At 45.3% G+C, this 117,802-nt stretch overlaps 1 protein-coding gene across 1 annotated transcript; it reads left to right on the plus strand.

The window, feature by feature from the left end:
• Positions 1 to 31,570: 31,570 nt before the first annotated feature.
• THBS4 (thrombospondin 4) lies at positions 31,571 to 94,099 on the plus strand. The gene is made up of 22 exons (XM_007518680.3): positions 31,571 to 31,954; positions 40,702 to 40,905; positions 53,458 to 53,705; positions 56,876 to 56,984; positions 58,019 to 58,101; positions 59,141 to 59,192; positions 59,399 to 59,610; positions 61,096 to 61,233; positions 64,616 to 64,684; positions 68,071 to 68,223; positions 74,463 to 74,567; positions 75,608 to 75,715; positions 77,118 to 77,277; positions 79,862 to 79,980; positions 81,328 to 81,380; positions 85,685 to 85,878; positions 87,147 to 87,325; positions 88,138 to 88,186; positions 88,285 to 88,481; positions 89,866 to 90,038; positions 93,149 to 93,288; positions 93,838 to 94,099. Exons 1-22 carry the CDS (start codon positions 31,867 to 31,869, stop codon positions 93,897 to 93,899), a joined length of 2,895 nt encoding a protein of 964 aa, XP_007518742.2. The 5' UTR covers positions 31,571 to 31,866; the 3' UTR covers positions 93,900 to 94,099.
• Positions 94,100 to 117,802: the final 23,703 nt, after the last annotated feature.

Raw genomic sequence — 117,802 nt, forward strand, 5'->3', positions numbered from 1 at the left:
AGATATAGAAAAAAAAATAGCACACCTAGAATCTGCTCGGATTAGGAATTGTGTGATCCTGATTCTGCATTCAGATAGACCCTCCAGTATTCCTCAAAGTACTTGTTCATGGGAATGGCCTTTTATGTGTAAGTTAATTGTGGGTGTGCAAAATTATGACTCGGAAAGGGAGAACTTGGCATACCGCACTCTCCCATACCACCTTACGTTTGATTTCTGCTTTTGTCTACTCAAAATTTCAATTATGTTACCTTCCCTGCAACAGTGTTACAAAGTTACAGAGCCAGGCGGGGGCGCACCTGGTTAAGTGCTCCCATTACAGTGCACAAGGATTTGGGTTCAAGACCCTGGTCCCCATCTGCAGGGGGAAACCTTCAGGAGTGGTGAAGCAGGGCTGCAGGTGTCTTTCTCTATTCCCCCCCCCCTCCTCTCAACTTCTCTCAGTCTCTTTCCAATAATAAATAAATACATAAAGATACCTTTTAAAATATTTTTTAAAAGTTAGGAGTTACTTCTAGATTCCTGCTGCCCGTTCTATGAAGCAGAATTTATAGCTAGTACTGATCCATTTTTTTTTATTAATTAGTTTAAAAATCAATTCCTAGGAGCACCAAAACTGTAATGAATTTTATTCTCACCTTTGGTGACATGGGATTTAGTATATATGACTTCCCTTGGGGCCATTTGTCCTATTTCTAACATTTCAAAGACAAGTATTCTCATAGGTGGTATGTAACCAGCTTAAAGGTAGGAAAACATTAATAATGCTTTATAACTAGGAAATACCTAACATACATACCACTGAAACTAAGTATCAAACATATATTAAGCAGCTACCATGCCTAAAAACTCTAGGAAAATAGAGAGTTAAGACATGAATTCTATCCTTCAAAGATTATAGCATAGCAGGCTAGCAAAACAGCTCACTGGGGTCATGTGCTGCCTTGTTTGCCATGCACGCACCCCGCTTTGAGTCCAGCTCCAACCGCAATGAAGGAAACTTCAGTGCTATGGCCTCTCTCACTCTCTCTCAGCCTCTCTATCTCTATCTAACAAAAACTAATTTAATTTATTGATTAGAAATAAAGATACATCAAAGTTTATATCATCTGGAGACCTACAACTGAGTATAACAAGTCAGGGTGTGATCAATAAAGCAAGAAATATAAGCAAATACATTGGAACCATATAGCACGTTTGATGCCTTCTCTGTGGGATCAGTAGAAGTTTCCAATCTTCAGTATCAAAAAGATAATTCAATTTTCAGGTCCAAATAATGGGACATCCTTGACTTGAGGGTTAAAATTCCAAGTCATAAAACTCAGAATCCACATATTATAATCAGGGATGTAAATAGTCTTATACAGAATGTCGGTTCCCTGAATCCTTTTCTTTTTCATTTTTGCTAGTTATTTAATACAGGTTTATAAACTGTAAGTTGTGAGAATATCATTCTGTACCACACTCACCACCAGTGTTTTGTGTCCTTAAGTCTTATTTGTAGGGTGGAGGGAATAGCTTCATATTCATTCTGGACAAATAATACAGGTACCCAGTTTGGCCTTATCCCTTATTATTATGGTTTCATTGTCCTTTATGCTGATAATCTCATTTGCATCAAAGAGAAATTAAATCTCTTTTCTCAGTAATGAATTGAGACAGAGAGTAGTCTGCTACTGCAGCTGATGAAAGAAACTTCACACGGTTTTATTTGTGTCTATTTAACAGCAAACTTTTATTGCAGCAACTCCTCTTCAGAGTCTGTATTTGTTAGATTGAATTAAAAAAAAAAAACAAACTGGTGCAGTTGATTGCACAACCAGACTGGACATTGTTCCAGAGAACCACAGAACCACACAGAAAGCTGAAACCTTCCAGAATTATGCTTAATATTGGTTGTTGACCCTTGTACCTTTTCTTCTGGCTGCTAGAGAGTATTGTTCAGAGTTCATCAAAATCATCATTTCAGATTTCTACCAGGAAGCATGCTCTCTGCAAAACATTCACATTTGTGTGGGATGACCTGATTTATAGCTGTGTAATGAGTATTCCAGACAGTATTTTCCCTGTAAAAGAAATCTCATTTTTCAAAAGGCAGACATTAAAAATGGCTTCATTGAGCAATAGTCGTCTGAACTCAAGGGACCTGACACTGGCACCCTCTTCTATCCCTCATGTGTTTCTTAACTCGGAAACCATGGTACCAGTTCTAGTAGAACATTTTTGCCTAGTGGTTAAGAATCTGTGAAATCATGTTATTGGCAAGGATAGGAGGTTGGTGAGAAGTGATTATATAATAGAGTCTCTTATGGAAAGTTGAACTAGAAAGTGTTGAATCCCACTTTCAATTCTATAGCTTAGTTCCATGTCCAAATATAGAATTGTTAGGGAGAACAAAACAGTGAATATAGTCAGGAAGAGAAGGTTGGTTTTCTCACCTTGCCTACAATTAACCATGTGACTATGAACCAAATATTTAATCTATATACCTCAACTCATGCACTTATAAAAATGTAAAGGTTCTTTTTTGCTCTGTGATAACCTAATGGTATGTGCACCCAGCATTAAATAGTAGTTGATATCTGTGGAATAGTCATCATGCCAAAAGATGTTTTAAGTACCTGAAATAACTCATTTAATCTTCATAAAGACAGTATGAGGCAGGTATTGTCATGTTCCCTGATTTTCAAGGAAGGGAATTAAGATACAAAAATGTTAAGGAATCTTCCCATGGTTACCTAGCTAAAACATAACCGAGACAGTTTGCTATCATGTCATGTTGTTGTTAGACTTCTAAATTAGATTACTTTTAAAAATCTGTTTTCACTCAAAGTTATCAAAGTCACAATATTGCTATCAATACTTATTTTAATAATATTTGTTAGTGTTGTTAAAATTCAGAGGCTCTAGCTGGCCGGGCTAGCTTCACGGGCGGGTAACAGAGACATACGGCTGGGCAGGGAAGCTGTATTTCTTTATTCAGGAACAACGATTCATAAACTAAACCAAACTAATCACCAAACAGAACTCTGCTGCCTATTTCCCTGCGGCGGCCCCAAGTACTCTCGAACTCTGGAACTCTGGAACTCTCCAACTCTGGAACTCTCTCGGGGTTCCTTGGGGCGGGGCCAAGCGGGCCTGCGAAACTAGCAGGACTGATCCAATTTTCTTGGCAGGGGGAGAGCTAGAACAACCCAATGTAAAGCATACAACATATTAGTACCTAGTGATTAAAAGAGACCACTAGACATTTTTTGTCTAGGTTGATTTTCTGGTAGAAAGAGAGAGACCGTGGGAGAGAAGGAATGATATCAAAGCATTGAAGCTTCAGCCAGTGCAGTAGGGGTTGAGCTCAAACCTGAGTTGTGAGTATTACAAAGCCACCACCCTCCCAAATGACCTCTCTTGTCAGTCCTAAGAAGCGTCTAGATGTTCACAATACTGTTGGAATGTTAGGTAATTAAAGCTTGAGTTCATACTTTGAGAAGAATAGTTGATAAAACAATACCTACATATCTGCAGTCACTAGAGATGATTAGGAGATATCATTTTGTCAAGCAGACTGTAACTCTCATGTAGTTTTAGACAAAGGCTTTAATACACTGCAATATTTTATAAAGGTCTAATGGGAAGAAGGACTTTATCTAACCTTGAAGGATAAATACTCTAAAATTAGATTGGCACAGAGGAAGGCATTCCACATAAGCTGTGCTACAGGAGTCAAGACATAGAAGTGAGAAGAGTACGGTAAAGACTCTAGAGACCATTGTGTGGGTGCTGCATTTGATAATAAGCTAGACGTTGATCAGAAAGACGATTGACTGATGAATTTGAGAACTGGAATTGGTGATACTTGAAGGTATGGAATATGCAGTTTTGAGAAAGTAAAACAGAAAAGTCAAAGTCCAAATGTAGTATTAATGGATTCACAGTCTTTGGTTGGAAGTGTTAATGGATCCACAGTCTTTGGTTGGAAGTGTTAATGGATCCACAGTCTTTGGTTGGAAGTGTTAATGGATCCACAGTCTTTGGTTGGAAGTGTTAATGGATCCACAGTCTTTGGTTAGAAGTGTTAATGGATCCACAGTCTTTGGTTGGAAGTATTAATGGATTCACAGTCTTTGGTTGGAGTGCTGTTGTGTCATGGACACCTTTGGAGGTTTGGTCTCATAAGATGGACTGAAGAGAATAGTGCAAAAAACAGTGATGGGTGTTATTAGAAGAAAGTCATATGGCACTCTTGCACTTGTTATTTTTCACAGACTATATTGTTAGAAATTATCTTGCTAGAAATTGCTGAAGAAAGTGGAATTGGAATAGGGGCATGTCTAAGATCATGAGGAATATAACAAAAGGGAGGCTAGCTATTCATGGGACAGGAATAGAGTAGGAGACTGAAAATACTGTTTTTGAAAATGACAAGGTGAATATGAAGACAAGAATCGAGTACTGGTGAGTAAATGCCTGACAAAACCAGAGAGAAGAGGGTGTCCTAGAAATTACTCTAAGAGCTGAGTCACTGATCAGGAGTTTCAGTAGTAGAGCTGCTGTTGAATTCAAAATAAGAGGTATGTTTTCTCTGAAGCAGGAAGACGTTTTTAAGCAGGAGCAGAAAATACTGAGTTTGCTCAAATCGATTATTTTTAAATTTCCTTGTTACATTACAAAACTAAAAGTCTGAGAGAAAGAGGTTGAAACCTTAGAGAAAGGACAATTTAGAGACTGTGCCAGTCAGGGAGTCAGTAAACAGTTAATGTGGGAGCCGGGCAGTGGCGCAGTGGGTTAAGCGCATGTGGCGCCAAGTGCAAAGACTGGCATAAGGATCCAGGTTTGAGCCCCCAGCTCCCCACCTGCAGGGGAGTCCCTTCACAGGTGGTGAAGCAGATCTGCAGGTGTCTATCTTTCTCTCCCCCTCTCTGTCTTCCCCTCCTCTCTCCATTTATCTCTGTCCTACCCAACAACAATAACAACAAAAACTGATAAACAACAAGGGCAACAAAAGGGAAATTACATAATAAATAATTTTTTTTAAACAAAAGTCAATGTAAGCATTACTAAAAGTGGCAGAGGTCATGCTTACAGCAAGACAAAGGAGATTTGACAAATCAAGTGAATGTCATAGGAACATTAGTAATTAGGAGCCCTTCCAAATGTATTTATTCTTTATGTAAGAGGTCTTCTCATCAAAGGAATAGAACAATTGTTTAATTAAAAAATTATAAATTGTAATCTATAACCATCTGTGCTCACTAGTTCTGCATTCTTTAGGTTAGATAATATTTACTTGAAGTGCTTGCTTGCTAACCCCCAGAGAGACACCCCCCCCCCCCAGACTCTCTTCTTTGTTTTTTTATTTCGACAACAGGGAGGCTGTGAGCTCTGAAATCCAGCCCAGGGGTGGAGGAGACAGTTCTGCCTCAGGTATAGAAGGTGGAGAAGGGTGAGGGGGACAGGCTGCTGCCTGACGGCCACTGTTGACTGCACACCCTTTTGCAAAAGAACAAATGCCTTGCTTCAACTCCTTGTCTTTTTACAAGTCATTTTAACTGGACATTATGTACAACATTTATCTCTTTACTCAATCAGTCATTCTCCCCTCCCTTTCCTCTTCTCCTTTCCTTTCCCTGTCCCCTTCCTCCTCTCTCTCTTTTTTAAAATTTTTTTTATATTTATTTTATTTATTTATTCCCTTTTGTTGCCCTTGTTGTTTTATTGTTGTAGTTATTATTGTTGTCGTCGTTGTTGGATAGGACAGAGAGAAATGGAGAGAGGAGGGGAAGACAGAGAGGGGGAGAGAAAGATAGACACCTGCAGACCTGCTGCACCGCCTGTGAAGCGACTCCCCTGCAGGTGGGGAGCCCGGGTGCGAACCGGGATCCTTATGCCGGTCCTTGCGCTTTGACGCCACCTGCGCTTAGCCCGCTGCACTACAGCCCGACTCCCTCCCTCCCTCTCTCCCTCTCTCCCTCTCTCTCTCTCTCTCTCTTATTCTCTCTTCTCTACTGCTCAGCTCTGGTATGTAGTGGTGCTGAGGACTGGACTTGAGGACTTGGCACTGTAACATGTGCACTCAACCAGGTGCACTACCACCTGGCCCCACATATTGCTTTTTTTTTTTTTTTTTTTTCTTAATCCTGACCATCATCCCTCACCTGATTGCTATAGCAATGTCTTTATTAACAATGACAATTTTACTGTCACTCCTTTTCCTTCATAGCATTTTTTTTTTGCCTCCAGAGTTATTGCTGGGATTCAGTCCCATCACTACAAATCCACTGCTCCTGGAGGCTATTGCTTCTTTAAGCATATCAGTATCAAGCTCAAAATCAGTAAGAAAACAGTAAAATCTCCAGAATTAAACAGCATACTCCTAAACAGTTACTCAAAGAGAAAATCTCAAAGGAAAAAAAATAGATTAACAAAATGACAATACATCCTATTAAGATGATGAAAATATTAGTCAGAGACTGGGAAATGTTTGTAAATTACGAACCTGTTAGAGATCTTACATTCAGAAGACACCAAGAACTCTTTAAAAACAAGTAACCCAATTTCAAAATGGGAAAAGATGTCAACAGATACATCACCAAAGATATACAGGTGGGAATGAGCATTTGAGATGTTCAACATCATTTTGTCATTAGGGAATTACAAATGAAAGCAAATGTTTTCCCCTGCAGGTGGGGGACCAAAGACTTGAACCTGAGTCCTTGTACATTGTAATGTGTCCGCTTAACCAGATGAACCTCTGCCAGGCACCCCCCTCCATTAATATTGAAATAACAACTTAAGCTGTACTTGATCCTGAGCTTGGACTATGGAAAAGGAGTGGGGTGGGGATTATTGACAGCAAGCACTCTCTCTACCCTTTGGAGATCCAGCCACAGCTTTCAGTAACTCCCTGACACACACGGGCATTTGAGACTATATCTCGGCAACTCGACCAACATCCAACTTCTGGGTCTGATGAGAAAAGAACTTCTAGTTGTGGCATCTGGGACTGGCATACCCTTCAGGGAATGTCAGGGGAGGCCCCATTACTAATGTTGATACTGATGCCCCTAAGCCATTAGCATTTCCCAAAAAAGGAACAAAAAGGAACGGAGGTCTGCAGTCCTCAGCCTCTGCCTTATTTAGTCAGCATACTTCCTCACAAGGGCTGGAAAGTACCTTTCTTCATGACCTTGTGCTCCATTCTAATGTGAACTCAGGCCATTCTTTATCACCAAATCATTTTAAAAGGAAGGGTACAGAAAAAAGTAACAGAAATCACTTGCTACAGAAGAGAGAAAGGGGGGTTCAGGCGGTGGCACAGCGGGTTAAGTGCATGTGGCGCAAAGCGCAAGGACCGGCGTAAGGATCCAGGTTCGAGCCCCCAGCTCCCCACCTGCAGGGGAGTCGCTTCCCAGGCGGTGAAGCAGGTCTGCAGGTGTCTGCCTTTCTCTCCCCCTCTCTGTCTTCCCCTCCTCTCTCCATTTCTCTCTGTCCTGTCCAACAACGAACAACATCAACAATGGCAAGAATAATAACCACAACAAGGCTACAACAAGGGCAACAAAAGGGGGTTAAAATGGCCTCCAGGAGCGGTGGATTCATTGCGCAGGTACCGAGCCCAGCAACAACTCTGGAGGAAAAAAAAAAAAAAAAAAGGAGAGAGAGAGAATATTTTGTGTTCCAGAATAGATTGTCCAGGCTGTAAATGTCTTAAGGTGAGACCTGCAATGAGACAGGAGAAAGTCACTGGTCAGTAGAGGAAACTACATAAGGAGTGGGTGGGGGCAGGGAAGGAAGCCTGAGAACTAAACCAAAGAGGATTACACATACGAAAATTGAAAGGGGTGGGGGGAGATAGCACAATGGTTATGCAAAGAGACTCTCAGGCCTGAGGCTTCAAAGTCCCAGGTTCAATCCCCCACACACCCATAAGTCAGAGCTGAGCAGTGCTCTGGTTTAAAAAAAAAAACAAAAAAACCAAAAACCGAGAAATAAAGTAAATCTTCTACACAAAGTATGTACAGCCTTGACGGTGCCGGGCACTTACCTACAATAGTGTCCTTTCCTCTATGACAGGAGGGCAGAAGAGTTACCAATTCAAAGCCTACTTGAAAAGTGTTGCTTCATGGTTTTTTTTTTTAATTTTAATTAATTCCTTGATTCTTAGCATAAGAACAGAGAATGTATTTTTTTCCAGTAAGAGCAATTCCTTTTCTTTTTTAATTTTCGTATTACAGGACACTGGATGTAAATGGAGTGGCAAGTTTAGCATTCCTGTTAACTCCTGAGAGGGAGAGTGGACGTGGATATTACCAGGTGAGGGATATAAAAGGAGCTTCCAGGGCCAGGTGGTAGCGCGCACACTGGGCCACGCACACAAATGACTATGCACAAAGATTTGGGTTCCAGCTCCTACTCCCCACCTGCAGGGGAGTCGCTTCACAAGTGGTGAAGCAGGCCTGCAGGTGTCTAGCTTTCTCTGTCCCTCTCTATCTAGCCCTCCCCTCTCAATTTCTCTCTGTCCTCTCCAATAAAATATAGGAAGAAAAAAAGTGGGGGGGATAATAATAAGAAGAAGAAGAGTTCAAAGTGACAGTAGCTCTCCCTGGCACTACCATATGCCAGAGATAAGCAGTGATTTGATGTTGTTCTTTGTCTCAGTTTCTGTCTTTCTCATAAAAATAAATAAACCTGGGGCCAGGCAATAGTGCACCCGGTTAAGTGCACATATTAAAGTGTGCAAGGACCCAGGTTCAAGTCCCTGGACCCTACCTACAGAGGAAAAGCTTCACAAATGGTGAAACAGGGCTGCAGAAGTCTCTCTCCCTCTCTCTCTCTCTCTCCCCTCCCCTCTCAATGTCTCTATACATCCAATACATAAATACATACATAAAACATAAAAGTTAAAAATTAAAAAAACTATTTTTTCTAAAATAGAATTCATTGTTCAAAATCCCAAGAACTAAGTGGAATTCACGTAGAAAAGTCGTTCTCAATATTTCTAGACCGACAGCTTGTAGTTCCATGTGCAATAAAAATAAGTCACTGCTAAAGGTTCATTTAATTAGTAAATTTGCAGCTATCTGAATTAACTATTTCATTTGCCAGCTAGAACGTTATGGTTAACCTAGTCAATCCCGATGTACTTGAGTATCTCTAAACCAAAGAGTGGGCCTAGCTCAGAGGAACACGAGGGTGGGGGCCCTCTTCTGACCTGTGAGGGTCTTAGTCTTTCAGTTTAATTCCCTGAGCTTTACAGTCCTGCTTTGTATCAATAGGAGTGTGTGTGGGGGGGGTTCTGATCCTGCCTCTGTCTGGCTGACTGCTCATTGTAGGAATTCAGAGATGATGTGTGTCAGAGCTGCTTCGAGCTGGAAATACTCGTCCACTCTGTTTTGCTTGTGGCATTGTTTTGTTCTATATATATATATATATATATATAGGAACCACTGACAAAACCATAGGATAAGAGGGGTACAACTCCACACAATTCCCACCACCAGAACTCCGTATCCCATCCCCTCCCATGATAGCTTTCCTATTCTTTATGCCTCTGGGAGTATGGACCCAGGGTCATATATACAAATAATGTCAAAAGATATAAATTACGGTGATGTTGTATACGATACAGCAAATCCTGACAAAGGGATTCTCAAAGTTAACCCAATTGTCAAATAATTTGATTATAGCAATAACTATCTATTTCCTTCTTCAGCCCTAAGACATCAGGAACCTCCCACTTCCTCTATAGAGCCTATATTTCCCCCAGTCCTGGAACCTCTGGGGTTAGGCTCACTTTCCTGCATGCTCCTCTCAATTCATACCAAGTGATACTGCATCTGCTGATCCCAACCTAGTCAACGCAATGAGTACCACCTCGGCATTCTTCTCTTCAGACTGTGTCCAGAGACATCAGGCGTGGAATGTCAGACTCATTACTCGGGTGAGACCTTTCCTTTCATAGGATTCTCTAATTCCATTTCAGGTGGTTTGTTGGGTAGTATGCCACCTCCCCCTGGCTTCTGATTAACCATATGCCTATACAGGGATTTACTGATCCCATTCAAAGCTTTGGTCTATTTACATAAATCACTTTTACATTTACATAAAGCACTCCCTCCAGGGCATTGGTGGTTCAGTGATAGGATTCTCGCCTGTTCCGCCCCCTCCTTGTCACACTGATTTTCACCAGTCACTTTTCTCTCCACCCTCTCTATATCACATCCTGTTTCCACCCTACTTGGAGAGTATAAAAACAGCTGCTCTTCTGATTAAAGACACTTGGAAATTGCTTTCCGGCTCCGAGAGTTCCAGAGTGTATCTCCTGTGGAAGTTAATGCAGCACGAGTTCCTGATCCCTCTCCCACGCAGCAGCCTAGATCGGCTCCAGTTGAGTTCTCTCCAAGCCAGAGAGCACTAGCTCGGGAAGAAGTACCCTCAGGCTATCCCGGCAGTGGTTAACTTCCTAACGAAGTCCCAAAACCTAGATATAGACCAGTTCCCATGAGATAGGGCATATGTTCCCATGTATCCATAAATTAGGGCAAAATATACATCTGAAAGCCAAAGTGGCATTGTTTTTAAAGTGAAGGGGCTTTATAAACATCAAAAGCAAACCACACAAGGATAACCAGCAGTCCAGCAAATGGGAAAAGATATTTGCACATAGCACATCAGACAAGGGACTGATATCAAATATCTATAAAGAACTGGTGCAGATCAATAAAAGAAAAAAATAATAACCCAATAAAAAAGTGGACCAAATTGCTAAATAGACACTTTTCTAAAGAGGAGATGCATATGGGCCTTAGACCCATGAAGAAATTCTCCACTTCATTCGAGCAATGAAAATTGCACCTATACCGAGATTCCAACTCACACATGAGAGAATGGCCTACATCTACAAACCAGGAAATGACAGGTGTTGGCAAGGTTGTGGATAATAAGGGACCCCGGTGGGAATGCAAACTGGGGCAGCTTCTTTGGAAGACTGTATGGACAGTACTTAAACAAATGAAAATGGAATTACCTTACGATCCAACAATACCACTCTTAAGCACTTATCCAAAAGACATGATAATATTAATTGAAGGGAAATATACACCTTTTTGTTCACAGCTGCATTATTCACAAGAGCCAAAGAGTGGAAGCAGCTTAAAAAAAAAAAATCCAAACAAAACAGCAGCAAGAAAACTGTTCGTAAGACTTATGAGAACTCTGGTGCTTATCTTTAGGAGGTGGGCGGATGTGATTATGGAACCTTGGTGGTAGGTGTGCTGTAGAACTGCACATTGCAATCTTACAGTATTGTAACAAACTATTAATAACAAATAAAAAGTATTTTTAAAATGTTTTTAAATGAGCCCATCCTGATTTGGAAGGAAAAAAGAGAAAAGTCATATTTCGTACTTTCCTTTTTTGAGCACTTGGAGAGAGACGCAAATGGAGGACTGATGGGGAAGGACTGAAGACTTAAGGGCTTATGGTCTGTTTTGTAAGCTGAGGGGCTATTAAGAGAAGCTTCTGTTTCCTCTACTAGGAGCTGTGAGAGAAAAAGGCAGTTGAAAGCACTTGTGAAAAGGCTTAGGCCCCAGCACAGTCGTCATCTGGGCTCTCTGAAAGGACAGTTAGTACAGAGACTACTGATTTCTGGAAAAGGCATGTTTTATTGGATAGTAATAACTGGGATTCCAGCCTGGACCACCTAGCTGAGTAAGTGTGTCCAAAACCCAAAGTGCTCCAGTGTTGAGAACTAGAGTGGGGAAAATGTTTACTATTCAAACTTCACAAAATAACTTGACAGGGAATTTTGTTAATGCTCAGTTGCTTCTGTTCCCCCTCTGCTGAGAGAACATATGACTTTAGTTTTCTGTCTGAACCGAGAATATGGTAATGTGGTTACACATATTATGAAGAGGTTTTAAAGACTTGACCTTTCAAAAAAAAAAATACCCTTTTCAAGACTTTGTGGCTCTAATTACTGTTCTGTAGCTGTATAGAGAGAATCACTAATCACTCCTTCCCCCAAGTAATTTTCAGCATAACCCTATTTTCCGCTCAGATTCCACTGACTGCCAGATTAGATGGGGAAAATTACATCTACTTCCAATAAAGAGATACTCAAAAGAAAAGTGGTTCCAACAAAATTCTGAAGATAATTATCCTGATTCTGCCTTTATGAAGTTGAAATCTATATTATTTTCTGTGAAGATGGTGGGAAGTACTTTTAATTGAATACTTGGAACTCAATTTAGGGGACAAACGTTCCCACTAATCTTACTTTAAAAATAAATCAATGCAGAGCCAACTCTGCCTATGGGTGAATCAACTCAGCTCTGGCCCCCACACAGTTCTTCAGACAGACAGACACACACAGTGTCTGAAATGCATCCAACCCCACCCCTCTCGTGATATGATACTGTCCAGAATCCTTGCTGCCATCTACAGGGGCCTAAACCACCTAAGGAAAGCTGATTAAAAGCCAAGCTGCTCTAACACAGATACTGCGAAATACAGTGATCAAATAAGATCAAATAGTATTCTTTTTTAAAAAAAAAAAAAAAAAAGTTGCTTAATCTGTAGCACTTTGTTTTATTTTTTTTTTATTAGTGGATAGAGACAGAAATTGAGAAGGGAGGGGGGATATAGAGACAGAGACACCTGCAGCCCTTCTTCACTACTTTTGAAACTTTCCCCACTGCAGGTGGGGACTGGGGGCTAGAACCCAGGTCCTTGTGCACTATAGTGTGTGTGCACTTAACCAGGTGCACCAGCACCAGGTCCCAAAGTTGATGGTTCTTTTACATGGTCTGGAGTTCATGGGAAATTTGACCCATTAGGTCACCCAGCGACCAAAGTGCTAACTTGTGTCGGCACACATGAGCCATTTTCATCACCCAAGTGGAATCTAGCTCACCGCCAACCACCTGCGTTCCAGCTTGTAGAGAGGCATGTGAAGAGGCAGCCAGCTTTCATTATTTTAATAGATTATTTTATTGGAGATACTAGCTTTCAGGACTTTTCTTGTCGGAAGTGTGTAATTTCATAACTCCCTATGACAGGATTCAGCAAACCATTCCCTTCACCTTAGGAAACTGGGTCCTTCCCCCACCCCCTTTTCAGCCCCGACCTCCCCCTTTCTTTAGAGTCTTGATCTGCTGCAATAGACCATATATAGTTTCGTTTTAGGGGGCTGGCGGTGGGGCACACAGTTAAGCACACATTCAACAGTACATAAGGATCCGGGTTCAAGCCCCTGGTCCCCACCTGCAGGGAGAGAGCTTTGTGAGTGGTGAAGCTGATCTGCAGGTGTCTCTTTTTCTCTCTCCTCTCTATCTCTCCCTTCCCCTCTCAATTTCTCTCTGTCCCGTCAATTAATAATAAAGTAGAAAGAGGGAAAAAAGCCACCAGGAGTTGAGGGTTCATAGCACCAACACCAAACCCCAGCAAAAAAAGAAAAAAATATATATATATATACATGTTTTACACTGAATGTTCCCTTTGTTTAAACTGCTACTGGAGGCCATCTTTTTTCCATTGTTGTCATCATTGTTGGATAGGACAGAGAGAAATGGACAGAGGAGGGGAAGACAGAGAGGGAGAGAGAAAGATAGACACCTGCAGACCTGCTTTACCATCTGTGAAGCGATCCCCCTGCAAGCGGGGAGCCAGGGACTCAAACTGGGATCCTTGCACTGGTGTTTGCACTTTGCACTATGTGTGCTTAACCCAGTGCACCACTGCCTGGCCCCCTGTTTTTTGTTTGTTTGTTTGTTTGTTTTGTTTACTTTGCTTTAATTTTTATTTATTGGATAGAGACAGTCAGAAATCAAAAGGAGAGAGAGACCTGCCACATTGCTTCACCACTTGGAAAGCTTTCTCTAAGTCCTTGCACACTGTAATATGTGCACTAAATCAGGTGTACCACCACCCAGCCCTCTTTGTTTCTTTTTTCTTTTTCTTTTTTCCCCCTGCAGGTGGGGAGTCGGGGGCTGGAACCGGGATGCTTACACCTGTCCTTGCACTTTGCACCGTGTTCACTCAACCCACTGCCCTACCACCCAGCCCCTCAGGAGTCCCTTTGCAAGTGTTTGCTGTAGGTGTCTCTCTGTCTCTATCCCTCTCTGTCACCTTCCCTCTCAATTTCTGAATGTCTCTATCTAATAAATAAACATAAGAATAATAAAAAAATAATTTAAAAAAAACCAGAAACCAGGGCTGGGGGATACAATATGAGAGACGTAGAGATTCTTGTCAGTGTGAGAGAGACTGAAGAATAATAAACAAACTTCTAGTATTGTCATTCAAAGGCAAGGTGAGGGCTGGGTGCTGGTGCACCCATTAGAGGCCACATGTCACCATGCTTGAGGACGAGTCCAAGGCCCCAGTCCCCAAGGGCAAAGATTCACAAGTGGCGAATCGGTGCCCTCTCTTCCCTGTTCTGTCTCCCTCTCTCCTGTCAAATACAGTAATGGAGAAAAAAGGCTTCCAGCAGCAGTGGTTTCATCTTGCAGGCGCTGAGCCCCAGCGATAACCCAAATGGTAATAAAAGAAACAGAGAGAAAGAGAGAGAGAGAGAAGGAGAGGGAGTGGGAGAGAGGAGATGATGGAAGGAAGGAGAGTTATAAAAAGAAAAGAGAAGGCAAGGTGTTTTTTATAAGGTAGACATTGCAGACACTTGGAAAGTACATTCTTAGACAAACTGCAAGAAAGCCAGTTGAACAGAAATTTACTTGGCAAGCAACAAAGGTGATACTTAATGGGGTCAGCTTATAATTAACTGATGCATCCATTTCCATCTTGTGGCCTCACCTCTTGGACCAGAAAGATTGTGCTTGGGGCCAGGACAGCGCTTCACTGGACAGTACTGACATGCCCACTGCCTGCTTTGCCTCACAGACTCTTCCCATGCAAATCGCTTCCTCACACCAGGAGCTGATCCACTCACTCCCCTTTTCATGGGCACAGCCATTCCTTACAAGTTAGTCAAGTCTTTGTGATCTGCAAGATGTGACTGTGCACTGGGCCAATCTGTTCTATGTATGTACACACATACCAGCTGGAACAAAGCCACTGCTTTTCTTAGTTTAATTCTAGGGTTAATCCATTGTTGCCCTTCTCCCATCTCACACTTACACCAGGTCATCTTGAAATGTCCTTTTATTTCCTGGCCTTTTGATTATCTGTGTTCTTTGGAGTGTCTCAACTAATTTTTTGAGTGTGGTTGCTCTGAGAAAGGACACTATTTTTATCACAAAATGAATCAAGTGAGATGAAATATTGTAACAATCTCAACTGCCATAATCAGTTTCATTATATCACAGGAGGCAGGTGATTACACCATTACAATTACTGAGAGCCAAAATTATGTTCACAAATGATGTGAATATGCATATATTAATATGTTGAAGATTACTACTGGCTTTGCTTTTTTCCTTTTCTTTTTTCCATCAGGGTTATCCTTGTGGGGGGGCAGTGTCTGCACAACTTCCCTATTCCTGGAGGCCTTTTTTTTTTTTTTTTTTTTTACAGAGGGTGAAAGACAGAGAGAGATAGAGCGGAACAGAGAGGCAAAGAGAAAGGGGGCTGGGTAGTGGCACATCTAGTTGAGCACATATGTCACAATATGCAAAGACCCAGGTTTCGTCCCCCAGCTCACACCTGCAGGGAGAAAGCTTCATGAATGGGGAAGGAGTGTTGCGGGTGTCTCTCTGACTCCTTATCTCCCCTTCCCTCTTGATTTCTGGCTATCTATCCAATAAATAAAGATAATAACAAAAAAGTTTAAAGATTTTATTAAAAAAGAGAGGGAAGGACAAAGACACCCGCATCCTTGTCATTTTTGATTTAAGCAAGTCATTTTTGTTTCATTTCTTATTTATAATTAATACGATTAACAAGATTGTAAAAAGATGCTGTACAGTTACAGACCACACCCACAACCAAAGTTCTGTGTCTCTGACTGCTCACTTCCCAAAGATAAACCTTCAGAGTTCTCACAAAGTTTTAGGAAAACTCTGCTTGCCTCTGTTTTTTTGTTTTGTTTGATCTGGTTTGGTTTTTGGTTCATTTGTTTTTTTGAAAGTCCATGTTTATCATTTCTCTCGTTTCCACATAAAAGCGAAACCCTCCAGCAGTTGTCTTTTGTCTCTTACTTTGCTAAGCATAATCACTTCCAGTTCCAACCGTTTTTACCCGAAAGGATACAATATCATCTTTTTTTTTTTTTTTTGACTAGCAACAGTCTATCTGTTTCTGAAGTAACCTGTAAATATTTTAGATGTACAAATTCTCACATCTTTAAAATATGTTCCCTGCTGTGCAGATGTCCCCTCAGGCTAGTGCCAGTTCCTGCAAATCGAGTTAATATTCTCGAAGTGCCCTTCCCAATCAATCCTGTCCCGGCTTGTCACTCCCAGTTTTTGCTCTATAAAGCCCTTCTTCTTCCGCCCCTCTCTCTCTTGCCCGGTTTTCACCTCAGTGGTTAGATGCAGAAAAGGGTGCTGCTGCGAGGAGGTCATTTTGGCTAGCTCCACGTGGCCCGAACCTCTGCGCTCTCACCCAATTCTGACGTGCCAGCGCTAATAAATAATTGTGTTCCCTCTCCACTCCGGATCTTCTCTCTCTCCTCTGCTTCATAGCACGACAGTTACCATAGTACCATTTCCACCAAACATGTACCAATATCCCACCACCAAACCACTGAACCACCTTCTCTATTGCCATACCTCCCACCCCCAGTCCCTTTTGGTAATCTGTTTTACAATCTAAATCCATAGTTTACCTTACTTTGCTTGTTTTTCTTCCTTAATGTGCTGACCCTCTGTTGGTGAGGTCATTCTATATATTCATCTTATATAAGTCCCTTTAGTATTTCTTGAAGGAACTCCTTTAGCTGTTGCTTATCTGAAAAACTCTTCACCACACCTTCAAAGCTGACTGATAAATGAGCAGGATAAAACATTCCTGGATGGAGATTTTTCCTGTCTGTCTTTTCTAGACTTGATGGTGTTTGTCAAGAAACCAGCCAATCATCTTATGGGAGTTTCCTTGCAAGTGACTCTGCATTTCTCTAGCAGCCTTCAGAATGCTCTCTTGTCTTTGTTTTTTTGTTTTTTTGTCTGTTTGTTTGTTTTTGCCATTTTAATTATTATGTACTTTGGTGACAAGTTTGGATTCACTTTTCTTGGAGATCTTCTATCTCCCTAGATGTAGAAGGCCCATTTCTTTAATTTGTCCATTTTATTTTTTCAATCTAAGAAGCAGATAAAAAACAATATTTATTTATTTATTTATTTATTTATTTATTTATTGCTTCTGGGGTTATCGATGGAGCTCAGTGCCGGCATTATGAATCCACTGTTTTTGGAGGCCATTTTTTTCTATTTTACTGGCTAGGACAGAGAGAAATTGAGAGAGGAGGGGGAGATAGAGAGGAAAACGCTGCAGACCTGCTCCACTGCTTGTGAGGCATCCCCCCTGCAGGTGAGGAGTGGGGACTCAAACCTGGATCCTCATGGGTCCTTGCACAGGTCCTTGCACTTAGTGTACCATCACCCAGCTGTCCTAAAAAAAAAAAGATAATTTTATATGCCAGGGTTTATAGTACTTTGAGGTAAAATCTGACTTCTGTGGTTTTTTGCTTCCTAGAATTCATATTTTAACTTCATATGAATATCTTGCTTTCTTGTAGCTCAATAATTCATCTAATCTAAAAAAAAAAAACTTTCTACCCTGAATTCTCATTTGTTTTTACTAGGAGAATCATTCAGGGCATCTTGTGTTATACTGTTAGAAGTCTTCACACAGTTGTATTTTAAACGACACTTAAAAATCATTTATTCTTTCTTTCAATTCCTACAGAAACTTAAATAGCACTTAAAACCACAAACAAGTTTTAAAAAATAAGGTTTCTTCACTATGTCATTATTGTGAAGCCCCTAACCTTAGTACACAAATCCAGTATATTTACAACCCAACTACCCCACTGACAACAGTTTTCATACACAAAAGAACTCTATCAAGCCAATCTTTCTTTGAACTTATGAAAATGTATTCAACTTTTATTCCAATTATAAAGCTAGATGTTCTATCTTCTGTACAAGAGAAATGTAAAAAGAGGTCTAGACTGTGAAAGAACACCTTCTCAGTAAGTCATAAATATCTTTCATAACAACCGTAGAAATATCCCTGCTGGCAAGCAGAATATATTACTTTTGTGCTTTTTAAATTTGCTTTTCTAAGGAGCACATTCCTAGAACCAACAGCTATGCTTTCCTCCCCCTCTATTCGGGATGCTTCAGGCCCAGCTAATGTATGAGAATATCACACTTTCTGTTACATAAGGCTCTCTTTAAATCCAGAGAGGAGGCCACTCCAGGGCTCACTTGGTAGAGCACATACCCGACCGTGTTTGAGGCCCTGCCTCAAGTTCTTGGTCACCACCTTCAGGAAGGAGGACTCATGAATGGTACAACAATGCTGTGGGTGTCTTTTTTTTTTTTCCCTGTCTCTCTCCCAGTCTCTTTCACCCTCTATCAAAGCAAAACAAAACATTTAAAAAAAGGGGTCACTGGGAATAGTGGAGAGGTAAAGGCATTGAGTCCCAGTAATAACCCTGGTGGCAGTAGATAAATAAATGAAAACGAGATAAACTTTTCCCTTCACAGCTTAGAGTAGGTTGCCATCAGTTTCCTCAGTTACATGAACAAAAGTTCAATACACAAGTGGAACTATTCATTTATTTTATTATCTTTTTTTTTCTCCAGGGTTGTTGCTGGGTCTCAGTGCCAGCACTCTAAATCTGCTGCTCCTGATGACCATTTTTTTCATTTGTCTTAACTGGCTAGGACAGAGAGAACAGACCTATTTATTACAGAAAAGGAAAGGCAGGCAAAGTAAACTGACCATTATCTTTCCTCAAATTAACACATCTCAGAATCATAAGATGCAGATAAGTAGCAGAGCAGTATTCTCAGCACCAGATATATGTTCTGGCTGGCAGCCGTATCTATCCTGACCCGAAACAGTCCTCCAAAGTCCACCTTTCTCTCTCATTTGAATGGTGGTTCACCTACCAAGCTTGAACGGTAAACCCACAGATGGACCCAGTGCTGAGGTGGTTGTAACTTTCTACAGAGGGCGTCCAGATCAATGGGATTCCGTGCTAGCTTAGATCCCCAAGGCGGTCTGTTGGGACAGGAATGTATTTAGCATACGGCTGACCTCAGCCTGACAAACATACCAGGGACTCCTGTAAACCCACAAAAGGTTATGGATTTATAGAAAGTTATTTAAGAGAGTGCCTGGCAGAAATTGCTGTCTGTTCCCGCTGCCCTTGTTACGTGTAGCTGAGTGCTGGTAACTAGCTTATGGACTCGACTAGCCCATCTTTGCCCCTTTGCCTATTTCTCTGTACCCAAATAACCCACCATGCAATACCCCCCCCTTTGTTAGACCCCAAAGCCTATTTGGAAGTTTTTTAATTTTTTAAAATTACTGTAGCAATCAATAGTATTCATTCGTACTTTGGTTCAAGTACTTAAAATTTCCCAAAAGTTCTATAGTCTTTCCCTTTTTCCAAAGGGTTGAGTATTCCTTGCCTAAGTCAATAAGTTGCACTTACTTAGGGATTTTCAGGAGGTCTCGAAACTTTACATCAGCCTCAACCAGACGCTGTTGACTGGCTACGGAAGAAGGGCAAACGCTAGAAGAAGAAGAAGGGATTTTCAAGGCAGTCTACTGTCTACTGGTTCTCCAGCTCTTCTCTCTGTTTATTAAAGCTGTCACAAGGGTTTCACTGTTTTAGGAATTTGTTGTTGTTGTTGTTATTGTTATTAACCAGAACTCTACTCACCTCTGGTTTATGCTGGTACTAGAGAATTGAACCTGGAACCTCAAAGCCTCAAGCATGGAAGTTGGTGTTTGTTTGTTAGTTTGTTTTTACATTACCACTATGTTATCACCCTGTCCCCTCATTTCTTCCTATTTAGGCTTTAAATAATAATCAATTAGCAAACTCAGTTATCACAACAGGAATCACCATAATGAAGTATCCATGTTCCAGGCACTGGACTACATATTTATTCCCTCACCCAACAAATGCTAGTAAATGCTCATTCACAACAACACCACTCGCCATAAGCGTCTCCACCCCGTGGCTGACACTCCAGTCTGAGTGAGACACAGAGTCTCTTAGGGGCACATCACAGAGGAGCTGGGGTCACAGCCAGGTGATCTAGTTGCAAAGCCTATTGCATTCCTAGCCTGGACACCACTCCTAGCCCTACGCAGAAGTGTTTCAAATGAACATTTCTGGGAAATCAGCTTCAGATGGAGGTCAGAGCCGCAGCCTAGCAAACCAACAAAAACCAGTGTTACCTGAGAGCCACCGTCTGTCTGGCACCAAAATGGAGTGGGTTCTCTCATCCAACTCACAGGGCAGCTATCTTTCCCATTTTCCAGTGAGGAAACAGAGAGGCCACCCCTTCCCCAACACGAGCTGCTGGAGCCTCTCCTAGCTCATGCACTGGGTAGCTAAGTGGCCGGCCTGGGTGAGAAGCCCAGGAGTGTCACCTCTCCAAATCAGACATGGCTGCCTTCAAGAAAAGGAGCCAAGTCAGCGTGTGTGTTGCCAGTGATCACGAATGCTGACCCTGACCTTTACAGAGTGTGGAGAAAGAAAGGGCCATTGGTAGAAAGGAGAGTTGTTGCCTTCATCTGGTGTATAAACAGCACGCATCTGGGCCCACAAGGTAGCTCACTTAGTGCACTGTCGGCTTTCTGGCGGGTGATCTCCAGGAGAAAGGTAACGGACCGGTTCTTTCTCTCTCGCTCAAGGGACGACACAAAGTAAAGACACCGGGGAGACCTGCAGCGTGCTCAGATCTCAGGTCTCGTTTATTAGCAGGTGGACATGAGTTAAATAGAAAACTAAACAAAGGGAATTATTGAAATATGTCAGAAATTACAGGTTTCTTTTTTTTTTTTTCCTCCTCCAGGGTTATTTCTGGGCTCGGTGCCTGCACCATGAATCCACCGCTCCTGGAGGCCATTTTTTTCCCCCTTTTGTTGCCCTTGTTGTAGCTTCGTTGTGGTTATTATTATTGCCCTTGTTGACGCAATTCGTTGTTGGATAGGACAGAGAGAAATGGAGAGAGGAGGGGAAGACAGAAAAGGGGAGAGAAAGACAGACACCTGCAGACCTGCTTCACCGCCTGTGAAGCGACTCCCCTACAGGTGGAGAGCTGGGGGCTCGAACTGGGATCCTTAAGCGGGTCCCTGCGCTTTGCGCCACATGCGCTTAACCCACTGAGCCACCGCCCGACCCCCAATTACAGGTTTCTTAAAGGTCAGCTTGCCCCTATGGTAGGGGCTGGTATGACAAGAATTGATGCAGATACATAAAGGTCAAGATAATTAGTCTCCTGATGCAGGCATTTAATTACCCAAAGGCCTTTGAGGGGAGGAGAGGGGCTGAACCAGTTAAGGCAAGATAGAGAGAAGATAAGCAAGGTTTGATGCAAATTGAGGACATCAAAGGGCACTGCTAGGAGTGTGTGATAAGGTGTGTTTTCTGTGATCAGAAGGTGAGGTGAACTTGGAGTGAGTGAATCTTAAAGTAGGCGGCCATGCGGCCTGCAGTTAGTGGAGAGAAGTATCGAGGTCTCTGTGGGCCTGAGAGGCTAACAAGGCAAGCTTAGTCTGGGAGACTCTTTCCCTCTTGGCTCACCTCTGTGACGAGAGAGACTTACCAGCGGGGGTCTATCCAGACCTCCCTCCGAGGATGGGAGAGCCCCCTATGCGCTCCCCAGCTCTCACATAGTCCCACAGCGCACCTGCCAGCACACCACTGCACTGAAGAAACCCTCGTCCATGTGGTCTTCTTTTCTCTTCTCTTCTCTTCTTTTTTTTTTTTATCCTTCCTCACCTTCTCCTTCTCCTGTTTGTTTTTCCTTTTCCTCCGGGGTTATCACTGGGGCTCTGTGCTGGCACTACAAATGCACTGCTTCTGGTGGCCATTTATTTTTTTTTCTCCATTTTATCGAACAAGACAGAAGGAAGCTGAGAGAGATGGAGGGATAGAGAAGGAGAGAGAAAGACAGGCACTTGCTGACCTGTTTTGCCTCTTGTCTCTGTTTTTGCCTGCAGGTGGGGAGCCAAGGGCTCAAACCCGGATCTTTGTGCAGGTCTTTGCACTTAGTACTATGTGCACTTAGCCACGTACTTGTGCCACTGCCCAGCCCCGGTACTGCGGTATCTTTCTATCTCTGTTGCTGTTTTTGTTTTGTTTTTTTTTAGATAGAGGCAGAGCGTGACAGAGACTACAGCACTTTCTATGTAGTGGGGGCCAGGCTTGAGCAAAGCGGTGCCCTGTCAGAGTGAGTCATTTCACTAGCTTCTATGTCTGTATATCTGTGGGGCGGTGAGGGGGAGTTGGTCTGGAGCAGTGAAATTTTGGCTATGACAAAAACAGAAAGGAAGAAGATGGAGAAGAAAAGAAAAAAAGGAAAGATGGAAAGAAGAGAAGAGAAGAGGAGAGGAGTGCAAGGGCAAAGTAGGGAAGGAAGGGAAGGGCAGGGCAGGGGCCTGGGCAATGATGCACACAGTGGAGCGCACGTGTTACCATGCACAAGGACCTGGGTTCAAGCCCCCAGTCCCCCCTTGCCAGGAGAAAGCTTCAAGAGCAGTACTGCAGGTCTGTCTAAAAAACATAAGAAGAGACACATTTTTAGTTAACAAGGAGTTGGGAAAATAGCAGCAGAGTAATGCATGGGTTTTGTTTGTTTGTTTGTTTGTTTTAAAGTTAACAATTAGACATCACGTTTACGGGTCTGGATGGTGGCACATTTTACAATTCTGAAGGGACTAGGTTCAGGCTCCCGGTCCCCACCTGCAGAGAGAAAGCTTTGCGAGTGGTGAAACAGGGCTGCAGGTGTCTCTCTCCCTCTCTCCCTTTCTATTTCCCCCTACCCTCTTGATTTCTGGCTGTCTCGATCCAATAGATAAATAAATATTTAAATAAACTTTTTAAAGAAAACCAGTAACATCAAAAGGGTGAGGGAGGCAGCAGCATAACATGATTCTGGAAAAAAAAAAAAAAAAAAGATTCATGCCTGAGGATCCAAAGCCCCAGGTTCAATCCCCAGCACCATGATAAGCCAGAGTTTAGCTGTGCTCTAAAAAAAAGCTGTGGACTCACTGGCTATCTCAGGCTAGGATGGAACATCCTAGCTCCCTTGCAAGGGGTCTGGGGAATGGATTCTAACAGTCCTGGAGGTGGGGCAAGCAGAATAAAAGGTGAGCTACTCTAATGGAGTCAACACTGGGCATCCCTGGACACAGGAATGTGATCTTGAGGGGCCATTTTTTGCCTTCTAGCTTTCCCTTCCCAGGTTCCGCCTCACTTTCCCCTTCACTCTGCTTGTCCCTCAGTTCCTCTTCTGTTTTGCATACCTCTTATTCCTTCGGTGAAAGCTTTGACTTTGTCAGATCTGTCATCTCTACCTTCCTTTCTCACTGGTCAGTTATTAAATGCAGCCGCCAAAATAATCAGCAGCCTTTGTAATCACATCCACACTCCAGGTTTCTCTGGAGAGGGAACATTCCAGACTGACCTCCGTATGGAAATGTCTTTCTGAGAAGCATTTAAGTCAGGGTTTTATTTGTTACTGCCATGGATGATGAAGCACATGCTATATACCCAGGAAATTGAATGCTCAGATGGAAAACTAAAGCGTTTGCAGCTCATATTTTCCCCAGATCCATGCAAGGAATCCGATTTTCATTCTTTTTTTTTTTTCCTCCAAGTCAGGGGCCCACTCCCATCCCTCCGGACTGACATGAAGTCGGTCCATTTTTAGTACCACTGAGGAAGTACAGCTAGAGCGAGAGGAAGAAGAGGCATCATGGATGCTAAAATGTCTTAGTACTAGGGAAGTAAGATACACATCTAGCGTCCTGTCTGAGGAGAGAGGGAAGCAAGGGACAGGTATCCAGGGAGGTGGTTCAGGGATGTAGCTTTCAGGACTCGATGCCAGAAGGATCAGGTTTGATTCCTGTTACATGAGGCAGAGTAGACGGCTGGCCTCTTTCTCTCTCTCTCTCTTTCTCTCATGAAATAAATGAAAGTAAGCAACATAGTTTCAGCAGCAGATAATCATGGAGGATCCCCTCCCTTCCCTTCCCACCATCCTCTGCTGAATGTTAAGTGAAGCGCTGGGGGAGAAGGCTGCAGCAAGTAAAGCGTGTGGTCCTCTCCACCACTGCTGCTGGGACTGCAAACTGGTGCAGCCCCTTTGGAAGACTGTATGGTCAGTCCTTAAACAAATAAAAACGCAAGTACCTTTTGAATAGCAGTCCCACTCTTAGGCATTTATCCAAATGACACTGAAGCACGAATCAGAAGGGACATGTGCACCCCTGTGTTCATAACTGCATTATTCACAAGAACCAAAGAGTGGAAGCAGCCTAGATGCACACATCAGATGACTGGGTAAAGAAATTATGGGATATATATTCTGTGGAATACTACACTGAAATCAAAAAGGAGAATATTGTGTCCTTGGGACAAAATGGATGGAACTGGAGTTGATTATGCTTAGTGGAATCAGAGATGAAAGACAACTATGGTTTTTCACTCCTATGTGGAATCTAGAGATTTGATTTACATGAACTTGCCAAAAAAAAAAAAAGAGAGAGAGAGGGGAAAAAAAAACAAAAGCAAGCAAACTTTAAGACTTAAGAAAACTTTGGTGGTTCTCTTTGGGAGTGTGGGAGGATGGGGATTTAGAACTTTGGTGATGGGTGTGGAACTAGGCATTGTAATCTATCTTGTAACAAACTATTAATAACAAATAAAAATAAATAAATTGAATTTCTAATTTAAAAACCAAATAAAAGGGGGCCGGGTGGTGATGCACCTGGTTGGGTGCACATGTTACAATGCACAAGGACCTAGGTTCAAGTCCCCAGTCCCCACCTGCAGGGGAAATGCTTCTGAGTAGTAAAGCAGGGCTGCGGGTGTCTCTCTGTCTCTCTCCGTCTCTACCATTTCCTTCCCTCTCGATTCCTGGCTGTCTCTATGCAATAAAGATTAAAAAATAAGAGTAAACCAAATAAATAGGTAGACTGGCAAAAAAAAAAAAAAAAAAAAAGCATCTGGTCTGGAACAAGCTTTGGCAACTTTTCCTGCAAAGGGCCAGAAACTGAACAGGTGAGATCTTTTCAGATCTGTTGAAACTCCATTTCACTTCAGAGGGGACTTTCTCTAAAGTAAGTGTTCTGACTATATATCAGATGATATCATCCGGTAGGTCACATATTAAGTTTCGGTGTGCATACTCATCATTTTTCTCATTTATATTTATGGTAATAGAATGCCCAAACCAGAAAAATAACTTCTCAGATCACACCAAGTAGGGAAGTTCTGCTTCGGGGAAGCAGGAGAAACCTCTCTTCAACTCTGCAGCTGGACCATAAGAGCAGCTGTGGACAAGTGAAATGGCTGAGTTCCAGTCGCACTGTCTAGACCTTGAAATTTGCATTCACATCAGAAAACAAGCTTCTTAGTTTTTCCCTGGCCATTTAAAATGTGAAAGCTATTCTTACTTACTGAGCCTACAAAACTGAAAGTGAGCTGGATTTGACCCCTGGGCCACAGTTTGTCTATCCCTGATCTAAAAATCTATACATTTTTTTGTTTTCTTTTTTATTTATGATGAATAGTGGGTTACAAGATGGTAAGATTGCAGGGTATAGTTCCACACTGTTCTCGCCACCAAGGCTCTGTGTCCCTAACTTCCCTCCTCTCAAAGATAACCACAGTTCTCACTAAGTATCAGAAACAGGTTTGTTTTGCAAGCTCATGTATTTCAGTAGGACTCGTATATATTTTGAAAGATCTTTTTGTTTTGATATTTATTTATTTATTTCCTTTTTGTTGCCCCTGTTGTTTTTATTGTTGTTGTGGTTATTATTGTTGTTGTTATTGATGTCGCCGTTGTTGGATAAGACAGAGAGAAATGGAGAGAGGAGGGGAAGACAGAGAGAAGGAGAGAAAGACAGACACCTGCAGATCTGCTTCACCGCCTGTGAAGTGACGCCCCTGCAGGTGGGGAGCTGGGGGGCTCAAACTGGGATCCTTGTGCTGGTCCTTGCACTTTGTGCCACGTGCACTTAACCCGCTGTGCTACCGTAGCCCGACTCCCTGAACTTGTATATTTTAAGTCTTCTTCCCATTAAACTCACTAAAGTTACCATGTCTTGTTTTACCCATCCACCTTTCCTCTAGGTGTGTAATTTCTTCCCACATTCTCCCTCCTATTCTGAATTACCAGTATATTACTTCTCTTCTAATTTCACACTGGTGTGTTTGTTTGACCAGCACCCTGCTCAGCTCTGGCTTATGGTGGTAAGAAAAAAAGAGAATCCAGGAGAAGGGGAGACTTGTGCTCTTGTATCTCTTGTCGCCCACCCTTCCCTCCAATTTCCTTCCATCTGTCTCCATCTGTCTCTCTCCTGCTAAGAAAACGTATCCTAGAAAAGCTCAAACAGACTTCTCTTTGGGTCTTGTTGTCCAGGATCGGGCCATTATTTGTCAGGAAAGGTGGAAAAGTCCTTGTCTGGAGTTTTCACCCTCTGCCATGGGGATGGACTTTACCAGGAAGGAGGAGGGAGAGGAGAGTGGATGACTAATTGTGTCAACATGGTTAGTCACAGACTTTGTGTCTTTCACTTCACTAGTGTCCACCACAGTGCAGGGTGCTTACAGGTGGGTCTTTTAGCAAACTGTGTGAGCACTGGGTAGATAGCATAGTGGTCATGCAAAAATACTTTCATACCTGATGCACCAAATTCCAGGTTCAATCTCCCACACCACCAAAAGCTGAGCAGGGCACTAGTCAAACAAATGTTGACTAAACCATAGGATTAGAGGGGTACAACTCCACACAGTTCCCACCACCAGAACTCCGTATCTCTTCCCCTCCCCCGATAGTTTTCCTATTCTTTATCCCTCTGGGAGTATGGACCCAGGGTCATTGTGGGATGCAGAAGGTGGAAAGTCGGGCTTCTGTAATTGCTTCCCCACTGAACATGGGTGTTGACAGGTCGATCCATACTCCCAGCCTGTCTCTCTCTTTCCCTAGTGGGGAAGGGCTCTGGGGAAGCGGAACTCCAGGACACATTGGTGGGGTCCTCTGTCCAGGGAAGTCTGGTCGGCATCATGCTAGCATCTGGAACCTGGTGGTTGAAAAGAGAGTTAATATACAAAGCCAAACAAATTGTTGACCAATTATGGACCTAGAGGCTGGAATAGTGCTGATGAAGAGTGGGGGGGTCCTCCATTTTGTAGATAGCTAGTAGGCATATTTTAGTTATATTCCAAAGGGCCTGTGGCTATATTAGTTGTTGTTTTTTTTCTTTTTTCCTCTGAGTCTAAAATCTGATATGTAGGTGGATCCAAGTTATTGTCTGGGGAGATGATGTCATGGCTGGAAAAAGAACCAGAAAACTGAATCAGGGAAGAGAGTAGCTGATCCCAACCTAATCAAGGCACTGAGCATCACCTCAGCATGCTTCACTTCAGACTGTGTCCAGAGACGTCAGACATGGAATGTCAACCCTTCACCCTCATTACTCGAGTGAGACCTTTCCTTTCATAGGATTCTCTAATACCATTCCAGGAGGTTCACTACCTAACAAAGTACAAAAACCTAGATATAGACTAGGTCCTGTAAGATACAGCATATGTTCACATGTATCCATAAATCAGGGCAAAATATATACCTGAAAGCAAAAATACACAATAGTCTGTAGTGAGTCAGTATAAAGTTCATAATGAAATAGTGTTCACTTAGACTTAGATACCCTCCTCACCTATTTCCTATTACAGTTCTCTCACTCACTCGAAATCTAACCTTATCAACACAAGGACTGCAAATGCTGGATAAGGGCAAGAGACTGGCATACTTTAACGATGACTCTTTAGTCACTATCAGGCCACCCCATCAGCTGGGACCCTAATCAGGGAGTCCTGAGATTCCCAAACAAACATGATGCACCTAGACCTTGAATAAATCCCTCTCTCCACTGTCATTTCTATCTGGAACAACAAAATAGACCCCTTTGTGGGCCCCCATAGGACCTTGCTCTCAACTTGGATCAACAACGGTAGAGAATGTTCCATCCTTTGAAGGGAGGGTGGACAACTTACTCTATGCTACACCTGAGGAAGATGGGTCCTGAAATTGTGGCAGTCTGGAATGTTCCTACTCATGCCCACAGAATGTGAGCTCAGATCTAGAGGGATGCAGAGGTCACATAGGCTCCTAAGCTGAATATGGGCCCCAGATCACATCAGATCAATGGGGTTTACAGTCATCAGATCAATGGGGTTTACAGTCCTGTTGTTAAAATTTCGGAAGGCTCTTGCCGGGCGGGCTAGCTTCATGGGCGGGTAACAGAGACGCGGAGACAACGGCTGGGCAGGGAAGCTGTATTTCTTTATTCAGGAACAACGATTCACAAACTAAGACAAACTAATCACCAAACAGAACTCCGCTGTCTCTTTGCGGCGGCACAAGCACTCTCTCTTTTTCTCTTGAACTCAGGAACTCTGTCACTCTCGAACTCAGGAACCCTCTGACTCTGGCACTCTGGAACTCTCGTACTTGAGAGCCCTCTGAAACTCTGCCACACTGGAACTCTCTCTTACTCTGTAACCCTGAAACTCTCGAACTCTGGAACTCTCGAACTCTCTCACTCTAGAACTCTGGAACCCTCTCTCGGGGTTCCTTGAGGCGGGGCCAAGCAGGCCCGCGAAATTAACAGGACTCATCCAATTCTCTTGGCGGGGGAGGGCTAGAACAAACCAATGTAAAGCATACGACACTTTCCCATATAAGGGAGCTACTCTCTTCCCTGATCCAGCTTTCTGGTCCTTTTTCTAGACACAAGCACTTTTTAAAATGGTTACTATGGCATATCCTCAAGATGGTTTTACTGGCCTGTTAAGGTGCATGGGGCGAGTCCAGAGGCATAGAGGGAAAGGGAAAGATGTGCGGCAGAAAGGCAAAGGAGGGGGCAAGGACCGTGAAGAATCTGGGTCGGAGCCCCCCAGCTCCCCACCAGCAAGAGGGTTGCTTCACCCCTTCAACAATGATAAACAAGGGCAACAAAAGGGAAAAGTAGCCTCCAGGAGCAGTGGATTCCTAGAGCAGGTACTGAGCCCCAGCAATAACCCTGGAGGCAAAAAAAAAAAAAAAGAAAGAAAGACAGAAAGAAAGGAAAAGAGAAAGAAAGAGAGAAAGGAAGGCAAAGGATTCAGCAAATTTTTCCAGCCAGCTGCACATGCAAATGGGTTACTAACACTTAACCAACTTGTCTCCTACTTTACAGCACTAAGAAAAGCATCATCAATTAAATCATTGAGATATTCTCTTTTAAAGATTTATTCACTGGGGACCAAGCAGTGGTGCACCGGTTAAGGGCACACATCACCAAGAGCAAGGATCTGCGCTGGAGCCCCTCTTCCCACCTGCAGGGGATCGCTTCACAAGCAGTGAAGCAGATTTGCAGATGTCTATCTTTCTCTCTCCCTCTCTATCTCCCACTCCCCTCTCAATTTCTCTCTGTCCTATACAATAAAATGGGGGTGGGGAGTGGCCACCAGGAGCATTGAAGTGTTGGCACCAAGCTCCAGAGATAACCCTGGAAGCAAAAAAAAAAAAAAAAAAAAAAGTGTATTTATTTATTTAGGGAATGGAGAGAGGAAGCCAGCATATCCCTCTGGCTATGTGATGCTGATCAAACTCAGGACCCCCTTCTTCCTCCAGTGTTCTCTGCCACCTCCTGAGTCACTGAGATAGTCATTATTAAGTGCTGGGCTCTGTCCTTGGAACTGGGACTACGAAAAGATGTGAGACAGTGCTGAGAAGTTTACAGTCGAATGTGTTAAAATGAATACATGGTTAAAAATAAGTCAAGTCTATGTAATATCCGCAACAACAAGAACCTAAAGGTAAGAACAGAGCAGGTGAAATTTGGGGATCTTCATGTTGGAAGAAGTTAGGAACTCTGTTTTAGGTATATTCCATGGGGCCCATGACTTTACTAATTTTTGTCTGGGCCCCATAGCTAACATGCAGGTAGGCTAAAAGCATTGCCTGGGAAGATGGTTTCAGAATTGGGAATAGGACCAGAAAGCTGGATCAGGGCAGAGTAGGTCCTGCCCAGTCCCATGTTTTTAAGCTGTTAAGTGGCCCTTTGGGGAAGACAGCAAAGAAGAGGGTGTGAACCTACCAAAGCCTACTGACAATCAACGAATGGCCCAGTGAGGACCAGCCTACACATCACTCTGCCCAGAGAAATTCCTTGTGATGTGTTTGCTCCCTTTCCACCAAAAACTCAAAAGCTTCCAAACTTTCGGTGTTGGCATCTCAGAACTCGGTGAGAAAAGTACATTTAAAATAGTCGTGTTCCAGATGCTAACATGATGCCAGCCTGGCTTCCCTGGACAGATGAGCCCACCTATGTGTCCTGGAACCCCACTTCCCCAGAGCTCCACTGCACTAGGGAAAGAGAGAGGTAGGCTGGGAGCATGGATCAACCTGTCTTATCCTATGGTTTTTGCCAGTGTTTCATTTTTATAAATAATTTTTTTTTAAAAAGTCGTGAAAATCTTAGAGAGACCAAATCAGTTGTTGTGTGGATCACTGCAGGCATAGAATTGGAGAGTCTGGGGTTCAGGGGGGAACCCAAGAGGAATTTAAAAAGCAAAAGACAACAATGGGACCCGTGGAACATACTTAAAACAGACTTCCTAGCTTCTTCCCACCCAAAGACCCTGTTGTATCTGCTCTTTGGGCTGCTGTTTATTAAAAAAAAAATTTGTCCTGCTTTATATCTAACTGCCTTTCAGCCACTAAATTGCAGATGCTACCAGGATTCCGTTCTACTTCCCTGCGCAGAGGACTCACCAATGTGTCCTGGAACCCCACCTCTCCAGAGCCCTGCCCCACTAGGGAAAGATAGAAACAGCCTGAGGGTGTGGATCCGCCTGCCAACACCCATGTCCAGCGGAGAAGCCAGAACTCCCACCTTCTGCACCCTATAAAGAATTTTGGTCCCTACTCGCAGAGGGATAAAGAATAGGGAAGCTTCCAATGGAGGGGATGGGACACGGAGCTCCGGTGGTGGGAATCGTATGGAATTGTACCCCTGTTATCTTAAAAATCGTAATCATGATTAAATCACTAATAATAAAAAAATTAATGAGAAAAAACATCTGTTCAACAACGTTCTTTTAGGGAGGAAAATAAATTAATTTTTAAAAGAGTTTAAAAAATAGAACACTTGTGGCACTCAGAGCTAGCCGGTCAGTGTCACTTTGCTTCTTTCTCCATTTTTTTCTTTTCCATCTCTGCCCTCTCCGTTTCTCTATTTTTTGCTTTTCCATCTCCGCGCTTCTCCCCCCCACCCAGTCTTCACCTTCTCTTCTCCCATCCGGAGAAGTCCACATGAAGCCGGGACTGCGTTGGGGGGGATGGATCTCCCCACACACTGGCTTCCCCCTTGGCCCCCATCCGCGGCCGGCCCGGGCCTCCCCCACTCTTCCAGGAGAACTCGGATCCGCGCCAAGGGGCCGCCCCCGCCTCGGCCCTCCCCGCTCCCCGCCATCCCCTCCAGGGGCGGCTGGACCTTAAAGAGCTGGGCCGCCCGGCTCCGCACAGCGCCGCCCCCGACGGCAATCCGTGCGCCCCGCTCCCCGTGCGCCCCGCGCTCTCACCCGCAGCCCGGTCCAGGCACCCGCCCCCGGGACACCCGGGTTGCGCCGACGCCGCGGTCCCCGCAAACCCTGCGGGCAGAGCCACCATGCTGCCCTGGAGCGGAACCGCCTTCCTCCTGCTACACCTGGCGCTGCAGCCCTGGCCGGGACCCTGCGCCCAGGCCACCCCCCAGGGTAAGCGGCTTCGGGCCCGGCCCGGGGTGCCCGCGTCCCCCCACTCGTGGAGCGCTCAGCCCGGGGCGAGTGGAGGACCCGGCGCGCTCCACTTGTGTCCCTCTGGGGCCCGAGACAAAGCATATGGAGATTGGAAACGGTATTAAAATGTTGGCTTTTTATAATGAGTTATTTTTTAAAAAAATATTTATTTGTGTATTATCGGATAGAGATGGAAAGAAACTGAGAGGGGCGAGGGAGAGAGACAGAGAGACACCTGTAGCCCCGCTTCACCACTTGTGACGCTTTCCCCCTGCGGGTGGGAACCAGGGGCTTGAACCTACGTCCTGTCCTTGCACACTGTGTTGTGTACGCTTCACCAGGTGCGCCACCTCCTGGCCCCTGAAATACTGTCTTTTTGTTGAGACCCATTCCCTAAACCGTCATTTGAGGGAAGCAGAACTTACACAGGGCCCTAGATTGCTATTTTGTCCTTCCGTCCCTCTGTCCCTCTCCGGGTGGGGACCTAGTTCCTAGTTTCTGTCTGCAGCAGCGCATTCTGGCTGGCATTCCTTTCAGCCTTTATCCACAGAAAGGTTCTGCATTACTCTAAGTCTCCCTTCGCTTCCTTCTCCCGTTCCCTCTCCCTCTCCTGTCTGTCTCTCTTTCTCTCTGGTGACCCCAAAGCCTTCTTCCTTGGGTGTTGACTTGCTCTCTCTATTCCCAAGACTAAGAAACCTGTCCTTCCTGTGAAGACCTGGGAATAAGTAACTATAATAATAATAATAGTAATAGTCATAACCTCGATGATTCTCAGATTCCGTTATAAGACAGGGTGAAAGAACCTTGGGCACCAAGCATTTATGCATTTATGTTTACACAGTGTTTTGTAAGAAATTATTTAAATCAGAAAAGAGAGTTCCAATTGGCTGGTGCCCTTCGTCTGTTTGATATTGGAGGTTGGGTTGGCTTATTGCTGGCCAAGGGAATAAAAGTCCAGAAGACACACAGGCAGAAGTAAAAGTCGTTATTCCTCACAGAGTTGACAGGAGGCATGTTCTGTGCTGTTTTTAAGTCCAGCCCTTCCCACTCCTGTAACCAACCAGTTAAACTTTGCATTTCTCCACACTACTGATTTTGGTTCCAGACCAGGCAATCAGAATTTTGGATTCTGGCAAGGGGAGGGGAGGGAAGGAAATACATCAGTTCTAGTTTGAAATACAATCTAAAATATTCACTGTGACTTTGTTTCTAGAAGGTCAGAAAGGATTTATTTTTTCCCTCCAGGGTTACCACTGGTGTTCTGTGCCGGCACTACAAACCCATTCTCCTGGAGGCCATTTTTCCATTTTCATTGGGCAGGGCAGAGAGAAATTGAGAGGGAGAAGGTAGGTAGAGAGGGAGAGAAAAAGACAGACACCTGCAGACCTGCTTCACTGCTTGTGAAGCGACCCCCCTGCAGGAAGGGAGCCGGGATCCTTGAGTGGGTCCTTGCACTTTGTGCTATGTGTGCTTAACCTTGTGTACCACCTCGTGTCCCCTGAAAGGAATTTTGTTGTTGTTGTTGTTGTTGTTTTGCCTCCAGGGTTATTGCTGGGGCTTGGTGCCTACATTATGAATCCACTGCTCCTGGAGGCCATTTTTTTCCAACTTGTTGCTCTTGTTATTATTGTTGTTGTTATTGTTATTGTTGATTTTATTGTTGGATAGGACAGAGAGGAATTGAGAGGGAGAGGGTAGATAGAGATGGGGAAAGACAGACACCTTCAGACCTGCTTCATCGCTTGTGAAGTGACCCTCCTGCAGGTGGGGAGCCGGGGGCTCGAACCAGGATCCTTATGCCGGTCCTTGCGCTTTGCACCATGTGAGCTTATCCCACTGTGTTACTGCCCAGTTCCCCTGAAAGGAATTTTTTTAAATGAAGTAACTAATGAATAGCACTATCAAGGTGTGCGACATGATCAAGTAATTGTGTACTTTGTGGAAAAAAAAAAGCAGACAGCAAGTGAACATTCTCCAACACACAGTTACAGTTTTTTTTCTCGTGATGAGACTTTTTAGCAGCTTTCTTCTTCTCTTTTTCCTTGTTTTGTTTTGTTCGACAAAAACAGAAAGTGAAAGATGCTGTGGGGGCCAGGCTCTCACCTGGGCAAAGCAGCACACCATACTCGAGTGAGCGGCTTCACCAGCCGACTTCTAGCAGCCTTTAAATATGCCAGCCGTTATTTAACTCTTCAGCACCATGCCTCACAGTCCGTTGCACGGCGTGTCTTATTTTATAACTGGAACTTTGTACCTTTCGACCCCCTTCACCTATTGCATATCCTCTCTCCCACCTCTGACAGCCATCTTATCTCTGTTCTTTATATATGAACTTAGACTTGTCTTGGCCTCTGTTATATCAGTAAGATCTTAGAGTATTTGTCTGTCTGTCTCTGTCCAACTGACTTTCCCTATCATAATGCCATCAGGGTCCATCCGTGTTGTCATAGGTGGCCGGATTCCGTTCTCTTCTTGGCTAAATACTATTCCATGACATACACATCACATCATCACCTTTATCCATGCCGCTGTCAGTGGGCATTTAGATAGTTTCCATGTCTCGACTTTCTAAGTAGTGCTGCAGTGAGCAGACGGGTGCAGATAGTTTTTTGGCTGGTGTTCTTGTTCGCTTTTATTTTTTTTTAACTATTTAAAATTATTTTTATTTTTTTTATTTGATAGGACAGAGAAATTAAGAGGGGAAGGGAAAGGAGGATGAAAAAGGAAAGAGAAAAAGAGATACCTACAGCACCGCTTCACCTTTTGTGAAGCTTTCCCCTGCAGGGGGGGACCAGGGCCTTGAACTCAGGTCCTCGTATGTGTTAGTATGTATATTCAGCTGGGTGTACCACGCCCCAGTCCCTGTGTTTTTGTTTTCTTTTTTTATTATTATGTTTATCTGATAGAGACAGATAAATTGAGAAGGGAGGGACAGATAGAGACAGAAGGCTACCTGCAACCCTGCTTCATCACTCATGAAGCTTTCCCCCTGCACGCGGGGACCAGGAATTTGAACCCTGGTCCTTGTGCATTGTAACATGTGCGCTTAACCAGGTGCGGTGCGCCATCCCCTGGCCCCCTGCGTGTTTGTTATCTAAGGAGATAAAAAATGAAATCCCTGGGAGTCAGGCGGTAGCGCAGCGGGATAAGCACACGTGGCGCAAAGCACAAGGACCGGCAGCATAAGGATCCCGGTTCGAGCCCCCGGCTCCCCCACCTGCAGGAGAGTCGCTTCACAGGCGGTGAAGCAGGTCTGCAGGTGTCTGTCTTTCTCTCCCCCTCTGTCTTCCCCTCCTCTCTCCATTTCTGTCCTATCCAACAATGATGACATCAACAACAACAACAATAACAACAACTACAACAATAATAAAAAACAACAAGGGCAACAAAAGGGAAAATAAATAAATAAATATAAAAAACATTTAAAAAATGAAATCCCAACCAGATGTTGAGTTGCTGAATCATGTGGTAATTCTATTTTTTTTTTTGGGGGGGGGGTTCTACTACTCTCTGGCTACCGCAGCTTACATGTCCGTAGGGCAGCAGACGGCCTGTTCTTTGCACCCTCTCTTGCCTGCACTTGTTATCACTCGTCTTGTTGGTGACCGCCATTCTCACAGGTGTGAGGAGGTGCCGTGCGGTTTTTGTTCCATCCCCTGATGGCTGGTGCAGCTTGGGGTCATCTATAGGTCTTCTTTGGCAAAGTTTCTTTTCAGATCTTTCGCTTATCGTTAACCAGATAGTTTGGAGCCGCGGCATTGTCTGTTGTATGAGCTTCTGTTTATTTTTCAGATTAACCCTTTATCAGATATGTTAAGATTTGCACATACTTTTTCCCCATTCCAGTGACTGCCATTTCATTTCCTTGGCAGCTTCACTGGCTGCGCAATGAAGTGTTTTAGTTTAGTGAAGTCTCAGCCATTATTGCTTTTGTTGCCATGCTTGCGGGGTCAGAAAAGAAGCCGTTCGTAGTCCAGGAGATGGAGTGGTGGATAAAACACTGTTCTCTCGTGGTCAGGGAGGTGCGCCGTGGCTAAGGCACTAGACTCTCAAGCATGAGGTCCTGAGTTCAATCCCCAGGAACACATGTGCTAGAGTGATGCCTGGTTCCTTCTCTCCTCCTATCTTTCTCATTAACAAATAAATAAAATATTTTAAAAAGGAGCTTTGAACACAATGTAAAAGCTTTCTTATTGTGGACTCTGTTTTGGTAGGTTTGAATTTACCAGAATAATCTTTGCTGTATTTTTTGATTTTTGAGCACAGAACTTCACGGGCCCTACGGGCACTACGGGTATGAATTCTGCTTCCCCTGAGACAGAGCTGACTATTTCATGGAGACTTGAACTCCGGTTATCACACCTACATTATCCGGCTAATTAGTTGCTGTAGATGATCTGATTAAGCCAAGTTTCTGATCCATCCTCTCACAGAGTCTCTGAGTCTTGCAGTTATCAGCTCAACAATTGGATAATGGGATTACCTCCTTTTCTGCTGTGAGCCTCATTGGTAGTCTTCAATTAATACGTGTTCAATTCTCATACCATGGTTGTTGGGCAATTTGGTAGCAGTCATTTCACCTCTAACACTAAAAGCTGGTATTTAGATACTGGTTTTGTTACTGAAACATAATAGCATTCATAGAGAATTATAGTGTCTCATTTCCTCTTCAAAATGTTGCCCACAGCCTCATTACTAACTAATCCCAGTGCTGCCTCTTGAGAGAGAACCCAGTGGCTTAGATGAACCGTTCAGATTGAAAGATGGTAAATTTAGCTTGAGCGAAATTCCAGAAGTAATCATAGTCAAGGCGGGAATCAAGAACAGCCAGAGTTTAGCTTTGAATGGAATGTAGGTCTCATACCTTAAACACATGTCTCTTCTGTGAAGAGGTGACGGAACTTATAAACTGAGTAATGCTTTGTTACCCTTTGCCCTTCTCATTGGTAGAAATGGAGTTCTTCGATTCTCTGGAAATTAAAAAAAATGTTTTGAATTGCATTATGCAGCAGCCATCTTGCTTGGGGACAGTGAGGTGCTGAAGGAACTGCCCATCTATTTTCCAATGTCTGTGATGATAAATTCATTACTGTGAGCTGGGTGGTGGCGCACCTATTGGAACACACATTACAATGTGCAAGGACCCAGGTTCAAGCCCCTGGTCCCCATCTGCAGGGAGAAAGTTTCACGAGTGGTGAAGCAATGCTGAAGCTATGTCTCTCTCTGTCTCTCTCTGTCTCTCTCTCTCTCTCTCTATCTCCCCCTTTCCTTTCCATTTCTGGTTGTCTCTATCCAATAAATGAATAGAGATGATTTTTTTAAAAATCTTTTGATTTTTTTTTTAATAGTATCTACTTTACAATTTTTTTCAATGAAAGAGACATGCAAACAGAAAGAGAAAAGAGACAGACTGGAGCATTGCTCAACTCTGGTTTATGGCAGTGCTGGGGGTTGAACTTGGGACCCTGGAGCCACAGGCATGGAAGTTTTTTGTTTGTTTTGTTTTTATTTTATTTATTTTTTATTTATAAAAAGGAAACACTGACAAAACCATAAGATAAGAGGGGTACAACTCCACACAATTCCCACCACCAGAACTCTGTATCCCATCCCCTCCCCTGATAGCTTTCCTGTTCTTTATCCCTCTGGGAGTATGGACCCAGGGTCATTGTGGGATGCAGAAGGTGGAAGGAATTGCTTCCCCGCTGAACATGGGCATTGACAGGTCGATCCATACTCCCAGCCTGCCTCTCTGTTTCCCCAGTGGGGCGGGGATCTAGGAAATCAGAGCTCCAGGACATTTTACCAGAATAGTGATCACCTCTGGTGTCCAGGGGGTGGTGCACTGCACCTGGAACCTTGGAGCCTCAGGCACAAGAATCTCTTTGCATAACCATTCTGCTACCTGCCCCAGAGGCTTAGCAGTCTTCTGCATAACCATAATGCTAGCTCTCCAGCCCTGATAATATCCACTTTTTGGAAAGACCCAACATTTATCTAGGGCCATAGTATGCAATTTATTTCCAGTATTTTGATATTATAAATAATGATTCCTTGACTAATTGCAGTGTCACAGGAGGGCACAGAATGGCTCAAGTCCCTTTAATCTCTACCAAGCCCTTTTTTCCTCTGCTGAGGGTAGTTCATGTTTTCATAACCAAGGCCTCTGCCAACAGAACCTCAGGTTCCCACCTCTCCCAAGGGGATTTCCACATATTCCTTTCCTAAATAAATTCTCTAGAATAACCACTGGTGGTGAATGTTCTTGTCTCGAGATAATTTATTCTGTGAGCTACCATTTCCTTAGGATAAATTTCCTGTAAGTAGAATCGTTAAATCAAAGAATATGAATGTTGCAAGACCTCTGATGCTGTTATCTAAACTGTCTTTAACCAGGTTTAAATCTTCCCCTGCTGTATATAATGAATACCTACTTCCCTGAGCGTCACTAACTGTCAGCTTTTATTGTGTTTAGTGTTTTTCCAATTTGACTGTGAAAATAATACCTTTTGTCAGCTCTTCTTTCATCGTTAGCTATACAGATGAGTCTATAAACTAGGTGTGTATGTATATACGTGCTTGTCAGTATACTGTTTTCTTATAAAGTTCTTTTTCCTATTTTCTACAAATTTTTTCTTTTTAAATTTTTTTTTCTTTTGGTGAGTAACAAGATTATATGATACCAGGGCTACAATTCCATACAGTTCCCACAACCAGAGTTTTGTATCCCATCCCCTCCATTGGAAGCTTCCTTATTCTTTATCCCTCTGGGAGTATGGACCAAAATTCTTTTTAGGGTGCAGAAGGTGGGAGTTCTGGCTTCTGTAATTGCTTCTCTGCTGGACATGGATGAATGAATCCATACCCTCCAGTCTGTTTCTGTCTTTCCCTAGTGGGATAGGGCTCCAGAAAGGTGATGTTTTAGGACACATTGGTGAGGTCACTGCCCAGGGAAGTCTGGATGGCATCATGGTAGTGTCTGCACTTGGTGGCCAATTTTTCTATTAGGCGCTTGTTTGATTGATTTGTAAGAGGTCTTTATAAATTATGGGTTCTACCACCCTTTGATTTAGTAACCAGATCATTGTATCCAAGAGACTGGAATTAAATTCCTGCAGGCAATGGAAATGTCCAAATATTATTTACAGAAACCCAGAGAATACTAAGTAATCTCTAGGGAATATTAGTCAGATTTGACCTTTGCTTTTTAAATGACTCTGGACTAGTCTGTCACAGTTATCATTCTTATTACAGATGTTGGGAGAAAGTGCTGCTGGCTGGCTCAAAAGCAACTTCCATAAATACACATGGAAATTCCAGTTGTAGACCGAGCATATCAGCCACTTACAGTCAAAAATAAAAATCATATCATACTACTTTCACATAAGGATTTCTTACGGGGAGCTGGTGGTGGGGGCACCTGGTTGAGCACACATTACAATGTACAAAGAACCGGGTTCAAGCCCCCGGCCCCCACCTGCAGGGAGAAAGCTTTACAAGTGGTGAAGCAGGGCTGCAGATATCTCTCTGTCTCTCCCTCTGTTCCCTTCGTATTTCTGACTCTATTTTATAAGGAAAGATAACTTTAAAAATTTTTAAGGATTTCTTACCTTATTTTTTAATTATTTTTTTTTAAGTCTTACGTTTGGTCATAAGAGCATGGCTCTGGCAATGCGATGGCTGGGGACTGAATTCAGGACCTCACACGCAGAAGAGCAACATCTTAGGCACCTCCTGATCGTTAAACAGAAAGCCTGAAGAGCTGTAGCTGCATAAAGGGAGCACATAGGTGCCGCAAAGAGCTGACGTTCTCTCTCTCATCAGACTCCTGCTCTCTGCTGCTATCACTGTGTCATTTGTCACTGACCGGGAAAGCACTACTGTGGGGAGGTGCATGAGGGACCCCAGACAGAAATTCATTATTTGGGATGTAAGGAAAGCCATGATTGAATGGTCTTACCTGCCCCTCAAAAAAAAAAAAAATATATATATATATATGTATATAATCTAAAAAACATATACAGTGTTATTACAGCATTTTTTAATGTTTTCTTTATTTTAGAGAGAGAGCTACAGAGAGAAAGATACAGAGAAAGAGAAACTAGCGCACTGCTCAGCTCTGGCTAATGGAGGTGCTAGGGAGTGAACCTGAGACCTCAGAGCCTCAGGCATGGAAATCTTTTGCAGAACCACTATGCTAGCTGCCCAAGCGAAACCTATTCCTCTTGCACATTATGCCTTTAATGCTCTTTCTCTATCTCACTCTCTCTCTCTCTTTCTTTCTTTCTTGACCAGAGCACTGCTCAACTCTGGCTTATAGTGGTGTAGGGGATTGAACCTGAGACTTGGGAGCCTCAGACACAAAAGTCTCTTTGCATCACCATTATGCTATCCCTCCCCCCCCCCCACTTTAATACTCTTTCTATGAGAGCATTTCCGGTGCCACTTTCTTCAGTTAGATACAATTTTGCATTTGCAAATTTAGTCTTCTCTTGGGAGCTGTAACCAGGTGACGAATATCTTGCAATGTTTCTTCAGCTTCAAATGTCCAACTGCTATAAAAGTGATGAGGAAAAGCTGCTGTGTTTGGCCGTCTGGAAAAATTATTACAGTAATAGTCTCCATTAGTTAAGGGCTTCCTGTCAGATTTCCCCCGCCCCCCAAAACAATGTTTGCCCCAGTGTGAAACCTCTCACGAATCATCTTTTTCCTCCTTATCCTCCTAGTCTTTGATCTGCTTCCGTCGTCCAGCCAGAGGCTGAACCCAGTGGTCCTCCAGCCGGTCCTGACAGACCCCACCCTGAATGAGCTCTATGTGATTGCTACCTTCCAGCTGCAGTCTAAAAGCTCAGCCACCATCTTTGGTCTTTACTCTTCAACCGACAACAGCAAATATTTTGAATTTACTGTGATGGGACGCTTAAACAAAGGTAAGCAAACCTGCAGAACTTGTCTCCTTCAAAACAGCGTTTTCTGCTTCCAGGATGTGGGGTCTCCTTCCCTAGTACTGTTTTTTATCCTCATCTTCTCTTCATTTCAGCTTGCAGTACCACATTCTCCTACTTGTACATTTACCTAGATGAGGAGAGTGACTTGACACTGGGAGAAGTGAATAATTGCTAGTGGTTGAGATACTTTCTGATAATGCCTCATTCTCATGTTATTCTATTATTATTATTGTTGTTATTAGATAGAAACTGAGGAAAATTGAGAGAGGAGGGGGAGAGAGAGACCTGCAGTCCTGCTTCACCACTCGTGAAGCTTCCCCCCTGCAGGTGGGTACCAGGGGCTTGAACCTGGGTCCTTGCGCAGTGTAGTGTGCTTAACAAAAGTGTGCTTAACAAAGTGTGCCACCCTCTGGCCCTCTCATGTTATTCTAGGTCGATGCTGGAGGAGAAAGAACCCAGGATAATCAGGTCACTGTTACAGCCAGTTTCTCCTGCTATACAAATATACTATAGTCTGGGTGGCTTAAACAGCACGAGCTTAGTTTCCATGATACTAGGACAGGAGTGGGGAACCTATTTCTGCTAAGGGTAACTTGGATATTTATAACATCATTTGCCAGCCATACAAAACTATCAACTTAAAAATTAGCACTTTATGTTGTTATGCAAAAAAAGCTTCTAGATTTATTGAATTTCAAGCCCAGTTTTGGTAAGACTAAAAACACACCATTTCACAGAATATATATATATTTATCCTATGGGTGGGATGTCCCCCACCTCTATACTGAAGGGTAAGATTCAAGGACCAGCAGATTCACTTCTTGGGGAAGACCCTGGCCCAAGCTTGTAGTTTTTCTGTCTCCTATTTTAAAAGATCCATTTAGGTATCACAGGGAGACTGAACCAGAGCATCACTCGGGCACATTCAATGCCAGAAACCAAACCCAGGGCCTCTCACTTGAGAGTCCAATATCTTATCTATTGTACCACCTCTATTTTGTTTTCTTTTAAGGTCACTCGTCCCATCATGAAGATCCCACCCTCATGATCTGGTTAAGGCCTAAGTTTCCCAAATGTCTGCTTCCACAGACCATCACATTGCAAGCTTCGCCATTGTGTGTGGGGACAAATATTTACCCCTTAATAGCCATCCACATGACCCATTTGCTCCTCTGAAAACACATGTCTCCACAGACCTCACTCTTAGCTTTGCAAGCACCTTCCTGGACTTGATGGAAAGGATGCACCTCAACTAAATGAGTGACTGTCTCTCCTGTCCTTTTTTTATTATGATTCGTTTCAGGGTGGGGGAGATAGCCTAATGGTTCTGTAAAACACTTTGAGGCTCCAAAGCCCCAGGTTCAATCCCCCCACATCATTATCAGCCAGAGGTGAGCAGTTTTCTGCTTTCTCTCTCTCTCTCTTTCTGTATTTTTCTCTCTCATTAATAAAAGTAAAACATTTTTAAAGTTGAGAGAGAAAGAGGTAGAGGGAGGGAGGGAGAGAGAGAGGAGGGAGAGAGAGAGAGAGAGAGACAGAGGAACCATTTCAGTGTCATGGTACCAGGGACCCAACTCTGGATCTCACACATGATAGGTCTACATTCTCACCACTAGGCTCCCTTCCAACTACTCAACTAATTTGTTTTTTTTTTTCTTAATGTTTTTTTTCTTTGGGGGGGGGATTGGTGGTTTACAGTTAACAGTAAAATACAATAACTGTACATGTGTAACATTTCTCAGTTTTTCACATGATAATTCAATCCCCTCTAGGTCCTCCTCCACCATCATATTCCAGGCCCTGAACCCTCCCTTTGACCCCAGAGTCTTTTACTTTGGTGCAATACACCAAAAATCTCACTTCTTTTGCTAGCCACTATGTATAAGTGTGTTTCCATATATATATATATATATATATATATATATATATATATATATATATCATAAGACTACAAGTGCCAGTTTACAAATGTCTGTCATTCGTTCCTTCTGCTGTCAAATCGTAGCGATCGCCTAGATTCAAAGAAGGGCTCCTCTCAAGGAAAAAAGGTCACTGCTTTTTCATCTCCTTCCCTTCGATGCCCTGGGGAACAACACCTGTTCTTGCTTATTGAGGGATGTGACAGATATGTGTTCAGGCTGCCTCTTGCTTTTCATAAAAATACAAGGCCCATTCTTTCTGGGTAACCTTTATATTTGTTAAAGTTTGCTTTTGCAAAGAGGACACTTTTCCTGCTCCAGGCTCTCGCTGTGATTGAAGTTGGGATTGAACATTGAAATCTGCAGGTGTTAGCAGTGAAAATCTTTAATTCTCAGCCTTCATGAAAAGCAAGAAGGAACGGGACTAACCTTTCTTTTTACGTCAAGTCCCAGCATCCTCCTTCCCTCACCTCACCTTGCTCCCAGGCCAGCTTGCTCTGTACCTCAGCACCTCACAGTACTACCTGAGCTTCGGAGAACGGAGTCCAGGAACATCGGGGGTGGTTCAGCAGGTGGTTCTGTCACTCCTCCCACCTTTTACCCATCATTAGCCCAGAGAAGGCCCATGTTGACTCACATCTACTGAAGGAAATTCTCCTTCTCCTCCTATTTATTTCCCTTCAGGGTTATTGCTGGGGGCTCAGCGCCAGCACTAGGAATCCACTGCTCCTGGTGGACAATTTTTCCATCTTATTGGATAGGACACAGAGAAATTGAGAGAGGAGGGGGAGATAGAGAGGGAGAGGGAGAGAGAGACACCTGCAGGCCTGCTTCACTACTTGTGAAGCATACCCCTTGCAGATGGGGAGTCGCAGGATCAAACCCAGATCCTCACGCGGGTCCTTGAACTTTGTACTGTGTGTGCGCTTAACTGGATGAACCACCGTCTGGGTCCCCGAAGGAACCGCTCCTCTGGCAACATGGTGACTCAGTTTGTCATCTGTAGAAAAACCACCCTTCTTCATCTGTAGGTCAGAAACTCACCAAGCTGTTTCACATGCAGTGGGATTTTTTTAAAGATCATCTGATGGAATGCTAACAGGTAACCCCATCAACTTTCAGTAATGACTCGATCGTCAAACTTCTTAAAATAAGGACAGAAAATGTCAGACTGTTCAGAGAAGTGGTTCTGAATCCTCTGAACTGAAGAAAAACAGATTGAGAGAGGTGCCAGGGTTTAAGAAATTAGAATTCTGGGCCCAGTAAGGAAGAGGGAGCAAGGAGGCACGGCGGATGTATGGAGCGTCACACAATGTCCCCGTGCTAACAGCTCACTGCTCCTTTTCTTTGTTGGCTTTCACTGTGTTCTATGAGGAGCCCTTGAATGAATTCAGTTTTCAAGTGATTAGATGCAGAAGTGTGAAGCTGTGGTTCTGAAATTTATCGTATTGTAAGCCAATGGTGAATCAATAATTTTTAAAAAAGTGAATTTCCATGTGCAGATGGAAGGAAGAATTTTCGTGAAATTGAGGGTGTGCTCCCAGGTTGTTCTCATTCACGCATTTTGGAATTGCCCGGGCAAAGAAAGCTGGGATTATTTAAAGACAAAGGAGTTGACTGCATATAAGTCATACCAAACTTTTTTTTTTTTTCAGTAAAGTTTCTAAGCTGATCAAAAAGATGCAGTAATGCATCTTTTGGTTTGCCTTCACAGGACTTTATAAAGTCTCTCTGGTAATTTTCTGAACAATATAATACAAGAATTAGCTAGATCAATGAGGAGACTTTATGATTTGTCCTGTAGCAAAGTAAGGGGTGGTTTTCGACAAGGCTGTGTTGTCTAAATAGGAGACACAGAGCATTGTCACTGAAGACACATGGTGTCGCACTGCAAGTTACAACAGGCACAAAGCTGAAAAAGAGTTCAAAGTGCGAACTGAATTCCATCATCAACAGTTACCAGGTCCTACCTACAGGGCTGACACAATCAGACCTCAGTCAGAATATATTTAATAAGAATAAGTGTAAATTCATCACCTCAGAGTAAGCGGATAACACACAGTGTGTAGATCGATTTTTATCCCTCCTCCAGAGCACTGCTCAGCTCTGGTGAAGGATGAGTGAATACAAGCGGGTGGAGAAACAGAACTTGGCTGGTGGGGTAGTGAGGAGCTGGGAGCTGTCATCTTACAATCTTGCAACCAACTATTATCACAAAATAAAAAATGGTGGGGGTGGGGTAATGGAAGTGGAGATGTAAGAAGCAGGGTGAAGGCGCCGGGCGGTTTCGCACCAGCTTAAGCGCACATAGTACAAAGCACAAGGATCCCGGCTCCCCACCTGCGGGGTGGATGGTTCACAGGTGGTGAAGCAGGTCAGGTCTGCAGGTGTCTCTCTTTCTCTCCCCCTCTTTTTTCCTGTCCTTTCTCAAGTTTTCTCTCTGTCCTGTCATACAAAAAAAAAAAAAAAAAGGAAAAAATGGCCTCTGGGAGCAGTGGATTCGTAGTGCTGGCACCAAGCCCCAGTGATAAACCTAGAGGCAAAGAAAGAAAGAAATCAGAGTGAAGCCCTGAGAGAGGAAAACTGAAGTATTTCAAGACTTTCATATGTATTAAGAAAAAGACGAGTCTATGTAGCCTTCTGAAGGATAAAGTTAGGATTCATTGGTGGAAGTCACAAGAAACACATACTGGCTTCTTATAGAGAAAATCTTTTATTTTATTTTATTAGTGATTTGATAATGATTAACAAGATTGTAAGCTAGCAGGGGTACAGTTGTGTTCAGTTCCTACCACTAGAGTTCCATATCCCATCCCCTCCATGGGAAGCTTCCCTATTCTTTATCCCTCTGGGAGGATGGACCCAAATTGTTGTTTTTTTTATTGGGGTGGGGGGGGCGAGTGAGAACTCACATGACTGGCATGAGTTTTTCCCACTTTCCTTTTGTTCTGGGGGGACATCAGGATTGGAAGGTGAGGGTGGGGTGGGATGAGTAGCTTCCAGGAGCCAGAATGGAGGGAGCTTGACAGGGACATCTATGTGACAAAGTGGGTGGGGGTTGCCTGGCAGGACCCTGGGGGAGGGGCTGGATCTCCTTATAAGAGGCCAGAGTGTCCACCTATCTTGGGGTTGTGGGGTGGTGGGTGTGTTCCCTTCACAGCCTTGTCAACGGACCCAAATTCTTTATGGGGAGCAGAAGGTGGGAGGTCTGGCTTCTGTAATTGCTTCTCTGTTAGGCATGAGTGTTGGCAGGTGGATCCACACCCCCCAGCCTGTCTCTATCTTTCCCTAGTGGGGGAGGGTTCTGGGGAGGTGAGATTCCAGGACACATTGATGAGGTCGTCTGCCCAGGGAAGAAGTCAAGTTGGTGTCATAGTAGCATCTGCAACTCGGTGGCTGAAAGGCGGTAAGACATAAAGCAGGACAAACTGTTTACTACTCAGGAACCTAAAGGTAAGACTAGAGCAGATGAATGTAGCGATATGGAATGGACACACATGCAGCCCAGCTCAGTAGGCTCCCAGCACATTGTCTTTATCTTCTGAGAGAAAGGAGTGAAGGAGATGTAGAGAGGAGAGATTCCACAGCACCTGTCCGCCATCCACGGAGCTCACCTGGTACAGTCCATTGTGCTCACACGTGGTGCTAGAGTTCAAACCCTGAACATCATACACAGCAGACGTTCATTCAGCAGGCCCTGGGAATATCTTCAGGAATCCAAAAGTGAAATGGATGTCTTTGCAAAGTAATGAATGCCTTATTGCTAGGACCTGCATTTTGAGTGTGTAACCACTGGGGCGTCACCAGCCCAGACCAACTCTTTCAGACAAGTCAAAACAGATAGGACAGAGGGCTAGACAGTACACCAGCAAAGTCTCCCCTGTTGCAGTGGGTACTGGGCTCCCACCTGCATTGCAGGTGTGGCAAAGCAGGTACCTTCCGAATTGAGTTATCTTTGTTGACTTAAAGCTGTGCTTGTATTGAAGGGATTTGTGACGTGATCTATTAAGCTGTGTGACTTGTAATGCTCACGTGCGTGACTCTCTGAGAGCTCGAGAGGTCCTGTCGGTACTTAGGACAATGTTTTGCAGATTCTCTCTCATGTGACCTTGGGACTCTGTCCCTATCATTTAGTCCTCTAACAGAGAGCTGTATACATTTGACAGATCTGATAATTTCTCAAAATACAAAGCCATGTGCAGGCGTCTAATAGAATTGCTCTCCCCCTTTCACCAGGCAACTTCTCTGTGCACACGCACTCTGTTAACTACCTTTGTTATGACCGCTGGCAGAAAACTTCAAACCTGCAGACTGCATTTATCACACCCTGGGTGCTTTCAGGATAAGCAGTGTGACCTTTGACCTTTTCTATGTGTTTCCGAAGCACAAAGTTACAGAGACCTAGTGTATGGGGTCTCAAGATAGATAAACAGAGGCAACAGGGATATCCGTCACAGGAGACATTAATAGCCAGGTGGCTTTTTTAATGGATAGTCATTAAAAAGACGAGGTGTTGTTGATAGTGGTGACCGTTGTCATATATTTCCAAGTGTCAAAAAGGCAGAGCTATTGCGACACAAAGCAGAGAGTCCCGGCTGCCTTTACCACTTTGCTGCCCTGAAACCTTTGCCCAAACAGACAAAATATTATCAGTTTCTAATTCTCTTAAAGTTTTTTTAATTAACTTTGTTTATTGGACAGAGACAGCCAGGAATTGAGAGGGAAGGAGGTAACAGAGAGGGAGAGAGACAGAGAGACACCTCAACACTGCTTCACCACTCACAAAGTTTTCTTCCTGCAGGTGGGGACTGGGGGCGGTTTATAGTTATGTACTTTCTATTATGACTTCCATTTAAAAGCAAAGTGAAGTAGGAAGGGCAGATTTTTCTCTTTCTTTCTTTCTTTCTTTCTTTCTTTCTTTATGTCTTTTTTTTCTTTTCCTAATTCCACTAATAGTAAGATGAGCCTTAGGACCTGGAAGGTAGCACAGTGGTAGTAGAAAGAACTTGCATTCCAGGGCTCCCTACTCAGTCGCCAGTACCAGCATATGCCAGAGCTGAGTGGGGCTCTGTTCTCTCTCTCTCTCTCCCATGAAAATAAACAAAGACTTTCATGCCTAGGGCTTCCAAGTCCCAAGTTCAATCCTCAGCACTGCCATAAGCCAGAGGTGAGCAGTGCTCTGGTCTCAGTCTCTCTCCCTCTAGCTATCTCTCTGCATCTCTCTCATTTAAATTAAGCAAATAAAATCTGTTTTAACAAAAAAAAAATTGAGAGAAATAATGAAGGAGATGAGGACCATCATCTCCCATATAAGCGAGGAAATGAGGGTCAGCGAAAGTAGCAGATACTCAAGGTCACAGAGCTGTTAAGTATCTCAGCCATGACTAGAATCCCCAAATCCTGGAAAAGTACAGGTTGAGGGGAATGTCTTGCAGATGAATGAGAGAACCTTCAGCTCTGAGAGACGAATCCAATACTGGGCACACCGGAGCTGGGTCTTTGCTTCAGATGTATAGTGACAGTGAGACAGGAAGGAGGATGACAGAAATATAAATGTGTCTGTGTGTCTGTGTGTGTGTGTCTGTGTGTGTGTGTGTGTGTGTGAGAGAGAGAGAGAGAGAGGAGAGAGTGTGTGAGTGTGTGAGAGAGAGAGCAGGGGTGCAGGGAGAAAGAGGCAGGAGGGTGAGAAGGGTGAACATGGAACAGATTATTCAGTTTGGTTTCATGGCAGGAAGATCATAGGATAAGTTTAGATGGTGTATAGAGAATGATAGAATGCTATCAGGATTGTTTGTGTAAACTTTGACAAGACAGTCACTTGGTCAAAAAAAAAAAAAAACAGTTTTGGAAGCAGCTCAAGCTATCAGTCAAGAAAAACGGTGCAGAAAGATCAAAGTCCTAGGAAGATGAATCAGGAATCTGACAGAGAAAAAGTAGAGATTGAACAGGGCAGAGCCAGAAGTGTCTCTGGAAGACTGACGGCCTCGAGTTCTCGTCAGATGTGTTTGAGCTCTTTGTACTAGCCTAGGAGAGTGAGGATGAAATCCCTGAGCAAGCTTGTTTCCGCAGATCCAGAGTGGAGCCAGAGAGGACTGAATGTGCCCCAGCTGAAGAAACAAGAGTTGTACCCAGTTACTGCTGTTTTTTTCTCCCCAGGGTGGGGAAGGGTGGAGGTGTGCTGGCCCAGAAAAAGGCCATTCCTTCTAGCTCGGGGGGGGGGGGGCAGGGGGGGCAGGGGGAGGCTAGTTTTCACTGTTATTGGAGGGGAGAGTTACCATCTTTCTTCTCCTCCTTCTCCTCCTCCTCCTCCTCCTCCTCCTCCTCCTCCTTCATCTTCTCCTTCTCCTTCTTTTTGCCTCCAGGGTTATTGCTGGGGTTTAGTGCTTGCACCATGAATCCATTGCTCCTGGAAGCCCTTTTTCCCCATTTTTGTTGGCCTTGATGTTGTGCTTGTTGTAGTTATTATAGTTATTATTATCATAGCTGTTGTTGGATAGGACAGAGAGAAATGGAGAGAGGAGGGGCAGACAGAGAGGGGGAGAGAAAGACAGACACCTTCAGACCTGCTTCACCACCTGTGAAGTGACCCCCCTGCAGGTGGAGAACTGGGGACTTGAACCGGGATCCTTACACTGGTCCTTGTGCTTCATGCCACATGCGCTTAACCCTCTGCACTACTGCCCAGCGCCCCCATCTTTCTTCATTTTCAACATATTTATTTACTGGATAGAGAAAGTGAGAGTAGGAGGAGATAGGGAGAGAGCACTGCCTCACTGCTTGTGAAGCTTTCCCCTGCAGGTGGACTTGAACCCAGGTCCTTGTGCATGGTAACATGTGCGCTCTACCAGTTGTGCCACCGCCCTGCACCAGTTACTGTCTTTCTTCCTCTATAGTATTTCCTTCCTATTTTATTTACTTTGCTGTGTGTGTGTGTGTGTGTGTGTGTGTGTGTGTGTGTATGTATGTATGTGTGAAAGAGAGAAAGAGAGAGAGAGAGAGAGAGAGGCGCTAAGGTAAAAATAATGAGTACTGGGCAAAAGGAATCTGGAGACAGAGCGAAAGGGGGCCAGGGTGACTCACCTGGTTCCGTGCTCACAGTACGGTGCACAAGGACTCAGGTTCAAGCTCCCAGGTCCCCACCTGCAGGGGGCAAACATCATGAGTGGTGAAGCAGGACTGCAGGTGTCTCTCTGTCTCTCTCCCTCTCTACCTCCCCCCTCCCAATTTCTCTTGGTCTCTATCCAATAATAAATAAATAAATGTATACATAAAATATTAGAGAGAGAGCAGAAACCATGTCTTACTCTCTCTTTCTGAGTGGTACCGCCCCCAGAGCAGGTTGCCGGCTCCTGGGGCCAGAGTTTCAGGCTGTTTCCAGATTCCACATGGCTGATGTGAAAATGAGGAGTATTCTGAGCAAGTGCCTGGCTGCCCTCTGGGATAGTCTAACTGCTCCGAAGATAAAAATAAGTATAGATAGATCAGAGTAAGAAATTTGCCATAAAAGTGAAAAATAGAAGCCATGAGAGAAATGGGAACTATTGAATCAAGGATGAAGAATGGTAAATGTCGAAGCACTTGATAATCTGTCTGCCACCAGACCTTGTGAAGATGGAAGTCCCCATCATTCTGCTCTGGCTCCTTCTTTCCTTCTGCTGTTTGTCACATGAGGGATGTGTAGCCTTGTCTCTGCATTGCAGCAGAAGTCGAACTTTCTCTTAACTGGCAGCACAGATACGATAGTAATTTTTGCTGCCTATAATAAATGTTGAATTGTCACTCTCCAAACTTTATTCTGGTTTTATATGTAAAACACTTTAAATGCGATCTGCAAATCAGCCGGGAGTTCATATTCACAACATTCCGTGTGCACCTGTTAGATACAAAGTACTCCACTAGTATGAGTTATACAATCGAACTCAACTATTCACTTACAAAAACAAATCATGGCTCACAGGTCCTGGAAGGTCTGTTACAAGTAGGCAGAAGGCCTAGGAAAATATGTTCCCTTTGAATTCCACAGAAATCTCAACTTGGAGGGGAAAAAAACCAAAGGTATTTGTTTTAAGCCACCATGTGTATCTTTTTAAACTGTTAGTATCTGAAGAGAGGTCATGACCATAAGTAGAATAAGGAAACAGAAGGCATACAGGTCTGTGACCTCACTGGAGTTTGGTGATCTAGATTGTGTTAATTAGCCTGTAAACAAATAATACTAGGAATATACAAAAACGGTTCTCAGTAGTAGTGAAATAGAAGTTGTTGTTATTTTAATAGATTAGTATATATGCTTGGGTTTAATTTCCCACTTTTTGGATCTTTACCAATAGTTTATTTCTGGAAATAAGGTGTTGTACTTACTTCATAGAAGGGCCTTCTAATTAGGCTGTCTAGACTGGTCTTACACCAGTTCTTTTTTTAAGTAAAATAATTTTGTAGCAATCACTTCATTGGGAAATAGTGATCTCCATGGCAGATGTTGTCACTGGGTGACGTCTCTCATCTCCCCGTGTTGGGTCATCCAACTACTCCCACCAGCGTAAGCCCTCTTCCACCACCAAGCTTCAGGTCCCCAGCACCCTGGTAACACGCTCTTGAGTCTTTGCTGTGACACAGGAGACCATGCCTAGTGCAAGGTTCACTCTGTGTTTTACCCACCTACAAGCGAGACTATCTGGCGAGACCAAATGGTGGTAACCACGTAGAAAGCAGAGAGGCTCTTCTGTCTGACTCCTCTAGTGTTCCCCTTCATCACAGAGCTGATGCAAACCAGCTATTTCTGGCCATTATGGAAAGTCAAATCCAATCAGTTCAGGAGAGCTGGGAAAATTCACCTAAAAACAACCTGGGGGTTATGGCTTCGTAATGGAGTTCACACATTACAGTGCACAAGGGCCCAGGTTCAAGTCCCTGGTCTCTGCCTGCAGAAAGGAAATTTCGTGAGCAATGAAGCAGTGCTGCAGATTCTGTCCCTCTTCCCTCTCCCTCTTCCCTCTCCTCCTCCTCCTCATTCTTCTTCCTTTCTCTCTCTCTCTCTCTCTCTCTCTCTTCCCCTCTCAATATGTTCTGTCCTATAAAAAATTTTAAGTGAAAATGGCTAGTGGGAGCAGTAGATACATCATGCTAGCACCAAAGTCCCAGCATTAACCCTGGTGGCAGGAAAACAGAAAAGAGAAAAGGAAAGAATAAAGGAAAGCCTAATGGAGACCAAGCCCTAAAATACAGCCTTAAAGGTTCACAGTAGTGATTCCCGCCACCCCCTCTGGCAAGACTGCAGCATAAACAGGTATTGCTGGATGCTATTCTGTGGGGACAGTTCACTCTGTAGAAAAAGATGCTTGAGGAACGATGGTCTGAGTTAGACGCTGAGAAGCATGCAGACAAGCAGAAGTCTGAACATATATGATGTGTTGCTCTTTTTACATTTTACTATTTTACAATTAATATGCATCTCTGATGAAAACTCAGACAGTGAAGATGACCAAGAAAATAACACACATTGTCCATGCGTCTGGTGATAACCACACTAACGCTACCACACTTCCTTCTGATTTTCTTCCCATATATATATTTGGGATTTGTATTTATTTATTGGAGAGAGACAAAAAGAAATTGAGAAGAATGGAGAGGGGAGAGAGAGAGAGAGAAAGATAGAAAGACACCTACAGCATTAATTCACCTCTCATGAAGCTTTCCCCCTGCAGGTGAAGACCAGGGACTTGAACCTGGGTCCTTGCTCACAGCAATAGGTGTGCTCAACCAGATGCACCACCACCCAGATTCCCCTCTTATGATTTTATTCATATATATATATATATATATATATAATCAAATGTTACCAGTTCTCAACTTTTGTCCCACTCAGTACTAGGAAATTTTTATATTTATAACATGCAGATATATATTTTTTGCCTTCAGGGCTATTGCTGGGGCTCAGTGCCTGTACTACAAATCCACTGCTCCTGGAGGCTGTTTTTTCCCTTTTTGTTGCCCTTGTTGTTTATTGTTGTCATTGGATAGGACAGAGAGAAATGGAGAGAAAGACAGAGGGGGGAGAGAAAGACAGACACCTGCAGACCTGCTTCACCGCTTGTGAAGCGAACCCCCTGCAGGTGGGGAGCCGGTGGCTTGAACCAGGATCCTTACACCGGTCCTTGAGCTTTGCACCACATGCGTTTAACCCGCTGCGCTACTGCCGGCCCTCTACATGCAGCTCTTCTATGGTATTCCATTCTGTGATTATGCCATAAGTAGTAAAAAAAAAATTGTTTTTTTTATCAGAAAAATAGTCATCTCTGGCTTGTGCTGGGCATTGAACATGGAAAAAGACTAGAAATATCACCTGGGAAGATGGTGTCAGAACTTAGGGTGGATTTAGAAAGCTGGATTAGGGCAGAGAGTAGCTCCCAAACTTGAAGGAAAGATATAAATACAATGAACTGTTTACCACACCAGTCTGACCCAGGCCCATGTCTATTCCTCTTTAGCACGGGAGCCTGTGTGACTTCCAAATTGGGCTCTTTGTAGTGACCCAACGTCGTGATCAGATATTGAAACAGCACAGAGTTATCTCTGCTCCCTCTGTCTCATCATTCATGGGTCTTTTTGGTTCCAGCCATCCTCCGTTACTTAAAAAACGATGGGAAGATTCATCTGGTGGTTTTCAATAACCTTCAGCTGGCTGATGGCAGACGACACAGGGTCCTCCTGAGACTGACGAACCTTCAGCAGGGGGCTGGCTCTGTGGAGCTTTACCTGGACTGCACACAGGTGGACTCCATTCACAAACTCCCCAGAGCCTTTTCTGGCCTCTCCCGGAATCCCAGAAACATCGAACTGAGGACTTTCCAGAGGAAAGCACAGGTAATCGATGGTCTGTCAGGACGCTGGCAACAGAAAATAATGCTGGTGGGACTCAAGAGTGGGTCCAGTTATAACTACATGCTAGGAACATCTCCAAAACAAAACAAAACAAAACTGATGAAGGTTCCATCCCTAAGACAGACTGATCCTTCTGTTCTGTAGTCAGACGTGTTATCCATTGCACCACTGGCCCCGCCAGCAGACCGGATCCTTGTAGGGGTGGTTCTCAGGCAGCATTTTTTTTTTTTTAATTACTAATTGCACTGGGAAGCCAAAATGGAACGTGTCTGTTTCAGATACTATTAGAAAACTTTTTTAATATTAACTGTAAAGTTAAAAATGGAATAGGCGGGGGCTGAGTGGTGGCGCGCCTGGTTGAGTTCATGTATTACAATGCGCAAGGACCTGGGTTCGAGCCTCCTGTCCCCACATGCGGGGGGAAAGCTTTACAAGTGGTGAGGCAGGGCTGCAGGTGTCTCTCTGTCTCTCTCTTTCATCCCTATCCCTCTTGACTTCTGGCTGCCTTTATCCAATACATAAAGATAATTTTTAAAAAAAGGAATATAAAAAGCCAAAGAATTATATCTTAGGGTGAGATGCTTTTAATTATTTATAAGATTGTTTATTATTTTAATGAACATGAAAAAGAATGATATAAAGCATTAGCGATAGCAATTTTTCACAGCTCCTTTCAGAACACGCCAAGCCAAAAGGACTTTGTGGCCAACTAAATTCCATCTCCCATTTTTGCTTCAAAATATACTGTGCACTTTAAAATTTTTCATTTTATAGAAATCACATTTTAGAGTTTTGCCCTAGGAAAAATCTTGTTTCCCATGAAGAATTAGGGGTTTTTTTGTTCTTTCCAGTAAGAAGTGTATAAAATAATAAAAGCTCTAAGTTATACCTCACATGAAAGTCAGTGCCACAGACAGTAACTATGTTCATCTATGATCACCTGAAATAATATTATCTTCTAGGAGTCGGGCGGTAGTACAGCGGGTTAAGAGCAGATGACGCAAAGCGCAAGGACGGGCGTAAGGATCCCGGTTCAACCCCCCAGCTCCCCACCTGCAGGGGAGTCACTTCACAGGCGGTGAAGCAGGTCTGCAGGTGTCTATCTTTCTCTCCCCCATCTCTGTCTTTCCCTCCTCTCTCCGTTTCTGTCTGTCCTATCCAACAACAACAACAACAATAATAACTACAACAACAAAACAACAAGGGCAACAAAAAGGGAATAAATAAATATTTTTGAAAGTTTAAAATAATAATAATATTATTATCTTCTGGGTTTTAATGCTTATTTTCCACGTCTATATTATTGCTTCATTATATTTGCTTTAGTTACAAGCTGCTCTGAGATCTTTGTATAGAGTGGCAAGGTATAAGCAATACAATTATATGTAAAAATGTGGAAACATTTTAGATAATATAATTTAAAAACTATGAATCTGCTGGTAGAATTTTATATTTGGGAAATAGGAAGCATTTTCAAGCAGAAATGTCAACAAAGTTAAAACCCAAGATGGTTGTCTGGCTAGTTGCTTGGTTTGCTTTGTTTTTATACATATTTCGTGTAGATTTATATGGAGAGAAAAAATAATGGGGGCAGGTGGTGGCGCACCTGGTTGAGCACACACGTTACAGCGCACAAGGACCCGGATTCGAGCCCCCAGCCCCCACCTGCAGGGGGAAAGCTTTGCGAGTGGTAAAACAGGGCTGCAGGTGTCTCTCTGTCTCTCTCCCTCTCTATCACTCCCTTCCCTCTCAATTTCTGGCTGTCTCTATCCAATAAATAAGTAAAGGCAATTAAAAATAAATAAAAATGGCTAGAGAAATAGCTAAATTTTACTCCTGGATTCCCAAAGGAGTCAGAATATAGTCAGAAATTGTGTTGTTGACTATTTGCAGAATTAGTGTTTACCACCAAAAGAAATCATTTCTAAAATCCAGGAGTCAGGCATGTCCGAGTCGTCAGAAAGAATTCTCACTGAAGTTTTCTCAAAATGTCTACCTTGTTGGACAACTCAAAAGTAATACAGAAATTCTTTCTATCATACGCTGCAGATCTAATGGATACTTATAAAAGTTAACAAAAGGATGAGAAAATTGGCTTTGTAAATAGCAATGAATGATCAATAGTCAGTACGTAAAAATGTGATGTCAATATCTCATAAGCATAGAATATTATTAGTTATTATTCTCTGTCATAGCCCGAGAAAAACAATCTTTGCTAAAATCTGGAGCTAAGGCATCCTAAACAATACTTTGAAAATTGGGATCAGCATCTTATTTCATGCTGTAAGCTCTCTGAATAAATTCCAGATAATTCTTTTTTTAAGACCAGTTTATTTAGAAGGAGTAGGAGGAGAGAGAGAGAGAGAGAGAAGCAAAGCATCACTCTGGCACCTGCAGTGACAGGCATTGAACTCAAGACCTCATGCTTGGGAGTCCAATGCTTCATCCACTGTGTCACTTCCCAGGCTGCTCTAGATCATTCTTAAGAGCCTACCAGCCACAAAATCACTCATCTACAGTGAAGAGAAACAGTTTCTTCTTCCTCTTCTTCTTCTCCTTCTTCTTCTCCTTCTCCTTCCTCTTCCTCTTCCTCTTCTTCTTCTTCTTCCTCCTCCTCCTCTTCCTCCTCCTCCTCCTCCTCTTCTTCTTCTTTTTTAACTTTTATTTATTTATTATTGGATAGAGACAGAGAGAAATTGAGCAGGGAGAAGAAGATAGTGAGGGAGAGAGACAGAGAGACACCTGCAGCCCTGTTTCACCACTCGTGAAGCTTTCCCCCTGCAGGTGGGGACCAGGGCCTTGAACCTGCATCCTTGTGCACTGTAGTGTGTGCTTAACCGGACACACCACTGCTCGGCCCACCACCGCCCGGCCCCATTTTTCCCCCTCTTCTCAGAGTCATTTTGATGAACTCTCAGGCCGAGTTGTAGGCCAGCATTCATTTGCCTAGGCTACTGGTGACTTCCAGGTTTGCTGGAGCTGATAGGATAAGACTTACTGAGCTTTGAGGTAAATGCACCCTCACAAAAGAATGTCATGTGTCGGGATCCAAGCATATAAGGCTACTGTGCTGTGAAAGCCCCACAAGCGTGCAGGCACTTTGACTTCTGGACAGTGTCCACAACCTTTGGTCTGAGCATGTTCACTTCCAGGACTCCTTAGAAGAGCTGAAGCTGGTGGTGCGAGGCTCCCTGATCCAGGTCGCCAGCCTCCAAGACTGCTTCCTGCAGCAGAGCGAGCCCCTGGCCACCACGAGCACAGGTTTGGTTTCTTTGTCTATCTCCACCCTTGTCAGCGCAGACCCCGCAGGCCTCCAGCAGGCTGCTTGTCCCCCAGAGTGTCAGCAGAGCAGCACTGCAGGACAGAGCTGCAGAAACCAGGCTCCGTGCCCGGCTTTTAATTTTCTTTGCACTTTTGTGCATTTCCTAGGGGGTGTGAAGGGATTTTTTTTTGCACTCAGCAACACTATCATTCATTTTAATATTATTATTATTATTATTATTTTGGTGAATTAGATGAAATGCTGTGAGTTAAATTCCTGTCCCATGCAGTTTTTAATCATCTTGTCCTGTGGATTTTCTGGCATATAATATGTTTCTCAGTCACTATAAAAATAGCAGTCCCTGATGCTAGCTGGACTTCCCTGGGCAGAGAACCCCACCAATATGTCCTGGAACCCCACCTCCCCAGAGCCCTGCCCCTCTACAGAAAGAGAGAGGGACAGGCTGGGGGTATGGATTCACCTGCCAATGCCCATGTCCAGCAGAGAAGCAGTTACAGAAGCCAGAACTCCCACCTTCTGTACCCCATAAAGATCCTGGGTCAATACTCCCAGAGGGATAAAGAACAGGAAAGCTTTCAAGGGAGGGAATGGGATACGGAGATCTGGTGGTGGGAATTGTGTGCAATTGTACCCCTCTTACCCTATGGTCTTGTCAATATTTCCATTTTATAAATAAATTTAAATAATACTACTAATAAAAACAGCAGTCCCTGAGTGGCCACGCGGTGTCTCGCCTGCTTACACGCACACCCTAAAGTGTGCAAAGACCTGGGTTCAAGTTCCCTGGTCTCCATCTGCAAGGGGAAACCTTCATGAGTGGTGGAGCAGGGCTGCAAATATCTCTCTGTGTATGTCTTTCCTTCTATATCTCCCTTTCACCTCTCAATTTCTCGCTGTCTCTATCTACCCAATAGTAAATAAATAAATAAATAAATAAATAAATAAAAAGATTAAAGATATTTGAAAACAGCAGTCACTGGCTGACGACTTCTTACCTTTGCTGTTTCTACAGGAGACTTTAATCGACAGTTCTTGGGGCAAATGACACAACTGAACCAGCTGCTGGGTGAGGTGAAGGATCTCCTGAGACAGCAGGTAACCGCCGGACGGGACTTGTCATCAGAAAGGCCTCTGGCTTGGCAGAGAAGCTCTCATTAGGAGCTGGCCAAGCTGCAGGCCCGCAGACCTGCTGCCAGGCCTCAGGTGCTGCTCCATGGAGCCCCTACCCGAGGGCTCTGCTAAAAGGGCTCTAGGAATGGAGGAGGGGCTCTCAGTTTCTCTCTGCCCCCCCCCCATCCAATAAAATAGGAAAAATGCCTGCCAGGAGCAGTGGATTCCTAGTGCCGGCACCGAGCCCCAGCAATAACCCTGGAGCCAAAAAGGAAGGAAGAGAGGAAGAAGGGGAGAGAGGGAGAGAGAGAGGGGAAGGGAAGGAGAAAGGGAGGGAAGGAGAGGTGAAGGAAGGAAGAAGGAAAGAAAGAAAGAAAAAAGAGGGAGGAAGGAAGGAAGGAAGAAAGAAGAAGAAGAAGGAAGGGAGGGAGGGATGAAGAGAGAAAGAGAAAAAGGGAGGGAGGGAGGGAGAAAAAGGGAAGGGAAGAAGGAAGGAAGGGAGGAAGGGAGGGAGAAAGGAAAGGAAAAGAGATGTGTGTGATAGTCTCTCCACGTCAAGTGGAGGCTCCAGGGGCTGTTTAGCACTACTTTAATAAGTATATACAGAGGGGGTCAGGGTGGCGCAGCGGGTTAAGCGCAGGTGCCGCAAAGCGCAGGGACCGGCGTAAGGATCCCAGTTCGAACCCCCGGCTCCCCACCTGCAGGGGAGTCGCTTCCCAGGCGGTGAAGCAGGTCTGCAGGTGTCTGTCTTTCTCTCCCCCTCTCTCTCTGTCTTCCCCTCCTCTCTCTGTTTCTCTCTGTCCTATCCAACTACAACAACAACAACAAGGGCAACAAAAATAGGAAAAATAGCCTCCAGGAGCAGTGGATTCTTAGTGCAGGCACCGAGCCCCAGCAATAACCTTGGAAGCAAAATAATAATAATAAGTAATACATACTACACATGGCTTCTTTCAATTCCTGGATTATATATCAGGGCCTTCTTTTCCATCTTTTTTTTATTTCCTCTTTCCTGTTTTTAAAGGTCAAGGAAACATCATTTTTGCGAAACACCATAGCTCAATGTCAGGCTTGTGGTAAGTGATTTTCTAATAACTGGGTGAGCAGACGCAGGCTGGTGAAGGGGTGAGGATGAGGATGTGTTGACTCTGGTTCTGGAGGCTTGGCCCAGTTAGAGGGAAGGAAAGTTCCTTGGGAAGCCAGATTGAATTTTTCACATCAGGTATGTTTTCCTGGTGGTGATTTAGCCCGTGGACTAACACTTTTTTTTTTTTTTTGCTAGGTCCTCTCAGTGTTCAGTCTCCAACCACAAACACACTGGTGCCTCCTGCACCGCCCTCACCCCCAACGCCACCATCGCCCCCGGTGCGTCGGTGTGACTCCAACCCGTGTTTCCGTGGCGTCCGCTGTACTAACACCAGGGACGGGTTTCAGTGTGGATCTTGCCCCGAGGGCTTCACAGGCAACGGAATCACCTGTTCTGACGTTGATGAGGTAGAAGCTGAACCAGAGACCTAAATGTCTTAAATGCCCTGTAGCTCCTGACGACAAAAATCAGGATGATGACTAAGGGGTGGCTTGAGTCATCCTCCAGAGTACTTGCAACTATGTCTTCCTCGTGAGACCAGGAACAGCAGGAGGAAGGAGGCCTGCCCCACTTTGTTGTGGCTGACTTAGTAATCGCTCCTCTTTGTGCCGCCAGCTCCGACTGACCCAGATCGCTACACTGCTGAGTTTGACGTTATACTTTTTTTTTTTTTACACTGATCGTTTCTCTTAGGCTGTCTCTCTTACATCTTTAAGTTCTGTATACCTTTGCCAGTGTAGGAGAGGGAAGCTCTGGATGAAAGCAGTTTCAGAGGATACAACTGATTTCTTCAGGCTTCCTAAAATCAGCAGAGAGGAACCTCAAATCAGCAAGTCTGGTTGTGAAGGCCTCTCATTAGTGAGTAATGAGAGTCCTGAGGAAAGGCAACCCCAAGACAAATACAGAAAACCCAGGCTGTTTGGACACCTGGCAAAGCCAATGGAGAATGAACATTCCTACAGTGTTCATAATAGGTAGCAAAACTGACATCAGAATGTCTTCCCCTTCCTATGTCGAGAGGCATTGTGGGAAGAGAAATGAAAAAGGCAAGGACCATGGAAGGGAAGGCCTGCCTCTCTCTCTCTCTCTCTTCCTCCCTCTGCCCTGCTAGAAGCCCACCTCCAGCATGTGAGAGGACTCAGCTTATTACCTCTCCAGATAGTGTGTAATTAAGATGGCCTCTGGTAATCCCTCAATTGGAGAAACATCTGTACACACTTCAGAGCATAACATCTGGTTTTTATTTGTGAGGTGGAATTTTCCATCTTTTGAAAGGACAGGACCTAGTCATGTTTTTTACATTAGTCTAAGTGGTCAAAAAGAAAAAAAAAATCAGAATCTGTATACTAGACTCCAAGAGTCTTGGAACAGCCATGGACTTGACTGGGCACATGACAGCAGGCCATGAGGAATCACATCTTTCTGAAGAAACAGCTGCCTGTACTGACTTCTTAAGGATTTCTCTTCTTTTCTTGTTCTTCTTTTCCTATTTTGAGTAGTTGGTTCAGTAATACCTTTGGACTTCTTTAACAGCCAGCTGACAAGTGGTCCTAAACTATTGTCCTTTCACAAGAAATTTTCAGATGTCGAGAATATCAGGAAGTCTGCACTGTGAGGTAGACTGGTAAGCATTAAGGACCCTTTGCACTTGACTGGGTCATTATTCTAAGATACAGCAAAGCCCACTAAGAAGCAACTTCACAATGTGGGGGTCAGAGAGCCAGTGGCTAACCACATAATTGGAAACCTCAAACTGATTTCCTTTTATCATTTTGATCACCGGATAATAGGAAACTTAAATGAGAATAATCAAGACTATGCAAATAGAGTAATTGAGGGTTGAAAGTAGTCTCTCCTCTTGACTAACATCTTTGATGTGTTTTTCTCTCCAGTGTAGATACCATCCCTGCTACCCAGGTGTACGCTGCATCAACTTGGCCCCTGGCTTCAGATGCGATGCCTGTCCAGTGGGCTTCACAGGGCCCATGGTGCAGGGTGTTGGGATCAATTTTGCTAAGTCGAATAAGCAGGTGGGTTGAAGTTAAGGTCTTTCTATTAATTTTTTTTTTTAATCTCTCTGGCCGTGAGAGTTCAGCTGGTTTCCATTTCTTCCATACTCATCTGTCTTAGCAAGCTAGAGCCATAGGGAAGGAAGGAGTGCCGCAGGACCCAAGGGGTAGGCCCGAAAGTTTACCAGCTCGTTTCTAAGTACACACCTTCTTACATCCAGGGGGAATTGACGCTGCTCAATTGGGATAATAGCAGATCAGTAGAAAGACAATAGATGGAGGGATTTTGAATATGTGGTATGATTTCAGGCTTCTTTTGTTGCTAGCCATTTGTTGTTAATATTTCGGAGGCTCTTGCCGGGCGGGTTAGCTTCACGGGCGGGTAACAGAGACGCGGAGACAACGGCTGGGCAGGGAAGCTGTATTTCTTTATTCAGGAACAACGATTCATAAACTAAGACAAACTAATCACCAAACAGAACTCTGCCGTCTCTTTGCGGCGGCGCAAGCACTCTCTCTTTTACTGTCGAACTCAGGAACCCTCGAACTCTCTCACTCTAGAACTCTGCAACTCTCTTACTCAGGAACCCTCTAAAACTCTGGCACTCTCCAACTCAGGAACTCAGGAACTCTCGGACTCAGGAACCCTCTCTCCGGGTTCCTTGGGGCGGGGCCAAGCAGGCCCGCGAAATTAACAGGACTGATCCAATTCTCTTGGCGGGGGAGGGCTAGAACAAACCAATGTAACGCATACGACAGCCATTGAACATTTTGTCCTGCAGAATAGCTTGTGAACAGAGAAACAAATGAAAGCTTAGGGGAGGAAGGGGAGTCACTTACATAGAGTCATTGTTGCCAATCAGAAACTGTTCAAGATGAGAGGATTTCCAGAGCAGATAGAATCCTGAGGAAACCCACCCTTCTTCTTATAAAAGCTGTAAATTGTCAGAAAGCACTTGAACACTTTGGGACAGTCTCCGTTGATTTCCAAACGTTCTCCTCTACCCTGGTCGTTATTTAACTGACTGACTGTGAAATCCTTTTGGATGTTTTCAGCCTTTAAAAACGGTGGTTCTATAAATACATTTTACTACCTTGGGGGAATTATTAGCTTTGAAGAAACAAGGGCACAAGTTCATTACTTCCAAGCTGCCTATCAAAAGAATTCTAGAGGGCATCATTTTCAGACTAGAGAAAGGACGCTAGTTAGACACATAGCAATACTGAAAAGACATTAGAGTAATGACCGAACGTTTTCCTTCCTGTCCTCTTAAAAAAAACAAAATCTCCATGACTAAACCGGGAAAACAAAGCAAAATGAAACCAAAGGTGCCTGTGTAAGCTAGTGAGCGTCACCTCCAGTGAATTCCCAGACGTAATAGACTGAACTAAAGTGGAATGGAGCCCACCGCCGCCAATGTTTAATGGCATGCTTTAATGCTTTACCAGCGTGAAAAGAAACCAAAGGAATATGCAGACTGTGGGAACAGAGGGAATGTGAAGCCAGAGCTGTTAGCAGAAGCTGAGACCACAGCAGCTTGTGAGAGCTAAGATCTGGGGTTAGTGCCGAGGAGTTGAAAGTTAATATTTAAGCACTTACACGAGTACTGTAGGTTTGGTTTTTTTTTTTTTTTTTTTTTTTAAACCAGATCACTGCTCAGCTCTGGCTTATGGTGGTGCTGGGGGTTGAACCTGGGACTCAGAGCCTCAGGCATGAAAGTCTTTTGCAGGATCGTTATGCTGTCTCCCCAGCATAGTCTCAGACCTTTAGAGAGACCTAGCATCCTGAATATACCTTAAAAGCCACAAAGAACTGCCCTACCCCAATATGGCGATAAGAAAACTTTACCAAGAATCAGCAGAGAAGCTAAGTGTCATTTTTGAGACATGGTTAACAAAAGTGAGAAAACTTCCTGGGAACTCAAAACTCGAAGCCTGTACCTCACATAGTGGTAAGCACCAAATCTATGTTACTTATGATGCTAAATACAACAGAAATAATTAACTTAAAAAATTGGTCCCGGAACAGTGAATTCCCAGGGCCCTGGCTAATGTCAAAGTTCTATTTCTTTGTGAAGAAACTCCAGAACTTAGCCAGTAAATTCCCAGAGGCAGAAACAGGTCATTAATCATATGCTCACAAGCAAAAATGGCAATATCGATGAGGAAATGTGATAAAATAAGGTCAGAAGGATAAAGTGAAAGAGAGATGCTTTAATTAAAGAATGTGGAAACTGGGCAGAAGACCTCACCAATATGTCCTGGAACCTCACCTCCCCAGAGCCCTGCCCCACTAGGGAAAGATAGAAACAGGTCAGGATGTGGATCCACCTGCTAACACACATGTCCAGCGGAGAAGCAATGACAGAAGCCAGACGTCCCACCTCCTGCTCCCCATAAAGAATTTTGGTCCAGACTCTGAAGGGGAGAAATGATAGGGGGAAGATGAACAGAGGGCTCTGGACTTCAACTCCATCAGGACCCAGAGAGAGAAGAGGGAAACGGGAGGGACATTTGGATGGAGTGATTGGTGCATGTGTGACTTGGAAAGGAAGAGAAGATGGGACCATGGAATAAAATGGGCAGATATAGACAGATATGGACCAAATAGCTGTAGAAACAATAGTTAACCCATTATCTGCAACCGTAAGAAAACTGCTGGAGCTTACACTGGAAGGGATGGGGATACAGAACTCTGGTGGTGGGGATGATGTGGAGTTGTATCCCTGTAATTCTGTAAATCAATATTTAATCACTAATAAAATCTTAAAAAATGAAATAAAAATTGTGGAACAAAGGCATTATAAGAATAGCCAAGTAAAACATTCACTTAAAATACCGTTGGCATTAAAACTCGATAAACATAGGGAAACATAGATTAGATGAAATCATTTCAGAACACAATACATAAGAATAAGGATAATGGAAAGTGTGAGTGAGAGGCTACATGTCCAAAGAAGAGATTACAACAGAGCAGGAAAGGCAGGAGAAATTGTTAGGGGGGAAAGATGGGCTGTTTTTCAAGAGTCGTGGGAAAAGTGTTTAATTGTGGTTCCAAAGAACAAAATAAAGAGTCAGAGGACACTGAGAATTTTCCAGAATTGGGGAAAGGTAGAAATCAACAGACAGAAAGAGAACCTTGAGTCCCAACAAAGATAAAGCAGGTCCTTCCTGATTATAAAGGTGTGGAATAGACCGAGATATCTTTTCTGAATTATAAATACCAGCTAGGCAACTAGCACTTGAAATCAGGTTCAATGTAGACTGGTCCAAATGTAGGAAGATGACTTAAAATGATGCTCTCACTGCTACTTCCCTGCAGTTCTGTATCATTTATATTGTACAAAGAAAGGGAAGCCTGCATTTCTTATTAAACAGCCTCTCTTATCCTTTTCTTCACTAGGTCTGCACTGATATTGATGAGTGTCGAAATGGAGCATGTGTTCTTAATTCTATCTGTATTAACACGTTGGTAAGTACATCTCACAGCTGTTAGCTGAGCGGGTCTGTTATGAAAGCAAGCGTGTTTATAGACCAGAATTCCAAAACACATGTAGAACATATGGATATAATGTATTTGACTGACAGAATGAAGACAAAAGTTTGTGCTGAAAATGTTTAATGTATATCTGACCTTCTTTAAAAATTATTTATTTAAAATATTTATGTATTCCCTTTTGTTGCTTGTTTTATTGTTGTTATTGATGTCATCATTGTTGGATAGGGCAGAGAGAAATGGAGAGAGGAAGGGAAGACAGAGAGGGGGAGAGAAAGACAGACACCTGCAGACCTGCTTCACCGCCTGCGAAGCGACTCCCCTGCAGGTGGGGAACTGGGGGATGGAACTGGGATCCTTACACCGGTCCTTGTGCTTTGCGCCACCTGTGCTTAACCTCTGACATTTTTTTATCCTTTGCCACCAGAGTTATCGCTGGGGCTCGGTGCCCACACTGAGAATCCATGGCACCTAGCAGCCATTTTTCTTTTTTTCTTTCTATTTGATTTTCCCTTGACAGGACACAGAGACATTGAGAGGGAAGGGTAAATAGAAAGGGAGAGAGATAAACACCTGCAGACCTGCTTCACTGCTCCGGAAGCTTCTTCTCTGCAGGTGGGCAGCCAGGGCTCAAACCCAGATCCTGGTGCTTGGTGATATGTGTACTTAACCGGTGTGTCATCGCCCAGCCCCTTCCCTATATTTGATCTTTAATCAGCATGAGTTTAAACTTGGAGGCTCCACTTACATACAGACTTTCTTATCAACAGATCGTGTAAACTCAGGGCATTTTCTGGATGAATTATTTCTCTAAGTACTTTATGGTAGTAAAACAATATAAATGCTTCTACCAAGTATGTGTTCATCAGTTTGGCTATCAGTGAACTTCTGCCGTGAGTAATTTTTTAGAAGATACAGGGTGTACCTGCACATCATCTCCACCACCAAATTTCTGTGCTTTCACCCTCCACATCATCCCCACCACCAAATTTCTGTGCTTTCACCCTCCACATCATCCCCACCACCAAATTTCTGTGCTTTCACCCTCCACATCATCCCCACCACCAAATTTCTGTGCTTTCACCCTCCACATCATCCCCACCACCAAATTTCTGTGCTTTCACCCTCCCAAGCACCACCACCATAGTTCCCACGAAGTTTTAGAGGAGGCACGTTTGCTTCTGTTTTTTGTTTTTACTTTTGTTGGCCTGTACTCTTATCTATAATGCCCCACTCTCTAAGAATGTCCAGGGATTTAGTCAGAACATTTTACCAAGACAAAGCTAATTTACAAAAATCAGTGTGAGAGACAATGGCATCAAGGTCTGAGGTTATCCAGTGAAAAAGAAAAATAGGTTGGAGCTATCTAGCAAGTAAGACTCAAGAGCATCTCAAAAATGAAGGCGTAAACAGGAAAAGGAGAGAAACAGACAAGGAGAGAACGGACCAGACAGAGCAGCCCAACAAGGCTGCTAGAGGACGGACCACTGCCGCAAAGCATCCTTTGGATCTGACAGTGTGGGGAGTGTCAGTGACCAGAACCCCTGAACTATATTTAACGGGCGCTTTCAGGACATGTAAATTTTACCTCTTTATTTATTAGTGGCTAGAGACAGAAAGATGGCAGAGAAAGAAAAGAGATACCCATAGCCCTGCCTTACAACTTGTGAAATTCCCCCTGCAGGTGGGGACCAGGGGCTTGAACCTCCTGGCCCCTATAGATTTTATCTCAATAGTGTGTGTGTGCATGTGCGTGTGTGTGTGTGTGTGTGTGTGTGTGTGTATTTCTTACTCGTGTGTGTGTGCGTATGTGCGTGTGTGTGCGTCTTACTCATGTGTGTGTGCATGTGTGTGTGCATGTGCACGTGTGTGCGCGTGTGTGTTTCTTACTCATGTGTGTGCATGTGTGTGTGCATGTGTTTCTTACTCATGTGTGTGCATGTGTGTGTGCATGTGTGTGTGTGTGTTTCTTACTCATGTGTGTGCATGTGTGTGTGCATGTGCGCGCGTGTGTTTCTTACTCATGTGTGTGCATGTGTGCGTGTGTGTGTGCGCACGTGTGTTTCTTACTCATGTGTGTGCATGTGTGTGTGCATGTGTGCATGTGTGTTTCTTACTCATGTGTGTGTGCATGCGTGTGTGTGCATGTGTGCGTGTGCATGTGTACGTTTGTGTTTCTTACTCATGTGTGTGTGCATGTGTGTGTGCGTGTGTGCACGTGTGTTTCTTACTCGTGTGTGTGTGTGTGTGTGTGTGTGTGCGTGTGTGCGCACGTGTGTTTCTTACTCGTGCCTGACCCTGGAGGCCATTGTAGTAGCACTGGCAGCTCATTGGTGATGTCTCTTCCATAGTCCCCTGACTAGAATTCCCAGTGGGGCTACCGGAATTTCTTTGTGCGACTCTGGAACTATACTTGTGTCATTAAATTATGTTTTCTAACGTCAAGAGGCCAGAAAATAGCTCCCCTGGTAGCATACATCCCCTCTCTAGATTCAAACCCCAGCACCAAACAGGAACACCAAAGCATCAGGAGGGACGCCCTGGCCCTGTGATCTCTCTCCCTCTTCCTCTCCCTCTCCCTTGGTACCTCTCTGAAATTCAAAAGAATGAAAAAGGAAATCCAGGGAACAGTGAAATAATGTCTATATCAGACCCCAGGATTGCAAGGGTGGAAAAAAGCAAAAAAAAAACTAGCATTTTCTTCTCTTTTGCCTCCAGGGTTATCTCTGGGGCTTAGTGCCAGCACTACAAATCCACTGTTCCTGGTGGCCATTTTTTTTCATTGTATTACGTAGGACAGAAAGAAATCGAGAGAGATGGGGAGATAGAGAGGGAGAGAAAGAGAGAGATACCTGCAGACCTGTTTCTCCACTCATAAATCATCCCCCCTGCAGGTGTGTGTGGGGGGGGGGCTGGAACCCGGATCCTTGCACAGGTCCTTGTGCTTAGTACTATGTACACTTAACCAGGTAGGCCACCGCCTGGCCCCCTCTCTAAGTTGATTTTTAATTTTTAATCAAGCCACCTTCCTTTCTTTTCAGGAAACTCTTTCTCACGACATCTGAAGACTTTGTTAGAAATTCTGCCTTTCCTCCTTAGTGGGGACCCTGGGGATCAGCAGTGGTTTTACACTGCCAAGCCTTCTTCTGCCTTTAGTTTCAGTCCTCTAAGTCTGTGGGCTTCCAGTATGGTGGTCTGTCCCCATCAATCGTAGGATCTTAGAAGACAACCCGGCAGCAGACGGCAGGATGGGTGTCCACTGGCCTGAGATCCCTGAGTAGATATACCAGGAAGCACAACCGCAGGGCCTCGGCTCACAGCTTGGCGTCCCTGCCTCAGCATCTGCCTTTTCCTCCTTGCAGGGATCTTACCGCTGTGGGCCTTGTAAACCAGGGTACACGGGTGATCAGACGAGGGGGTGTCAGAGTGAGAAGAGCTGCAGAAGCCCAGAGCTGAACCCTTGCAGCATCAACGCACAGTGCATCGAGGAGAGGAACGGGGAAGTCAACTGTGTGGTGAGTGGTCACTTCATCCGTTGTCCGCGGTCATGGTAAACGCCACCTGACTCCTACTTGCTTTTCAGAGTGAAAGCGTACTTGACGATGAAAACGGTGAAACACACCTACTGTGTTGCGAGTGAGGCAGACTGGGTTTGGAGAGCCCTGTGAAGTCCATCAGAGAGCAGGCATTTCCTCTTGGCTGTGATTGGTACTCCCCTGGGGCAGCTCAGGGGTGGCTGCCTAGCTCCCCTGCGCCATGTGTGGAAGTGAGCATCTGGGAGCTGAAGGGCCCCTCCCTCCCCTTCCGCCTGCTTCCCTGTCCTCTGATCAGCCTGTGACTGTCACTTTAAAGTGCTGCTACCCTTACACATAATGCTCCCCTAACTGTCAAGCCCAAAGGATCTTATTTATTCTATCAGCCTTGTTGGACCATTCCATTTGGCCCATTCTCTCTCCTGCTCTCTTTTTAATTTCATTTATTATTGGATAGAGAAGGAGAAATTGAGAGGGAGAGAGACAGAGAGACACCTGCAGCCCTGCTTCACCACTTGTGAAGCTTTCCCCCTGCAGGTGGGGACCAGGGGATTGAACCCAGGTCCTTGCACATTGTAGTGTGTGAGCTTAACAAAGTCCTCTACTGCCTGACACTCCGTTTGGTCCATTCTCTCCTTTTCATTCCAGTTTCAAAATCTTTCTTCACGCTCGGGGACCTCTGGAGGTGGGTCACGGTGCCGAGCTCTTGCGTTCCCTCAGAGATAGCCGCACTTTCTTCAGGTAGCATGATAAGGCAGAGGGGGCCATTTTGTGTCCAATCCCACCCCGAGTCAACACTAACTCAAGGCATGAAGACTCCCCCTGTGGTTCCCTGCTCTGGGGAGGAGGTGACTGGGAAGGGGACAGTCCTGTCTTTCCTGAATGCATACTTTCTTTTGGTGGGTATGCAGTTTTCCTTATTTAAGAAGGCACAGTTATGCCATCCAGTCCCAAACCCCAGACTCCAAAGGCCTCAGGAGTTCAAGATGCTGAGGAAATCTCTCTCCTCAGCAAGCCAGGCCCTTCAAAGTCAGATTCACAGATTCATAACCACCTCTGTCTGAGTGATAGGATAGATTCTTTTTTTATTTTATTTTTAATTTACAGAATTACATGTTGACAGGGGTTTGAATCCACACCATTCCCACCACCAGAGTTCTGAATCTTTACTCTCCTCACTGCCATCCACCACAGTTCCCTTAAAGTTGTAGACATGGGCCAACTATCTTCTCTACAATTATCTGTCCACATTTATACATAGTTGCCCCTTCTTTTTCTGATTGAATCTCTTCCCCTCCAAGCCACTCATAACATCGTGGCTACCTCCATATGTCCCTCTCCTTTCCCTTCTCTCTCTCTGGGTGCTGATGGAGCTGGAGTGCAGAGTCCTCTTATCTTCATCCTGTCACTTCTCCCCCCGCTGGGAGTCTGGATCAAAGTTGTTTATGGGGAGCAGAAGGTACAAGTTCTGGCTTCTGTAGCTGCTTCTCCGGGCGTTGACAGGTCCATCCACACCCCCAGCCTGTTTCTGTCTTTCCCTAGTGGACCAGAGCACTGGAGATGTGAGGGTCCAGGACATATTGGTGAGCTCATCTGCCCAGAGAAGTTGGAGTGGAGTCATGGTAGCATCTGTAACTTGGTGTCTGGAAGGTGACATGACCTACGTTGAGACAAGATGGTTAATGAACGGGAACCAAGAAGTAGGATCAGAGCAGATAAGATTAGGGATTTTAGGGTAGAAGAAAGAAAGCTAGGAGAACCATTTTAGGCATGTTCCTGGGGACACACAACTAGAGTAGTTTTGATTGAGTTTGGTAACTAGCCTGAGGATGGATGAGAATGTTGTCTGAGAGAATAGTGTCAGAGTGGAGAAAAGGGCTATAAAGTTGGATTAGGGCAGGGAGTAGCTCCCATTCTTATATATAAAAAAATTCTGTGGCTGAAATTAGCTATTTCCCTCCATCCATCTGTTCCAGGGCCCACATGTAAATGCATATTTATATTTAGCACCAGAGCCTGTGTGACCTCCGGGCCCCTACTGGTCTGAGCTTGTAGCTCATGGTCACATCTGAGGAACATTGCAGGCTGCACTCATTTCAGGACCAGTCTTTTCCGAGTAGCAGGGCAGGAAACCCCCAGCCTCCCTTTGGAGACCGGGGCTATTCCTACTGTCATTGCTTTCTGGTAGAGCCAGGGTCCTGGGAGGGCCCACAAGATGCTGTTCCTTGTGGAAGTGACCAGGGGTAGTGGGAAGAGGGACCCTTTAGAGGTCAAAGCCCATCATATGGGTATGGGAATCCAAGGATTCCCTAACTAGGACCCCAGATGATCAGGTGGTGTGATGCTGACTAAACAGGCCATTATTGAGTGGGCCCATCTCTTACCCTTAGCAGGATAGATTCTGAGAGTCTCTCTCTCTCTCTCTCTCTCTCTCTCTCTCTCTCTATCATTCTCTCTCCCCCAGGGTTATTGCTGGGGCTCGGTGCTCCTGGAGGCCATTTTTTCCCATTGTGTTGCCCTTGTTGTTACTGTTGCTATTGATGTTGTTGGATAGGACAGAGATAAGTCAAGAGAGCAGGGGAAGACAGAGATGGGGAGAGAGACAGACACCAGAAGACCTGCTTCATCGCTTGTGAAGCGACTCCCGCCCCCTGCAGGTGGGGAGCCTGGGACTTGAACCGGGATCCTTGTGCCGGTTCTTGCACTTCACGCCATGTGCACTTAACTTGCTGCGCTGCTGCCTGGCCTGAGACTCTCTTTTTTTAAACTTCACACTTAGACTTTTTTTTTTGTTGAGACACAGTAGAGGAGAGAAAGAGAGAGAGAGAGAGAGAGAGAGAGAGGTGCTATTTCACCAGCTTTCATATTTAGACATCTTTGTCTTCAGGCTCACAAAATTGTCTACAGCCAGAAAACCCCTTTTCAAATGGGAAAATGAGAAGAATAAAAAATAAATTTATTTTTTAAAAAAATTTATGTAGCCAAATAAATGAATTGCTTATTTCTGAAAATAATAATAATAAAATTAAGGGTTGGGCAGTGGCACACCTAGTTAAGTGCACATAGTACAAAGTGCAAGGACCCAAGCAAGGATCTGGGTTCAAGCCCCAGGCTCCCTACCTGCAGGAGGGTGTTGCTTCACAAGTAGTGAAGCAGTTCTGCAGGTCTCTCTCTTTCTCTCTCTCTCTCTCTCTCTCCCTCTCTTTCCCCCTTACCTCCTCTCTCTCTATCTCCTCCTCTTTCAATTTCTCTCTGTCCTATCCAATAACCTGGCCTCCAGGAGGGGTAAGTTCATCTAGTGCTAGCACTGAGCCCCAGTGAGAACCCTGGAGGCAAAATGATACTGACAGTGATGGTATGACCACATGGCCTCTCTCCAGCACCCCAGGCACCCTGTAATGGGGTCATGATGGGATGATAGGGCGGGCCAGAAGACAGCCAATTTCCCCAGCTCCTGTTAGCTAGGCATGTTTACTGCCAGTGAGAATCAAGCAGATAATCCTATTTAAATCCTCATTTTCCTCAAATGAATTGAGACTTCCCTAGGCTACTGTGGGTGATTGGGCTCTTAATATGTTTTTGAATTTGTGGAACGGCACAATGACAGATGGCAGAGGATTAATACATTTGGTGTGACTTCTAAAATAATTTAATCTGCCAGAGGAGAAATGGCTCATTAAAAATGTATGTGTTCCTAGAGAAATTTTTTTGTTCTTCTTCTTCATTAAAATGAATCAGGCAAGAACTGCACTCTATGCCTGAACATCCCAGGCCTTCTGAAGGCCTGGCTGAAGCAACAGGGTGAGTTGTGGCAGGGGGTATCTTTGGAATCTCGCCTTCTGACTCTGACTTGCAGAAGGAGAATCAGATGCTGGAGAGTAAGCAGCCTGCAAAGTCACGTGTCTGAAATCACCTCATTTGGATGAGTGAGGCTGGGTCATTTTGCATTTCCTCATCAAGCATTTCTTTTCCTTGACTCTTGTTCTGTTCCAAAGACTCTTTTCTTTTCTTTCTTTCTTTCTTTCTTTCTTTCTTTCTTTCTTTCTTTCTTTCTTTCTTTCTTTTTCCTGCCTCTGGTCTTTCTCCCTGCCTTTCTGGCTCCTCGTCATTTTCCAGGTCCCCTCCTCCAACCCCTCTGTTCCCTTGGCTGTTCTACCTGTTCCACTCAGGAGCCCCCCTCCAGCTCTGGGGCTAAGCCCTAAGGCCCCAGCTCACACCTGAAAAACAACTGATAAGATTTCCTTTCTCTTGGGTTAATTAGTCAGCTGTTAGGTCAAGTAGGACATGGACAGTTGTGGGAAGACTTCAGAAGTGCATGTTAACCCAAATATAACAGAAGACAAGCTTGCATCCTAATGGTTACACAAAAGACTTTCAGGCCTGAGGTCCCAGGTTCAGTCCCCAGCACAACAAGCCAGAGCTGAGCAATGTTCTGGTTTCTCTCTCTGTATGTCTCTCATTAAAATAAAATATTAAAAAAGAAAAGAAAAAGACAAGATTGAATTCCAGTCTCAGCTCTGAGATCTTCAGTAAAAGATATACTCACACTGAAACTTGTTGACACTTCTGTAAAACGGGATGAGGATACTTGTGTGATATAGCATTGTAAAGTTTGGAGAAAATGGTTGCCAAGAGTTTTATGTAGGCCCAGGGAGATACACAGTGGTTGTGCAACAGACTTTCATGCCTGAGGCACTGAGGTCCCAGTTCAATTCCTGGTACCGCCATGAGCCAGAGTTGAGCAGTAAGCTGGTCAGAAAAAAAAAAAAAAAGTCTGGTGTAGAGGTGATTGGGGAGGTGGCACAGTGGATAAAGCATCAGACTCTCAAGCATGAGGTCCTGAGTTCAGTCCCCAGTGCACATGTACCAGAGTGATGTCTGGTTCTTTCTCTCTCTCCTCTTATCTTTCTCATTAATAAATAAATAAAGTCTTAAAGTCTGCTATAGAGTAACTGTTATTTCGGTACAGATTCTGCTGACAGTGAAGGCCTGGCAGGATACTGGGGTGAAACGGTGGGAGTTGGGCGGTAGCGCAGCGGGTTAAGTGCACGTGGTGCAAAGTGCTTGGGCCTGCATAAGGATCCCAGTTCGAGCCCCCGGCTCCCCACCTGCTGGGGGGTCGCTTCACAGATGGTGAAGCAGGTCTGCAGGTGTCTGTCTTTCTCTCCCCCTCTCTATCTTCCTCTCCTCTCTCCATTTCTCTCTGTCCTATCCAACAACGATGACATCAATAGCAACAACAATAATAACTATAACAATAAAACAAGGTCAGCAAAAGGGAATGAATAAATATTTTTTAAAAAGTTAAAAAAAAACAAATGGCTTAGACTACATGGACTAATATGGAAAGAACTTTAAGACAGTGGCTTTTAAGTCAAAGTACAGAGAAGTGTATACATAGCAACAACATAGAGTCTGTACATAGAAACTGCACATATGTACTTAAACAGAATATATTTTTAATTTTTATTAGCGATTTAATAATGTTTAAAAAGATTACAATCAAACTGCCAATGTCCAGTGGAGAAGCAATTACAGAAGCCAGACCTTCCACCTTCTACACCCCATAAAGAATTTTGGCCCAATTTTGGGAGCATAGGGATGAAGAATAGGAAAGCTTCCAATGGGAAGGGATGGGACATGGAACTCTGGTGATGGGAGCTGTGTGGAATTGTACCCCTGGTATCCTCCAATCTTGTCGACCATTATTAAATCAGAATATATACTTAAACCTCATCTGCTAGTAGTTGTGTTGAAGGGCGGAGAAGGAAAAGGTTGTTTCTGCTTGTGTGTGTATAAAATCTCTCTGAAACTGTGAGAGCGAAATGCCTTGATTGAGGACTGGGCAGGAATGTTCATGGAATCTGACCTTTTGAATAGAATAGAACAATTGAGAAAGCAATTTTATCATTTTTGAAATTGATTTTAAAAATTCATTTCTTTACTTATTCTATAGAGACGGTGAGACTTGGAGAGGGGAAGGGGATAAAGAGGGAGAGAGACAGACACTCGTGAAGTTCCTCCCTGCAGGTGGGGACTGGGGGCTTGAACCTGGGTCCTTGCACACTAGTTACGTGTACACTCAACCCGGTGTACCACTGTCTGACTCCCAGTCGAATCATTTTAATAGCCTACCTAACAAGCTTGCAGGAACCTCTGTCACCTACCACCCTCCTGCCAGGCTCAGCTTCCCAGACCTCTTGTGGGTTTTCCCTTCACAGTGTGGAGTAGGCTGGGCTGGTGACGGCTATGTCTGTGGGAAGGACGTGGATATTGACAGCTACCCCGATGAAGAACTGCCGTGCTCTTCCACAAACTGCAAGAAGGTGAGGACACACGGGAAACACACACACACAAAAAAAAACAAACAAACCACGAAACACACAGGAAACACACACACACAGGAAACATATAAACACACACACACACAGGAAACACACACACACACACACACTAAACACACACACGAAACACAGACACACACTAAACACACACAGGAAACACATACACAGGAAACACACATAAACACACACACACAGGAAACACAGACACACAGGAAACACACACACATGAAACACACACACACGAAACACACACACACTAAACACACACACAGGAAACACACACACAGGAATCACACACACACACACTAAACACACACACACAAGAAACACACACAGGAAACACAAACACACACAAAAACACACACTAAATACACACACACACGAAACACACACACACAGGAAACACACACACAGGAAACACACACACACACTTGCTTCTTACATGGGAACAATGTTCTGCCTGTTTGAATTCAATCCGATTTTAAAGTGGTGGCATCTCAAATATAGCAACACCACAGTCAACGAATCTAGGCAGTGCCTGTCATTCTCGAGTTCATTGTCTTTTTTCACTCTCTGAGTAGAGGAAAGGGGGAAAGCGAGACATAGGGAGAGGTTGATAAAAGGCTACATGCTCCCAGAGAGCACCTAAGGTCTAAGTGTCTACAGCATGGTCGCTCTCGGTGGTCACACCGCATGCATACGTCAAGTTGCTAAGAGAATAGCAATTACACCATCTCACAGGTGGCCGGGAAATAGGGGTCAGGGAGCTGGCTTATCTGGAATAGTGCAGGATGAGCATGTGCAAAGCACTGGGTTCAACCCTCTGCTCAAAAATAAAGTCTTTAAGAGGACCCATGTTAATATGTGGGGTGATCGGTGAGCAGCCTGATAGAGGAACGTCTCCCACGCCATTTACACTTTAAATATCTTACAGTTTAATTGTCAATGATGTCTCTATAAATTTGGAAAGGAAATAAAGGACAGATAGGGATATTTCTGTGAGCTGTGTTTTTCCCCCTTAGGACAACTGCAAGTATGTCCCCAATTCTGGCCAAGAGGACGCTGATAGAGACGGCATTGGAGACGCTTGCGACGATGACGCGGATGGAGACGGGATCCTGAACGAGCAGGTACCTGCCGTGAAGGGAGGATGCAGAACTGCCCCAGGCCAGGGAGGACCTGTGAGATCAGCTCTCTAGAGTCAGACCTGGGGTCCCTCCCATGCCTGAGCTCCCATCTGCAGCTTTTTATTCTAAGATTCTTGGATGTGGGCCAGTAAAATAGCTCACTTGAATGGCATTCTGCTTTAATTTTTTTTTAATTTTTATTTATGAAAAGGAAACACTGACAGAACCATAGGATAAGAGGGGTACAATTCCACACAGTTCCCACCACCAGAACTCTGTATCCCATCCCTTCCATTGGAAGCTTTCCTATTCTTTATCCCTCTGGGAGTATGGAACCAGGGGCATTGTGGGATGCAGAAGGTGGAAGGTCTGGCTTCTGTAATTGCTTCCCTGCTGAACATGGGCGTTGACAGGTGGATCCATACTTCCTGTCTGTCTCTCTCTTTCCCTAGTGGGGCAGGGCTCTGGGGAGGTGGGGCTCCAGGACCCATTGGTGAGGTCGTCTGCCCAGGGAAGTTGGTTTGGCATCATGGTAGCATCTGGAACCTGGTGGCCTCTCCTGAGAATCCAGGTTGAAAGCAGGTTTCTTGCAGAGCTCACACCAGGTGTTGTCTCTAAGCCACCATCTTGGCTCTGTCTAATTTTTTTTTATTTTTATTATATTTATCTTTTAGATAAAGACCATCAGAAGTTGAGAAGGAATGGGGAGATAGCCGAAAGGAGAGCTAGAGAGACACCCGCAACACTACTTCACCACTCATAAAGCTCTCCCCCTGCAGGTGGGGGCCAGGGGCTCAAACCCAGGTCCTTGTGCATTGTAATATGTGTGCTTAACCAGGTGTGCCACTAGCCAGGCCAATCGTGTGCTTCTTTGCTGTGTGCATGACCCGGACTCTAGCCTGGCCCCCACCACATGGAGGGAAACATCAGTGCTTTGATATTTCTTTCTCTCTACCACTGCCTCCCTCCCTCTATTAAAAAAAAAAAAAGCAGCAGGGGTTATGTGGTGGCATACCCAATTAAGTGCATATAGTGCAAAGTGCAAGGATGTGGATTCAAGCCATCAGCTCCCCACCTGCAGAGGGGACGCTTCATAAGCGGTGAAGCAGGTCCGCAGGTGACTATCTTTCTTTCTCCCTCTCTATCTCCCCTTCCTCTCTCCATTTCTCTCTGTCCTGTCCAATAAGTTGGAAAAAAATGGCTGCAGGACCAGTGGATTTGCAATGCACCAAGCCCCAGTGGTAACCCTGAAGGCAAAAAATAAAAAAGGTTACTCAAATGTTTCAAATATAAACTTGACAAACTTGGGCCTCCTCAGTTCGTAATAGGAGGGGGAGGTTGACTGATAGCCAACACAGCGACTCAGTACAAGCCTCAGTCAATGTTAGTTCTTCTGGTCTTTTAGGACAACTGTGTCCTGACTCACAACGTGGACCAAAGGAATAGTGACAAAGACATCTTCGGGGATGCCTGTGACAACTGTCGGGCCGTCCTAAACAATGACCAGCGGGACACAGATGGGGATGGCAAAGGAGATGCCTGTGATGATGACATGGATGGAGATGGTGACCTTGGCTTTTACTTGGGGTGCACTTGTCCTTTTGTCTTTCTGCTCTCTGAAGAGTAGGACTAGCATGTCGGACTCAGTAGGGCTTTCCCAACCAGGTGGTTCCACGTGGCCTGTGTCTGAGGGCCCAGCGTCACTTTGTTTCTGTGGACAGTGACTCCACAACCCACTGCTTGGTGTTTCATGACCTTGGATATTGCTGGGACTCTGTCATTGCCAGAAAGTTTGTGGGAATCCTTTGAGGGAGTGTGTGTTACAGCCATGTCTTTGTGTGGTATCCGTCTTCCAGATGAGAACTTTCCCCTCATACTTTTCACATGTGAGAGACGTAGAAGCAGAGACTTGAATGAGAGAGCTGTGAGCAGGGCTATAGACCACAGAGCTTAGACCAGGTTCACCTGCAGAGAATGAAACATTTCCCAGAAAGCAGGGTCAACCCAGGCAGGGTGGTGGCACTGCCTGGCTTCAGGAGCTGGTGAAGGGAATTCATATTGGCAGAGCAGGGCTCAGGTGGTGGCTCACCTGGTTGAGTGCACAGGTTACAACCCACAAGGACCCAGATTCAAGACCCCAGTCCCCACTTGCAGGGGCAAAGCTTTGCAAGTGGTGAAACAGAGTTGCAGGTGTCTCTCTCTTTCTGTCTCCCTCTATATCTCCCCCTTCCCTCTTGATATCTGGCTGTATCTGTCCAATAAATAAAGATCACAAAAATTTTAAAAAGTATTTAAAAAATGCATACTGAAAAAAATTGAGAGAGAGAGAGAGAATGGCAGAACATGAGGAAGGATAGCTGTTCCTGTCTGGCTTAGAGTATAAAAGCACTGGACTGGGTGTGAGAGATTCTCAGACACATACCACCTGGCCTCAAAGGAGTCCTCTCCTCCAAACACCACCATGCCTGTGCACACACCCACCACTTTAGAGCTACCGGTAGGACAGAACTGAAGATAAAATTGGGAAGTGAGGTAGTTACCTGAGTCTACAGTCTTAACATTCCGAATGATAGAACCTAGATCTCAGGAGGGAGGCAGGAGCAGGCCTGGTGGATACCGGGATGGGCAAGAGGGACTCGATAGCCTGGGTCCAAGACATTGCTGCCCAAGCCCTCCACCATGCAGCTCACACCAACAAGAGCCTCGCTCTCCAAGACCAGTCCGCCTATCCCTCTGGATCTCACCTTGCTCTGAACATTGCCATTTTGAATGCATGCCACAGACCACTGTTCATTCATTCACTCATTCTTCTCCTTCTCCTCTCTTCTTCTTTTGGCTCCAGGATTATCTCTGGGGCTTGGTGCTACAAATCCACTACTCCTGGTGGCCATTTTTTCCCTTCATTTTACTAGATAGGATAGGGAGAAGTTAAGAGGGGAGGGGAAGGGAGAAAGGGAGAGAGAAAGACATCTGCTGACCTGTTTCACCACTCATGAAATAGACCCCCTGAAGGTGGGGAGCCAAGGGCTCAAACCCAGAGCCTTGAGCAAGTCCTTGCACTTCGTACTATGTGCACTTAACCAAGTGTGCCACCAACTGGTACCTCCCCATTGTTTTTTGGTTTTTTTTTTTTTTTTTGGTGTATCAGAAACATCCATTTCTTTATTAATCTATCAGATAGCAGAGAGCCTATTTAATATTTAATACACACACACACACACACATTTGAGCAATAATAGCACATTTCATGTCAGCCTTTAGTACATGATAATGTGGCAGCATGGAGGTGCTTCAGTGGCCTTTAGCTTTCTTTTTTTTTTAATTTTCATTTATAAAATAGAAATATTGACAAGACCATAGGATAAGAGGGGTACAACTCCACACAGTTCCCACCACCAGAACTCTGTATCCCATCCCCTCTCCTGATAGCTTTCCTATTCTTTATCCCTCTGGGAGTATGGACCCAAGGTCATTGTGGGATGCAGAAGGTGGAAGGTCTGGCTTCTGTCATTGCTTCCCCGCTGAACATGGGTGGATCCATACTCCCAGCCTGCCTCTCTCTTTCCCCGGTGGGGCAGGGCTATGGGGAGGTGAGGCTCCAGGACACATAGTAGAGTTATCTGCCCAGGGAAGTCAGGTTGGCATCATGGTATCATATGGAACCTGGTGGCTGAAAAAGAGTTAAAATATAAAGCAGAACAAATTGTTGACTAATCATGAACCTAAAGGCAAAAATATTGCAAATGAAGATTTGGGGTCTCTGTTTTGGAAAAAGCTAGTAGGTCTATTTTAGGTATATTCCAAGGGGCCTATGGCTACTAGTTTTACCTGAGCCTGACAGCTAATATGTAGGTGGACCCAGGTTTATTGTCTGGGGAGATGGTCTCACAGTTGGAAAAAGAACTAAAAAGCTCTATCAGGGAAGAGAGTAACTCCCAAATATGTACATTCTTCAGTCTCCCAGTATCCATCCTTCCAAACCACCTCAGGGTAACGACTGAGAAAGACAGTAGTCTTGTGGGGCTGCACCAGGCAGAAGTCACTCACCTCATGTCTGTCGATCTGAGCTCTCTCCTGCAACTAGACATAGATGTTCCAGCCATGGCCTTGATGTGTGCCTGGCTCAGGGAAGCATTCTTTTTTCCACAGGGATTAAAAACATTCTGGACAACTGCCAGAAAGTTGCCAATCGTGACCAGAGAGACCAGGATGGCGACGGCGTGGGGGATGCCTGCGATAGCTGTCCTGATGTCAGCAATCCTAACCAGGTTGGTAGGAGGCAGGGGGATCTCAGACTCTGGACATCACCGTGCCAAGGCTCATCTCAAACCTTCTCTAGAGAAACACAGCAGAGCCCGTAGACCCAGCTGATTGTTTCTGCCTCCTGCCTGACGGTGCCCACGTGGGGGAAGCTTTATAAGTGGTGGGGAAGTGCCACTGATGTTTCCCCTTCTCTCTCTTTTTTTTATTATTTATTTGTTTATTCCCTTTTGTTGCCCTTGGTTTATTGCTGTAGTTATTATTGTTATCATTGTTGTTGTATAGGCCAGAGAGAAATGGAGAGAGGAGGGGAAGACAGAGAGGGGGAGAGAAAGACAGACACCTGCAGACCTGCTTCACTGTTTGTGAAGTGACTCCCCTGCAGATAGGGAGCCAGGGGCTCGAACCGGGATCCTTACTCCAGCGGTCCTTGTGTTTTGCGCCACCTGCGCTTAACCCGCTGTGCTACCTCCTGACTCCGTTTCCCTTTCTCTTAATCTCTATAAATAATGGCTTCCGGGTAGAGTGGAGTCATGCAGACCCCAAAGCCCAACTGAAACACTGGTGACAAAAAAAAGAAATAATAAAGTGGGATCTACAAGGAATAAAAACATTACAGAGGTTCCCTGGACTCGTCTCACACTTGTTAATAGTTTAATGATGCTCCAAACAAGATTTTTGTTGTTGTTGTTGTTGTTGTTATGCTGAATGGAAACTGTCACATGGGAATTTACCACAGAGAACTGACTGTCTTTGATCCCCCAAGGCCCGACACACCCTGTGTATGGCCACTTCAGATGAGGTCAGTTACCAACACATTAAATCTCCCTCCTCACATCCGCTTCCGGTCTGGATAACTGGGTGTGATGCGTCATGTGTTTTAGAGCCCTAGGAAGAGAGGGGAGTCATTGTTATTCTCTGTGACTCACTCGCATTCGGGCTCAGTTCCAACTCGTGGAAGCAGAACACCACCAGCTTGCCTTGCCGCCGTGCCCCTGGCAGCTGGCTCTCTTCCGGCCCGTGCCAGAGCCCCGCGTCTCCACCTGCCGCCCCGCAGCCCTGCAGCCTCTTCAATCAGCTCATCTGGTGTGTGGGCAGCCCATCACCAAGCCTGGTATTTTGGAAAGGCTTTTTTTTTTTTTTTTTTTTTTTTTTTTTAAAGCTGAGCATGGTGCCTACACCAATATGGAGTTGTCCTTTTGCAGATTTTGTACCCCTGCCTCTCCCCCCGCCCCGCCAGTTACAAATCAATGTTTCCTGAGAGCCAACAGTAACAGGTCCCAGTTCCCTTCTCTGGAACAGTCTCAACATGTAGGCCCGCCGACTCGTGACCACACTTGCTGTTCTCTTTGCAGTCCGATGTGGATAATGATCTGGTTGGGGACTCCTGTGACACCAATCAAGACAGGTATGTACGGCATGTGCCCTGGCCGCAGAGAGGCAAGTGGCAAGATAGGGAGGGAGTGTGAGCTTTCTCTGGCCACCAACCGCACACACGCACGTGAGGGTTGTCCTGAATGGAGCTGCTGCTGGCTCAGAGGCACTTCTGCAGGCTGGAGTCACCACATATTCCTGGGTATGGGGTGACGGTATCCGGTGGGGCTAGTAGGTCCTTTGCAAGTGAGTGTCTGTCACGGGAGAGCTTGTGCGGAGCACCATGGTTGAGAGGTGCGCTCCGGATTTCCATGTTTCCCAGCTCCTCTGCTTGCAAGTTGGCTCACCTTGGGCAAGGTGCCTGATCTCTCTGTGCCTCGGTTTTCTGGCCTGTAAAATGGGGGTGGCAGTAACCTTAGAACTCATGGGACTGTTGGGAAGTTGGAAGTCCGTCAAGAGGACATAGCTTCTGTGACGCAGGTAGCTCTTTCATTGTTAGGCTCCTTCAGCTCAGTGAGACTTCACCATCACCCCCACAATAACAGAAAGCTGTGGGTTTGTTTGCACTGTTGTTCCACTGCCCTGGAATCTCCCCATGCAATCTCCCTGACTTGGGTGGAATTATTCTTTGCAAATGAATTTTGTCAACCCTCCTAGCCCCCTGCACAGATGGAGTTCTACATTTAAGGCAGGGGACTAGATCAGATACTGTAAGGATAGCATCACAGAGTTATGCTGGGGGGGGGGGGGGGTGCTGGTGCTGGTGCGCCTGCTTGAACACACATGTTACAATGCATGGGACCCAGGTTTGAGCTCCCAGTCCCCACCTGCAAAGGGAAAGCCTTGCCAGTGGTGAAGTAATGTTTAAGGGAAAAGGGGGAAGACGTTTGCTCCCCCAGTGTTAAAAAGGTCCATCACGCGTTTTCTCAACAAAGAATTGAGGAGAGGGCATAAATATTCAGGTATCTTAAAGTTTTGAGAGAGAAGAAGAAGAAGATGAAGGAAGAGGAAGAGGAAGAGAAGGAGGGAGGAGAAGGGGAAGGGGAAGGAGGAGGCAAACACTTCCACGGTGCTGGTGGTCTGGGCAAAGGGCCAGAAAGCTCAGAGGTCTAGCTTTTTAAAACCCAAGTCCCACCTCCAACTTTCTAAGCTGTAACCACTCCTATTTCTAGGTGGTACTTTATCCCTCAACAGTAGGACTACAGGTCTCTCTCTCTCTCCCTCTCTCTTTTTCTCTCTCTCTCTCTCTCTCTCTCTCTCTCTCTCTCTGTGTGTCACTCCCTTCCCTCTTGATTTCTGACTGTCTCTATCTGATAAATAAATATAAAAAAAATAAATACATTTTTTAAAAGAGGCTGGTGCAGGTCTTCCCAGGGACGTGGCCCCCAGGGCTCTACAGGATTTTGTCTCTCTCCTTGGGGAGAATTCTTACAGAGGTAGCAGATCTGGGAGGAGGGCCCTTGGGTAGCCTGAAGAAGGTGGTGGCCGAGTTATCCTTGCTGCCATAGCGGAAGAGGAGGTACAGTCAGTGGCACAGTCTGAGACCGGATGTGTCTACTTCTGAGTGGAACTTGGGGCTGGCACACATTGGCGGTGCCTCCCACTGTAGGTCACCCTGAACTCTGAGTACTAGCAGCAGTCATTTCTAAAAGGCCCCATCCCACCAGCCTCTATATTTTTACCTAAAATAAATGACTCATTCTGCTCCACTGCAATTCCCACAGGTCTGAACCTCAGGGAGGAGGACAGGAACTGCTTGTTTTTGCAGAAAGAAAATGTTCAGGGCTGGAAAGAATGGCTGCTGATGGAAATGACTCTCGGTCTCCTGGCTAGCAAAGCAGCCCTGCTGTGTGCGCAGGAGTTTCATCTTGAGCTAGGCGTCTTTGGCTTGTTCAGGGTGGCCTTGTGCCTCTCGGACCCAGAGCACCGCCCCCCCCCCCATGCCCTCAGGGAACTGTGACAGGAAGGGCATGAACTCTGGCCTCGGAGCTCTCTCCCTATCCCAGGACAGGCCCTGGTGGAGCAACCTCTGGGAAGTGTCTGTCAGCTCAAAGAATGTACTCACTCAGAGACTCAGAGAGGCTTAGGCCTGGGATGAAAAACCAAGTGGAGAGAGAATGAGTTTTTTTTTTTTTTTTTTTAAGATTTATTTAATGGGAGAGAAAAAGAACTCACTGGCACACCACTCAGGCATATGCAGTGCCAGGAATCGAAACTGGGCTCCCATGTATGTGAGTCTTCAGATTCTACCACTGAGCTGACTCCACAGCCACAGAATCTGGGGTCTGATAAGTGCTTTAGAAGATACCTAAGGCAGGAGTCGGGCGGTGGCGCAGCGGGTTAAGCGCACGTGGTACAAATCACAAGGACCGGCGGCGTAAGGATCCCGGTTCGAGCCCCCGGCTCCCCACCTGCAGGGGAGTCGCTTCACAGGCGGTGAAGCAGGTCTGCAGGTGTCTGTCTTTCTCTCCCCCTCTCTGTCTTCCCCTCCTCTCTCCATTTCTCTCTGTCCTATCCAACAACGACGACATCAACAACAATAAAACAAGGACAACAAAAAGGGAATAAGTAAATAAAAAAGAAAAAAAAAGAAGAGGAGACCTAAGCCAGGGCCCTGGAGGTGGTGCAGTGGATAAATCACTGGACTCTCATGCATGAGGTCCTGAGTTCAATCCCTTGGCAGCACACAGACCAGAGTGATATCTGGTTCTCTCTCTTGCTGCCTATCTTCTTCATGAATAAGTACATTTAAAAAAAAAAAAAAAAAGAACAGACCTAAGCCCAGTCTGCACAGTCACTGCTGAGGAAGGGCATACACACTCTGTCGTGTGCCCAGTGGCATTCACATCTGTCCCCTCCTCGAATGACCGGCCAGGTGTTCTGAAAAGTCACCAAATACAGCTCAGCTCACTTGGACAGTGTGTCGCTTTGCCATGCGCACGACTCAGGTTTGAATCCTGGCCACACAGCAATGAAGGGGAGCTGTGGTGCTGTGCTCTTACTCCGTACCTGTCTCTATCTGAAAAACGAAGGAAGGAGGGAGGGAAGGAGGGAGGGAGGGAGGGAGGGAGGGGGACTGCAGGACTTTCTGCTAGTCATGCACTTAGGAGTTGTTTTTGCATATCTTCAAATTCAATACACAAAAAATTCTAAATCACCTGATCTCTAGAAGAAACCTGTGAGACCTTCTACTTTGTACACCCTACAAAATGGTCCTTACTCCCAGAGAGGGATAAAGAATAGGGAAGCTTTCAAGGAGGGGATGGGAGACGGAACTCTGGTGGTGGGAATTGTACCACTGTTACCTTACAATCTTGTTATCATTATTAAATCACTAGTTTAAAACAAACAAACAAACAAACAGGGGGCCGGGAGGTAGCGCAGTGGGTTAAGAGCACATGGTGCAAAGCACAAGGACCGGCATAAGGATCCGGGTTTGAGCCCCCAGCTTCCCACCTGCAGAGGAGTCACTTCACAAGCGGTGAAACAGGTCTGCAGGTGTCTGTCTTTCTCTCCCCATCTCTGTCTTCCCCTCCTGTCTCCATTTCTCTCTGTCCTATCCAACAACAATGGTTATAACAACAATAATAATAACAACAACAACAAGGGCAACAAAATGGGAAAAATGGTCTCCAGGAGCAGTGGATTCGTAGTGCAGGCACCAAGCCCCAGCAATAACTCTGGAGGCAAAAAACCCCTGTGAGGTAGACTGTTAAATCTCCATTTTGCAGGCAGGCAACTCAACCATCAAGGCATCCAGTGCTGTTGCTGGGCCAGGTGTGTGCTGAGCAGGGAGACTCCCCAGCCCCTTCCCGCAGTCTTGCCATGAGTCACCTCTCAGCCACCAGAGACTGAAGGGTCTGTGCACAAAACCACAGAAATCAGGGGCCAGGTGGTGGCGCACCTGGTTGAACACAAGTTACAATGAGCAAGGACCTGGGTTCAAGCCCCTGTTCCCCACCTGCAGGGGGAAAGCTTTGTGAGTGGTGAAGCAGGGCTGCACATGTCTCTCTGTCTCTCCTTCTCTATCTCCCTCTACTCTCAATTTTTGGCTGTCTCTATCCAATAAGTTAAAAAAAAATTAAAGTTCATCCTGAGGAGGAGATGACTGTCGGCTCAGGAAAGTTTCACTGTCACCCAAACTTTCAGGTGGAGGAAGTGAGGAAATGACCCCTGAGGCCCACTAGACAGTTTTCTCCAAGCGTTTGTGGGTTTGCTCAAACACCAAGGCTGACTCAAGCCTCACACACGCTCCCTCCTGTAGCCGGGCTTCCTCTTCCCCTCTGCCGAGCTCTGGCACAAACCTCTTGTGCTTTCTCTCCCCCCCCCGCCCCCCAGCGATGGAGATGGCCACCAGGACAGTACAGACAACTGCCCCACCGTTATCAACAGCGCCCAGCTGGACACTGACAAGGATGGCATTGGGGACGAGTGTGATGATGACGACGACAATGACGGCATCCCAGACCTATTGCCCCCTGGGCCAGACAATTGCAGGCTGGTCCCCAACCCAGCCCAGGAGGACGGCAACAGTAAGAGGACTGAGCCCTGGCTTCCCGAGACCCCCAGGGTGCTGGCTGCGCCAAGCACACTCGTCGGCACCTCTCCCTGAGAAACAGCAGCGGATTCTCAGACGAGTCAGTGTGAGCATGGTCCAGTCTGCAGCTGTGGCAGAGAAAGAGGACCGCGGTGGGGGCTGGAGAGCAAGCACTCCTGCCTTCTTACTTGTTCATTTCATCAAGACACATGGGAATGGGGCAGATAGAAAGGCACTGTAGGGGCCAGGTGGTGGTACACCTGCTGAGTACCCATGTGACAGTGCACAAGGACCCAGGTTCAAGCCCCCAGTCTCCTCCTGCAGCGGGAAAGCTTTGTGAGTGGTGAAGCAGGGCTGCAGGTGTCTCTCTGTCTGTCTTCCTCTCTGTCTCCCCCTGCCCTCTCGATTTCTGACTGCCTCTATCCAATAAGTGAATAAAGGTAATTTTTAAAAATTAAAGATTATTTTTTTTAAAGGCACGGTAGAGTTGACCAAATGCCTGTGTGCCTTGCAGGGCCAGAGAAGAGGCATCTATCACAGCCCAGTAAGCTCACAGCTTTTTACTTACTTAATTCATAAGTAAAAAGTAACAGTGCCAGCACAGCTCTGTTCCTATCAACCTTTTTTTTCTTTTGATGGTGCAAGAGAAGGAGAGGGAGAAAGAGAGGAGAGACATCTGCAGCACTGTTCCACCATGTGTAAAGCTTCCCCCTTCACAGGTGGGCCGCAGGGCTGATGCCAGGTGCTCAAGCGTGGTAGGGTGTGTACTCTACTCCCATGAGCCACCACACCCGGCCCCAAACTCACATCTCATCATAATGCCATTGTGTCGGTGAACAGAGCCCATTTATGGGACTGACTGATCTTAATGGTCACCAGGAAGTGTGGTCTTAGAGATACACGGTGAGAAGCATTTCCCTGCATTTGTACATAACAATCCAGAAAGCGTACGAGCCATTTGCTTACATGTAAGGCCAAGGTGAAACGCCACCAGCCAGTGAATCCAACCCCCTTTGACCAGAAGAGCTTCCCAGGGACAGAACGGAGACCAGAGATTCAGCTCGCCTTCTCAGGGAACTCAGGGTCTCCTCTGAGCATTGCGTCTCCTCTGAGCATTGAGTCTCCCTCTCCAGGAATTCAGTGATTTAGGAACTCTTCTCACTGGAAACACACGGCCTGCCTCTGCTCCTTCTAGCCCCCATCCATCTGTCCAGGGATGGCCCTGGGTCTAGCATTCCTGAGTTCTTCCTCGTCCCCACACAGGTGACGGTGTGGGAGACATCTGTGAGACAGACTTTGACCAGGACCATATCATTGATCGGATCGATGTCTGCCCAGAGAATGCAGAGGTCACCCTGACTGACTTCAGGGCCTACCAGACCGTGGTCCTGGACCCTGAAGGGGATGCCCAGATTGATCCCAATTGGGTGGTCCTGAACCAGGTAAGCGTCGCATGGCTGGCGACACCCCATTGTTGCCGGTAAACGCAGGCCCTTCTGTGAGCAGCAGTGTGTAGAGGGAGCTGCCAGCCACCCAGACACTGCACCCCCTTAGCGAGATTCTTCTTTTAATATTTATTTTAGAGACGGTGCACATGGGAGGGGAGGGGGAAATTGATATCTGCAGCCCTGCTTGAACCCAGGTCCTTGTGCAGAGTGATGCATGTGCCCTGCCGGGTGCTGTGTCACCTGTCCCCAAGACTGAGTCTTTCTAAATGGGAGGACTAACAGGAGCACTGCAGTTCAACAGGTGAAGTTGAGGGCGGGGGTAGACAGCATAATGGTTAGGCAGAGACTCTCATGCCTGCGGCTCCAAGGTCCCAGGTTCATTCCCCTGCACCACCATAAGCCAGAGGTGAGCAAAGCTTTTGTTAAAAAAAAAAGAAGTTGTTCCCAGAGCCACACTCCTAAGTCTTCCGGTAGATGACCTTCTCGTGTCCTTCTTGCTGTGGAACTGAAGATGACAAGCACAGGGACACTTCACAGAATTTCCCACATCCCCCACCAATTTGCCTTCATTCAGAACCTATTTTCCAATTCAGTGTTTATTCATTCAGCTTGGCAGCTGATGGCCACTCAACTCTGAGTGCTTACCAAGAACAGAACGAACAAGTCCTCAGATGGTAAAAAAAAATCTTTGCCTGGAGGTCAGTCTTTGCTGACCACTCACCTGCAATGGCTGAGGCCCTGGGCTTCACTGGACTCACACCCTGTCCTTGAATCTCACCCCTCATTCCTTCAACTCTCCTCCGCAGGGCATGGAAATCGTGCAGACGATGAACAGTGATCCTGGCTTGGCAGTGGGTATGTTCAAGGCTTCTACTTCTCCTCTGTCCATCTTTCTTTCCAGATCCTCACGCGACTTCTCTACCTGCCCCCTCCTCTCGCTCTCATCTCTCCAGGGTACACGGCTTTCAATGGAGTTGATTTCGAAGGGACATTCCACGTAAACACGCAGACAGACGATGACTACGCCGGCTTTATCTTCGGCTACCAAGATAGCTCCAGCTTCTATGTGGTCATGTGGAAGCAGACAGAGCAGACGTATTGGCAAGCCACTCCCTTCCGGGCTGTGGCAGAGCCCGGCATTCAGCTCAAGGTACTGGTGATGAGGCTCACCCAGGGCTCCACACATGGCACTGACTTCATGCTAGTGCTCAAAGTTGCTGCTGAAAATGAGTCATTGTCTCCCTCGTGGTTGACTCTGGTGGTGAGATTTTCAGCCCACGTAGGGCTCCAGAGCATTTCCAACTCAGAGAAGCTACTAGACGGGGCTGCCCACTATCACTATTACTATTCAACATAGTGTTGGAAGTTCTTGCCGTAGCAGTCGGGCAAGAACAAGGAATTAAAGGGATACAGATAGGAAGAGAAAGATGTGGAGGGGCAACTTTGCTTACCTCAGCCACTCCTGCTGGGAGAGAAAGTAGACTTCAGAAGCCAGATATTTGGCAGGGAAAACATGCAGTGGATTCTTGGTCGGGGGTCAGTCACCTCAGTAGAAGTGGCGCTCAAACTGTCAGGGCTTTTGTCTGCACCCAAGAAGCTTGACAGTAACCAGGAATGGTAGTCTGTGTGCCTTGTTCTAAAGCTTTGTTCATTTTGTTTCAATTTTTTATTAGTGACTTAATGATTAACAAGATTATAAGGTCACAGGGAAACAATTCCATAGTTCCCACCTTCAGAGTTTCATGTCCCATCCGCTCCATTGGAAGCTTCCCTATTTCTTATCCGCCTCTGGGAGTCTGGACCAGAATTCTTTATGGGGAGCAGAAGGTGGGAGTTCTGGCTTCTGTAATTGCTTCTCCACTGGACCTGGGTATTGGCAGCTGGATCCATAGCAGCAAAATCAATAAAATCAATAACCAAAGACGTGAAAGACTTGCAGCAGAGTGTTCCCACTCAGATCAGCTACTAGACAGGGCCGCCCACTATCACCAACATAGTGTTAGAAGTGCTTGCCATAGCAATCAGGCAAGAACAAGGAATTAAGGGATACAGATCGGAAGAGCAGTCAAACTCTTACTATTTACAGATGATAGGTTAATATACATAGAAAAACCTAAAGAATCCAGCAGGAAGCATCTGGAAATTATCAGGCAATATAGCAAGGTATCAGGCTACAAAATTAACATACAAAAGTCAGTGGCAGGTGGGGGTAGATAACATAATGGTTTGCAAAGAGACTCTCATATACTTGAGGCTCAATCCAGGTTCAATCCCCCTGCACCACATAAACCAGAGCTGAACAGTGCTCTGGTAAAAAATAAATAAATAAATAAATAAATAAATAAGTGGCATTTCTTCTATGCGAACATTAACTCAGAAAAAGAAGACAGCCAGAAAATCAGTCCCATTCACTATAGCAGCAAAATCAGCAAACTGAAAACTGTGAGTCACTATTCAAGGAAATAGAAAATGGGAGAAAGGTATTCCACACTCCTGGATTGGAAGAACCAAAGCTTAGTTCCTGTCTTGTCCAGGCTGTAAAGTCTAAGACAGGACCAGGGGAGCATCTCCGTAACTCTCTGTGGCACACCGGCGACACGGGGGACCAGGTCAGGCTTCTGTGGAAGGACTCCAGGAACGTGGGCTGGAAGGACAAGGTGTCTTACCGCTGGTTCCTGCAGCACAGGCCTCAGGTGGGCTACATCAGGTAAGTGGAGGACCACCTTCCCCGTGTGCATAGGACGCAAAGCACCCCACCCTCCATTCTGCATCAGAGAACCTTTGCAAAGCAGTGGTCAAGGATGTGCCAGGACTTGGAGACCCCAGCCTGTCACCCTTAGGGAAAAGGTGGGAGGGAAACATAGGTTCACACCAATGTTAGTGCCAACAGCCCTTTTATGGGGGAGAGCTCAGCCTTCCTCATGAATGGAGTGACACTGCCCCCTGCCGCCATTCTTAGCATCCCATCCACGCCTGTCCTGTATGATCACTTATCTGTGACTGTTTGGCACTGCCCTGCAGCGACTCCCTCAGCCTCCCTTCCTGGACTCTGAACTCCATGAGGGAAGTTGCCTGTGTCTTGTTCTAGTCTGGTCTCCACATTCTCTCCCCACCCTACTCCGGGGCCAGGGGCCAGGCAGTGGTGAAGCAGATTAAGTGCTCACATGCTCAGTGGTGCACCAGGTTAAGCGCTCACATGCTCACATTACATTTTGCAAGGACACAGATTCAAGCCCCTGGTCTCCACCTGCAGGGAAAAAACTTCCCAAGCTGTGAAATAGGACTGCAGGTGTTTCTCTGTCTCTTTCCCTCTCCATTTCCCCACCCTCTCTTAATTTCTCTCTGTCTCTATACAATAATAAATAAACTAAGGGGGCCGGGCGGTAGCATACTGGGTTAAGCACACAGAGTACAAAGCACAAGGATCTGCATAGGATCCTGGTTCAAGCCCCTGGCTCCTTACTTGCGGGGGGGGGGGGGTGCTTCACTAGTGGTGAAGCAGGTCTGCAGGTGTCTACCTTTCTCCTTTCTTCTTCTCTAACTCCCCCTCTCTCCTCTCCAATAAAATGGGGGTGCGGTGGAGTGGGGGATGGCCGCCAGGAGCACTGAATTTGTAGTACAGGCAGTGAGCCCCAGCAAGAACCCTGGCAGCATAATAATAATAAATAATAAAGAAATAAATTAACAAATATTTTTTAAAAAGAAAAAATGTTTAAGAAAAAAGCCAGGATAAGCTGCCACATTTAACTAAAGGGTGATTTTAAAACAAATGTGTTATTTCAGAAGTTATGAGACTTTCTGATTACATGCCTGAAAATTTGACAGTGCGTTTACTTTCTGCTGTAAAATTGCAGATGAGCGTTCCCCCCTCCCACACATCTTGGCTTATGTAGCATATTTAAGAGGGAATACTAATTGCATTCTTCTGAGCAGGGCCGAAAATCAGTCTACTGGAAAAAAATTGTGATGGCTAATCCCTATATATATATTTTTCTTAGGCATCATGTTAAATGTACTTTGTCTACAGTAACACAGTGTTTTCAGCCCAGTGCCCCCTCTTTTGTCCTAAAGTGAAATAATAAGAAATATAGCCTACTGGTTCTGCAAAAAGACTCTCATGCCTGAGGCTCTGAAGCCCCAGATTCAGTCCCCAGAACCACCATACGCCGGAGCTGAGCAGTATTCTCTGGTTAATTTTATTATTATTGTTATGAGATAGAGACAGAGAGAAGTTGAGAGGAGAGGAAGCGATAGGGAGAAAGAGAGATGCCTGAAACACTGCTTCACCACTTGTGAAGCTTCCCCCTGCAGGTGGGGACCAGGGGGGCTTGAACCTGGGTCCTAGTGCTTTGTAACACGTGCACTCAACCAAGTGCGCCACCACCCAGCCCCTGCTTTTGTTAAATTTCTAAAAATCCCACTGAACCCTTAAAAAATCACTGCTGGAGTACAACCATGCTGAAACAGAATAAAAGATATTTGCGCCTGCACCGCCAATCACTGTGATACTGTGTGACACAGATTGTTGTTGGTTATTTCAAGACTACAGTAGGGACATGGGTTTGGAAAAAGGTAAACTCTTCAATTTTCAAAAAAAAAAAAATACTGGAGTTTCTCAATTTACCCTGGAAAATGTCCCCTACGTTAAAACAGTACACAAAACAATTGATGGTCAGAAATAAGAGTTAAGATTTCAGGCCTCTGGCGCAAAGTGCAAGGACCGGCGGAAGGATCCCGGTTCGAGCCCCCGGCTCCCCACCTGCAGGGAAGTCACTTCACAGGCGGTGAAGCAGGTCTGAGATGTCTGTCATTCTCTCCCCCTCTCTGTCTTCCCCTCCTCTCTCCATTTCTCTCTGTCCAATCCAACAACAACAATATCAATAACAACAACAATAGTAACTGTAACAATAAAACAAGGGCAACAAAAGGGAATAAATAAATAAATAAAATATTTCAGGCCTTGATACTTATAAATAGGGCTCTTCATCAGCCCCAGTGCCTGGAGGAATGTTAAATGTATAGTATGCCTCTCAAGTTTTGATGAGTCTCTCTAGGGCCTTGTAAGCCTTCCCGGGCTTCTGTCACCAGATGCTACAGCGACGGCTAACAGTGCCTCCACATATTTCTAAAATTCTGCTTGGGGAGTGCTGTCATTCCTGATGAGAAGCGTTGCCCAGAGATTCCTCCAAATGATGTCTGTCACACTTACATGAAGCAGCTTTTTCAGTCTGATGTCGAGATGCAGTTTCTCAAAGCTTCTTGGTCAGGTGTCATTTCTCCAACTCATTGTCAGGTGCCACTCGACTCTGAGTGTACTGCAGGTCTCGAGAGACCTTTGGAGAGTCGGGAGTTGGGATGTGGACACACACACTTGTCCTGAAAAGGCATGCGAACTGGGAGTCAGGCGGTAGCGCAGAGGGTTAAGTGCAGGTGACGCAAAACACAAGGACCAGCATAAGGATCCCGGTTCGAGCCCCCGGCTCCCCACCTGCAGGGGAGTCGCTTCACAAGCAGGTCTGCAGGTGTCTGTCTTTCCCCCTCTCTGTCTTCCCCTCCTCTGTCTCTCTGTCCTATCCAACAATGACGACATCAATAACAACAACAATAAAAACAACAAGGGCAACGAAAGGGAATAAATAAAAGCATGTGAACTAGCAAGGAGTAGAGAAGGAGCAGACAGGATAGGATAGGCCTGTGTGACTAGCAGAAGAGACGTCCCTGGGTCTCACTGTGGACATCTCATTCTGACCTGGGTTTGGGTTACACAGAGACACACCACCGCCCCCCCCCCACCGGCCCCCTTTGTGTTGTCTACAGGGTGAGATTTTATGAAGGCTCTGAGTTGGTGGCTGATTCCGGAGTCACCATAGACACCACCATGCGTGGAGGCCGGCTGGGCGTTTTCTGCTTCTCCCAAGAAAACATCATCTGGTCCAACCTTAAGTATCGCTGCAATGGTAATGTGCATTCCTGTTCCTGCCTAGTCCTCACACTCAGATTCATCAAGTCACGCCAACTTAGTTAGTCTCTTCCACAAGTCCAGAGCCCGTGCCACATTTTAATTAACACCTGATACTCCCTGTGTCACGGAAGTCGGAGGTAGATCTTACTTTTCTCATTTGATAGGTGAGGAAATTGGAGCTCTGTGGATTTTATCTGCTTGGCTCAGTGCCTGGAGTTCAGTGAGGAATTCAGTCAGGTTTAATTGACAGGCAGTCTTTATTTCCAGTCTTTATGGTTCACACATAATCACAGATTCACCATCCACTCTGCCTGCTAATTTTCTTTAGGCCGGTGAATGAGCACTGCTGGGCTCTGAGCCAGCATCTTACAGAACAGCCTGAAGTGAGGGGGTGGGGGAAAAAAAAAGAAAAGAAAAGAAAAAGTGGCTTGGGACCCATTGGCAGGGAGACAGTGACCCCTACAGGATGCCTTTGTGGTACAAAGTACACCAGGAGTCCCCGGGCTGCAAGGCAGGTGCACTGACATCTCTGCTGTTCTCGCAGATACCATCCCAGAGGACTTCCAAGAGTTTCAGACGCAGAATTTTGATCGCCTGGACAACTAACACAAGGAAGCGAGCTGGAACCGCTTTTCCAAACACGAAAGCCATGTTTTTTTTGTTTTTTGTTTTTGTTTTTACTTCCTACAATTTTATACACACTGTGCTGTCTTTTACCAAGCCCGGATCTATCAAACTTTTTATATGGAGGTGGTAATAAAGAAGAGATGATTTCTAAAAATAAGTAAATATAATAAAAAAAATAAAAAACAAAAACAAACATGTTTGTTATTAACAGCTGCTGGGGGCTTGTGGTTTGGTGATGGCGGGTCTGGCCCCAGCTGCTAACACTGCACTAGCAGAAGGTTTTTCTTCACATAACAGGTGAGTGAGGTTGAGTGTGTTGCAGGAATCAAATGGCGACAGGCTGCATGATTTTTTATTTTTAATTTCCTTATTGGGGAATTAATGTTTTACATTCGACAGTAAATACAATAGTTTGTACATGCATAACATTTCCCAGTTTTCCATATAACAATACAACCCCCACTAGGTCCTCTGTCATCCTTCTTGGACCTGCATTCTCCCCACCCACCCACCCATCCCTAGAGTCTTTTACTTTGGTGCAATACACCAATTCCAGTTCAGGTTCTACTTGTGTTTTCTTTTCTGATCTTGTTTTTCAACTTCTGCCTGAGAGTGAGATCATACCATATTCATCCTTTTGTTTCTGACTTATCTCATTTAACATGATTCCTCAAAGCTCCATCCAAGATAGGGTGAAAAAGGTGAATTCACCAGTTTTTAATAGCTGAGTCATATTCCATTGTGTATATAAGCCACAACTTGCTCAGCCATTCATCTGTTGTTGGACACCTGGATTGCTTCCACGTTTTGGCTATTACAAATTGTGCTGCAAAGAACATATGTGTACACAGATCTTTTTGGATGGATGTGTTGGGTTCCTTAGGATCTATCCCCAGGAGAGGAATTGCAGGATCATAGGGTAGGTCCATTTCTAGGCTGCACGATTTGACATGTAGCTCCACAGAAGAGCCCCAGCCATTTGGGGGCTGGGCAGTGGTGCACCCAGTTAAACACAGACAATATAAAACACAAAGACCAGCATAAGGATCCCGGTTTGAGTCCCTGGCTCCCCACCTGCAGGGGAGTCGCTTCACAAGTGGTCAAGCAGGTCTGCAGGTGTCTTTCTCTCTCCCTCCATTTCCCTCCTCCTCTCTCAATTTCTCTCTCTCCTGTCCGATAAAATGGGAGGAAAATGGCTGCCAGGAGCAGTGGATTCAGAATGCCGGCACCGAGCTCCAGTTATAACCCTGGAGGCCAAAAAAAAAAAAAAAAAAAAACACACACACACAACCATTCCATGCTCACCTCAGCGACCTCCTTATTTTGGGCCCTTCTCCGTGACCTGACTAACCTGGGAGCAGATGTATCTAGCTCTTTTCTATACCATCCTGCATTCACCTCACAGACTGTTAGGCCAGCCCTTTTTGTTGCATTGAACTTACATATTTGGCTCCCCCTACTGGGATCTAAGCAGACTACAGTAAGACTTGGTCCTTCAGTTCTCAGTAAAATACCCAGCACATAGTAAGTAGGTGTCCAGGAAAGGTCTCCGAAATCACGAGAACACTTACACACAGGTTAATCATAGATGTCCGCTGGCTTAAAAGTCTGCTCTAACTAGAATGTTATCAGTTATATGGATAAGACAGAAATTTGCCAGGGCCAAGCAGTGGCGCACCTGGTAGAGCGCACACATTACAGTGCACAAGGACCCAAGTTCAAGCCCCTGATCCCCCACCTACAGGGGGGGAAGCTTCACGAGTGGTGAAGCAGGTATGCAGCTCTCTCTCTCTCTCCTTCCCTCCCACCTCCCTCTCTGTCCCCCAGTCCTCTCTCAATTTCTCTGTTTCTATCCAATAATAAAAAAATTTTTTTTTCTACAGGACAGAAATTTAGCCAGTTTGTATATTCACTTTTTTATATTTTATTTATTTATTTATGGTCATTATAGGAGATTCACCAGTCCCCCCAAACTGACTTTTTCAGACAGAGGAAAAGACACCGCAGTAGGGGTCAAACTCAAGCCTGGGTCATGTGCATGGTAAAGCAGAGGCTCTACCCAAGTGAGCTGTCTTGCCTGCTACTCCTCCACTTAAAGCGAAGCACGCCACGTACGCTTTCACCAAGCGCCTGACTTTTTTTTTACCACAGAGTGGTGGGCAGTGATCTACTTCTCAACTCTTGAATTCCCGAAACTATCAAATCATAAAAGATACTCGCACAATGGTTTTATTATTTCAAAATGAAAATCCACTGACACACAGTGGCCAGTAGGACATCATTTTTGAGGCATACGACCCCCCCCCACACACACACACTTTTAAAGCCACCTGTTGCCTGAAAACTGAGGACATTTGATCCCCTACTTCAAGGTCTTCAAAGAATGTGGAGAAATTAGACACCCACAGGCTTGCCTCACACTGTCTGGTCTCCAAAGGGCTCCTGCTACAGAAGCTGATTTCCAAGAATTTCTGGACCATGTTCCTCTCAGTGCTTCTTTCTTTCTTTCTTTCTTTCTTTCTTTCTTTCTTTCTCTCTTTCTGTTTCATTCTTCTGCATGTTTCAACCCATTGTTTCCAACACCATTTGTTGAAGAGACTCTGCTTTCCCCATTTAATATTCTGGGCCCCTTTGTCAAAGATTAGATGTCCATAGACATCAAGATTAGATGTCTTTCTCTCTTTTTCTCTTTCTTTCTTTCTCTCTCTCTCTCTCTTTCTTTTTTAGCTTTATTTTATTTGTTAGAACAGAGAGAAATTGAGGGAGAGGGAGGAGAAACAACGGAGGAGAGAGACAGAGACACCTGCAGCCCTGCTTCACCACCCATGAAGCTTTCCCCCAGGGGCTTGAACCTGGGTCCTTGCACATTATAATGTGAGCACTTAACCAGGTGTCCCACCACTTGGCCGCTGGGCTTCTTTCAAATTGCAGTTTCTTGTCTACAAATGGTCCCCAGTTTCAAAAGTCTCTGGAAGGAGCAGTGAATTCGTTTGGTTGGAGGGCGTCATCTCTCCATTTCCCCATCTCCCCCTCACTTTGCAGCTAGCACTGAAAGATTATTTCCTAAGGGCCTCTGGGGACTCTCTGGCACTGTTGGTCCTCCAGTCACTCTATGGCCCAACTAGATTATGCCTACAGAGCCATTTCAGTGTCTTTCTCCCGAGTCCTTGGTGCTTTACGAGGCATATAGTAAGAGGAGATGCAGATTCTCTACTTGAGGAACTCGATCCAAACCACTAAAGCGTATACCAATCCGGAATAGGAAGTCCACTGATCTCAAAACCAGAGCTGTCAGCTAATTCCGATCAGGCTCTGAGCTGGATTCTAGCATTGCAGGAGTCTGACTTCCAGTTTAGTTTCCTTATCAGAAACACCCCATGCTCTTACACTCTCCCCTATCCCTGAGGGTTTTTTTGTTTTTGTTTTTGTTTTAGAGAAATCTCCCTTCACACTAGCTATGAGGTGGTTCCGAGAAAGCACTCAATTGTAGCTATCGCCACGGGCCCACAGGACAGCCAGACTGTAACTCTGTTCTCAGAGAAGTTACTATGTGGCTGGAAAGATAAAAGTTGCTATCGATGATCAGAGAGTAAGAAACACAGGTAGACCCTGCTGGGGTGCTGGAGTCCTCGTGTGCCAGCTCCTGAGAACCAGTCGTTGAATTTTATACAGTGGCTGTCCAGTCCTTCACAGGTTGAAATCGCCTCCGGACCCCAGTGTCATAGAGGGAAAGGATCGAGGTTGGTGGTGACAGCGTTTTGCAGACGCCTCTCAAGTAGAGATAAGAGGTTGTATCTGTGTCAACAACTGTACTGCAAACCATCCATAAATGGTTTACAACACCCATAAAATGGTAAAAGTGGCTAAGGTTCTCTGCTCGTGAAGACGCGTTGTTTGTCAAGATCAGACACGCTACATAGACATACATCAGAAATGTTCTGTGCCTAACTCTGAGCACACACATTTGGTTTGTTTATTTGTTTATGTATGTATTTATTTTATTTGATAGAACAGAGAGAAACTGAGAGGGTAGGGGAGATAAAAAGGAAGAGAGAGAGAGAGAGAGAGACACCTGCAGCATTGTTTCACCACTTGTGAAGCTCTCCCTCTACAGCTGGGGGCCAGGGGCTTGAACCTAGGTCCTTGTGCATGGTAATACATGCACTTAGGCAGGTGAGCCACCACCCTGCCCGAATATATATATATATATGTTTTAAATTGAGGGGAGGCTGTTAGTGAGTCACAGCACAGTTGTCTACACATGGGGATAATTTTCCAGTTACATATAAAAGGTGTCTGCAAGATAGCCCCACCCCCTGCCCCCTCTCTCTCTCAAGCACCCCCTTCCATTCCTTCCCCAGAGTCCTTTGTTGGCTTCAGTACCCCACCCCCAGTCTGAGTCCCCCTGCGTTCTCCCTCTCTGCCTCTGTCCCCCAAGTTCCTCCTGCATGTGAAGGCATCCAGTACTCCTCCCTCCCTTCCTGACTCATGCTACCCAACACTTTCCCTTCAGGCGCCAGTGAAGGTGAGGCACAGATCGGAACAGGAGCGTTTCTGTTCTACTTGGTACCTGTTTCACAATGCCTTGACTATCTCCCCTTAACTTTTCTTTAAGTTTAAAACTTGCTTTATTTCTAACCAGTGTTCTAGTTCTATATATGTGAAGATATCAGATTCCTCTAGAACCCCCCTCCCCCCATGAGAGGGCCAAGAGGTCGCACGGAGGTGGTGATGTTGCTGACTTTCTTTCATGCCTGAGGCACCAGAGGCTCCAAGTTCAAGCCCCAGCAGCACCATAAGCCAAGAGCTGAACAGAAGTCAGCTGGTAATTAATTAATTAATTATAATTAATTAATCAGGAAAATGCAGCTTCAGCTGCAAATACATGGTAGGCAGTTAGAGCACAGCCTCCACAGTGGGCACTGCTGCCCAACAGGAAGAAGCGTTACCAAGCGGCCTAGACACTCCTGCTCTCAGGCCCAAACCCCCTCAACTCCAGGCCAGCAGGTCACACCAGCCGACCTGCCCACATCCACTTGCCCCTGCCAGGATATGGCAAAGAGCACAGTTCGTTCTGACTTTAACCTTATTTTAAAATATCTGAAATGCTACCTCTCGGGAGGGCTGGGATGTCTGCCCTGCCCACCCCGCCCCACCACACACACACACACACACACACACACACACACACACACACACACACAGCATGACAAGACACCTGATGATGCTAGCTGGTTCTCCTGAAAGCCAGGTGCCAGCCTACCACCTGGGAAAATGGGGGAGGGACCCAACTGCTGCCCTGCTGAGGAAACTGCCCCTTCTGGAGGAGCACCACATCCTTAAATGGACACCAAAGAGCCGTAGCAACGGAAGTGACCATCCCTACTCCTGTCATTTTTTTTTTCCCAAAAAACATTTTAATTTTTTACTTCTTATTTATTACTGGATAGAGACAGAATTGGGGGGGAAGGGGAAGTGAAGAAGGGGAGAGATAGGGGACCAAGGGCTTGAACCTGCGTCCTTGCACATTGTAGTGTGTGTGCTTAACTAAGTGCACCACTGCCCGCTCCCCGACTCCTGTCATTTTTTTTCCACTATGAATCCACTGCACCTGGAGGTCATTTTATTGGACAGAACAAAGAGAAATTGGAAGAGGAGAAGAAGATAGAGAAGGGGGAAAGAAGGACACCTGCAGCCTCGCTTCACCATTTGTGACATGACTCCCCTCGGGGGAGAGCCGGGGCTTGAACAGGGGTCCTTGCGCAGATCTTCATGCTTCATCATGTGTGTGCTTACGCCAGTTTCTGCCGCCCGGCCCCTACTCCTCCAGTCTCCTGGAGCCATAAAAACACGAGAGTCCCTGAAGCCCGGGAGGCGGCACAGTGGGCAGAGGGCTCACCTACCTAGATGACTTGACATCCCCACTCTGATCCCCAATATTCAGTGTACCAGAATGAGGTGCTGATGCCCTCTCTCTCTCTCTCTCATCTCATTAATAAAATAATTTTTTAAAGGCTGTCAGTTTCAGTGGACTCATCCAGAATGCACAAACTGCCAGGTTCAAGCCCACCTGTAGGAAGGAATCTTCACAAGCAGTGGAATGGTGTTGCAGGTGTCTTCTCCCCTTTGCTCTGTCTCTCTCTCTCTACTTGTGTCTCTTACTCTCTATCAAAAAAAAAAAAAAAAGAAGGAAACAAAGCAAGAAGTGGATGCTGGGAGTGGTGGACAGTGAAGAGTGAAGGTGTCGAATTCCATGATAACACGGGTGGCAATTAAAAAAAAAAAAACGACCCAAGAGATTGCAAAGTGGATACAATGCCTGACTTGTGAGCAGAAGGTCCTGAGTTTGACACCTGGCATCGCATAAGCCAGAGTGATCCTCTAGTCCCCCCCCCCTCCTTTCTCTCTCAAGTTATAAAAAAAATCTTAAAAAAAAAAGATTTCCTGAATTAGGGAATAGTATTGAGGAAGAAGCCCTAGTAAGAATTGACAATGAAAGGTGTCAGGCAATAGCACAGTGGGTTAAGCGCACGTGGTGCAAAGCGTAAGGACCACCAGCGTAAGGATCCCAGTTCTAGCCCCCAGCTCCCCACCTGCAGGGAAGTCACTTCACAGGTGGTAAAGCAGGTCTGCAGGTGTCTGTCTTTCTCTCCCCCTCTCTGTCTTCCCCTCCTCTCTCCATTTCTCTCTGTCCTATCCAACAACAAACAACATCAACAACAACAATAATAACCACAACAAGGCTACAACAACAAGGGCAAAAAAAGGGGGAGGAAATGGCCTCCAGGAGCAGTGGATTCATGGTGCAGGCACCGAGCCCAGCAATAACCCTGGAGGAAAAAAAAAAAAAAAGACTTGACAATGACATTGGTCTGAGATGTTAACAGCAGAGAGAGAAAGCAAGGAGCTGGGCTTTACTCAGACAACCCCCCCAAAAAAACCACACACACACACACACACACACACACACACACACAACACACACACACACACACACACACACACACACACACACACACACACACACACACACACACACACACACACACACACGAGAGCAAATGCCCTGAGGGGCAGTGTCAAAGAGGCCCACACTCTGAGGAAGCCAGGACCATCTCCAGTCTGGTACTCGTAACTCCAGCTGTCGCCAGTAAACAAGTCATCCTTACGTATTTTTTCCCTAGGGTTTTTGCAGAATGTTTGTTTTGCTAGTTTTTATAAAGTAGTTGACTTTTTTCTTTTTTTCCAGAGCACTACTCAGCTCCAGCAGTATGGGAGACTAAACCTGAGACTATGGAGCCTCAGGTTTGAGATTCTATTTGCATAAGCATTATGCTATCTACCACGCCCTTGCAGAATGTTTCCTTGGAGTCTCTGACTAAAGGGAATAGCAGCTCTGCTCCACTGCACAGGAAGCTGTGAGTGGGGAGCTGTCCGCTTGGCTCTTCTTCCGCGGGCTATGTAAAAGATGCCAGTGTGGGCTGGGGGTATGGACTGACCTGCCAATGCCCATGTCCGGTGGAGAAGCAACTGCAGTAGCCAGAACTCCCATTCTCTGTACTTTATAAAGAATTTTGGTCCATATTCCTAGTGGGGGAGAAATGATAGGGGAAGATGACCAGAGGGCTCTGAACTCCAACTCCATCAGGACCCGGAGAGAGAAAAGGGAAAAGGGAGGGATATTTGGATGGAGTAATGGGTGTAGGTGTGACTTGGAAAGGAAGAGAAGATGGGACCATTGGAAGAAAATGGACAAATATAGACAAATTAGATAGACAGATAGGTAGGTAGGTAGGTAGGTAGAGCTACTACTCTCTTCCCTGATCCAGCTTTCTGGTCTTTTTTCCAGCTATGACATCATCTCCCCAGACAATAACTTGGGCCCACCTGCATATCAGATGTCAGGCTCAGAAAAAAAAAAAAAAAACAAAACATGAGTACAGTCATGGGCCCTTTAGAATGTAACTAAAATATGCCTACTAGCTATCCACAAAATGGAAGACATCCTCCCTCCCCCCCCCCCCCCGGAAAATCAAATCTTCATCTGCACTATTCCAGCCTTTAGGTTCATGATTAGTCAACAATTTGTTTGGCTTTGTATGTTAGATCTTCTTTCAGCCACCAGGTTCCAGATGCTACCATGATGCCAACCAGACTTCCCAGGACAGATGATTCCACCAGTGTGTCCTGGAGCTCCACTTCCCCAGAGCCCTGCCCCACTAGGGAAAGAGAGAGACAGGCTGGGAGTATGGATCCACCTGTCAACACCCATGTTCATCGGGGAAGCAATTACAGAAGCCAGACCTTCCACCTTCTGCATCCCACAATGACCCTGGGTCCATGCTCCCAGAGGGATAAAGAATAGGAAAGCTATCAGGGGAGGGGATGGGATACAGAGATCTGGTGATGGGAATTGTGTGGAGTTGTACCCCTCTTATCCTATGGTTTCTATCATTGTTTCCTTGTTATAAATAAAAAAAATTTTAAAGTTTCATCTGTAATCTCCAAATAAAAAACTAATAAAATAAGATAGAAATAATAGTTAACCCATATCTCTACTTTGGGAGAACTGAGGTAGCTTCCAATGGAGGGAGTAAGGATTCAGAACTCTGGTGGTGGGAACGGTGCAGAGTTGTAGCCCTGTTATCTTGGAATTTTGTAAATCAGTATTAAATTACTAATAAAAAATAAATAAAAGATGCCTGTACTTAGAGCAGCTCATCCCCTCACACTAGGAATCCCAAAGCGCTCCAGACCTCCCCCTGGCCCTGGCCGGTGGTCCTCCATCACTCTCCCCATCTGGAGGGCCCGAAAGTGGACGCGCTGTGGTCTTTTACCCAGGCTGCGAGCCCGCACGCTCAGGTTACCTTGCCAAGAGAGAGAAAAAGTCACCAGCAGGGGCAGGTGTGTTCATAATGAATCCTCTACGAAGTGTCAACAGCTGTGACCACCTAAGGTTTGTTGTTCACTGATTGCTTAGTTCATGACAGCCACTAGAGTCCACAGTAGAAGGGTATCTAATGTCCAAGAAAAGATACTTGGGGAGTCGGGCGGGAGCACAACGGGTTAAGCGCACGTGGCGCAAAGCGCAAGGACCGGTGGAAGGATCCTGGTTCGAGCCCCCGGCTCCCCACTTGCAGGGGAGTCGCTCGCTTCACAGGCGGTGAAGCAGGTCTGCAGGTGTCTTTTTCTGCCCCTCTCTGTCTTGCCCTCCTCTCTCGATTTCTCTCTGTCCTATCCAACAGAGGCAACAAGGAAACAAAAAAGGAGGAAAATTGCCTCCAAGAGCAGTGGATTCATTTTGAAAGGGAATTTTTCATTGGACCCTGTCACCATTACTGTATTTTGTTGTAAGTTATCCTCACAAGTTCAATCTCCTCAACAGTAGGATTCTGAGGATGTAGGGATCTATATATAATATATAATCACATATATATAATTTCATTTATTCCCTTTTGTTGCCCTTGTTTTATTGTTGTAGTCGTTGTTGGATAGGACAGAGAGAAATGGAGAGAGGAGGAGAAGACAGAGAGAGGGAGAGAAAGACAGACACCTGCAGACCTGCTTCACCGCCTGTGAAGCGACTCCCCTGCAGGTGGGGAGCCGGGGTGCGAACCGGGATCCTTACGCAGGTCATTGTGCTTCACACCATGTGCGTTTAACCCGCTGAGCTACGGCCTGACTCCCCCGGATGTAGGTTTTATAACTAATGTCTCCAAAGGGCCTTCCAGCCATGGGGCTATGTGTAAGCTCCTGGACCATGGCAATTGTACAATCGCCCTTCTCTCAGCCCCTCTGGAGAGCAGTGACTAGAAAGGTCAACTGAGCTCTAGCTTGCCTTTCTCCATACAATCCACAAGGGGGCAGAAATCTTCCACAAATAATTCTAGTCCAAACAACTTGCTCTTTTCATTTTTAATTAGTGATTTAATAATGATTAGCAAGACTGTAAGGTAACAGGGGTAGAGCATTCCATACAATTACCACCAACAGAGTTCTGTATCCCATCCCCTCCATTGGGAGCTTCCGTATTCTTTCCCCCCCTTTTTTATTTATAAAAAGGAAACATTGACAAAACCATAGGATAAGAGGGGTACAACTCCACGTAATTCTCACCACCAGAACTCTGTATCCCATCCCCTCCCCTGATAGCTTTCCTATTCTTTATCCCTCTGGGAGCATGGACCCAGGGTCATTGTGGGATGCAGAAGGTGGATCCCTCTGGCTATCTGTCATTGCTTCCCTCTGGCTATCTATCCCTCTGGCTTCTGTCATTGCTTCCCCGCTGAACATGGGTGTTGGCAGGTGGATCCATACTCCCAGCCTGTCTCTCTCTTTCCCTAGTGGGGCAGGGCTCTGGGGAAGTGGAGCTCCAGGACACACACATTGGTGGGGTCATCTGTCCAGGGAAGTCTGGTTGGCATCATGCTGGCATCTGGAACCTGGTAGCTGGAAAGAGAGTTAACATACAAAGCCAAACAAATTGTTGACTAATCATAAACCTAAAGGCTGGAATAGTGCAAATGAAGTGTTGGGGGCTCCTACATTTTGTTGATAGCTAGTAGGCTTATTTTAGTTATATTCCAAAGGGCCTGTGGCTATACTAGTTCTATTTAATTTTTTTTTTTCCCTGAGCCTGAAATCTGATATGCAGGTGGATCCAAGTTATTGTCTGGGGAGATGATGTCATGGCTGGAAAAGAAACAGAAAGCTGGACCAGGAAAGAGAGTAGCTGCCTAATGTAGCTTCCCTATACTTTACCCCTCTGGGAGCATGGACCAAAACTCCTTATGGGGAGCAGAAGGTGGGAGTTCTGGCTTCTGTCATTGCTGCTCCACTGGACATGGGCATTGGCAAGTGGGTCCACACCCCCAGCCTGTTTCTATCTTTCCCTAGTGGGGCAGGGCTCTGGGGAGGGGAGGTTTCAGGACACATCATCTGGCCCTAAAAGATTGATTCCCTGGGCCAGGTGGTGGCACAACTGGTAGAGTTCACATGTTATAATGTGCAAGTACACTGGTTCAAGTCCTGGTCCCCCACCTGCAGTGTCTCCATCTCTCCCTCCCTGCTGCTTTCTGTTTCTACCCAGTAAATCAAAATATTTTTTTAATTTAAAGAGGATTTCTCCCCATCCGCACCTGTGGTGTGAAGCAGGTCTGTGGGTGTCAGTCTTTCTTTCCTTCTCCCTTTTTGTTTCTCTCTCCCCTCTCACTTTCTCTCTTTTCTATCAAATAAAATAGAAAATATTTAAAAGGGAGGGGACTGGCCTGCAGGAGCAGTGGAATCATAGTGCCAGCATCAATTCCCTCCCCCCCCCCAGCTAACCCTGATGGGGAAAAAAATCCTGAAGGTCAATGAAAATAAAATAATAAGCACAATTTACCTAAAATCAACTCAACTTTGAGTACTATGCCAAGTTTACGAGTTCAGTGTGTAAGAGCTCTTACTAAAACAACAAAGATCAGCCCTGTACACAAAAGAATCTAGATCTGAAGTGACACAAACTGGGTTGAGAATTCTGACACTTTGTTTTTGTTCTTCTTCTTACAAGAACATTTTGCCTACAGAAGAATTCTTCCTCTGTCTCTCAGCCCACACTGAGCAATTACTATGTGCTGGGCACTGGGCTATATGCCAAGTATAAGCTTTACTGGCCTCTGGACAAAGGAAGGGCAGTTCCTGTCTCACGCTGGTCATAATTATGGAGGTATGCATCATGGAGTCAGCTAGACAGCTTACCTGGTCACGTGCACAACCCTGGTTCAACAACAATGCCCAGATTTCATTATCTTAAAGGAAAATATCAGTACTGTGGGGTGTGTGTGTGTGTGTGTGTGTGTGTGTGTGTGTGTCTGAAAAAGTTGACCTGAAGAAGTAGTTTCAAAGACAATAAAATAAAGTATATATAGTGATTTAATAATGATCGACAAGATTGTGGGATAACAGAGGTACAGTTCCATACAATCCCCACCTCCAGAGTTCTGTGTCCCAGTCCCTCCATCGAAGCTTCCCTGTTCTTTATTCCTCTGGGAGCATGGATCTAAATTCTTTATGGGGGGCAGAAGAAGAAAGGTCTGGCTTCCATAGTTGCTTCTCCTCTGGACATGGGTGTTGACAGGTTAATCCATAAGCCCAGCCTGTTTCTATCTTTCCCTAGTGGGGCAGGGCTCTGGGGAGGTGGGGTTCCAGGACACATTGGTGAGATCATCTACCCAGAGAAGCCAGGTTGGTGTCATGGCAGCATCTGCAACTCGGTGGCTGAAAAGCATTAAGATATAAAGCAGAATAAATTATTGACTAATCATGAACCTAAAGGTAAGAATGTAGCAGATAAAATTTGGGGTTTTCATATTGGAAGAAGCTAGGCAGTCTATTTTACATATATTCCAAGGGGCCCATGACTTTACTAATTTTTGCCTGAGCCTGACAGATAACATTCAGGTGGGCTAAAAGTATTGTCTGGGGAGATAGTTTCAGACTTGGGACTAAGACTAGAAAGCTGGATTAGGGCACAGAGTAGCTCCCAAATATGGGGAAAGTATATAAATACCATTAACTGTATATAAATAAAATTTTAAAGTACATAAATACCATTAACTGTAACCCTCATGGAATACATTTTTCTGTTGTTGTTGCCGTTAAGATATTTCCATGATGGTCCTATTGTCTTCCAAGACTGTACTATTATATTTTAGGTGAAGCAATTCACCCCTCTTAGCTGCATGTTGCAGGCCAGAGCTAGTTCTGACTGGGTAGGGCACATGTCTTGCCATACAGGGAGCCCAGGTTCAAAACCCAGCACCACATGAGAAGGGAGGTCTCTCTGTCCCACTCTGGAAGGAAAAAAATAAAACAGAAACAGCCAGGAACAGTGGTACACTGTAACACACAAAAACAGTGTGTATTACCATACCACACCCACCAGCGTTATCCCCACATCCTCCTACCTCACCCCTCCACTGAATCCTCTCTCTCCTTTGCTCTTCCGCACCTCTGCCTCTTTAGTAAGCTCAGTGTGAACCGAGTCTTGGGAGTTTATTTCTGTCTGACTTTGTTCCTTTGCCATGTATGCCATGTGTGTTTTGTTTTTAACCGTAGCATTGTTCAGCTCTGGTTTATGGTGGTGTGGAGGATTGAAACTGGGACCTTGGGACCTCAGGTAGGACTATTAAGCCTTCCGTGTAGCCACCAAGCTCTCTCCTCCATACTCCTTGATTTTTTGCTTTGTTACAAAAGTATGACCTACCTTAGACTTGAATTCTGCATCCAAGTCACTATCTAGGTTCCTCAGTTCTCTGTCTTTATTTACAGGGGTTGTCTATTGAAAGAACCCCCATTTACTTAATCCTGACAGGTTTTTGCCTCTGGATTCAGTGACAACACTGTCACTTGGACATAGTAACAGGTGTAGGTGTGACTTAGAAAGGAAGAGAAACTGGGTTCGTACCCCCACGGGGTTAAAGAATTGGAAAGCTATCAGGAGAGGGGATGGGATATAGAGCTTTGGTGGTGGAAATTGTACCCCTCTTATCCTATGGTCTTGTCAGTGTTTTCATTTTATAAATAAAAAAAATTTTTAAAAAGGAAGAGAAGGTAGAACCATAGGAAAATGTGTAAAATTAAAAAAAAATAGGTAGGTAAATAGACAGTTATAGAAGTAATAGTCAACCCATATCTGTGATCTTGAGAAAACTACTGTAGTTTTATTATTATTATTATTGTTGTGGTTATTATTGTTGTTGTTATTGATGTCATCGTTGTTGGATAGGACAGAGAGAAATGGAGAGAGGCGGGGAAACAGAGTGGAGGAGATACACACCTGCAGACCTGCTTTACCACTTGTGAAGCGACTCCCCTGCAGGTGGGGAGCCGGGGGCTCCAACCTGGAACCTTAAGCTGGCCCTTGAGCTTCACGCTGCATGTGCTTAACTCGCTGCGTTACTGTCCGACTCCCACTACTGCAGTTTCCAATGGAGGGAATGGAGATACAGAACCCTGGTGGTGGGAACAGTGTGGAATTGTACCTTGTTATCTTATAATTTTTAAATCAGCATTAAATCACTAGTAAAATACACACACACACACACACACACAAGGGTGAGATAAAAAGAGGGAAAAAGAAAGAGGAAGAGAGATACCAAAGCACCCCTTGGGAAGCTTCCCTTGTGCATGTAGCAACCAGGGTCTCGAACTCGGGTCCTCGTACATAGTAAAGTGTGTACTTTACCAGCTCAGATATTTCCTGGGCCCTGAAAATTCCCTTCCTAGAACTAAAGAAACTGAAGCACAGAGTGGCTAAAGGGGGCTTGTTGAAAGACATCATACGAATGGCAGAGAAAGTCTTCAAGCCCAGTTATCACTGGCTCCCTGGCCTGAACTTATCCCACTGCTATAGGAAAGATGGTATCAGTTGTGCAGAAAAGGGTTAGCACAGCAGGACCCCGTGTTGCTTGCAAAAAAAAAAAAAAAAAAAAGCTTTCTTGCAAATTTGGCCCTTGGCTCATGTTTCAGAACTTGTATTAGGCTCCCACCATTCTCAGAACTGATAATCCAGGCTCCCTGCACCAGATAGCTGCCGCGTGGGCTGAACACTAGAGTTTTGCTCCCAGGTCTCTTCAGTCCGTGCTCAGCGGATGTGCTCACATGTCTAAGCCCAGTCTCAGACCCAGGTCACACAAGTGACCCGGGAGGAAAGGAGACGTGGGATCTTGCACCTGGGGTCCTCAAACGTTTGCCCATGTACCGGGTTCCTTTGTTGACTCTGTCTTTGCTGTAATAAACCATCACTGTGAAGGGGCCAAGTGGTGGTGTACCCAGCTGAGCACACATTACAGTGCACAAGAAGCCAGGTTCAGGCAGGGGTAGGTGGCATAATAGTTATGCACAGAGACTCTCATGCCTGAGACTCTGAAGTCCCAGGTTCAATCCTCTGCACCAGAGACTATATGAAGTTTTTTTACTTCTTTTTAAATTTATCAGATTATTTGACTACTCCTGAGCCTGGGGAAATAGGGACAGTAGTCCCACATGTCATCTCTGTCTTTGCGCTAGAGTCACAGAAGCCAGAATTTTATCTAATTCACAGACATCCGGAATGGAACTACATCTCAGATGGCCCTGCCCGTGAATGTGAACAATTGACCCAGTCCCAGTCGACTGCACATAATAAATAGAATTTTTTTTTTTTTAAAAAAAACACGTTTTTGTTAACTCCTGGGAATATTTCTTTAGAAGTAGTTGATGGCTTTCTTTATTTTATTCATTTATTTATTCATTTATTTATTATTGGAGAAAGACAGAGAAAGAGAGAGAGAGAGAGAGCTGCAGCCCTGCTTCACCACTTACAAAGATTTCCTCTTGCAGATGGGGACCAGGGGTCATTGTGCACTGTAACATGTGCACGGTATATTGTGTGTGCCTAACCAGGTGCGCCACCACCTGGTCCCTTGAAGGTTTTTCTCTTGATCTTCCCCTTCCTCCTTAACCAAGTGACTAGAGAGGAGAATGTAGACACAATGGCAGGAGCTCCAAAAGTCATTTTGAGCAGATAACAAAACTCTGGGAATGAAACTGTCAGATGAAAGACAGAGCTGGCACCATGTCTGACAGACTGGCCTTAAATCTCTACCTCTGGACTTTTTAAAAACGAGAGATTTTCTATTGATTGGCACTTCTCTGTTACTCCAAATTGGATTCCATATCCTAGCACAGAAGCTGTTTAGGATAAGGGTTTATAAAACTATGTAGCCAAGAGGGTCGGGCAGTAGCGCAGTGGGTTAAGCGCACATGGCGCAAAGCACAAGGACCAGCGTAAGGATCCCAGTTTGAGCCCCCGGCTCCCCACCTGCAGGGGAGTCTCTTCACAGGCGGTGAAACAGGTCTGCAGGTATCTGTCTTTCTCTCCCCTTCTCTGTCTTCCCCTCCTCTCTCCATTTCTCTGTCCTTGCCAACAACAATGACAACAATAATAACTACAACAATTGAAAAACAAGGGCAGCAAAAGGAGAAAAAATAAAATTAAAAATAATAACTATAGGGAGTCGGGCTGTAGCGCAGCAGGTTAAGTGCAGGTGGCGCAAAGCACAAGGACCGGCATAAGGATCCCGGTTCGAGCCCCGGCTCCCCACCTGCAGGGGATTCGCTTCACAGGTGGTGAAGCAGGTCTGCAGGTGTCTATCTTTCTCTCCTCCTCTCTGTCTTCCCCTCCTCTCTCCATTTCTCTCTGTCCTATCCAATAACGATAACAACAATAATAACTACAACAATAAAAAAAACAGCAAGGGCAACAAAAGGGAATAAATAAAATAAATATTTAAAAAATTTTTTAAATAAAAAAATAATAATAATAACAATAAAATACAACACACCTTTAGGGGTAGGGAAATGGTGTAATGTTTATGCAAAAGACTCTCATCTCTGAGGCTCTGAGGTTCCAGGTTCAATCCTCAGCACCACCATAAGGCAGAGCTGAGCAAAACAAAAAGCACAATATATCTTTATTAAGCATCAGCAAGGTGCCAGACACTCTTAAAAGTCTCCTGGGGATATATCCTAAGGAACCCAACAGATCCATCCAAAAAGATCTGTGTACACATATATGTTCTTGGCAGCACAATTTGTAATAGCCAAAACCTGGAAGCAACCCAGGTGTCCAACAACAGATGAGTGGCTGAGCAAGTTGTGGTCTATATACACAATGGAATACTACTCAGCTGTAAAAAATGGTGACTTCACCATTTTCAGCCGATCTTGGATGGACCTTGAAAAAAATCATGTTGAGTGAAATAAGTCAGAAACAGAAGGATGAATATGGGATGATCTCACTCTCAGGCCGAAGTTGAAAAGAAAGATCAGAAAAGAAAACACAAATAGAACCTGAAATGGAATTGGCGTATTGCACCAAAGTAAAAGACTCTAGGATGGGTGGGTGTGAGGGGAGAATACAGGTCCAAGAAGGATTCAGAGGACCTAGTGGGGGTTGTATTGTTATATGGGAAACTGGAGAATGTTATGCATGTACAAACTATTGTACTTACTGTTGAATGTAAAACATTAATTCCCCAATTTAAAAAAAAAAGTGTTCTACCTGTGTGAACTTACTTCACGACAACACTCTCGTGAAATAAAGGCTCATTACCTCCCCTACTGCAAAGCCCAAACAACTGAAGAGTTTACCCGGCCAAATTTCACATTAAAGAGGCCTTGTTCCAGTGTCTCACTGCATTTTTCTGATAAAATTTTTCTGCATTTTTCTCCAATTAACTAGGGTTTTCAGATTCAGATCCTTATGGGATTATAAGGAAAATCAAGGAAACCCCCTTACCTGCCCCCCCCCACCAGCTGAGGTGCATCTGAACAAAACATTTTGAATATAATGTCCAGGAGTCAATTCTCTCCAGACTAACCCTGCCGAGGCACCGATACAGAATATTTTGCTTGGACGTATATTGAAAACTTCTCTGGGGAGTTTTTCTTTTCTTTTTTTTTTATTTAGTTTTATCTTTTAATTTTTTTATTTATTGGATAGAGATACACAGACGTTGAGAGCAAAGGAGAGTGACAGAGGGGAAGAGAGACAGAGAGACACCTGCAGCCCTGCGTCACCACTCGCAAAACTTTCCCCCTATAGATGGGGTCTGGGGGCTTGAACCAGGGTCTTTGTGCATTGGAACATATGCACTCAACCAGGTGTACCATCACCCAGCCTCTCTGAGGAGTTTTTCTGTGCCCAGTAGGCTTCTTCATATTTCTCCATGTTCACATGAAAGAAATGTGTGGTCTCCCCAGTAAACAAAGAGGGGTAGAACTGAAAACAATGAGTGTCATTTTTTAAAAATATTTATTTTATTTATTCCCTTTTGTTGCCCTTGTTGTTTTATTGTTGTAGTTATTATTGTTGTTGTCGTTGTTGGATAGGACAGAGAGAAATGGAGAGAGGAGGGGAAGAAAGAGAGGAGGAGAGAAAGATAGACACCTGCAGACCTGCTTCACCGCCTGCCTGTGAAGCGACTCCCCTGCAGGTGGGGAGCCGGGGTTCGAACCGGGATCCTTATGCCGGTCCTTGTGCTTTGCGCCACCTGCGCTTAACCTGCTGCGCTACAGCCCGACTCCCAATGAGTGTCATTTTGTGCTTTCTGAAACAAGCGGCAGAGACTCAGAAACCATGTACACGAGGGCTGAGATTCCTCTGTGGCTGCTGATGCTGGAACTTATCCACTCCCTTTAGAAAGAAACTTGGCAACACAGAGGGAAGGATGGTGAGAACACATACGAACTTTGGACCTAGTCACTCCCCTCTCAGGAATGCCCTCTGAGACAAAGGTTTAAATGCAAATCAAAGCCACATGTTGCTCTATTTTATATCAAATATGCCTCTCAAAGGAAAAAAAAAAAGATTAATGCCCAACAAAACAACTGGAAAGCTGTAAAGTAAATATAGTCTTTAATGTGATGGAATAGAACAGTGGAAATGTAATAATAGAGAAAAAAAATGGAAAAAAGAAATCTTCATCAAGGTTGCTATAAATTATGGGTAGCAGCGTAGGACTATCCAGAAAGCTTTTGCTTTTCCTGCCTCCCTCTAAAGCGAAGGAGTAAGAAATAAAAAAAAAATCACAATGAAAGCATCTCTCAAGATAAGAGAGGGGAATCATAAAGGAAAAAGATTTCATGAAAAAATGAGCCAGGACATGACTCACTCAGAGAACATGCTTTCTACGTGTGAGGAGATGAGTTTGAGCTCCGTACAAACCCCTTGGGAATAATATGCAGGGGGCCGGGCTGTGGTGCACCCGGCTAAGCATACTTAGTACTAAGCACAAGGACCCGCACAGGAACGAGGATCCAGTCCGCTACCCACCTGCAGAGGGAAAGCTTCACGAGCAGTGCAGCAGGTCCGAAGGTGTCTCTTGGTCTCTCTCCCTCTCTAGCTCCCCTTCCCCTTTTGATTTCTCTCTGTCCTATCGAATAAAACAGGAAAAAAAAAAAAAGGCGGGTGTGGGAGGAATGGCTGCTGGGAGTGGTGGGTTCTTAGAAGTGCCTACACTGAGCCCCAGCAATAATCCTGGAGGTAAAAAGAAGAGGAGGAGGAGGCTAAGGAGCGCATGCAAAGGGAAGCTTCATGAGCAGTGAAAACGGTGCTGTGTATCTCTCCTCCTCAGTGCCCCCCCCACCCTGCCTTTCACCCTCTCTCTGTAAACAGGAAAACTAGTCTGCTAGAAACAGTGGAATCTTAATGGCAGGAAACCCCAGTGAAACCCTGGCAGCAACTGAGTGTCGTATGCTTTACATTGGTTTGTTCTAGCCCTCCCCCGCCAAGAGAATTGGATGAGTCCTGTTAATTTCGCGCGCCTGCTTGGCCCCGCCCCAAGAAACCCCGGGAGAGTGTTCCTGAGTTCCCCAGTGACAGAGTTCCTGAGTTCGAGAGTAAGGGAGAGGGTTCCTGAGTTCCAGAGAAAAAGAGAGAGTACTTGCGCCGCCGCAAAGAGACAGCCGAGTTCTGTTTGGTGATTAGTTTGTCTTAGTTTATGAATCGTTGTTCCTGAATAAAAAATACAGCTTCCCTGCCCAGCCGTTGTCTCCGCGTCTCTGTTACCAACCTGTGAAGCTAGCCCGCCCGGCCAGAGCCTTCGAAATTTTAACAACAACTGAGGAAAAGAAGGACAGACACTGGTGCACCCCGTGGAGCTCATGTTAATCATCAAGCACAACTAAAATAATAAGGGGAAAGTGGCCGCCAGGAGCAGTGGATTCATAGTGCCAGTATCAAGACTCAGCAATAATCCGGGAGACAAAAAAAAAAATCCCCTTCAAAGATTATTTAAGTCTTGACTCAACTCTCTTCTTTATGACTGAGGTCCTTGTCCTTACTGGTCATCAACTGGGGCTGATCTTCAGAGCCTCTCTCCATCTCTCTCTCTCTCTCTCTCTCTCTCTCTCGCAAATGAGCCCCTCAGTAACAGTCAGAGGCACCAACGCCCCGGTAATGGGAAGCTCCCTGGTTCTGCATCCTTCTTCTCCCTCTTCTCCTTCTTCTTCTCCTCCTTCTCCTCCTCCTTCTCCTCCACCCCTTTCTGCTCCTCCTTCCTCTCTGGCTCTTTCTTGTGCTTCTTCTTCTGTTTGATCCCACTGACCCCACCATGGTCAATTAGAGATCTTATTTCCACCAGTTAGGTTCCCCACCCAGTGGCACTAAATTGTGGTTTGATTGAGTAGCCAGGAGGTAATAACTGGTTCAGGGAAGGGGGAGGTTTTTAAATTCTTTCTCCCATGCAGACCTTGGCATGCACCCTTCCCAGGACGTGGCATTCAGTCCTCAGCCCACTTGCACATGTGACCTTTGTTCAAGGTCATGGTTCCTGTGTGTGTGTGACATGTACATGCATGGTTTTATTCCTACAACACAGCCTGATTTCCTTCAAAAAAACAATGCAGACATGTTCATTGACAGGAAACTGTCTATGGGAGAGGCGTGCCAGGCCACAGGGGTCCCCGGGAATACACACCCACGCTAGCCAGGGGTCACACAGAGCCTATGGGAGAGGCGTGCCAGTCCACAGGGGTCCCCGGGAATACACACCCACGCTAGCCAGGGGTCACACAGAGCCTATGGGAGAGGCGTGCCAGGCCACAGGGGTCCCCGGGAATACACACCCACGCTAGCCAGGGGTCACACAGAGCCTATGGGAGAGGCGTGCCAGGCCACAGGGGTCCCCGGGAATACACACCCACGCTAGCCAGGGGTCACACAGAGCCTATGGGAGAGGCGTGCCAGGCCACAGGGGTCCCCGGGAATACACACCCACGCTAGCCAGGGGTCACACAGAGCAGGCCTTTCATCTGTCCCTCTATCAGCAAGGCCAGAAATAAAGGACCGTCTTTGCTCTAAGAGAAGCAGCCGGATTGGAAATATTGAGATATGGCCTCCCCCAATCTCAGTGAATATGCGAATAGAATTGTCATTCTTTTAAAAATTAAAAAAATATTTATGTATTTATTTTCCCTTTTGTTGCCCTTGTTGTTGTAGTTATTGTTGTTGTTGTTGTCGTTGTTATTGATGTCGTCTTTGTTGGATAGGACAGAGAGAAATGTAGAGAGGAGGGGAAGACAGAGAGGGGGAGAGAAAGACAGACACCTGCAGACCTGCTTCACTGTCTGTGAAGCGACTCCCCTGCAGGTGGGGAGCCGGGGGCTCCAACAGGGATCCTTACACTTTGCGCCATCTGCGCTTAACCTGCTGCGTTACCGCCCAACTTCCCAGAACTTTCATTTTTACAAAATCATCCCTCTTTGAAGATCCCATTCTGGGGCGTGTGGGTGCAGCATGATTGATCTGGGCCTGGGAATACTCCCCCAACCCTCTCTGAGCCCCACACAGTGAGTCTGAAAACACTGTTAGAATCCAGGGGGTTCTGCCTAGATCCATCACTGCTCTTCACAAAGCTGAGCTCATCCTTCAGGCAAACAAACTGTTTCATGGTGGAAAAGAGTCAAAGTAAGTTTGGAACCAGGTGCCGACAGGCCCAGAAGAGCACACACATTGCCACGTGTGATGACCAGGATTCAAGCCCTCGGTCCCCGCTGGAGGTGAGAAACACAATGGAGTGGTCTGCAGTTCTCTCTCCTTTTATTTTTTTAATGATTTATTTATTCCCTTTTTGTTGCCCTTGTTTTTTATTGTTGTAGTTATTATTGTTGTTGATGATGTTGTGTTGTTGAATAGACAGAGAGAAATGGAGAGAGGAGGGGAAGATAGATAGGGGGAGAGATAGACAGACACCCGCAGACCTGCTTCACCGCCTGTGAAGCGACTCCCCTGCAGGTGGGGAGCCGGGGACTCGAACAGGGATCCTTACGCCTGTCCTTGAGCTTTGCACCACATGCACTTAACCCGCTGTCGCTCACTCTACCAGAAAGAGAATAAAAATCAAAGAAAGTTTGAGTGGGGGGGGAGTAATCTGTGTTGAATTCCAGCAGCGCTTTTGAGTAACTACAGTTCAAAAGGTCACAGAAAGAAAAAAAACAAAGACGTCCTCTGCACAAAACCAACCACGTCTCCTGCACAGACAAAATTAACAAGGAGGGGAAATGGGTTGTTCTTTGCCCAGGAAGTCTTGGAACTTTATCTGTGTTATGTTGTTGTTGTTCTAGACACACACACACACACACACACGCACACGCACACGCACACGCACACGCACACACACACACAGTTAAACATTCTTTTCCTTGTTATACTAGAGGCAAAGAGATTTCCATGCAATAAATGTGGTTAAAATGCTGTGAGAGAAATTTTTTGGTTCTCAAGAACCAGGTTCTGGTGTGTGTGGGGGGAGCAGGGAGAAGAGATAGATTAATAGTTATGCAAAGAGACTTTCATGCCTAAGGCTCCAAAGAGCCTAGTTCAATGCCCCTGTCCAGCTGTTAAGTCAGAGCTGGCAGAGAATAAGAAGGAGAAGGAGGATGAGAAAAAGGAAGAGAAAAGGAAGAAGAAAAAAGAGGAGAAAAAAAAGGAGGAAGAGGGGGAGGAGAACCAAGTACTGTATTTATTGTCAACTGTACACCATTAATCTCCCCAATTAAAAAAAATTATCAGGAAGTCGGGTGGTAGTGCAGCGGGTTAAGTGCACATGGCGCAAAGCGCAATCCCCCCCACCCCCACTCCCCACCTGCAGGGGAGTCACTTCACAGGCGGTGAAGCAGGTCTGTGGGTGTCTGTCTTTCTCTCCCCCTCTGTCTTCCCCTCCTCTCTCCATTTCTCTCTGTCCTATCCAACAATGATGACACCAATAATAACTACAACAATAAAAAAAAAAGGGCAACAAAAGGGAATAAATAAAATCTCTGAATAAGCTTACATTCTGATGTGCTGGTAGTTAAGGACACTTCATCCACTCTTTCTCTCTCTCTCTCTCTTGCTCTCTCAGTGGGGGAGGGTAGCAGGTATTTAACCCAGGCCCTCATACACACTAGGTCTATGCTTTACCACTCAGCCACATCCCTGGGTCAGTGGCATTTCTTTAGTGGGAACAATTTAACTCCTAGCAGGTGGCTGGGGGAGGAAGAGCGTTAAGTGAAAGGGCAGGCGTCCTGACACAGGTGGACACTGGGCGGTCCTGTGCTTTGGGATCCCTGGCTCATTCCCAGAAAAGAGCTTCTTTGGGACCAGCATGCTGGCCAGGCCTTCTTCAGGCACCGTGGCCCCTGGGGAGACCGTGCTCATTGCTGGGCACTGGCTGAACCAAAGTGGGAGTCTGCTGGGAGCCATGTGAGAACCCTCGTGGAAACTGCTTCCAAAGACAGGAAATGGTCAGAATCAGTCAAGGAGGGAAAGAGAAAGGTCCTCCCTGCCCCCCCCCCCTCACACACACACACACACACACACACACACACACACACACACCCAGCTGGCCCCTGAGATCTCTTAAAGGTCCAGGCACAAACAGGATGGAGACATCTAGAAGGCCACTGGGCCTGGGCCTCATAGTCACAAAAGGGCCGTATTCTAGACTTGCGATGTGGTTTCCAGATGACATTTGTTAGGAACAGAGTTGTCTTCTCCAGCATTTCCTCTGTCAAAGTTCCTAACCCCTAAGACTTCAGAGGACAGTTGGGAGTTTGGCTCTTTGGAGAGGCAATTAAGCTAAAATGAGGCCATGAGTGTGGGCCCAAGTCCAAGAACTGGTGTCCTCACTAGAAGATGACAATTGTCTGTGGACACACTTAAGGAACCGCATGGTTAAATGGGGCGTGACAACCCACTGGGAGCCAAGGACTTCCAGCCTCCAGAGCTGGGAACCAGGTTCTGTGGGTGAAGCCACCAGAACTGGGCTACTTGGCGATGGTGGCCCTGCCAACAAATGCGCACAGTCTGCCCCTATTGG

This window comes from Erinaceus europaeus, chromosome 11 (genome assembly GCF_950295315.1).
Source record: "Erinaceus europaeus chromosome 11, mEriEur2.1, whole genome shotgun sequence".
NCBI classification, from domain to species: domain Eukaryota; kingdom Metazoa; phylum Chordata; class Mammalia; order Eulipotyphla; family Erinaceidae; genus Erinaceus; species Erinaceus europaeus.

What these genes read in the sequence shown, in the direction of transcription:
- THBS4 (XM_007518680.3), top strand. Translation starts at nt 31,867, where the DNA reads ATGCTGCCCTGGAGCGGAACCGCCTTCCTCCTGCTACACCTGGCGCTG. An exon ending in AGGATCTCCTGAGACAGCAG is followed by an intron (nt 58,102 to 59,140) that starts GTAACCGCCGGA and finishes CTGTTTTTAAAG; the next exon opens with GTCAAGGAAACATCATTTTT. An exon ending in AGCCCAGGAGGACGGCAACA is followed by an intron (nt 85,879 to 87,146) that starts GTAAGAGGACTG and finishes GTCCCCACACAG; the next exon opens with GTGACGGTGTGGGAGACATC.